Source organism: Dasypus novemcinctus, chromosome 31, assembly GCF_030445035.2.
Source record: "Dasypus novemcinctus isolate mDasNov1 chromosome 31, mDasNov1.1.hap2, whole genome shotgun sequence".
In the NCBI taxonomy this organism is placed as follows: Eukaryota; Metazoa; Chordata; class Mammalia; order Cingulata; family Dasypodidae; genus Dasypus; species Dasypus novemcinctus.
Window position 1 is genome coordinate 4742383 of NC_080703.1, and position 144179 is coordinate 4886561.

The 144179-nt window shown below is 40.5% G+C and overlaps 2 pseudogenes; one reads left to right on the plus strand and one right to left on the minus strand.

The window, feature by feature from the left end:
• Positions 1 to 11595: 11595 nt before the first annotated feature.
• LOC101424091 (E3 ubiquitin-protein ligase Mdm2-like) lies at positions 11596 to 59059 on the minus strand (annotated as a pseudogene).
• A 44258-nt stretch (positions 59060 to 103317) lies between these two features.
• LOC101444884 (nucleophosmin pseudogene) lies at positions 103318 to 104362 on the plus strand (annotated as a pseudogene).
• Positions 104363 to 144179: the final 39817 nt, after the last annotated feature.

Genomic DNA, 144179 nt, shown 5'->3' on the forward strand with positions numbered 1-144179 from the left:
GGCTATATGACCCCTGCAGGTGTAATGGTTATGATATAGTAATGTGGTATTGACATGGGCCCTCATTCGCACCTTTTGAATAATGGCTCACACTCTGTGATGCCAACCTGGAAGCAGGGGAGGGTCAGAGTTAGGAGTAGGGAGAATAACTGAAGGGGCATTGTAATTGGGATTAAACTGGATTCCTTTTCTTTGGCTGTATGTAGACCTATCAGTTTCTGGGGTGTGATTGGAGCAGAGCTCAGTGTTCCATCCTCAACCTTCGGCCATGCATGGACCAGTCAACTTCCGAGGTGTGACTGGAGCAGGGCTTGGTGTTTTGTTCCTTTGCAAGATGAGTTTGGTTATCTGTAATACGAGTCCAGGACTCTGGGGCAGCTCACTTGACCTGGCTATGGTGAATCCATGGGGTGCTTTCAGCTACTTTAACTACACTGGGGGTGGATAAAATGGCAAGGTAGGGTCCTTACTATAGAGGGATTAGTGGAGCTGATTTCCCGTCTTTGTCACAGACTGCATCTCCTGACTTGTATGGCTGTATATAACTGCTTAAGCTAATGGGGGCCCTTTCTTGGACCTAGTGTTGCAGGTTTTGTAATGTTTTTCCTAAGCTGATAATTTGCTGTGCTATTGATAAGTTTCCTCTTTCTCTGAGATCCCCTTCTATATTTTGGATTAAGGGAATGGTTTCTGAAAGAGGATTTCGAAAGGAGTTAGGCTTAGCTTTCAGCTTGGGCTTGCCCAAACTTGGAAAAGAGGACTCAGAAGTACTTGCACCCATTTTGGCCCAGTTTCTTGGCTAATCTTGGCAATATAAGTCTTTATTGCATGGTTCATTCACTCTTCTTTCCTGAGCTTTGAGGATGGTAAGAGGTGTGCAGTTTCCATCAAATATGCAGTGCTTTGGCAATCTTTTGAGTGATTTCAGAGATGAAGGTGGGTCCATTGTCAGAGCCAATTGAGAGGGGTAGCCCATATCTAGGAATGATGTTCCTGCAGCGAACTTTGGTTATTTCTTCAGCTTTTTCTGTTCAAGTGGGAAAGGCTTCCACCCAGCCAGAAAAGGTGCAAACAAGGACTAGGAGATATTTATAACTTCCAGAGTGTGAAATTTCAGTGAAACCAACTACTAGTTCTTCAAGAGTCATATTGCCAATTCTTTGGACTCCTGGGACTCCCGTAGGCCCCTGCCAAAGGTTTTATTTTTGCACATGTCACGCACCACTGGCATATGTCATGGGTGACAGCAGATAGATTTGGGATGTAGAAGAATCTTTTTAACACTTCTTTAAGATGGGTTTTTCCCAAGTGTGTGTTTTCATGGTAGTATTGAACTAGAGTTATGGCTCATATTTGTGGCACAACTATTCTGTGATCAGGCAATGTCCACCATCCATTTTCTCCTTATATCCCACCATCAGAGAGTATCCACTCTCTCTTGCCTTGAGTGTATTGCAGCTCTCGGTGATTCAGAGGCTGTGGGACAAGAGCAGGCAGCGTATACTGGAGTTTCTTATAATTAAGAGGTTGAGGAATGAGAACAGTGTCCAGGTTTTCAGATAGGGATCCCTCCCATGCCACTCTTTTTGCTTCAGCATCTGCCCTCTGATTTCCCTGGATGATGGGGCTGTGACTTGTCTGGTGTCCCTTGCAGTGCATTACAGCTACTTTGATAGGTTCCCAAACTGCTTCTAGTAGTTCCAGAATCTGTGTGCCATATTTAATGCTCTTTCCTCCTAAGTTAATGAGTCCTTTTTGTTTGTATAAGTCTCAATGCATGCGCAGGGTAAAGAAGGCATATTTGGAGTCTGTGTAGATGTTAACCTTTGCTCCACCTGCAAGTTGTAGGGTTTGTGTGAGGGCAATGAGTTTGGCTTTCTGTGCTGATGTGTTATCCAAGAGGCGCTGGGCCTCCTGAGACCACAGCATATCCCACTCACTGATTGATGCCCTGCATAAAGCTTCTCCCATCCGTGAAGAACTCCATGCCAGAATTTGCCAGTGGCTGGTCTTGGAGGCCTGGCCTGCTGGAATATACTTCTTATGATGTTTCCAGGCAGTTATGGGCTAGAATCCCCAGCTCCATGGGTAGCAGGATGGCAGGATTTAGGGTTTTTTACAAGTTCCAGTTGAACAGATGGATTTTCACATAATAAGGTTTGATATTTAACCAGGCAGCTGTTAGTTAGTCCGTGTGTTGCTTTGGTTTCTAAGACTGTGGTTACTGCATGCAGAACCCGGACAATTAAAGGCTGCCCAAGAGTTAATTTTATAACTTCTAATGTAAAAAATGGCTGCAGCTGCTACCGCTTGCAGGCATGAGAGCCCATCTTTGGGCTAGTGTCCAGTTGCTTGGATAGATAGGCTATGGGTGTTTACCAGGAACCAAGGTATTGAGTGAGTGTCCCTACTGCGATGCTTTGGCAGTGGTGAGCATAGAGGTAGAATGGCTTATTGAGATCTGGAAGTCTAAGGCTCAGTGCTTCCATTAGAACTTGTTTGAGAGCAATGAAAGCATTTTTCTGTGGGCTTTCCCAGAGCAGGGAATCATGATCTTCCCCCTTTGTGGCTTCATATAAAGGGCACGTGAGGACCCCAAAATTGAGGCTCCAATTGCAGCAGAATCCTGCTGCTCTGAGGAACTCTTGCAGCTTCTGGTGGGTGTTGGGCTCAGGGAGATTACCGATTGCTTTCTTTCTTTCAAGTCCCAATTCACAGTGCCCATGCATTATTTTATAACCTAGACATCTGATTTGTGATAGGCAGATTTGGGCTTTTTTGTTAGACACCCGATAGCCTTTTCGCTGTAGATTCATTAAGAGGGCATGGGGTCTGTCAGCACAGTCTTGGTAGGTGGGACTTCTGAGAATGAGGCCATCTACATATTGGAGGAGAAAATAGTTATGGCTTTCTGGTTTAAAGGATTTGAGATTACTGGCCAGGCCTTGTCCAAAAATAGTGGGTGCATTTTTAAACCGCTGAGGCAATCGTGTCCATGTTAGCTGCTGTTTTTCTCCTGAGTTCAGATCGTGGAAATTGGCTGGCTCTGGGGTACTTCCTGAATGCAGAAGAGGGCATCCTTAAGATCTAGGCATGACAAGTAGATTGCCAATGAGGGTATTAAGCTGAGAAAAGTATATGGATTAGAAACCACAGAATGAAGGGTTATTACTGCCGAATTAACTGCTCTTAAGTCCTGGACTGGGCAGTAAACTCCATCAGCTTTTTTAACTGGAAAGAGTGGGGTGTACCATGGAGATGGGCATGGCCTCAATATGCTTCATTCAGTAATCTCTGAATATGTAGCTGAACCTTTACTTGCGCTTCACGTGGAACTGGATATTGCTTTATGCTTTCTGGATTGGCTGTGGGATTTATTTCAATGATAATTGGAGGAATGTCATGTGCCATCCCCGTTGACTTACCTCTGCCCATACTTCAGGCACATCTTCAAAAGGGAGCTGCATGGGCATGGATTGGCCAGTTTCACTGTGGCAAAACAGTCTCCATTCCTCCTGCAGAGGAAGGGTTAGCGCTATTCTCAGAGGGTCCTGTGACCCCAGTGTCAGTGTGGATTGCCCCGTGACATCAAAGGTAATTTTAGCTGCAGTTTAGACAGCATGTCGCAACCCAGGAGGGGGACTGGGCACTCTGGAAGATAAAGGAATTTGTGAGTGACCTCTTTTCCCCCAAAGTTGCAGGTCCTGGCTTGCAGGAAGGGCCGTTGGGTACTTTTGCCAGTTGCCCCTTTGACAGTGGCCTGTCTTTTTGAGAGGTCCAATTGGCTTGTCATTACAGAATGTTGAGGCCCAGTGTCAACCCTCATATCTATGGTGTGGCCCCCAACTTGGACTCTGACCATAGGCTCCATGGGGCCAGGGGAATAGGAGCCTGGTCTGTCCTAATAATCTCTATCAGAGTCCTCTATTCCTGTCAGCTCAATGACCTAATATGCAGGGTTTTTTTCTGAAATTTTATGGACCCAGGTTTTGGTTTGTGATGCCCAACTAGCTTTCCTGGCTAATGTTTTGACTGAAGCAGGGTCAGTTGGCCAGCTGGGACACTCTTGCTTCCAATACCCATCCTCTTTGCAGTACACACACTGATTTTGCCTTAGGTGTAGGCCCTTCCTTCTCCTTAGGGTAGGGGCTTCCCAGTTTACTCTCCATGACACAGGAATGGATTTTTCCATGATTGCCACTGTCAGAAGATCTGACTTCTTCATCTTCTGACTTTCTTCCCTCCTTGTTTCTACATCATGGTTGACATAGACTTTAGTAGCTACTTCCATGAGCTGAGAGATATTCATTCCAGCAAACCCATCCAACTTCTGCAGCTTTCTTTGGGTATCAGCTTGTGGTTGGGAAATGAACACTGCTCTCAGAAGCATCTGGGTTTGAAGGGCATGCATACACAAAACATGTCACACAGCCTCTCATAAAATTGAGCTGGACTCTCATCCAGAGCCTGTAGAATTTGAATAGTTTTTGCCATATTTACTGTCTTGTGGCTCCCCACCCTGAATCATTCAACTAAGGCCCTATGGAAAGTTTCTAGTCAGTTTAGCCTGGTTGTGCTCTTTGAAACCCACAGGGTGTCCTCTTCTGGGAACTGCACATGGGCATATTGGTCACTGTCCAAAGTTCCCTCAGGTGAGTGCTCTCTAAGCCAGGTTAGAGCTCCCTGCACGACATGCATTCTTTCTCCAAAGTTTAATAAAGTCATTATAAGTTGTTTACAATCAACCCAGGTGGGTTTGTGGGTCTGTAAGATGGACTGGAAAAGGTCCATCATGGCTTGAGGCTTCTCTGAGAATGGTGAGGTGTGGCTTTTCCAGTTAAAAAGGTCCATTATGGTAAAGGGCTGATAGGTGAATTCCAGTTCCCCCCAAACTTGGCCATGTGCATCATAAAAAATTGGGATCCAGACTTCATGGAGAGGTAGCTGGAAGGCTTTTATCTGCTCCCTCTGCCCCTGGGGCTTCCCATGGTTTGAGTTGCATCTCTCCCCTGACTGACTGGCAGTGGCACAGCAGCACTGCCAGGGGCAATTGCCTGTAAAAGCAGCTGATCTGTATTTCCCATTGCAGAAGCTGCCAAAGACCACCGAGGAAATGGTAAAAGCTGCTATAGGGATGGTGTAGGGCTCTCTGATGCAGATGTTGATAAAAGCAACTGCAGGGATGGTATAGGTGCCCTCTCTGATGGTGATAAAAGCAGAGGCAGGGATGGTATGGGCATCGTACTTCCCCGTGTGGATGACAACAGGCACTGCTTAGGGAGACTAGCTCATTTTCATTCCTTAGTACTGCTAGGGCAGGAGTCATCACATAAGGCAGTGGAAATTCATGTTCATATGGCCCTTCTAAAATAGGCAGATTGACACTGGACTTGGGGCACACTTTCTCTGTGCCCTTTACACAGTGATTGTTTGGTCTGGTCCCTGGGACAGCACTCCTTGGTTTCTGTATTAGGCAAATTCTAGCTTCCTTAGTCATGCACTACCCTAACCGAGGTGGATTTTGGCTCACAGTGTTTTCCCAAGGATCAATGTAGGGGAATTGGTCTGGGTGTCCTGGGTTTCCAGTTACTGCATCATGGACTTTATGGATGATCCAGGGATCTAAAATGCTCTCCTGGGGCCAGCCCATGCTGAAAGTTGGCCATTCTAATTCACAAAACATCCTAAGCTTTCCTAGTTGTAAACTTATGCTATATACATCTTCACAGAATGCACAGGGGAAGTTTTCCAGCATACAACCTAAAAGGGTCCTACTTTGTGTGTTTCCCATGTTTCCACCCTGTTCTGATGGTACACAACAGTCACTCAAGGCTTACACTTAGTCCTTTTCCAGCTGCGACCCTCACGGGAAATTTTGGCACCTCTTAACCTTAGCAGGTTGGTATAAGCCCCAGACTTGGTCCCTTTGCAGAGACCCCAAGAATGCCCTAGATCATATGAAGTCACCACAGAACCACAGATCAGGACTCTGCACTTGCCCTAAAGAAGTGATTTTCTGCATCTCACTCACTATCACACACACACAACCACCCCCGTTTCCTTTTCTTGGACCTGGAGAGGAGGAAGCTTCCTCCTGTATTCTCAGGAGTACTGGGGTCTCCCCTTTTAGAGAGCTGATCAGTCTCCCTCCTAATTTTAGAATTAGGCTTTTCCTGCCCCTAGGGGTCTTACCCATCTGATGTGTGGTGCTCCTTGCTTCATTCTCAGGGTCTCTCAAACCTACTGGTGCTCTGTCTTCTAGGAGGGCTCTGGTGAAGACCACAACCTCTTTCTGGACTAAAAGGGGAGTTCAGGGGTACCCAGGGCTGGGTTTCACCTGGGCCCTCCTGGCCTCCTCAGAGATACCTGAAAGGGGCAAACAATCATTGCCACCTCTGACCTTCTCAATGCAATCCTGGACAAGCCCCCAGAATTGTAGTAGCAGAGAAGTCAGGTGTAAGTGGTGTCGAAGGCCAGGACATGAGAACTCTGAGAAGGAAGTTGATTTATTTTGACTGGCCAGACTTGGTGGACTCCTGTCCTAATAGAAACCAAGCCCCAAATAGAATTTTTGGGTCTCTTTTATACAGAGGAAATAAGGATGGGGAGACAAATGGTGCTTGTATGCAAAAAGACATTTTGTTAGTTTCTTCAAGTGTTTTATCTGAGTATTGGATAGGTTATTTCCCCCAGGTAAGCTTGAATTAATGCTTATCCCCCATATTCCAAGTCAGCTTTTAGCACAAAGCCCCCACATTCCAGCTTACGTTCTCCCTGAATATCCAAAGCCTACAGAGTTTATACTTCTCAATTGGCTTTCTAGGCATATTTGGATATAAAATAAGTTTGGATTTGTGCACAGGCTATATTACATCTGCTGCTTTCAGTACTCCATTTATAAAGGACTCCAGCAAGAGGACCAATACTCACCCTAGACTCACTGAAGCAATCCAATCAAGGACCCCAATTTGAATCCAATTCAAGTTCTCAAGCCCACAGGAATGAGTTAGCTCCAAGAATATGTGATCTTTCCTGGGCTCCACATAAAGTTTCAAAGTGCCCCAACATGAAGGTCAGTTTCTTTCTCTTGCCTAGTATTTTATTGTTGATTTGTTTTATACTAAAGCTCTTCTGACACTTAGAATTGGCTGTATTTAATTGATCAAATTTTCCCAGTTCTTCATCTCATTCTAGCCCTGGATATTTGGTATAATTTTTAAGATTGTACTATTTGTGTAACTATTTCACCCCCAGAAAAAAGATCCTTTCCTAGTTCCTTCTCTGGAAATATTGATCTGTTCTGTTTTTGTTTGTTTGCTTTTTGTTGTTTATTTTTGTCTCTATAGTTTTTTTACACACTGCTTTCATTTCCTCTAGCTGTTTTACATGATATGCAAAATCTTGGAGGATGGTCACCTCAGAAAGGACTTTCCGAAGTCAGTATTTCCAGTCGAATGAGGACCAGAGACTCACAAAAAGGGTTCAGACCAGCCCCAATGAACCCTGGAGAGAGGTACAGGTAAGACACCAGAAGCCTTTTTCACAACTCGATGAAGCTTGGATTCCTGGCCTTCCAAAAATATGGGACCCTTTAGAAAACTGTTCCCTGCAACCGTAAGAAGGTATTGTGTCTTCAAACCTTAACTGCATTTCTCCATGTCAGCAGTGGGGTTGAGTCAATGAAAGTGGCTGTCCTTGTCTGGGTTAGCTAAAACAGCAGCTCAGAACTGGAACTCAGTAATCAAAACTTGCTGATCAAAAGATATGCTCAACCCCACCATTCTTGGGGTAGGCTTCCATGTTCCTCTCCACCCACAACAGTCAGCCAGGGACCAGATCCTAAGATAGCCCATATCATGAATGGGGGATGGGTGCCAGCTGTCCCTGCAGAGTGAGCTACTCAGTATTTATTTAACTTGATAAAAATTGTAATTAGGCTGCTTAGTGTTCTTTTTTAACAAATTAATTTTATTTATACATATTAATAAAGTTTACAATTCATACAAACTATAAAAAGAGTGGAATTTAGTATGATCACATAGTTGTGCATTCATCACATCAATCATTATTGGAACATTTCCATTATTTCAGTAATAATAAAAAACAAACAAGAAAATTCCTCACATCTCAACCTCTCTATGATTCCCCTGCTGCACATAGTTGCTATTTCTGGCTACTCTTGCACAATTATTTATTAGTTTATTAAGTTGTGTTTTTTTGGATGTATTCACATACACTATGATCTATCCAAAGTGTATAATCAATGGCTTTTATTATAATCGCAATGTTGTGTATACAGTTTTGAGCACAATTTCTCAGTCTTTTTCCATACACCATCCTCTGGATGCTGTATAATGCTCCTTTGCCCTCCTGAGCTCCAGAACAGTTGTTACAGACAGTTTCTGACTCTTCACTAGCTCTTTTGGAAGAGAAGTGGGTCCTGAATCTCCATGCTCTGCCATCTTCCTGGAAATTCCCTTGCTAGTGTAAACATCTTTGGGATACATGGAAAAAGATAACCTAGTACACATCTTCCTCACCAAGCATAGAGAAAAGTTTTATATATTTCCCCACATGGAAAATAAGCAATCTAATATGATTTAAAGTTAGGTTAAATTAGATCCAGAAAACCACCTTGAATGTCTCTCTATTTGTATTTTTTTACCCTGTAAGGAGGTCGTATAAGCATCAGCACTTTGTCATTTTACAAGAGTCCATTAGTTTGAGAAAGAAGAAAGCATTCCTATTTAAATGATGTAACAATTCATGTATATTACTCCCAATTAAGTATGTTGAGTTTCCATTTTAAATATAACCTGAATATTGACCAAATTATGTTATGTAAGTTTATCTGTATTGGGTAAAGGAATAATGCAAGCATTACACATGCAAGTGGGACACTTGTCATTGAATCAATATCTAATTTAGTGATTTTCTTTGTTACATCAGTAAAAGTATCATTATCAGAGTCACTTTTAAGCTCTCTGTCTTTGAATGTGGGAATCCCATCTCTATTGTCTGAATTTAACCTGACTGATTGGTTATATACAACCAATACATACAACCAGTCTTGTATATATCCAATTTTGGCCCTGTCTTTATTACAGTTTTCTTGCATAAAGAAGAGTTTATAGTCACCAAATTATAAGTTGTGAAAAGCTAGTTAAAGCTTCAAATAAAGTGCCCTAATGACAAATACATTTAACTTATTGATCTGTAACAAGGGCTGACTAATTTTCAACAGGATACCAAAATTTTCATTAAACATTTACCTCTTTTTTTGACCAATGATCACTTTCTCCTGAATGGAACATTATTTTAGGTCCATTTTTATCATCTAGATATTGGCAAACCCAGCAATCAGTTAAATTTATAATGCTAGAAACCCTGTAAATAACTGGAGTTGAGATAGATCTAACCTTAGAGAAGTAGCAGTAATCACTGCTACAAGTAATAGCATTGCTATTTAAATTTTTTAAATCACTTAATAAGTTGTTTCTTTGTAAATCAATCAATAATATTTTACACCATGCTTTAAAATTTAGGTAATTAAAACCACATTAATAATCCAAAGGCATTTAAAATGAGATTCCATTTGCTCATAGTTTTACATTGTAAGCAACTTAATCACTGCATAGATATACTCTGAATGTACATTAAATTATCTCATTTATACTAACTCTTCTTAGAAAGGATGTATTCTGTTTAGCTTTAGTTGGAAGTATCATAAATTAAAAATTAATTAAGCTTTACTGTATTTGAGAATAGCTTTGGCTTAATTACCAATACCTTCAGCTATTTGTTTTATATTTACATACGTATACATGGGTAAGTCATGTGTGGTTGTGTTTATTGTTTTTCTGAAATCTATCTATAACAATCTACTGCTAGTAACGGACACACTATGTTGCTGTTTAAAATTATCCCTCAGTTCTATTCTAAACTCATAGTTCAGTTTATTTTATTGCCCTCAACCTGTCATAACCAGAAGCAAAACACTGGAACTTTAAATTAAAACTCAACTCCACTTGTCTAAAGGTTTGTTTATTCTTACTATTTTCCTGAAGGACTCATATGTATATATAAATCAATAAGTCAATCTGTGCAGTTTGACAGCAATATTAGAATCCTATGACCCTGTAATTCTTGAAGGAAGTGATATATATTTTCTGGATAATTTAGAGAAATGTTGACCTTTCCAGCTATTTTTTTTAAATGAACAGTTCTTCCTTTTAACTAATTTATGAATTAATCTTTCTGAATTCACTGGTTTCTAAAACTGGTCTTAAGCAAAGGTCTGATATCTAGGCAATTAATAGGGACTGTGTAACCCTGCCTAAGAAGACACTTCAAAGTGAATTAAACTGTTTTTCACTTGAGAGAAACAAACAATTCCCACCAAACCCTGAAAATGTATGTCACATTGGACCTCCCAGGACAAATCCACATTCTACTACAGAGCTTTAAAAAAGTTGTGTTGGCTCTTCTCAAAGATTCTCAACAGACAAAATCATCACCACCTATACCTGGAGAACAAGTGGTACATTTTTTACTTCAGTAGCACAGAATATAACTACCAACTTCTATTTATTTGTAAAGAATATTTTAAGAGACTCTGAAAGAGCAGAGTAACTAAGGATGAGAAGATTTCAGAGTATCTAAAATTTAAATAATAAATCTTTCTCACAAAATTTATCTCCTTAAAAGAAAGGTGCTAAATAACTTATAAGTGAATACCCTACTTATATTTTGAAAAATCAGATATTTTTATTTAAGTGAAGGTGAAAATGAATTAAAATATGAAGGATAGAATTAAATAACCAGCTATATAGCCAATTCAAATTACATTGAAACCCAAATATGAACGATAAACAGAAGTGAAATTTTCCTAAAATGAAGTGAATATTCACAAAACCCCATTGCCTCCAAAGTAGGTAAATTCCATTAAGGAGGGAAGTAGACTTGGCCCAGTGGATAGGGCATCCATCTACCACATGGGAAGTCTGCAGTTCAAACCCCAGGCCTCCTTGACCCGTGGAGCTGGCCCATGTGCAGTGCTGATGTGTGCAAAGAGTGCTGTGCCATGCAGGGGTGTCCCCGCATAGGGGAGCCCCACGCTCAAGGAGTGCACCCTGTAAGGAGAGCCGCCCAGTGCAAAAGAGAGTGCAGTTTGCCCAGGAATAGCGCTGCACACATGGAGAGCTGACACAACAAGATGACACAACAAAAAGAAACACAAATTCCCAGTGCCTCTGACAACAGCAGAAGCAGACAAAGAAGATGCAGCAAATAGACACAGAGAACAGACAACTGGGGTGGGGGGGAAGGAGAGAGAAATCAATCAATAAATAAAATCTTTTTAAAAATGGACACAGAGAATCGACAACCGGGGTGGGGCGGAGGGGAGAGAAATAAATTTTTTTAAAATGTATAAAAAATTACATTACGGAAAAGAATTCTACATGGACTGAGATACTTTTACACTTTGATATGTATAAAAACATAAAAATAAATGTAATGTTGCCAAAATAACTGTCTGAGTTTTTAGGGTTACATAGTTAGAAATATATAATTCTACTCTTACAAACAAGTCAACTAGGGGAAATAAATTAGCATAATCATTTGGACTGGCTGCCTACATATCGGGCAGGGCTTATTTTGATTTTTGTTTTTTTTAGCTTTTCTGAACATGTAAAACAAGCCATAAGATGTCCTTTTTTGTCATGAATTATACAGTCAATTTTAGGTCACAAGGTTCAATGGCACAAAGATGGAAATTAGATTCCATACATTTTTCTTTTTCTTGTGTTTCATGCCTCTCAAACTCTCTGACAGCTTTAATTTTTTTTAATTTTTGAAGAAGCTTTAGATTATATAAATGTTTAATAAAAAGTATAGGGGATTCCCATATTCCCCAGCTGCTCCCCCTAACCCTCCCACACTTTCCCACATTAACAACATCTTTCATTAGTGTGGTAAATTTGTTACAATTGATGAACACATATTGAAACATTGTTATTAGCAATGTACTATAGTTTCTATTATAGCTTACATTCTGCCTTACCCAATTTTATAGGTTATGACCAAATGTAATGGCCTGTACCTGTCATTGCAATGTCATGCAGGACAATTCCAGTGCTGCAAATGTCCCCATATTATACCTATTCTTCCTTCTCCCTCACCTTAGAACCTCTAGTGGCCACCACCTTTACATCAATGATAAAAGTTCTTCCATTGCTAGAATAATATTAAGTCTATAATAGAATAATACTAAGTCTGCTTTAGTCCATTGTTCACTCCCCAGTCTTGAGGATTTCGGGATGGTGACCCCACTCTGCTTCTACTTGAGAGGGGGCTTAAATCCCAATGGGCAGATGGCTGACATCTTCTTGACTGTTATAAATGTTGCTACTAGAAGTTGAGAGATGAGAATAGCCCTCATTTTCTTGGGATTGGGAGGCTTGTGTGATTTTATTATTTTCCTCTGTCTTTTTTCTGAAATCAGGAACATTAAAGCTCTCTTCTACATGTGTTGAGTTTTCTAGTATGGCTTTCCCAGGTATTTTCTCTTTATCATTTCCTTTATCTTCAGGAAGCCAATTCTCACATCTGTTGTAATGCATTTCCACAAGGGGAGGATTCATTTCATTGCACGAAATATGTTTCCCACAGACCACTAAGGAAATTTCAGGATCTTCTTCAGATGAGTCCGTATCCCTCTCCCCTGCTTGATATACAATAATTTGATAAATCTGATCATCTTCATATTAGAGTTCTTGTCCTTCTTCACTAATCTTCTGAATCAAGAGATTCAACTTCAAATTATACACTGAATTGATCTGAAACTGAATCCTGATTCAACCAATCACCAGAATGTTCACTTATACCAGCATCAAGATCCAGATTCGATAGTCTCCACTGATTCACTCCTACAGTATCTTTTACACCATATCTTCCATATTATACATAGAGCAAGACTTTCATCAGAGGAAAGGTAAATGCTAGCAGATCTGTGATGTTTTCTTTGTTTTCCACCAGCTAAGTCTTCTGAATTTTCTGTCTCACTAATTACTCTCCTTCTAGATGAAGGTCTAAAAATCAAATTTGAGGATGAAGGTTACTCTTCCTACACCTTTTGCACAGGGTCCCTTTGATGGCTGCCATCTTGAAGGTGACACCTGTTTTCACTTAGAGATGCACCTGAATCTGATGGTTCCTGCTGGTTGACTACTACCAAGTTCTGTAAATCACGTAAACACTTTCCTATGTTCTTTCACAGAGGAGCTTGGCAGTACAAACAACTCCCCTAGAAGATAATTTGAACAATATACAATATGTTGTTGTTTCTCATCATATAATCACTTGGTCATAATATAGTGGCCAACATAAAATATAATGCCTTTCATTGTGTGTCTTTTTGTGCACCAACAGACTTTAGCAACTTCAATAATGATTGTTTTGTTCTAACCAGGGTCTCTGGTTCTGAGACAGGAATCTGTGAGGTGCTCATAACATATCAATAAATAGATAATTGTTGGTATTGCACATTTGCCATGCAGGGGTTTTCATGCCTGCAGTGTGGGATCTTTTGAGGCTCCCCAGTTCTGTTCATGGGGCACACGGAAGCCTTGGTGTCAATTTCACACCGCTGGTGTGTTCCAACACATTAGGTTGGGTGTAGACGATTCCTTGAGGCAAAAACATCAGAACCTGAGTCAGAGGTTCTGACCAGAAGAAGGCTCAGCTTCTTGCTCCATCCCCCTTCCAGTGACACAGGGCAACACAAACCCCAAACAAAAGGAACAAAGTTGCTAATAGCCATGCTCCCTCCTTTTCCCATCAGTCCTCTTGACAGTGGGAGGCCACTGGAGTTAGGGAAGCTAAATGTGGAGACCCCCCAACCTCCTGAGAGTGCATATGGATCAGAGCATTCTACCTTATTGCCCTGAGAGACATGTTTGTTGTCTCTACTAACTAAAAGGGAAGAAGATTAGAGCTCTTCTGTTTTACTTAAGCTCTTAGATGCTCTTATCTTTTTAAACAAAAGAAGCAGCATTTGTAAATGTACACACACATCTTGTCTATTCTCCTGTATGTAGCCAGAAATGAAGCAGTTACATACAGATAATAAAATGCTTCTACGTTTTACTACTGTGTGGTTAGACTGATAAGACGATGTGCCTGTCTCCTTGAAGCTGGCACATGGTCTGTATGAATGCCCAGAGCCTGGAGAAGCCCTGGGCTCTCACTCAGCTCTTCAGGGTGGCAGTGGCCCTCCACCCTGCCATCCTACCCAGAACAAGGCTGTGCTACTTATATTTCACCAGGTCCTTGTCTGGTCAGTACCAATGTGAAACACCCTTCTCCATTCTAAAATATTCTAAAAAGGAAACTTGCAGCTCTTTTAATGCTATTACTATGTAGCAAAAGTTTTCTCTTCCTTTCTAGCATGGTATTTTTTGTTTGGGTTTTGTTTTTGTGCTGAAATGACAATTCTCTTTCTTGCTCAGTCGGCCTCGCATCTGTTCTGTATAATATACCATGGCCAGACTCAGTACAGGCTCAGCACACCAGTGTCTTCCCAGCTCATGTCCATGATAAAACAGCCCACTTCCCTCATTGGCTGACCAACCTTGTTGGTTTAAATTATGTGACACTGACAATTTTCACAAATTGAGTACATTCAGTTGTTCCTATGACCCTCATGATATTCACAATATATGTAGGTTCACAACATAAGATGATACATTATCAATATAATACCTAAATAATAGACTGCATATGTCATCATTTATAACAATGTAACTTCATCAAGAACTTCCCTCTGAAAGTTCTTTTTTTTCAGATTTGTGCTAACATGGGGTCAGGGACCGATTCCACAGGCATCATGTAGACATCAGACAAGGTTGTTTTCAAGCACCAATTTTTAAAAGAAAATATTTATTTTGCCACATAATGTTAATAATGTATGTAATCTCTGTCACAAATCTCAGCCCAAGTCTAAATATTTTTAAGTTACTATGAACTTAGGGCAGCACTGGGCAGTTTAGCACTTGCTGAAATGTGTTCAGTGTTCAATTATATTTGTGTATATTTCTTTACTGTACAATAAGGAAAACAACATTTAATTTTCTAATTATCCAGAGAAAGTAATGGAAAACAATGTTTTACTGAGAAATATGAAATTTTTCTTGTTGCTTTTCCGGGGGTTAGGATTACTTTCTTTGCTCTCTTTATTTTTAAAGTTCTTTTGCATTCTCCTTTTCATATATTTCCTTCCATTTTACCAAAAGCTGTCCTTTATTCTTCAACCTTGATCTTTTTGTCTTCTAAAAGTGCCATATTTGCTTAATGAAACCTCAGGGAAATGATAATGCCTCATACACACTGGATGTGTCACTTGTCTTTATTTTATTTGGTCATTAAATTTGTGTTTGGGGGAAGAGACATGCATGGCAACTGCATGACATATTCCATTTACTAACTGCCCTCTCCACAAGTATGTCTGAAACATTTCTATAATTGTACAGAAGATGCAAGGAGTACATAGCTTCATTTATATCACAAAATCAAAGATTGGGTTCTTTTTCTTTTGATGTTTACAACCTATTTTCTCCATTTAAGGAGTGCTGCCTCAAGAACTATGTGGTATTACAGAGAAAGCTGGAGATTAGTTTGAGGACTATTTATTGTTATACTCCTTGTCAATCCCCCACTGATGGAAAGAAAAATTGTTCCAGATAGCTGGCCTAATCTTAGCATGAGGTCTTAGTTGGTATTTTAGAAAACCAGTCCATTCTTAGCTTTAAGCTTTCAATTTTAAGATTAAATGCATATAGCAGGAATTTAAAAACTTAATTGTGAGCTTAACTTATTGCAGTCATAGTTTCCTCATAAATTCTTTATCAGCTATTTCATGTGCTTTAGAAATAACAAGCTGGGCTCCAGTCTTGTGAAGCTGCTGCTGGTTAAAGAAGGATGTGCAGATGCTACCAAGTGTGGCATCTGGACCCCACACTGTCATGAAGCCCGAGTCAGGGGAAAGGAACTGGAATAAAATCATCGCCTTTGTGAGCATGAGAACTTTTATTGGACCTTATAAGGTGGGAAGGGAAAGCTAATATTAAAAATCAGCCTTGAAGGGTGGGTGCAACACCATTTGATTTGTTAGGTGGTTTGGTGAACGTTTCTGCATGTGGGTCTTTCTCTTTTTACAGAGTAGATCGAGATCCAGCTAAGTTGACTATAAAGGAAGTCAGATATCCCATTAAATTGCTATAAATTAGGAATGTCCCATTGGAGATCACATCCACCCTACATTATTCAGAGCAGCAGCAGCTGTTTGCTGAGGGAGAAGGTTCTGTGGTGTCCTCATCACCTGCCACCTTGAGAGGCTGGTGCCTGCTCCTCTTTGGACAAAACTGCCACATCCAGCCCTTCCATTCCTCCCCAGTGTGCTTTGCTTTTAGAGTGAAAATTCACAGAATGAATTCCAGCCTTTCATTTCCATGGTTGTGGCATTGACTGAGCCTCAACTTCAGGGTCACAGTGGTTGGGAGGCACTGGTGGCTGTCCTGAGTGCAGTGGCCCTCACTGAGCACCTGCCATCCAGTCTTCAGTCCATGGTAAGTGTTGCTGCTGGGGAACCAGAGCTGAGTCTAAGCACTTCACCCATCACACTGCATAGGACAGACACAGGATTTGAGTCCACATCTGGGAGCCCAGTGTCTGGACTTTCCCTTCCTGGGTGTTTCTCAGTCAGCTAATTAAAATATTTAGAGCAATCATGCCTATTTTAAATAAGCAGCATTTCTGATATTCATTGTGCTGTTCTAGTATACATAGTATTAACGATAGTCCTCTGAGAAACATGTATCTGCTGTGCACATCTTATTACAGCTACTTAAAAAGATAATCAGCTGTGCCAAAAATAGGGTGTTTTTGCTTTAACTTATTTTCTTAGAAGAAGTTTAGGTATTGTTTGTTTGTTTAGTTTTTTAGTCAACATTGTATTCAAATCAAGTTCTGGAAATATAAAATTAATGCCTTATATTACCTAATATAAAGGCATTCCATGAAATTTGAAACAAGCTAAAAGGACACTGAAGTTCTTCCTTATAAAGCTCCAATAATTTTCCTGATGAAATTAAAGACTGTGATTGAAGACAGTTCATCCAACTTTTTCTTTCTCGGGAAATGTGGTCTCTTCCCTTTACACGTTTAGAAAAAGGGTCATATTTAAGTAGGTTGGTAAAGTTGTGGCTGTGGTTAGGAGACACCATTGCATGAGCCTGCCTGTCAGCCTGCAATAAACATAGTCTTGTTCCTTTCTGAGTGATTTAAACTACACAGAAGTCCATTAGAAGGCTCTCTGGAGCCATTGGGCTTCTGTCTTCTCTTCTAAAACTGCTGAGCTCATGACCCTGTATAAATAGCCCTTATTTTGTTTGTCACTGACATAAGGGAGGTTGGATGGGAGGCTGGGTCATGACAAGACTGGGAATCTTAGGGCACAGAATATGCAGACGGCTTTGTGGTGATCATGGTGTTTGCATGTCAGGAGCATTGTGGACCTCTGTTTAGGCAAGAGGTTCCTGGGAACCTGAGTCCTGCACCCTCTCCATCACTTCCACCTGCACACACATCTGTGGCTCAGTGACACCCTGCAAGTGGGGTCTGGGGCTGGTGTGCTGCTCTGCCAGCTACTTCAGGGGTAACTCCTCTCATGTCCACCTCTCCTTCACACAGAGAATCTGCAGTTTTGGAGGATTTGAACTGACAAGCCACTCTCTGCACATGGGCAGTAGTAACGCCTCCCCAGTGGTGAGTGCGGTCAGAAAGAGACCATTGGTTTTATACTGGAGGGATGTGTTTGGCAAGGGCTCGAGCTCAGTGCTTAGAGAATAGAGGCCCTGTGAGCAGGTGGTCCTCTATGGCCCTCAGGCTCTTCCCTGCTCCAAGGGGGTAAATGAGAGCTCCCACAGCCTGGCCTTCTCCCTGGAGGTAGCCACTTCCCCAGGTGCTTTAATCACTCTCCTCACACAGTGGATCCAGGTGCCTTTGGTCTGTGCAGAGAACACCAAATGGAGCATGACTGAATGGAGACTGAGATTTCCAGCAAACTTCTGGGCTCCTGTGGCCTCTCTGCTGCCTTCATGGTCCAGTCCCCACTCACAGGGGATTCTGCTTCTGGATCTCAGCCCCAGAGGCTGCTGGGTGCCCAGCTTGCTCCCTAAAGGCCCCTCTCTCAGGGCCCAAGGGTTTAGGTGAGCTTTCTGTGCAACTTTGGAAAAACATGTATTTTGTCATGAAACTGAAATTTAGATGACCTACTTTATATTTGTTTGCATCATATATGACACAAGAAGAGTTTGAGAAATTCCTGGGAGAAAAACTATTTTATTTGGATGTCCAATTTTATTATTTTGTAAACCCATAATTTTATGTAGTGATGCTTTTCAAAAATGAGAGAAAGTATGAATTTTTTTTTCCTTTCTCAGGAGAAAGTTTTTTTTAAGCAAAACAAAATGAGTGCTGACCACAGTCTGCCTTTTCAGACTAGTAAATTCAAACCTAGAAGTGCCAATACCCTTGGTCACCTGATGCTGGCTTTGCTGACTTGCCTTTTGTTCTCCTGGGAAGGGTTACCTGGATATTATCCATGTAAACCACTGTTGGACTGATGAAGTGCAGTCCCCTTGGGATTTTTGTTGTTGTTTTTGTTGTCTGTTTGAGGTACCAAGGCCAGGGTTTGAACCAGAGACCTCATATGTGGGAAGCTGGAGCTCAAACATTGAGCCACATAGGCTTCCCTGAATTGATTTTTTCTTTTGTTTTTCTTGTTTGTTTTTCTTAATTTTGGGGGAGGCATGAGGCAACTGAATCCAGGATCTCCAATGTGAGAAGTGGACGCTCAACCACTTAAGCCACATCTGCTCCTAATAATGTTATTTAAAATGAGGGTTTTATCTTGATGCCTAGAGAAAGTATGGAAAATTGGCTTTTGAGGAAGATAACAAAAGCATAAAAACAAAATTGTAAATATAGATAAAAGCACAAAGGTGTCAATTAAATAAGGGAATTTTGGTGTAATGAAATAAAAAATATATATTTTGACACATCTTCGCCTTGTCCTGACTTAGTCACTTTGAGCAACCACTTGAGTTAACCCTTCCCTGGGTATAACCACAACTAGCAACTCCTGCACCTTCACAAGTATGGATGATAAGAGCTATCCTCAGCTTCTATGATCAGCCTCTGCCACTTCTTTTCAATTGACCCCTTGCCACTGCAGCTCTTTCCTGCTGCATAATTTATTTGCAAGGCATCAATTTCCATATGGCTTGGATGATAAGAAGCTGCTCTCAGCTTCTCCACATGGCCTTAGTCACATCTGCTTTTTGTACCATATATTGTGAAACTGCCAGGCCCAGGATCCATTGGATCCTTCCCATATGGGTCACAGTAAAGACAAGAGCCTGGAATAAACATGTACTCCAACCTGCCCTTCCATGAACCCTCACGGGAACCTAGGTTAGATAAGCTGGGACCTGCCATGCCAAGATTCTCCATTCTCCCCCTCCAGAATCTTTGATGTTATGAACCTCTCCTTTCATGCCATCTTGCTAGACATCTGTGTTTGTACCTCATCTCCATAAAAACTTCCCCATAATCTACAAAACACTTGGTTGAATGGGTTCTTGTTCCATGATCTTGGCAGTACCTGTCCACGTCAGATACACACACAGTGACAGCTGCTTCTGGATTATTTTGGTTAATTTTAATTTTGGATCACATACCTTTTCATATACCCACTTTGGAAGTGACATCAGTTTTAGCTGCATGCGTTGTACCTAAGTCTCATTTCCTTCTAATTTGACTGCTATATGTGAAGTTATTCAAACCTGATAAGTTTATTTCAAGTAGGTCAGAGATTGGTTTTTCATTGTTTTCTTTTCCAGAATATAATGTCAGTTTGCAGGTGGTGGGATGTTGCCTTTAGGTGGTAGAGGGTCAGTAAATCTTCCGTAACTTAAAAAAAAAATATATCCCTGAGTATATTCCACTGATTTCCTACAATACTGAAAAAAACCTCACGTCACTATATTGGATCCTGTTTTAGTTAACCGAGCCTGATGAAAACAATATTTCCCCAAATGAGTTGGCTTTTCCAAAGGGAGTTTATTGACTTGCAAGCTTACAGTTGTGAAGCTGAGAAAAGAGTCCAAATCAAGACATCTTCTGGCAATGCTCTCTCCTCAAAGATCAGCTGTGGGTGATCCTGGACTCTTCTGACATATGGGAAGGTACATGGTGTCATCTGTCATTCTCTGCTTTCTCCTCTGAACTCTGTTGCTTTCAATTTCTGGTTTCTCTCTCAGCTTCTGAGCATTTCACTCTGAGCACCTGTGTCTGTCTCTTTCCATATGGGCTCTAGTAAGAGGATTAAGTCCCACTCTGGGGCATGCCTTACAGAAGTAATCTAATCAAAGAGTCCCATTTACAATAGGTCCACTCCCACAGGAATGGATTGGCTCTAAGGACATGACTCTCTGGGATCCAGCATCAAACTGTTACAGATTCTCTCTAGTGAACTGTTCCCCATACATGGGCTGCCCTATAATTACCTCTGGTGGGATCAGTGGTGTTTGCCTGATGGCATGGACCTCAGGGCCATGAGGACCAAAGGGAAAGTTTTGGCCAAGACAACACCAGTGAGTCAATATTTAAACTTTAATTTAAATATCTCGTGGATTTATTCTACTTTACCATAGGTGTTGGATGGCATGGGCAATGGGTGATTTGCTGGATGGGAACCACTTGATAAAAACTTTAAATATATATATATTTATATATTTAAATTTTTAAAATGATACTTAGATTACACAAATGTTTATTGACATGCTTTTTTATAACGTTTCCAGTGAAGTGAGTTTGAAGCTTGCTTGAGAGTTCAAAGAGTACTCCCTGCTTTGGAAAACCATTTTCTTTTTCTCCTACAGTTACAGCATTCTTATCTTGACAAGAGAATGCCTCAACCCATTCTTAATACATGTAAGCCATAAACTATATATAATTATAATCCATTGAAAGAACTTGCTGGTAAAGCCCTTCAGCTGATGTTCAAATAGTCCAGTTGTGGAGGTTAAGTTTATGGAGATATATACATTAATAAATTTTGCCTAGATTACAAGCCTGTCATGTATGAATCTGGTTATAGATTTCTTAAAGTACCTTATCAAAGACTGCCCACCAGTATATTTCCTTGTCCTTTTTCATTTTTTGCATTCTGTAATGGGTAATTTCATGGAGTGCTCACATGTAGTTCCTTCTAGGGACTCTAGGGCAAACATGGCACTATCCAGCACTTCCTAGATTCTATCCCCAGAATTGAATTGGTGACCCTACTGACTCTATTTTTCTTTTTCAAATACAGAAACACTTTCTTAACTGTGAGCTAACTCATTTGGAGAGGGCTTATGAGGGACATTATAAAAGGAAAATGTTTTGTTGTCTCCACATATTGTTGAGCTACTAGGTTGGCATTTTTCTTCTAAGTTTTGTGAGTGTGAGCTTCCACTTTTATCACAGCATTTTTTCTTTGTTTTAACTTTTCATTAGGTGATAGAAATACATCTATTATTTCAGATATTTACCATTTTTTATTTGGGTCCTAATGACTTCAAGAAGTCCATTTGTTTTCATAAACTTCCCAAATCATGAATTACTCCAAACACATATCTACGGTCAGTATAAATATTGTGATTTTCTTTTAGCTAAATGAATGCCTCTATTTAAAAGTTTCACCACAGCTCACTAGGGCCTGGTGAGGCCAGGGACTTGTTAACCAGTAATTGCTTCTACTGCAGTGGTTACTTCATAGTCTGCCTCATAATTATCTGTTTCTGTTTTATGGTAAGACATATCTAAAAATATGATCTAAGGCAGGTTTATCAAGGATTTTTATGTTGTTGTTGTTTTCTTTTTTTGTGTGTGTGTTTTGTTCTGTTTTGCTTTATTTTTGGTAAATCTGGTCCTGAGGATAATAATTGAGAAACAGGAGCCTCACAATCATGAGAATCATCTTTTTCAGGCATGAGCAGCAGAGTACTGGATTTAAAGTATCACAGTAGAGGATATGGATATTTTAAGGAGAGAGCAGTATGATTTCAAAAAAGATCAGTCTGTGAGATGACATATGCTGGGTTGTTCTTGAGATTAGCAACTAGCAAATCATGGGCTCTGTTAACTAAAAAGTAAGCCCCCTGCCCAAGTCAGCTGACACCTCATGTAATGTTACAACCGCAGCTACTATCCTTTCATGGCTGAGTATGGTATAACTACTGCATCCAATTACAGACTGGAATATTCTATAGCTTTTTCCCTGTTGGAAACTGAGGCACAGTGGTCTCACAAGGAGAGACATGCTGTTTCCATGGCTATGCTTGCAACCTAAGGAATGTGGTAATAAAGAGTTCCCAGTAAACAGGAGGAAGCTGTTAAAGACTGAAAGAAAAGATGAGCACATACCTTTTGTAGTAAATTGAACACTTAGACTTTGTACCTTGAGAAAAGATTTTTTTAATTCCTTAGACTATGAGTAATGCTGATAGTTAACTGCATGTTGCTGCTTGTTCTCATGTAGACTGGGGTATATATAGAGCACCTTATAAACAATGAAGTTGTCTGATGAGTCTCTACTCACAAACCCCCTGATCCCAGCTCTCTCTCTTTCTTCCTCTTTCTTTCATTCTTCTTTTTCTCTTTCTTTTATTCCCAATACCCGTCAGGCCCAAATCTCCAACATATGGTGCCCAATGCAGGGCCCAAAGAAGTGAGTCTTCCAAAACAGTATTGGGACCCACGGAAAGGACTCCTATGAGGGTCGTGAATGACGTCCAAAGCAGTGTGACTCAAGTCTTCTTTTAGGTACGTAACATTTCCACAAAGTCATCAAGGTAATGGGTATCCAAATGGGAAGTGTGGGAGAATATGTGCAAGTGTTAAAAACTTTGTTGAAAGCTAGTGGGGTGCCTGTAAAAAGTTGTGAGTTAATTGAATTGTTTGCTTTAACACAAAAGCATTGTGGTTGGTTTCGGCCTTAGGGGCATAATGTTTTAAATTTGAAACAGTGGAGATGTGTAATGAAACCTTTACAGAGAGTATATCAAAGAGGGAAATCCATTCCTTTTATTTGTGTGAGCTTTGTGCCAGCAAATTACTTCCACCTTAGATCCTTTACAATCAGAAGAAGATGACAGAGAAGAAATTACTATATTTTCAAAACCCATAGACAAACAGAAAGTGGAGGACCATTTGAAAGAAATAAATTCTGAGCCAAAAGGCAGAGGAGGGTCTCCTGGCTTTATGACTAGTCCTAGTACTAACCCTTTTATAGTTAAGAAAATAACTGTCTACTCTAATGAAATATTGAGTCTCCATATATCATCCAGGTGCTTATCCTACCTTATATCCAGTTCAACTTAATGCACCTGTTGAACCACCAATTATGGCTGCCCCAACATCAGCACCTGGAATCTTTTCAGATATGGCAGATCCTTTATCCTATATTAAAAAGATAGTTGTGGGTAGGAGGCAAGATGACATCTGAGTGAGTGCACCATATAATCTCTCCTGCAAAAAAGTGACTGAGTAGGGTTGGAGTCCTGCCGGACTGGGCTGTTTTGGGTGTTTGCTGGGCAGGATGTGTCTGTACGTCAATTTGGTGGGACAGTGACAGAGGAGATTCTTGTAAGAGGTAGAATTTTGAGTCTCTTTCATGGAGGTCGGGGTTGTGCATGGAACAATTCCCCCTGGGGCTGGTGGCCTGGCAGCAGTGATTCCTGGAGGCTTTGCTGTGCTGGGGAGTTCCCAAGCCCTAAGAGGGCTGTTTTGAGTGCTTGCAGGGTGGGAGGTGTCTGGAAGTTGATTTGGTGAGACAGTAACAGAGGAGATTCTTGCGAGAGGTGGAATTTTGGGTTTCTGACTTGGAGGTCAGATGTTCTGGCTGAAGTACCTCCCCTAGGGCTGGTTGCCAGGCCATGGTGATCCCTGGGATCTTTGTTGTGTGGGGTGTTCCCTAACCCTGAGCAGGCTGTTTCAGGGGCTTGCAGGGCAAGAGGTGTCTGGATGTTGATTTGGTGAGACAGTGACAGAAGAGATTCTTGCAAGAGGTGGAACTTTCAGTTTTTGACATGGAGGTCAGAAGTTCTAGGAGGAACCCTTCCACCTAGGGCTGGCAGCCCGTCTGCAGCAGTCCCTGAACTCTTTGTAGTACAGCAGCGCTCCCAGCAGGCTGTTTGGGGAGCTTGCAGGGCAGAAGGTGTCTGGATGTCAATTTGGTGAGACAGTGACAGAAGAGATTCTTGTGAGAGGTGGAATTTTGGGTTTCTGACACAGAGGTCAGAGTTTGTGGGTGGGACCCCTCCCCATAGGGCTGGTGCCCAGCTGCAGGGATCCCTGAAGGCTCTGTTGCACTGCAGTGCTCCCAGGCCCTCTGTTAACTGGACACATGTTTCCCAGGTCTTTGTCCCCTAAACCCTGGTGGCCCATGCTCCAGAGACCCACACCCCTTGAGTCTGCAATATCACAGATTTCCCACCCCTAAATCCACCCTGCCCTGAGGTCCATCTGAGGTCCTTGATTACCCTAGGCTTCACGGTTTATGTTTTTTTCTTTTTCTTTTCTTTTCTTTTCTTTTTTTTTTGTGGTTGCTAATGTTGCATTATCTCCTGGTCTTTTCTCCAATTTTCTCGCCCAAGGTCCTTTTTTATTTATTTAGTTTTTTTTCCTCCTTTTCTTTTTCTTGCTTGTTTCCTGCCCATTTCTTTGTCCACCTTCTTTTCTTCTTCTCTTTTTTCTTTTCTCTCTTTTTCTTCTGATTTTATTTTCTTTGTATAATAGGTGCTGCAGGGAGCGTTTCACACTTGCTGTGTTTCCTCATCATCCATTTCCTCTTTTCTGTGTGGATTGATTTTGGCCACCTACACTATCCCCTTTCCCCCACATCTTGCTATCATCCATCATCTACTGTCTCTCTTACATTCCACCTCCATTTTGTTGGCCCCCAAATTGTCTGACTTTTAATTTCTAATACATTTCCTCTGTTTTCTGTCTTTTATCCACTCTTGATATTATTGCCTTTCTTTCTCTTTCCCTCTCTCATGAAAACACTGGTTTTTTAATTCATACTATATTCCTCCCCATATTCAGTTGACTGTCTCATTATAGGTACTCTACTTACTGCTATAATTCTACACAACTTACATGAGTCTAATATCCATTCTCCCAGATCTCATATTGTTGCTCTGTTAACATTTATTACCAATACTACTTTACATAATTTCTTTTCTTACTCATTTTGCTTTCCCTGACCTTAATATTTTTCTTCAAAGTGAACTTAGCAAGCAACAAGAAAATAGAGTAAGAAGAAAAAAATGACAAAGAGAAGACATAACACTTATGCAAGAACAACAACTAATTAATCCCCAAGACTAGAAAAAGAAGCTAAGGAACTGATTAAACCCGTCAAGATAAAATGATGACCAGACAGCAACAAAAAACTTCAAACCAAACTAATAATCAGGAAAACATGGCTGAATCCAATGAACAAACTAAAAACTAGGAATAGGAGCAGAACATTGGAAAAGTAATCAAAGATTTCAAATCTTTTATCTTAGAGACCAACTTAATGAAGTAAAGAAAGAGATTAACCATATTAAGAAAACACTTGGAGAGGAAATTGCAGACATACACAAAAAGATAACAGATATGATGGGGATAAACACCACAGTTCAAGAAATAAAAAATACACTTGCAGCAAATAGCAGCAGATTAGAAGAGGAAGAGGAAAGAATTAGCGACCTGGAAGACAATACATCTGAAATCAAACACATAGTAGACTGATCAATAAAAAGGAAAAATCAAGCTAGAACTTAGGGACCTGAATGACAATGCAAAACACACAAACATACGTATTTAGGCATCCCAGAAGGAGAAGAGGAGGGAAAGGGGACAGAAGGGGTGTTGGAGGAAATAATGGCTGAAAAATTCCCAAATCTACCGAGAGAGATGGATGTACATGTCCAGGAAGCAAAACGCACCCCAAACACCATAAATCTCAACAGACCCACCCCAAGACATATATTTGTCAATTTATTCAATGGTCAAGACAAAGAGAAAATTCTAAAAGCAGCAAGAGAAAAGAAAACCGTCACATACAAGGAAGGCTCCATAAGATTAAGTGCTGATTTCTCATCTGAAACCATGGAGGCAAGAAGACAGTGGTGTGATATAGTCAAGGTACTAAAAGAAAAAATTTCCAACCAAGAATACTTTACCCAGCAAAGTTAGCATTCAAAAATGATGGAGAGTTCAAAATATTCACTAATAAACAGAAATTGAAAGAGTATGCCAACAAGAACCCTGCCCTTCAAGAAATACTAAATGGAGTTCTACAGGAAGAAAGGAAAAACAGGAGAGGCAGAGTTGGAGGAGAGTTTAAGAGCAAAAAAAAAAGGCAAAAAGAGAAGGAAAAAACAATCAAAATATAACAAACAAAAGTCCAATCAAAATACGGCTAACTTAAATAATTCCTTGAAAGTAATAACACTGAATGTCAATGGATTAAACTCACCTATCAAAAGATTGAGACAGGGAGACTGAATAAGGAAATATGACCCATCTATATGCTGTCTACAAGAAACACATCTTAGACCCAGGGATTCATGGAGGTTGAAAGTGATTGGTTGGAAAACAATCATACAAGCAAACAATAACCAAAAAGAGACAGGAGTAGCTATATTAATATCAGACAAAATAGACTTTAAATGTGAAACAATTGTGAGAGACAAAGAAGGATACTACATATTAGTGAAATGGACAATCTCTCGAGAAGAACGAACAATCATAAATATTTATGCTCCTAACAAAAGCACCTCCAAATATGTGAGGAAAACGCTGGAAAAACTAAGTGAAAGAATAGATGCCTCTACAATTATAGTGGGAGATTTTAATACACCACTATCAACTTTGGACAGAACATCTCAAAAGATAATCATTAAAGAAACAAAATATTTCAACGATATATTACAGGAGTTGGATCTAATAGGCATATACAGATCATTACACCCATACACAGCAGGATATACATTTTTCTCAAGTGCACATGGATCATTCTCCAAGATAGACCATATGTTAGGCCACAAAGAAAGTCTCAATGAATTCAGAAAGATGGAAATCATACAAAATAATATCTCTGAACACAGTGGAGTGAAGCTGGAAATCTGCAAGGGCCAGAGGCCCAGATTTCACACCAAGATATGGAAATTAAACAGCACACTCTTAGAAAAACAGTGGGTCAAAGAGGAAATCTCAAAAGAAATTAATAACTACCTTGAAACTAAGGAAAATGATAACACAACATACCAAAACGTATGGGATGCAACAAAAACAGTACTGAGAGGGAAATTTATAGCCATAATTTCATACATCAATAAAAAAGAAAGAGTTCAAATTGAAGAACTGGGTGTATATTTGAAGGAATTATTAAAAAAGAAACAAAGTAACCGCACAAGAAGAAAGAAAGAAATGACAAAGATAAGAGCAGAAATAAATGAAATAGAAAATAGGAAAGCACTTGAAAAGATAAATAAAACCAAGAGCTGGTTCTTTGAGGAGATCAATAAAATTGACAAATCCTTAGCTAGTCTAACAAAGAAAAAAAAGATAGAAGATGCAAAGACACAAAATAAGGAATGAGAAGGGAGATATCACCACTGACCCCACAGAAATAAAGACTATCATAAGAGGATACTTTGAAAAACTATATTCCAACAAAAATGACAATTCAGAGGAAATGGACAGATTCCTAGAAACACATAAGCAGCCTATATTGATGAAAGAAGAAATTGATGATCTCAACAAATCAATCACAAGAGATAAAATCAGTCATTGGAACCCTCCCAACTAAGAAGAGTCCAGACCAGACGGCTTCACAGGTGACTTCTACAAAACACTCCGGAAAGAACTAACACTAATCCTGCTGAAATACATCCAAAAAATCCAAAACAGAAGGAAAATTACTTAACTCATTCAATGATGCCAACATTACCTTAGTACCAAAGCCAAACAAAGACACCACAAGAAAGGAAAATTACATACCAATTGCTCTAATGAACCTAGACACAAAAATCCTTAACAAAATACTTGCAAACCATATTCAACAAGACATTAAACAAATTATACACCATGACCAAGTGGGATTGATTCCGGGTACAAAAAGATGGTTCAACGTAAGAAAATCAATCAATGTAATACATCATATAAACACAATGAAGGAAAAAAATCACATGATTATATCTATAGATGCAGAAAAAGTATTTGACAAAATACAGCATTCTTTCTTGATAAAAACACTGCAAAAGTTTGGAATACAAGGAAATTTTTTGAACATGATAAAGAGTATATATGAAAAACCCACAGCCAACATCGTTTACAATGGTGAAGTCCTAAAATCCTTCCCTCTAAGATCAGGAACAAGACAAGGATGCCCACTCTCACCCCTTCTATTTAACACTGTCTTAGAAGTACTTGCTCGAGCAGTGAGGCAAGAACCAGATACAAAAGGCATTAAAATTGGGAAGGAAGAAGTCAAAATTTCATTATTTGCAGATGACATGATCCTATACATAGAAAATCCTGAGAGGTCTACAACAAAGCTTCTAGAACTCATAAATGAGTTTAGTAAAGTTGCAGGTTATAAGATCAATGCGCAAAAATCAGTAGCATTTCTACACACCAATAATGAGGAAGCTCAGGAGGAAATCAAGAAGCAAATACCATTTACAATAGTAAATAAATCAAGTACCTAGGAATAAATTTAACTAAAGATGTAAAAAACTTATACACAGACAACTACACAAGACCGTTCAAGGAAATCAAAGAAGACTTAAATAAATGGAAGAATATTCCCTGTTCATGGATAGAAAGACTAAATATTATCAAGATGTCTATCCTACCAAAACTGATCTACACATTCAATGCAATCCCCAAAAAAATCAACACAGCATTCTTTAAGGAACTAGAAAAACTAGCTATGAAATTTATTTGGAAAGGAAAGAGGTCCCGAATAGCCAAAGACATATTGAAAAAGTAAAATGAAATTGGAGGAATCACACTACCGGACTTCAAAACATACTACAAAGCTACAGTAGTGAAAACAGCATGGTATTGGCACAAGGAGAGACACACAGACCAATGGAACTGAATTGAGAGTTCTGATTTAGATCCTCATAAACATAGTCATATAACATTTGATGAAGTCACCAAACCCTCTCAACTGGGAGAGAATGGCCTATTCAACAAATAGTGCACAGAGAACTGGATATCCATATGTAAAAGAATGAAAGAGGATTACCATCTCACACCCTATACAAAAATCAACCTAAATATAAGAGCCTAAATCAAATCAACCTAATCAAAGACCTAAATATAAGAGCCAAAACCATAAAGACTTTGGAAAGCAGTGTAGGGAAGCATCTACAGAAACTTTTAATAGAAAATTGCTTCATGAACTTCACACCAAAAGCACGAGCAGCAAAAGAACATATAAATAAATGGGACTTCCTCAAATTAAAGCCTTCTGCATCTCAAAGGAGTTTGTCAGGAAAGTGAAAAAAGAGAGCCTACACAATGGGAGAAAATATTTGGTAACCATATATCTGATAGGAGACTTATAACCTGCATATATCAAGAATTCCTATATCTTGAAAATAAAAAGATAAACGACCCATTTAAAAAATGGGAAAAAGATTTAAACAGACACGCCTCCAAAGAAGTAATGCAAATGGCTAAAAAGAAAGTGACAAAATTCTCCAAATCTCTACCTATCAGGGAAATGCAAATCAAAACTACAATGAGATACCATCTTACTCCCATAAGATTGGCAGCTATGAAAAAACAGAAGACTACAAATGCTGGAGAGGATGTGGAGAAATGGGAACACTCATCTACTGCTGGTGGGAATGTAGAAGGATCCAACCATTCTGGAGGACAGTTTGGCGATATTTCCAAAAACTAACCATAGATTTGCCATATGATCCAGCAAATCCACTGCTGGGTATATACCCAATAGAACTGAAAACAAGGACACAAACTAATATATGCACACCAATGTTCATAGTAGCATTGTTCACTATGGCCAAAAGTTGGAATCATCCCAAGTGCCCATCAACAGATGAATGGATAAATAAAATGTGGTATGTACATACAATGGAATACTACTTGACTTTAAGAACAAATACACTACAAACACACGTGATAACATAGATGTATCTTGAGAACCTTATGTTGAGTGATGCAATCCAGGCATTGAAGGACAAATACTGCATGACCTCAATGATATGAAATAAGTAAACCAAGTTGCCTCAGAGAGCTAGAGACTGGATGATAGGCTTACAGGAAATCGGGGGGTAGAGGAAGGATGTAAGGTGACATTTTCATGGGTGAAATCTATGATAAGCTGAAGGTAAGTATTTGTACAAAGAAGGAATAAAATGGGGGTATATGGTTACCTTTGGGTGGGGCTTTGCAGGCTTGAGGGGGTAGTGATGGGAGGATGGGTAATATTGCCCAAGAAATTGGTGGGAGGGTGGGGCAACATATGAACATAAGAGATTATCAGGTATTTGGTTGAGAGTATAATGCTGAGAAAACCTTTTCAAAAATATAAGAAGGAAAGTTACCTGTTTAAGATGCTTAAAGGGGATAATCTGACACAGGACAGGCTCCTAGGGAATATGTGAAAGCTCATTTTGCCATAGTACATTATATCATTGGAAAGAGACCCATATAATGAGAATCAAGGTATACCCACATCCTGGGGAGGACTGATGCCCTCAAACAGAGGGAATTGTATCTCTCAAGAGAAATGGTGGCTCCCAGGGCATTAGGGCAGTTGAGCATGCCAAGCCCTCAACACTGTTGCGAGTATCTCTGAACATGGCCCTTCAAGCAATGAAGATTGACTGTCACTATGGGTCCTAAGGGGAGGGGGATAGAGGTATTGAATAGATGTAACCAATATAACTGTGTGGGCAATAGATGTGTTTCACAAGAATATGAAAGGATGGATATAAGATATGTAAAATTACACCAAAAATATAATAGGCTAAAATGTAAATCATAATGTAAAACATATGATAACTAAAAATTTAGAAAATCGTATAGTCTAAAATACAAACCATAATTAAACACAAATGTGACCTTGTTTGAAAGCTATTGTCTCAATATCTGTATGTCAGTTTCAGTAAATATAGTATGAATATGTAAAAAGATAATTGCTGTGGAAGGGAAAAGGTTTTATGTCAGATATGTGGGAGTACTGTATATTGTATATATGAATTACTGTGATCTAAAACTCTTGTGAAGATAAGCTTAATAATTAGAAAAAAGAAAAGAAAAAGATAGGATGTAGACACTGAGGAAAAGATGGAAGTAGTTGCCTTGCCAATTTGCATACAGGGCAACACTTATTGCAATGATATAAGGCAAAACATCAGAAAAAAACTTTTGCATTTTTTTATTTTTTGATATCCCAATTTATTTTTACCATGATTTTTCCAAATTAATATATATTCTATATCTATCGTTTAAACTCATTCCTATATTCCATTTTACTATTAAGGGAACCTGGCAATATATTGGGCTTCACTTTTCAGGAAGTTTTGGATCACATTGAGGTTCACCAATGACAGGGGAAGAACACTGGTGCGGGATGTTATTGACAGAGGACACATGGTTGGCAGGGAGTTCTACAGGGCATATATCCAGGGTACATAAAAATGTTTGGATATTTTCATAATGAATACAACTAAAAACAACAACTGAGGGAGTGCTGATTTCCTAGCCAGGAGAGCTCTATCACAGCCCCTAAAGGAACAGCAACAATCCTGCAAGTGCAATGGCAAACACCAAAAAAGAATCAAGATACAACTATGAGCCCTTAATACTAATGACTATGCTTGTGAGCCTGTGCACCTGAAATAAGAAAAATGCCTAGAGCAGCAGTGTGCCTAAGAGTTACCTCCTGAGAGCCTCCGTGTTGCTTAAATGTGGCCAGTCTTGAAGCCAAACTCAGCATGTAAATGCATTGCCTTCCCCCCAATGTGGGACATGACTCCCAGGGATGAGGCTCCCATGGATGAGAGATTACTACCAAGTACCAGCTGATGATGTACCTAGAAAATGACCTTGAATAAAAGGGTCAACTCAGACCAGCAGAATATCTCAGTCTATGTATAACACCAGGAGTTAAAAATGCTTTTTGACCTGAATCAAGGGGGAAATGGAAAGGACAATTGAGTTTATATGGCTATGAATCTCCAAAAAAGAGTTGGGAGGTTATCAGAGGGGTTGCCCTTATGCACACCTGAGCAGAGTCCCAGAGACAGATAAAGTAGATACAACCCTGGGTATTGGTTCTTCTGAGGGCTACAGAGACCAACAGGTTCTATGATCATGGCAGATGGAGTTCGGTGCCATGTCAGTTGGCCCTTCTTTGGAGTTTGTGTTTCTGTGTGATGGAGCTGGACTCAGATGTGATGTTTTTTCACAAGGCTCTCCTGTTACTTTTACCAGAACTGTAGTTGATGCTGGAGTTTAATATATACCCAGGAAACCTGAATCTCTGGACTGACCATATGATAGGCAGGCCCTGAGCCTCAACAGACTTCATCTCCTACACTCTGGTTTATTGGAGTTACCCCACTCAGCTAACATGAAGTTGAAGGTCAACCACCACACCAGAGCCAAGAGTGCCTATAACTGAAAGCAGGAGGATTGCATCCAGCATCCATGTGGAATCTAAGCCCCCTCTGGATACAGATGTGAAGTGGGCACAACCATTCCAAGATTCACAGGATGGAGGAATAGAATATGGATTAGAGTGGACTTACTGATATTCTATTCATGAACTCTTGTGATTAGTAATCGAAGAAAATGTGGCATTGGTGTGGAGAAAGTGGCCATGGTGGCTGCTGGGTGTGGAGAATGGGAGGAAGAGATGAGATGTGGAGGCATTTTCGGAACTTGGAGTTGTCCTGGGTGATGCTGCAGGGACAGATACTAGACATTGTATGTCCTCCCATGGCCCACTGGATGGAACGTGGGAGAGTATGGGCTATGATGTGGTCCTTTGACCATGAGGTGCATCAGTGCTCAGAGATGTATTCACCAAATGCAATGAATGTCTCATGATGATGGAGGAGATTGTTGCTATGGGGGGAGGAGTGGGCTGAGGGGTGTGGGGATATAATGGGGACCTCATATTTTTTCAATGTAATATTAAAAAAATAAATAAAGACAAAAAATAAACCATTGCTGTATGATTAAAAAAAAAAAGATAATTGTTTCCAACCTCACTCCACAAACACCCTTGATGTGCTGTTTATTGCAAGGATCTTGACAAGGGTATCCAGAGGCCATGCAATTCTTACCAGCTTTTCTGGTTATATTATGACCAACTCCATCAGATGCTAATAATCCCCAGGGAGGTGCTGAGTTCCATCATGAACCAATACCTTTTAAACTATAGAAAGATTTAAAACAGATAAAATACTAAATGAAGTCCTTGTTAGTGAAATCAGGCTTGTAAGAAAATTCTCTGTTAAAGTCTTAACTAAAATAAGGAAATTATTCTGGCAACAACTCTGTAAACCCCCTGCTGTCTACATAATAATGTAGTTGTGGGCTAGTGGGTGTTAATAGAATTAAACTGCTTGAAAACGAGATAAACATAGCAACATTGTGTTCTGTTTTGTTTCCATGCTAATTCTGATTGGGCCTGTTTAAACAAAATAACAAAACAAGTATAAAATTTTTATCAAGGTGTTAAAAGGAATTTTTGGGATTAAATCAATAGTTTACTCCTGAACTTCAAGTCCCAGTATAGTCTTACAGAGTAGTAATCCAAGAAATGTGTGTTCTAAACTGCTAAATAAGTGCTTAACTACATTTATGCTGCTCAAGTCATCTTAACTGAGAGCTGATAACTAATAAAAATGTTTCCAAGCACAAGCTTGCATGTTACAGGCAAAATGGATTCCAGAAAAATATCTTAAAAACAGTAAAACCTAAGACGTCCTATGACGGAGAACTTAAAAACAGCTATACCAAAAAAGTAAGAAAGTAACAATTATGAGCCAATTGTAAACTGTATGTTTCTGTTAATATGTTGTAATTGTTTTGTGTTTGTCTGTTTGTTCAATGTCAGTGTATATTTTCATACCTCTGGATGGTGATATAAATTAATAAATAAAAATTTCCTTTTTTAAAAGATTTATTTATTTATTTCTCTCCCATTCCCCACCAACCCCAGTTCTCTCTTCTCTGTGTCTATTTTGCTGCATCGTCTTTGTCCAATTCTGTTGTTGTCAGCAGCAACGGGAATCTGTGTTTCTTTTTGTTGCATCATCTTGTTGCGTAAGCTCTCCATTTTTTAAAAAATTCTACTCAATTTATTCATATTTTAAAAAATATTAAATTAAAAAAATATGAGGTCCCCATTCACCGCCACTGCTCCCACCCCACCACTCCCCCCACAGTAACACTCTCCCCCATCATGATGACTCATTCATTGCATCTTGTGAGTACATCTCTGAGCATCGCTGCACCCCATGGCCTGTGGTCCACACCATAGCCCACACTCTCCCATGTTCCATCCAGTTGGCCATGGGAGGACATACAATGTCCAGCAACTGTCCCTGGAGCACAACCCAGGACAACTCCAAGTCCCGAAAATGCCTCCACATCTCATCTCTTCCTCCCATTCCCCACATCCAGCAGCCACCATGGCCACTTTTTCCACACCAATGCCACATTTTCTCGATTATTAACCACAATAGTTCATGAATAGAATATCATTAAGTCCACTCTAATCCTTACTGTATTCCTCCTTCCTGTGGACCTTGGCTTGGTTGTGTCCATTCCTCATCTATGTCAAGAGGGGGCTTAGATTCCACATGGATACTGGATGCAATCCTCCTGCTTTCAGTTGTAGGCACTCTAGGCTCCATGGTGTGGTGGTTGATATTCTTCAACTCCATGTTAGCTGAGTGGGGTAAGACCAATAAACCAGTGTGTTGTTGAATACGATTAGCAAGTATTTTGTTAAGTATTTTTGCCTTCTAGGTTCATTAGAGAAATTGGTCTGTAGTTTTCCTTTCTTGTGGTGTCTTTGTTTGACTTTGGTACTAGGGTAATGTTGGCATCATGGAAGGACTTAGGCAATGTTCCTTCTGTTTCGAATTTTTGCAATAGTTTCAGCAGGATTGGTGTTAGTTCTTTCCGGAATGTTTTGTAGAATTCACCTGTGAAGCCGTCTGGCCCTGGGCTCTTCTTAGTTGGGAGGTTTTTAATGACTGATTCTATCTCTTTGCTTGTGATTGGTTTGTTGAGATCATCAATTTCTTCTCACGTCAATATAGGCTGCTTATGTGTTTCTAGGAATTTGTCCATTTCCTCTGAATTGTCATTTTTGTTGGAATATAGTTTTTCAAAGTATCTTCTTATTCTTTATTTCTTTCTTATATTCTTATTCTTTATTTCTTATCTTTATTTCTGTGGGGTTAGTGGTGATATCTCCTTTCTCCTTTCTTATTTTGTGTATTTGCATCTTCTCTCTTTTTTTCTTTGTTAGTCTCGCTAAAGGTTTGTCAATTTTATTGATCTTCTCAAAAGACCAGCTCTTGGTCTTGTATATCTTTTCAAGTGCTTTCTTATTTTCTATTTCATTTAGTTCTGTCTTATCTTTGTTATTTCCTTCCTTATTCTTCCTGTTGGATTATTTTATTGTTTTTTTTTCTAATTCCTCCACATGTGCAGTTAGTTCTTCAATTTTTGCTCTTTCTTCTTTTTTGATGTATGAATTTATGGCTATAAATTTCCCTCTCTGTTGCTTTTGCTGCATCCCACAAATTTTGGTATATCGTGTTATCATTATCATTTGTTTCAAGGTAGTCATTGATTTCTTTTGAGATTTCCTCTTTGACACACTGTTTTTCTAAGAGTGTGCTCTTTAATTTCCATATCTTGGTGTGAAATCTGGGCCTCTGGCCCTAGCAGATTTCCAGCTTCACTCCACTGTGGTCAGAGATATTATTTTGTATGATTTTGATCTTTCTGGATTCATTAAGCCTTTCTTTGTGGCCTAGCATATGGTCTACCTTGGAGAATGATCCATGTGCACTTGAGAAGAATGTATATCCTGCTGTGTATGGGTGTAATGATCTGTATATGTCTATTAGATCCAACTCCTCTAATATACTGTTCAAATATTTTGTTTCTTTAGTGATTATCCTTTGAGATGTTCTGTCCAAAGTTGATAGTGGTGTATTAAAATCTCCCACTATAACTGTAGATGCATCTATTCTTTCACTTAGTTTTTCCAGTGTTTGCCTCACATATTTAGAGGCACCCTTATTAGGAGCATAAATATTTATGAATGTTCGTTCTTCTTGAGAGAGTGTCCCTTTCACTAATATGTAGTCTCCTTCTTTGTCTCTCACAATTGTTTTGCATTTAAAGTCTATTTTGTTTGATATTAATATAGCTACTCCTGCCTCTTTTTGGTTATTGTTTGCTTGTAAGATTGTTTTCCAACCATTCACTTTCAGCCTCCATGAGTCTCTGCTTCTAAGATGTGTCTCTTGTAGACAGTATATGGATAGGTCATATTTCCTCATCCAATATCCCAGTCTGAATCTTTGGATAGGTGAGTTTAATCAATTGACATTCAGTGTTATTTTCAAGGAATTATTTTTGTTAGCCATATTTTGATTGGACTTGTGTTTGTTATATTTTGTTTGCTTGTTTTTTCTTCTCTTTTTGTCTTTTTTGTTGCTCTTACACTCTCCTCCAACTCTGCCTGTCCTCTTTTTTCCTTTCTTCCTGCAGAACTCCCTTTAGAATTTCTTGAAGGGGAGGTTTGTTGACTCTTTCAATTTCTGTTTATCTGTGAATATTTTGAACTCTCCATCATTTTTGAATGCTAGTTTAGCTGGATAGAGTATTCTCGGTTGGAAATTTTTTTCTTTTAATACCTTGACTATATGATACCACTGTCTTCTTACCTCCATGGTTTCAGATGAGAAATCAGCACTTAATCTTATGGAGCTTCCCTTGTATGTGATGGTTTTCTTTTCTCTCGCTGCTTTTAGAATTTTCTCTTTGTCTTGAGCACTGGATAATTTGACAAGTATATGTCTTGGGGTAGGCCTGTTGGTGTTTACAATATTTGGGGTCATTTTGATTCTTGGATATGTACATCTGTTTCTTTCAGTAGATTTGGGAAGTTTTCAGCCATTATTTCCTGCAACACTACTTCTAACCCCTTTCCCTTCTCTTCTCCTTCTGGGATGCCTATAATTCGTATGTTTGTACATTTTGCATTGTCATTTAGGTCCCTAAGTCCTAGCTGGATTTTTTCCATCTTTTTATCGATCAATTCTACTATCTGTTTGGATTCTGATGTACTGTCTTCCACATCGCTAATTCTCTGATCTGCCTCTTCTAATCTGCTGCTATTTGCTGCGCGTGCATTTTTGATTTCTTGAACTGTGTTGTTCATTCTCATCATATCTGTTATCATTTTGCATATGTCTGCAATTTCCCCTCCAATTGTTGTCTTCGTATTGTTAACCTCTTCCTTTACTTCATTAAATTTGTCTGTGATATATGTTTTGAGATCTTTAATTACTTGTGCAAAGTTCTGCTCCCCTTCCTGATTTTAGTTTGTTCATTGGATTCAGCCATGTTTTCCTGATTACTGGTTTGGTTTGTAGATTTTTGTTGCTGTCTGGTCATCATTTTATCTTGATGGGTTTAATCAGTTCCTTAGCTTCTTTGTGTAAGTGTTATATCTTCTCGTTGTCACTTTTTTCTTCTTATTCTAATTTCTTATTGCTGGCTGAGTTCACCTTGAAGGAAAATATTAGGGCCAGTGAAAGGCAATTGTGTAAGAAAGCAAAATATGTAAAGTAGTATTGGTAATAAAGGTTAACAGAGCAACAATATGAGATCTGGGAGGATGGATATTAGATTCATATAAGTTGTGTAGAATTAAAGCAGTAAGTAGTGTACCTATAATGAGGTAGTCGACTGAATATGGGAGGAATATGGTATGAATTAAAAAGCTAGTGTTTTCGTGAGAGAGGGAAAGAGAAAAGAAAAGCAATAGTTTCAAGAGTGGATAAAAGACAGAAAACAGAACAAAGTATTAGAAATTAAGAGTTAGACACTTTGTGGATCAAAGAAAAGGAGGTGGAATATAGAAGAGACAGTAGATGATGGAGGATATCAAGATGTGGGGGAAAGGGGATAGTGTAGGTAGCCAAAATCAATTCATACAGAAATGAGGCAGTGGAGGATGAGGAAACCCAGGAAATGTGAGGTGTTTCCTGCAGCATCTATTGTATAATTAAGATAAAATAAAATAAGAAGAAAATGAGGGACAAGAGAGAAAAAAAGAAGAGAAGAAAGAAAGAAAGAAAGAAAAAGGGGTGGGTAAAGGGAGGGGAACAAGTAAGGAAAAGAAAAAAGATATAGAACAACAACAACAGCTACATCAAAAAACCCCTAAATAACTGAAAGAAAAAAAAATACCTTGTGGGATACAATGGGAGAAAAGACTAGGAGATAATGCAATGTTAGCAATCAGACAATAAAAAATTTAAAAAAAGTAACAAAACAAAACAAAACAAAACAAAAAAGAAAAAATGCAAACGTTGAGGGCTAGGACATTCAAGGACCTCAAATGGACCTCAGGGTATGGTGGATTCAGGGATGGAAAGTCTGTGATATTGTAGACCTAAGAGGTGTGAGTCTCTGGGGTGTGCGCCACCAGGGTTTAGGGGACACAGACCTGACAACCTCAAATCTGGTTAAGAGGGAGCCTTGCAGCACTGCAGTGCAACACAGCCTTCAGGGATCCCTGCAGCAGGGTGCCAGCACTATGAGGGAGGTCACATCCACAAACTTTGACCTATGTGTCAGAAACCCACAATTCATCCTCTCACTAGGTTCTCTTCTGTGGCTGTATCACTAATTCGACTTCAGGATACCTCCCGCCCTGCAAACCTCTGAAACAGCCACCTGGGGGCACCGCTACAGTGCAGCCAATTTAATGACACTGCAGATCAGCAGCCAGGCCCAGGGGGCAGGGCTCCAGATGAGAGCACCAATATCAGTGTCCGAAACTGAAATCCCCACGCCTTACAAAAAATTCCCCTAATCGGCTTCCAGACGTCTCCCACCCTGCAGGTCCCTGAAACAGCCTCCTGGTGACGTCTCTTTATTGTGAGCGATTTAAGGACACTGCAGATTGGTGGCCAGCCTTGGGGGCAGGACTGTAGCTGGAAGTGCTATTATTCGTGTCAGAAATAAAAAATTCCCCACCTCGCAAAAAACTCCTGTCTGTCTCCCCAAATCGGTATGCGAAGGCCTCCTGCACTGTTAGACCCCCAATACCCCGCTCAGGGCTTATTAATTCCTCAGTACTGCAGAACCTCCAGGAACATCTGCTGCAGTGCTGGTGCCGTGGCTCTGCCCACCCCAGGAGGGAGCATCCCATGTGCAACCCCTACCTCCGTGTAAGAGAGCCTCAATTTTATCTTATACATGAATTTTTTCTGCTACCTTCCCACCAAATCGATGTCCGGACACCTCCTGCCCTGCAAAATCCCAAAACAGCCTGGTCCCAAAGAATTTCCAATGCTGTCCAACCACTTCTTTGCAGGAGAGACTATCAGGTGCACTCACGAAACCACCATCTTCTACCAATGATCAGCTCTCCATGTTTGCAGCACCATTCCTGGGTAGGCTGCACTTTCTTTCACACTGGGCAGCTCTCCTTATGGGGCACACCCCTTGTTTGTGGGGCTCCCCTATGTGGGGGACACCCCTGCATGGCACTGCACTCCTTGTGTGCACCAGCATTGCACCTGGGCCAGCTCCACATGGGTCATGGAGGCCCAGGGTTTGCACCATGGACCTCCCATGTGGTAGACAGGTACCCTAACCACTGGGCCAAGTCTGCCACCTAAAAATTTCTGAGTTCTATTCAAATGGCCAATAATTAAATAAGTGCTTATATTAATACTTAAGCTTAAATGTTAATGGGATCTCTACAATGATAAAAATTTGTAAGTCTTAATTAATGAAATTACTATGACTCTTCATAAAAAATGGTTCTTGCCTAAGTTGAAATGAATAGTTTATTTTTATTCACAAAATAAAGGATTTAAAACTTGAATAAATATTTTGAAAAGTAAAATTTTGTAGACGTGCTAACTAAAAGTTGATACATTTGTTTAAAAAAGTGTATTTTGTCCTAAAATAAGACAGTTGGTCTTCATAAAATCAGAATGAACATATGCAGAATAGAACTTGAATGCATGTGGTCAGTTACAAAGGGTACTGTAGTAACTTTGGGTAAGGGAATGTGTTCAGTGAAGGTAAAATTTGTCTTAAAATAATATAATTATAGACTTTATGGTTACAAATAATTATAAGTTTAACAAAGCATTGTTTAAATTAAGGTACTTAAATGGTAATTCCAAAAAGTCATTATAAAACAAAATCTGAATTGATAATAATAATAATAAAAGGTAATTTTATAACCAGAAAACTTGCTGGCAGCCAGCCTCCACTGCCAACTTGCTTCTAAAAGACTATTTCTGGTATTACATGCTACTAAGTATTTAAAGTGAAAAAAAGTTCATTATTTTAACAAGTTTGTTTAGTGTTGATAGTAATTATATTTTGGAAAATGTTTGCCAGAAAACAGTTTCAAAAATTGTTTTGTGGGATATATGGAATGTGTTTTTATTGTTAAGGAAACAAGACATGATTTTTTCCTAAGAAAAATGATTATTAAGAACGAGCAAAATGTGTGACAAAACCTGAATGAATACTGAAAGTGTAGAAGGTTCATGGAAAATAAATTTTTATGATTAAAATTAAGCAAGATTTGATGGGTCTGTCTATAAAGTTTTAAAAAGTTTAGTATCAAGTAGTATACTAATGCAAAGTTAAAATTTTCTTCTTTCTCAAAGTCTCTCAAGTTATTAGCCTGTTTTGGTAAAAGTTTATGAAAAGTTTTCATCTTGAATAATCAGTATACAAAGAAAGTCTGTTTTATCAAAATAGCTTCTTGTGCTTTAACCTTATCATTTCCTCAGTGTTCAAAGGAAAAAGGTCTTATCTCTTTTAAAGGAAATTAATTTTCAAACCTGCTTTCTCAAAATCAAATCCTGAAAAGTAGCTTTTTATTCCAAATAATTACAAGAGATTTGTTCTTTTACCTTGAAAGAAAAATTAAAGTAATAGTCGAGTTCATTTAATATGTTATAAATTGAATGGAAGGTGTTTAAAAGTGTTATAAAATTAACAGGATTTTAAAACCCTGTTAACTAAAGTTGTATGAATAAAAGATTCATATGAATGCTTAAGAGTGTATAAATTTACCAATATTTCAACATATTAAACAAAAGTACAATATGATTAATTATGGCTTTAATAATATAAAAAGGTGTGTGTCATAGAAACAACTTCTTACATAAATTGAAGTAATATCATTGTAATATGGAGCAGTACCAAATATTGCTAGTTTATTGCAAAAAATTAATATCCAACTATGCCACTATCACTTTGTTTTAAAATGTGCTAAGACTTTCTTTAGTATTTCCTTAGGCAAGTCAAGCCAGCCTGCATTCTCCTACCTGTAGAAAAGTCAACAATAGACTTTTGCAGTGCCTCCCCAAGGCTGTGTGTATAGTCCAACCATCTGCCCTGTCCTTGTGGCAAAGAATCTGGCTGTGCAGAAGAAATCTGTGGCTAAAAACGCTACTGATGACATTATGTTAATAAGTCATCCTTTTTTGAAAATTAAAAGAAACAGCAGAAACAATGGTATCTTACCTTTGAGAGCCTGGGGTGGGCAGACAGTTGGGATGGACTGTGAAGTCCCTGCTGCTCTAATAAATTCTTCAATGTTCTTTAGTTGGGTAAAACAAAACTATAACCTCTGCTGTAATTGATAAAGTGCAATGTTTTCTCATGTTAATGTAGTTTGTAATATGGTTGGAATACTGAAAATCTTTCATCCCTCACTTAGCTCAAATATTAAAACCATTGTATGTATTAATTAGGAAAAGTCCTTCATGGAAGTAGGAAAACCTCCAGCAAGCTGCTTTAAATAATAATAAAAGGAAAGTAAATCGTGGACATTAACTTAGCCTATGAATTGGATGTGGCAAGCACCAATATTGGCTGTAGGTGGAGTTTGTGACAAAAGCAAAACTCTAAACAAGTATCCGTTGGATTTTAATCACAATTCTGGAAAGAGGCCAAAAGTACAATATAAAAAAACAATTGTGTGCAGCATGGGAGGTCCTGCTAAAAGTGAAAGATTTAACCAAATAGTGTCTGGTCACTCTAAAGACTGCCATCCCTACCATGGGGTGGACTGTAAATACTAAAATCAAGACAGAAATGATGGACTGTTGTAAATCACCCTCAGATTATGAAAAAACATCTGGGATACCTGCTAGTATTAACAGGTGACTGTCATGTCCCTGCCCACTCCACTAACACCCTTTTAGGACTGTTGACACAGATGCTTTTGTGAAAATCCAGGGCCCTACCACTGAAATCTGAGAAGAGGCAAAAGTGGCTCCACTGTAAAGATGAACGTCAATGAAGAAACAATAGCGATGGCCAGAAGAAGAAAAGGCATCTGGATACCTGTGAATATGATGTGGAATTTGGCAGTCATTTCCTGAAAGTCAGTTACTGCTACATATGGCACAAGAATTCTTGAAATGGATGAGATGCTTTATTGGACTGCTTATTATAAGCATTTTGGGGATGATTGGTATCCTTACAGTTGCTGCTATTGCTGTGATAGCTTTACATGAATGTACAAACACAACAATATACATAATTGGCATAAAAATGCTAGTGATTTGTGCCATAGTCAAGAGCATATTGATTCCGGGCAGTTCAATAATTGAGTTAATGATTTGAAATCAGCTGTGCTACATATTAGAAATCAATTGTATAATATGAATTTGTTAAGGGGGTTGAGATGTGATTGGAATGAAAGTAATTTCTGTTTAACTCTGCTTGCATATAATTCATCAGATATAGTATGGAAAAATTAAGAATCATTTATTAGGCCATAAAAGTAATATCTCTCTGGAAATAATTGAATTACAAAGGAAAATATTAGAGATGTCTCAATCAAATTCATATAGCAAATGATAAGGATATTTTCTCAGATATAATTTCACATATTACAAAATGTAAACCAGTTAATTGGTGTAAATCACAGCATTTCCTGTCAGCTTTAGGAATAGGGCTGAACATATTTGTTCTGTTGCTGATGATTCTTGCCTGTGCTGAATAGTGCTTTCAAAGAAAATTGCAAAGTGTAACAGCCATGGGACATTCAAATAATCTGGTGCTAGGCAAAGCACTTCAATAATCTCCCCAAGTCAAAGAGTTTGGCTGGTAGTCAATGATGAGTAAGACCCTCGAGAGGAGGGCAAACTAAGACAGACATGGTCACCTCAACTAAAACAAAAAAGGGTGGTGGTGGACTTGGTCCAGTGATTAGGGTGTCCGTCTACCACATGGATAGGTCCATGGTTCAAGGCCCAGACCTCCTTGACCCATGTGGAGCTGGCCCATGCGCAGTGCTGATATGCACAAGGAGTGCCGTGCCATGCAGGGGTGTCCTCCGCACAGGGTGGCCCCACGTCCAAGGAGTGTGCCTCATAAGGAGAGATGCCCAGTGCGAAAGAAAGTACAGCCTGCCCAGGAATGGTGCTGCACACACAGAGAGCCAACACAACAAGATGATGCAACAAAAAGAAACGCAGATTTCCAGTCCCGCTGACAACAACAGAAGTAGACAAAGAAGATGCAGCTAATACACAGGAGAACAGACAACTGGGGTGGGGGGAAGGGGAGATAAATAAATAAATAAATAAATAAATAAATAAAATTATAAATAAAATAATAAAAAGGGAAATTTTGGAAACTGAGGCACAATGGTCTCACAAGGAGAGACATGCTGTTTCCATGGCTATGCTTGCAACCTAAGGAATGCAGTAATAAAGAGTTCCCAGCAAACAGGAGGAAACTGTTAAAGGCTGAAAGAAAAGATGAGCACATACCTTTTGTAGTAAATTGAACCCTTAGAGTTTGTACCTTGAGATAAGAATTTTTTAATTCCTTAGACTATGAGTAATGCTGATAGTTAACTGCATGTTGCTGCTTGTTCTCATGTAGACTGGGGTATATATAGAGCACCTTGTAAACAATAAAGTTGTCTGATGAGTCTCTACTCACAGACCTCTTGATCTCAGCTCTCTCTCTTTCTTCCTCCTTCTTTCATCCTTCTTTTTCTCTTTCTTTCATTCCTGATACCCTTCGGGCCCAAATCTCCAGCACTCCCCATGTCTCCAGTGAGGGCTTTTAATAGTTATATTTTGATTTTCATAAACTTGACATGATAAGTTTAATTGTAATTGGGTATAAGGTTAAAGTTGGAGGTGGTAGAGATTGTATAAAGTCCATTTAAAGATGTTTAAAGTGTCCTTTTTGCAAGGTATTTGACACCTCTTGAACTTTCAGTTTTACAAATGTTGTGAAGTTGACAGGTGGAACATAGTAAACATGCTAACTTTACTTCTCATTTAAAGTTTATTTTTTTATTTATTTTTTTGATGAAGATGAAAAAAGCACCAGAAGAATACAATGTAACTTACCAGGCAACTTGGTTATTTTGTGGAATGGAGCATTTTATAAAGAATAACTTGAATGATTAAAAATAATACTGCACTCTTGTCTAATACCTTATAAATCTGCACCCGTGCCTATCATGAGCAGTAAAGATCTTGACAGCTCTCTAAGAACTTCATATAATTTCTGAAATGTTTATATGAATAACTTTTTTGCCCACTAAAATTTAATTTTTAATTTTTAATTTGACATCACATAGCATGCAAGTCCCAAAATCAAATAATCCTAACAACTTTTAAAATTTCTCTTCTTATAAGGTAAAAAATTAACTATTTTTTGTCAGAGTCACGGACTCAAAGGGTATCAGGAATGATAAACAAGGAGAGATTGGGATTGGGGGATCTGAGAGCATTGAAGCCTCAAGCTCATCAGACAAACTTATTAATCTCAGAGGCTTCTTTATATACTTCAAGCAATCGTGAGAGCCAGCAACTATCGTGACTATTCCCATTACCTCAACCTGTGTAACACAATGGATCAAATGCTATGATTATAATCCCAAGTACAAAATTTCAACGTTCTAATATATTGTTGAGAAAATATACCCATAAATCTTGTTGCCCAGGTTGTCCCATTCTACCTAGTCCTTGTTCCACCTGAATGTACACATCTCCTTGCTAGATTTATAACCTGCACTTATAGCTATGGAGAAAGCATGACTCAGTGTTCAAGGAAGTAACTTGCTTCTATGGAAACAACATGCCTTTATTTCCCACAACTTTTTATTTTCTGGGACCCCTGCAGAAATCTTTGATCAAGGAGCTATACTTAGGATTTGGTTGAGGGAATGCAAGATGTGAAAATTGCCAGGAGGTTTGTAATGTGTATGAAATAAGGTCATAGGTGACCATGAACAAGACTCAGCTCCTTATTTAACCAAAGTGACAATGAAAGATTAAAGCAATATTCTGGAGGTAGTATGATCCTTTACAAAAACAGATATTTTAAAAGGGAGATGAGGGGAAGCAGATGTGCCTCAAGTCATAGGGCTTCCACCTACCATATAGGAGGACCTGAGTTTGATCCCTGGGACCTCCTGGTGAAAAAGAAGAATAGGAAGCATGCCCTACATGATGAGCCAGTGCCCACACGATGAGTCAATGTCTGTAGAGTGAGCCAGTGCCCTTGAAAGTGAGTACCACAGCAAGATGATGATGCAACGAAAGAATGATGAAGGGGAGAGTCAAAGTGAAGCATAGTGGAGACCAGGAACTGAGGTGGCACAATTGACATCACACCTCTCTCCATATCAGTGGTCCCCAGGATCAAATACTGTTGAGTCCTAGAGGAGAAAAAAATGAGAAGAGAAAACCAAAAGAGAAATAAATGCAGAAGATCACACAGTAAATGGACATACACAGCAAAAATAGCAGACTAGGGGGAGAGGAAGAGGATTAAATAAATAAATAAATATATTTTTAAAAGGAAGATGACTTGATTCTCTGAAAAAATGCATTCATGTTAAAGACTACTGCAGGGCAGTGAATTGTGATAAGAAACATAATAAATGCCTTCCAGGCCAATTACTCATAAGACAAATAAAACTTCTTTCAATCACCTACTAAAAGCAGAACAATAATCCCAGAAAATGCTGTCATTTTAACAGGAAAAGCCAAATCTCAAATTTGCATGTATATGCTGTTTATAAAAATCTTATTGGAAACCCATTATGTCTTATCCAGCAATAACCATGAAAAACAAAGTTCTTTTTCTGCAAACCCTTTGCAACTTTCCTATTCTTTCAGGCTTTATGCTGTATTTTTCTCTTTTAAAAATTTTTCAATAGCCAATGATTTTGCTTTAAGAAAGAACTATTCTCTTATTTTCTCTACAAAACCATATCCTGCATACCATATGTATTAGTCAGCCAAAGGGGTGCTGATGCAAAATACCAGAAACAGGTCGGCTTTTATAAAAGGTATTTATTTGGGGTAGGAGCTTGCAGATACCAGGCCATAAGCATAAGTTACTTCCCTCACCAAAGTGTATTTGGAGTAAGATGGCTGTTTGATGGCTGCAAGGGTTCAGGCTTCCTGGGCTCCTCCCTTTCAGGGTCTTGCTTCTCTCTGGGTTCAAGGTTCCTTTCTTCCAAGGGCTTGCTTCTTCCTGGGCTCAGCATTCCTCTCTTCCCTGTGCTGGCTTCTCTTTTCTCTGTAAGCTTACTTCCCAGGGCTCCAGCTTAAGGCTTCAGCTTCAAACTCCAACATAAAAACCCTCCTGAAGGAAACAAAGGCATGTTCTTTTCATGAAAGCAAGTTACTTCCTTGACCACTGAGTCATACTGTCTCCATAGCTATACATGCAGGTCATAAATCTAGCAAGGAGATGTGTACATTCAGGTGGAATGAGAAATAAGTAGAATGGGACAACCTCAGCAACAAGATTTATGGGTATGTTTTCTCAACTATATAATAGAACATTGAAATTTTGTACTTTGGATTATAATTATAGCATTTGATCCATTGTGTTACACAGGCTGAAGTAATGGGAACAGTTAGCAAGAATAGTTGCTGTTTCTCACAATTGCGTGGGGGTATATAAAGAAGCCTCTGTGATTAATAAGCTTGTCTGATGAGCTTGAGGCTTCAATGCTCTCAGATACCCTGATCCCAATCTATCTTTTTCTTTCATTCCCGATACCTTTCGGGTCCATGACTCTGACACCCTCATATCAAAAGCTCCAACTCTGTCTTTTGCCATGCCCTTTCTCTATGAATCCCCACCCACCAAGGGTTGGGGACCCAATGCCCTAATGATGTGGCCCAATCAATGACCTAATCATAACTCAATCATGCCCAGGTACAGATTAGATTACAAGCTTAATCCAATATTTCTTTTTTGAGTTCATCAATTAAATGAAACTGCTACACCATGCAAGCTCAGTTTAGCATAAGCCTAAGGTTTTAAGGTATCAACAGATCTTAGGCTCTATCTTAAAGTTGACAATTTATACAAAACTCAAATACTGTTGAAATAAAAATTTGATCCCTTTCATTTGGTTAGAAATTATTTTTTTCTACCATAAACATCTAAGAGCACACTATAAGGAATCTCTTTGAAGATGCTATTTTTGAATCATTAAGCCTTTTAGAAATTTTGAATATCAATTAAATGATGCACTCCCTAATTTGTTGAAGACCAGGAGTTTCTTTTTCAAGTGCACACCTCAAATGGTTGTGCTTGGTTAATTCAAACATTCCCCAAGTAGCCACTGCAAACTCAAGTCATCCTTGGTGAGATTCACCATGTACTCAGAAACAAATATGAACTGGGACCACAGTGAGAAAAGAGATATTTTTCAGGAAAGAATTTTTCAGGAAAGAAGAAAAGAGATTTAGATTATGAAATCCCCATGTTCAAGTAAAGGTTCCAAATATGAAAATTTTATAGAGGCCTGTATTAGATTCTCTAGGGAAACAAAACCAACAGAGGATATCTGTAAAATAGTTTGAGGTTTTATAAAATTGCCTCATGCAACCATGGCAATGCATAAGTCCACATTCTTCAGAGCAAGCAGGAAACCAGGGGTTCCAGTTAAAGTCTTTGATAAGTTCCCAGGATATGTTAAAATAGAGCTAGGACATGCCTTAAACCAGGAACGCTTCCTTATTATATTTTCTAAAGAGTTTTTTCAACATTATAGTTTCAACCACATACTCGACAATCTCCTGTGTTCACCTGCTACCCCTTAATCCTTCCCCCAATTCCATGGACCATCTGACCCATCCTCCCAACCCTAGCCCCCCTGAAGCCTGCAAAGTCCAACCCAATAGTATGCCTATGCCCCTGTCTTATTCCTTCATTGCACAACTACTTACCTCCACTTTATCATAGATTTTGCCTGTGTGGGCATTGGCTCACAACATTTCTCTCCCCCCCATATTTTCTGTAAGCCTATCTTCCAGTCTCTAGCTATCTGAGACAGCTTGATTTGCTTAATTCTTATCAGGAAAGTCATGTAGTATTTGTCCTTCAGTGCCTGGCTTGCTTCACTTTACATAAGGTCCTCAGGATTCATTCATGTTATACCATGTGTTAGTACTGTATTCCTCCTTACAGCTGAGTAGTATTACATTATATGTATATACCACATTTTGTATATCCATTCATCTGTAGATGGGCATTTGGGTTGATTCAAACTTTTGGCAATAGTGAATAATGCCACTGTGAACACTTGTGTGCATGCATCAGTTTGTGTCTTTGCTTTCAGTTCTAGGTATATGCCCAGCAGTGGAATTACTGGGTTATATGGCAAATCTATAGCTAGTTTTTTGAGTAACTACCAAACTGTCCCCCAGAATGGTTGGATCCTTCTACATTCCTACCAGTAGTGGATGAGGATTTCCATTCCTCCACATCCTCTCCAGCACTTATAGTCTTCTGTTTTTTTTTAATAGCTGACAATCTAATGAATGCAAGATGGTATCTCATTGTACTTTTGATTTGCATTTCCCTAACAGCTAGTGATGTTGAGCATCTTTTCATGTCCTTTTTAGCCATTTGTATTTCTTCTTTGGAGAAGTATCTGTTCAAAACTCTTGCCCATTTTTAAAATGGGTTGTCTTTTCATTTTCAAGATACAGGATTTCTTTATATATGCTTGATAGGGGCAACTGGCACAGGGTTCACCTGGGACAGGCTTCTAGGGAGTATGTGAGTGCTTATTTTGCCATACTGTGTTATATCAGTGGGTGGAGACCAGTACAATGAGTGGGAAGGTGTTATACCCCCATCCTGGGTAGGCTTGATATTCTCAGAGAGGAAGGTGTGTCTTGAGAGCATGGGCGGCTCACAATGGGGGAGGACAGACTAGTTTGTCAAGCCCTCAGCATTGGTCCAAGTATCTATGAATCTTGTCTTTCACGCAGTGAAGCTTGGTTGTCACTGTGGGCCCCAAAGGAAAGGGAGAGAGGAATAGAATGGATGGAAGAGGGGTAACTGGTGGCAATGGAAGTATTCTGCATGATCCTGTAATGATGGATACAGGCCATGTTAAATTTCACCAAAAATTTATAAAAGTGTATAGTCTAAAACATAAACCATAATGAATCCATGGTTAGTAACTATGTATCAATATTTGTACATCAGTTGCAGCAAATGTGACATCAACGTGTAAAAATATCATTGCTGGGGAAGGGGGAAAAGGATTAGATGTTGTGTTTATGGGTGTCCTATATATTCTAAATGTGACTTTACTGTGATCTAAAACTTTTTTGAAAACATAATTTTAAAAAAGGATGCAGACACAGGAATAAATGGAAAAGATTGCCTTGCCACTGTACACACAGGGCAACACCTAATACAGTGATGAAAGGCAAAAAGTAAAAAAAAGTTTTGAATCACAGAGGGGTTCAACTATGGCAGAGGAGGAGCACTGATGTAGGATGTCATTTAAGGGGGATGCATGGGTGGGAGGGAGTTTTCCAGGGCATGCATATGTTATAAACATATGTTTGGATGTTTGTTGGGTATTGACATAATGGGTAGAGTTTCACATGATAACAGAGGGAGTGCTGCCCTTTTTAATTGTTCTAAAGTGACCCTGCAGCTACATACTACTGGTATACAAGATATCAAGAAGTACAAGAATGAAATGAAACCACTGCCTATGATCTGAGCTTCCTGCCACTCTGAAGTAGGTCCATATAGTTTTCTTGTTTATTTCTGTTGGTTAAAATAATATATTTTGCATGATTTCAATCATTTATAATTTTTGCAATTTGTCTTATGACTCAGAATATACTCTCTTTTCAAGTATTTCATGCACATGTAAACATTTTATTCTGTAGTTCTTTGGTAGAGTGTTTTATAAATATCTTTTGGTTATGCTGTTGATTAGATAGGTCCAATTTTCTCCATATTTTTAATGACCTTCTGCTTACATTCTATTATTTTTTAGGGTGCGTTTTGAAATAGCCAAATAAAATTGTTGATTTTTCTGTTTTTTCATTCATTAGTAGCAACATTTTTTCATGTAGTTTGAATTAAACAATATATAGTCTTGATGAATTGAAGTCTTTATTATATTGAAATGTTGCTCTTTATCCCTTGCAATTTTCTTTGCTCCAAAATATGATTTTTCTAATGTTAACACAGTCATTCCAAATTTCTGTTTATAGATCTTTACATGATAACCTGTGTTTATAAATGTAAAGTGGGTTTTTTACGGAAATAATATAATTGGTTCTGCTCTTTAAAATAAAATCAATCTCTTCCTTTTACCTGAATTGTTTAGACACTTTTTGTTTAATACAAATATTGGTATGGTTGGGTTTAAATCTATTCTTTTGGTGTTTTATTTTTTCTACCTCTTCTTTGTTCTTTTTTCCTATCATTTTATTTGTAGAATGACCATTTTTTTCTTTATTAGAGAATTTATGGGTACACAGAACAATCCTGCATAAAATGCAGGATTCTCATTTACCACCCCACCATCACCTTGAAATGGCATGCAACATCAGTTACAATTCATGATAGCACACTTTTACAATTGTACTATTAATTAAAGACCATGGTTTAACTTAGGGTTCACTGTATAGTGTAGTTCCTTAGATTTTTTAATGATTTTTAAAAAATTTATTTCTCTCCCCTTCCCCCCTACCTCAGTTGTCTGTTCTCTGTGTCTATTTGCTGCATGTTCTTCTTTGTCTTCTTCTGTTCTTGTCAGCGGCACTGGAATCTGTGTTTCTTTTTTTTTTAATTTTTTAATTCATTTTTTAAAAATATTACATTCAAAAAATATGAGGCCCCTTTCAACCCCACCGCCCCACCTCCCCACTCCCCCCACAGCAACACTCTCGCCCATCATCATGACACACCCATTGCACTTGGTAAGTATATCTCTGGGCATCACTGCACCTCATGGTCAATGGTCCACATCATAGCCCATACTCTCCAACGTTCCATCCAGTGGGCCCTGGGAGGATCTACGATGTCCAGTAATTGTCCCTGAAGCACCACCCAGGACAACTCCAAGTCCAGAAAATGCCTCCGCATCTCATCTCTTCCTCCTATTCCCTGCACCCAGCAGCCACCATGGCCACTTTTCCCACACCAATGCCACATTTTCCCTGTGGACCTCGGATTGGTTGTGTCCATTGCACATCTATGTCAAGAGGAGGCTTAGATTCCACATGGATACTGGATGCAATCCTCCTGCTTTCAGTTGTAGTCACTCTAGGCTCCATGGTGTGGTGGTTGACATTCTTCAACTCCATGTTAGCTGAGTGGGGTTTGTCCAATAAATCAGAGTGTAGGAGTTGAAGTCTGTTGAGGCTCAGGGCCTGGCTATCATATTGTCAGTCCAGAGATTAAAATCCCCTAGATATATCTTAAACCCCAGCACCAACTATGATTCCAGTAAAGTAGCATGAAAGTCTTGTGAAAAGAGATCCCATCTGTGTCCAGCTCCATCACACAGAAACACCAGCTCCAAAGAAGGGCCAAATGACATGGCAGTGAACCCCATCTGCCATGACCATAGAACCTGTGGGTCTCTTTAGGCCTCAAAAGAACCAATACCTAGGGTTGTATCTACTTTGCCTGTCTCTGAGACTCTGCTCAGGTATGCATAAGGGCAATCCTTCTGACAACCTCCAGACTCTTTTTTAGAGACTCAAAGCCATATAAACTCCATTCTCCTTTCCATTTCCCCCTTACATTAGGTCAAACAGCATTTTAAACTCCTGTTATATATGTAGACAGGGATATTCTGCTGATCTGCATTGAAACTTTAATTCAAGGTCATTTTCTAGTTGCATCATCACCTGGTACTTGGTAGTGATCCCTCGGTGAAAATAATGAAATTTTGACTTCTTCCTTTCCAATCTGAATTCCTTTTATATCTGGTTCTTGCATCAGTGCTTGAGCATGTACTTCTAAGACAATGTTAAATAGAAGGGGAGACAATGGTCATCCTTGTCTTGTTCCTGACTTTAGAGGGAAGGATTTTAGGATTTCTCCATTGTAAACGATGTTGGCTGTAAGTTTTTCACATAAATTTTTTATCATGTTCAAAAAATTTACTTGTATTCCAATCTTTTGGTGTGTTTTTATCAAGAAAACGTGCTGTATTTTGTCAAATGCTTTTTCTGCATCTATAGATATAATCATGTGATTTTTTTCCTTCAATCTGTTTATATGGTGTATTACATTGTTTGATTTTCTTATGTTGAACCATCCTTGCATACCTGGAATGAATCCCACTTGGTCGTGATGTATAATTCGTGTAATGTGTTGTTGAATATGATTAGCAAGTATTTTGTTAAGTATTTTTGCGTCTAGGTTCATTAGAGAAATTGGTCTGTAATTTTCCTTTCTTGTGGTGTCTTTGTTTGGCTTCGGTACTAGGGTAATGTTGGCATCATAGAAGGAGTTCGGCAATGTTCCTTCTGTTTCTATTTTTTGGAATAGTTTCAACAGTCTTGGTGTTAGTTCTTTCTGGAATGTTTTGTAGAATTCACCTGTGAAGTCATCTGGCCCTGGGCTCTTCTTAGTTGGGAGGTTTTTAATTATGGATTCTATCTCTTTTTTTGTGATTGGTTTGTTGAAATCATCAATTTCTTCTTTCGTCAACATGGGCTGCTCATGTGTTTCTAGGAATTTGTCCATTTCCTCTGAATTGTCATTTTTGTTGGAATATAGTTTTTCAAAGTATCCTCTTATGATAGTCTTTATTTCTGTGGGGTCAGTGCTGATATCTCCTTTCTCATTTCTTATTTAGTGTATTTGCATCGTCTCTGTTTTTTTCTTTGTTAGTCTCACTAAAAGTTTGTCAATTTTATTGATCTTCTCAAAAAACCAGCTCTTGGTCTTGTTTATCTTTTCACGTGCTTTCTTATTTTCTATTTCATTTTGTTCTGCTCTTATCTTTATATCCTTCCTTCTTCCTGTTGGATTACTTTGTTGTTTTTTCTTCTAATTCCTCCAAATGTACAGTTAGTTCTTCAATTTTTTCTCTTTCTTCTTTTTTGATGTATGAATTTATGGTTATAAATTTCCCTCTCAGTACTGCTTTTGCTGCATCCCATAAATTTTGGTATGTTGTGTTATCATTATCATTTTTTTTTAAGGTAGTCGTTGATTTCTTTTGAGATTTCCTCTTTGATCCACTGTTTTTCTAAGAATGTGCTGTTTTATTTCCAAATAATGGTGTGAAATCTGGGCCTCTGACCCTTGCAAATTTCCAGCTTCACTCCACTGTGGTCAGAGATATTATTTTGTATGATTTTGATCTTTTTGAATTCCTTAAGCCTTTCTTTGTGGCCTAGCATATGGTCTATCTTGGAGAATGATCCTTGAGTGCTTGAGAAAAATGTATATCCTGCTGTGTTTGGGTGTAATGATCTATATATATCTATTAGATCCAGCTCCTCTAATATACTGTTCAAATGTTTTGTTTCTTTAGTGATTTCTTTTGAGATGTTCTGTCCAGAGTTGATAGTGGTGTATTAAAATCCCCCACTATAATTGTAGATGCATCTATTCTTTCACTTAGTTTTTCCAGCATTTTCCTCACATATTTAGAGGCGCCCTTGATAAGAGCATAAATATTTATGATTGTTCAATCTTCTTGACAGATTGTCCCTTTCACTAAAATGTAGTATCCTTCTTTGTCTCTCACAATTGTTTTGCATTTAAAGTCTATTTTGTCTGATATTAATATAGCTACTCCTGCCTTTTATTGGTTATTGTTTGCTTGTATGATTGTTTGGCAGCCATTCACTTTCAACCTCCAAGAGTCTCTGGGTCTAAGATGTGTCTCTTGTAGACAGCATATAGATGGGTCATATTTCCTTATCCAATGTCCCAGTCTGAATCTTTTGATAGGTGAGTTTAATCCGTTGACATTCAGTGTTATTACTTTCAAGGAATTATGTGTGCTAGCCATATTTTGATTGGACTTGTGTTTGTCATATTTTGTTTGCTTTTTTTTTCACTTCACTTTTTGTCTTTTTGTTGCTCTTACACTCTCCTCCAACTTTGCCTGTCCTGTTTTTTCCTTTCTTCCTCCAGAACACCCTTTAGAATTTCTTGAAGGGGAGGTTTCTTGTTGGCATATTCTTTCAGTTTCTGTTTATCTGTGAATATTTTGAACTCTCCATCATTTTTTTTTTTTGACGGCGATGGAAGACAGCATGTCTGTGACCATTGCCATGGGAGAGACCCACAGGGCAAGGCTGGCCAGCCCTAGGTAGGCCCCCCCCTTGATGAGGCCTCAGGGACTTTTTTTTAAAAATTACATTAAAAAAAAAATGAGGTCCCATTCAACCCCACCGCCCCCTCCCCCACTCCCCCCACAGCAACACTCTCTCCCATCATAATGACACATCCATTGCACCTGATAAGTTCATCTCTGAGCATCACTGCACCCCATAGTCAATGGTCCTCATCATAGCCCAGACTCTCTCACATTCCATCCAGTGGGCCCTGGGGGGATCTACAGTGTCCTGTAATTGTCCGTGAAGCACTATCCAGGACAACTCCACGTCCCGAAAACGCCTCCACATCTCATCTCTTCCTCCCATTCCCCACACCCAACAGCCCCCATGGCTACCGTTCCACACCCATTCCACATTTTCTCTGTGGACATTGGATTGGTTGTGTCCATTGCACACCTATGTCAAGTGAGAGCTTAGATTCCACATGGGTACTGGATGCACTCCTCCCGCTTCTAGTTGTAGACACTCTAGGCTCCATGTTGTGGTGGTTGACCTTCTTCAACTCCATGTTAGCTGAGTGGAGTAAGTCCAATAAATCAAAGTGTAGGAGCTGAAGTCTGTTGAGGCTCTGGGCCTGGGTGTCATATTATCAGTCCAGAGATTCAAATCCCCTTCATATATCTTAAACCCAGCACCAACTACAATTCCAATAAAGTAGCATGCAAGTCTTGTGAAAAGAGATCCCCTCTGAGTTCAATTCCATCACGCAGAAACACCAGCTCCAAAGAAGGGCCATCTGTCATGGCAGTGAACCCCTTCTGCCATGACCATAGAACCCGTGGGTCTCTTTATCCCTCAAAAGAACCAATACCTGGGGTTGTATCTACCTTATCTGTCTCTTAGACTCTGTTCAGTTGTACATAGGGATATTCCTCCTGACAACCTCCAGACTCTTTTTTAGAGACTCACAGCCTTATAATCTCATTTCTCCTTTCCATTTCCCCCTTACATTCGGTCAAACCACTTCCCGAAGTCATGTTATTATATGTAGACAGGTATATTCTGCTGTTCCGCATTGAATCTTTAATTCAAGGTCATTTTCTAGTTGCTTCTTCAGCTGGTATGTGGTAGTGATCTCTTGGTGCCAGGGAGGCTCATCCCCGGGTGTCGTGTCCCACGCTGGGGGGAATGTATTGCATCTACATGCTGAGTTTGGCTGTGAGAGTGGCCACATTTGAGTAACATGAAGGCTGTCAGGAGGAAACCCCCAGGCACAATGCTACTCTAGGCCTTGTTCTTATTGCAGGTGTATAGGCTCAAAAGTGTAGCCATTAGTATCAAGAGCCCACTGTTGGGCCCTCCTTCCTTCCTAGTTCTTGCTGTTGCACCTGGAGGATTGCCGCTGCTCTCCCAGGGCCCACAACAGTGACCCCCCCGGCCATGAGCCCAGTACCCCCCCAGCTGTTGTTTTTAATTGTTTCCACTATGAGTATATATAGACATTACCATATACCCTGGGCATATGCCCTGTATAACTCCCTGTCAACCATATATATCCTGTCAATAACATCCCATATCAGTATTCCTCCGCTGCCATTGTTGAACCACTCTGTGATCCAAAACTTCCCGTAAAGGGAATCCCAACATAATGTCAGCTTCAGAAGAGTCTTAGATCACCGAAATTCATATATACAATATACAGTATTTCCCCAGATTCACCATAAAACCTTTTCCCTTCCACAGCAATAATCTTTTAACTTATTCATATCATATTTCCTGAAACTGATGTACAGATTCCGAAACTATAGTTTTCAAACAAGGTGACATTTGTGCTTACTATGTGGTCCATACTTTAGGTTGTACAGTTTTCTAAATTTTTTAGTTATCCTATGTTTTGTCTTATGGTTTTCATTATTAGTTTGTCGTCCCCTATATGTTTTTGGTGTAATATTAGCTGTTTTATATTCATCCTCGTGTACTCTCACATAACTCCTCTTTTGCCCCCTTATTTACCTTTGTTCCATCCATTGCACATCCATTTTCCCCTCCCCTTAGGGCCCACAACGCCTGCCAATCTAATGCCCTGGGAGCCGTCCTTTCTCACGAGAGATACAGTTTTCTCTCTATTCGACGGCATTAGTCTTCCCCAGGATATGGGTCCACCCCACCCAATGGTAGAATCCACCTTGGCAAAATAAGCCTTCAGCTATTCCCTCCAGAGTCCGTCCTGCATCAGACCATACCCCGTGAGTGTCCTAACCAGGTAACCCTCCTACTTATACTTTGATATGTTTTACTCAACATTTAGTTCTCAACGAACTTCTGACACTCTCCCATATTCGTATGTTGCCCCTCCCTCCCACCTATTTCTTGGACCATATTACCCCTCTTCCCATCCCCAGCCCCCTCAAACTCAGAAAACCCCACCCGAAGGTAACCCCTTGCCCCCATTTTGTCCCTTCTTTGTGCTCATACTTACCGCCAGCTCATCACAGATTCCACCCCTGCAGACATTAACTCACATCCTTCCTCCACCCCCCGATTTCCTGTAAGCCACTTTTCCAGACTCTAGCTCTCTGAGGCAGTTAACTTATTTCATATCATTGAGGTCATATAGTATTTGTCCTTCAATGCCTGGGTTGCTTCACTCAACATAAGATTCTCAAGGTTCATCCATGTTATCACGTGCGATTGTAGTGTATTGGTTCTTACAGCTGAGTAGTATTCCATTGTGTGTATGTACCACATATTATTGATCCCCTCATCTGTTGATGGACATTTGGATTGATTCCAACTTTTGGCGATAGTGAACAATGCTGCTATGAACATTGGTGAACATATATCGGTTTGTGTCCTTGTTTTCAGATCTGTTGGGTATATACCCAGCAGTGGTATTGCTGGGTCATATGGCAAATCTATGGATAATTTTTCGAGAAACTGTCAAACTGTCCTCCAGAATGGTTGGATCCTTCTGCATTCCCATCAGCAATCGATGAGTGTTCCCCTTTCTTCACATCCTCTCCAGCATTTGTATTCTACTGTTTTTTTCATGGCTGCCAATCTTATGGGAGTAAGATGGTATCTCATTGTAGTTTTGATTTGCATTTCCCTGATAGCTAGAGATTTGGAGCATTTTTTCATGTGCTTTTTAGGCATTTATATTTCTTCTTTGGAGAAGTGTCTGTTTAAATCTTTTTCCCATTTTTTAAATGGGTTGTTTATCTTTTTGTTTTCGAGATATATGAGTTCTTTATATCCATTGTTTTGGAATGCTAGTTTAGCTGGGTAAAGTATTCTTGGTTGGAATTTTTTTCCTTTAATACCTTGACTATATCATACCACTGTCTTCTTACCTCCATGGTTTCAGATGAGAAATCAGCACTTAATCTTATGGAGCATCCCTTTTATGTGATGGTTTTCTTTTCTCTTGCTTCTTTTAGAATTTTCTCTTTTTCTTGAGCGTTGGATAATTTGACAGGTATATGTCTTGGGGTGGGCCTGTTGGGGTTTATGATGATTGGGGTGCACTGTGCTTCTTGGATATGTACTTCTGTCTCTTTCAGTAGATTTGGGAAGTTTTCAGCCATTATTTCCTGCAACACTACTTCTGACCCCTTTCCCTTCTCTTCTCCTTCTGGAATGCCTATAATAAGTATGTTTGAGCATTTTGCATTATCATTTATGTCCCTAAGTCCTAGCTGGATTTTTTCTATCTTTTTATCTACCAATTCTACTATCTGTTTGATTTCTGATGTACTGTCTTCCACATCACTAATTCTCTGCTCTGCCTCTTCTAGTCTGCTGATATTTGCTGAAAGTGTGTTTTTGACTTCTTGAACTGTGGTGTTCATCCCCATCATATCTGTTATCTTTTTGCGTATGTCTGCAATTTCCCCTCCAAGTGTTTTCTTCATGTTGTTAACCTCTTCCTTTTCTTCATTAAATTTGTCAGTGAAAAATGTACTGAGATCTTTCATTACTTGTGTGAAGTTCTGCTCCCCTTCCTGATTTTTAGTTTGTTCATTGGATTCAGCCATGTTTTCCTGATTACTGGTTTGGTTTGTAGGTTTTTGTTGCTGTCTGGTCATCATTTTATCTTGACGGGTTTAATCAGTTTCTCAGCTTCTTTGTCTAGTCTTGGGGACTAATTAGCTGTGTTTTTGTTTAAGTGTTATATCTTCTCTTTGTCATGTTGTTCTTCTTATTCTAATTTCTTATTGCTGGTTGAGTTCACTTTAAAGGAAAGTATTAGGGCCAGTGAAAGGCAATTGTGTAAGGAAAAAGTGTAAAGTAGTATTGGTGATAAATGTTAACAGAGCAACAATATGAGATCTGGGAGGATGGATATTAGATTCATGTAAGTTGTATAGAATTATAGCAGTATGTATAGTACCTATAATGAGGTAGTCGACTGAATATGGGAAGAATATGGTATGAATTAAAAAGCTAGTATTTTTGTGAGAGAGGGAAAAAGAATATAAAGGTAATAGTTTCAAGAGTGGATAACAGTCAGAAAACAAAACAAAGGCATTAGAAATTAAGAGTTACACACTTTGTGGATCAAAGAAAGGGAGGTGGAATATAGGAGAGACAGTAGATGATGGAGGATATGAAGATGTGGGTGAAAGGGGATAGTGTAGGTAGACAAAATCAATTCACACAGAGATGACACAGTGGAGGATGAGGAAAGCCAGCAAATGTGAGGTGTTCCCTGCAGCACACCTATTGTATAATTAAGATAAAATAAAATAAGAAGAAAATGGAGGACAAGAAAGAGAGAAAAATAGAAAAAAAAAGAGAAGAAAGGAAGAAAGAAAAAGGGCGGTGGGTAAAGGGTGTGGAACAGGTAGGGAAAGGAAAAAAAAGATATACACCAACCACAACAGCAACAACAACAACAAAAAAAGCCCTAAATAACTGAAAGAAAAAAAAAGACTTTAGGAATTACGCTGGGAGAAAAGACTAGGGCATAATGCAATGTTAGCAATCAGGACATTAAAAAAAATAAAAAATAAAAAATAAGATGAAAATAAAAACAAAACGAAATGAAACAAAAAAGAAAAAATGCAAACGTTGAGGGCTAGGACATTCAAGGACTCAAATGGACCTCAGGGCATGATGGATTCAGGGATGGAAAGTCTGAGATACTGAAGACTCAAGAGGTGTGAGTCTCTGGGGTGTGGGCCACCAGGGTTTAGGGAACTCAGCCCTGGCAACCTCAAATCTGGTCAACAGGGAGCCTGGGAGCACCGCAGTGTAACAGCCTTCAGGGATCTCCACAGCTGGGTGCCAGCCCTATGGGGGAAGTCAGATCCGCAAACTCTATCTTATGTGTCTGATCCCCGCAATTCACTCACTCACTGGGGTCTAGTCTGTGGATGTATCATCAATTCGGCTTCAGGACAGCTCCCACCCTGTAAGCCCTCGGAACAGCCACCTGAGGGCACCTCTACACTGCAGCCAATTTAATGATGCATATCAGAAGCCAGGCCCAGGGGTAGGGCTCCAGCCGGAAACGCCGACAACAGAGTCCAAACCCGAAATTCCCAAGCTTCACAAAATATTCCCCCAATCTGCTTCCAGATGTGTCCACCCCCCACCACTCCCTGTAACAGCCTCCCAGTTACGTCCCTTTATTGCCAGCAATCTAAGTCCACTGCAGATCGGCAGCTGGGCTTGGGCGGGTGAGGCTCCAGGCAGAAGTGCTATTACTTGTGTCCACAATAAAAAATTCCCCACTTCGCAACAAAACCCCCATTTTTCTCCCCAAATCAGTCTGCAAAGCCATACCGTCCTGTCAACCCCTTAGCAGCCAGCCCAGGGCTCATGAATTCCCCAGTACCGCAGAACCTCCAAAAAGTGCAGCCACAACACTGCTTCCATGGCTCCACCCACCCCAGGTGGGAGTGTCCCGTGCGCAGCTCTCACCTCCATGCAATAGAGTTTCAATTATGTCTTATAGACTAATCCTCTCTGTTACCTTCCCACCAAATCGATGCCCAGACACTTCTTGCCCTGCAAAAATCCTGAAACAGCCTGGTCCCAGAGAACCTTCAATGCTGCCCAGCTGCTTCTTTGTAGGAGAGACCATCAGGTAAGTTCACTCAGTCACCATCTTGCCCTGCCCTCTGTGTTTCTTTTTGTTGCATCATCTTGTGCATCAGCTCTCCATGTGTGCAGCACCATTCCTGGGCAGGCTGAACTTTCTTTCCTACTGGGTGGCTCTCCTTTACAGGGCATACTCCTTGTGCATGGGGTTCCCCTACGTGGGGACATCCCTGTATGGCAGGGAACTCCTTGGGTGCATCAGCACTGAGTGTGGGCCAGCTCCACATGGGTCAAGGAGGCCTGGGGTTTGATCCTTGGATCTCCCATGTGGTAGTCAGATGCCCTATCCACTGGGCCAAATCTGCTTCCCTCAGATTTTTAAAATAAATTTTCTTCTGTTACCATAGATACAATCTAACAGTTCCCCTTTTAATCATATTCATATACATGTATCAGTGCTGTTAGTTGCATTCACATCATTGTGCTACCATCTTCACTATCCATTACCAAAACATTTCCATTATTCCAAATAGCAACCTTGTACAGTTTAAGCTTTAACTTCTCATTCCCTATTACATTCCATCCCCTGGTAAACTATATTCCAGATTCTGACTCTAGGAGCTTTCTTATTCTGGTGATTTCAAATCAGATAGCTCATACAATATTTTGGCCTTTAAGTCTGACTTACTTCATTTACGGTGAGGTCTTCAAGGCTAACCCATGTCGACACAGGTATCAAGACTTCATTCTTTTTAGCAGCTGAATTATATTCCATTGTATGTATATACCACATTTTATTCATCCATTCATCAGTTAATGGTAACTTGGGTAGCTTCAGTCTTTTGGCAATTGTGAATAATACCTCTAAGAACATATGTTTGCACATATCTGTTCAAGTCCCAGTTTTTAATTCTTTCAGAAATATATCTATAGTGGGATTGCCAGTTCCTGTGGTAGTTCTATATTTAGTTTCATGAGGAACTGCCAAATTGTGTTCCACAGCAGCTGCACCATTTTACATTGCTACCTATCATGAATGACTGTCCGTGTTCCTCTGCATCCTCTTCATTACTTATTCCCATTTTTTAAAAAAAGTAGTCATTCCAATGTTGCTGAAATAGTATCTTATGGGTTTGATTTGCATTTTTCTGAGGGTTAATGATGTTGAGCATCTTGTCATATGCTTTCTGATCATTTTTACCTCTTCTTTAGAGAGTATTTAGCCCATTTTTGAATTGGATTTTTAGTCATTTTGTTATTAAGTTGAAAGATTTCTTTATACATACTATATATGAATCCTTTATCAAATATGCGGTTTCAAATATTTTCTACCATTGTGTAGCTTGTCTTCTTTTATGATAAAATTCTTTGAGGGCAAAAGGTTTTTATTTTAATGAGTCCCATATATCAAACTGTTTTTCTTTTTGTTGCTTGTGTGTGCTTTGGGTACAAAGTCTAAGAAAACATTGCCTAACACAAGATCCTAAAGATGCTACCTTACCTTTTCTTCTAGGAGTTTCATAGCTGTAGCTTTTATGTTTATGTCTTTGATCTATTTTAAGTTGATTTTTGTTTATGGTGTGAGGTAGGGGTTCTCCTCCTCCTTTTTAATTGTTTTTCATTTTTGAAGAGAGTGTTCTTTTCCAATTGAGTGGTTTTGCCCCTATCTCAAAAATAAGTTAGCCATAAATATGAGGGTTGATTTATGAACTCTCAGTTCTATTCCATTGGTTTATATGCCTATCTTTATGCCAGTACCAGGATATTTTTATTACTGTGGCTTTGTGATATATTTTAGGTCAGGAAATGGGACTCCTCCAAATTCATTCTCCTTTTTCAAGATGGCATTATCTATTTAGGACACTTATCCTTCCATATAAATTTGATGATTGGCTTTTCCATATCTGCAAATAAAGTTATAGGAAGTTTATTGGGATTTCATGGAATCCACAAGTTGCTATGGGTAGTCTTGGCAACATAACTAATTCAGTCTTCAAATCCATGAACAGGAAATACACTTCCATTTATTTACATTTTCTTTCATTTCTTTTAGCCTTTATAGTTTTCTGCATGCAAGTCTTTTCTATGTTTGTTAAGATTAATTCCTAGATATTTAATTCTTTTAGTTGCTATTAGGAATGGGTTTTTTTCTTGATTTCTTCTGATTTTTCACTGCTACTATATAGAAACACTACTGATTTTGAGTGTAGATGTTGTACCCCACCACTTTGCTGAATTCATTTATTAGCACTAGGAGCTTTACTGTGGATTTTTCAGGAATTTCTGTATATAGGATCACAGCATTTGCATATAGGGAAAGATTTACTCCTTCCTTTTCAGTTTGGATGAACTTTGTTTTTTTTATTGACTTTGTAATAATATTACATTAAAAATATATATGTGAGGTCCCATTCAACCCCACCCCCCCACCCCCCCTCCCCCCCAACAACACTCGTTCCCATCATCATGACACATCCATTGGATTTGGTAAGTACATCTTTGGGCATCTCTGCACCTCATAGACAATGGTCCACATCATGGCCCATACTCTCCTCCATTCCATCCAGTGGGCCCTGTGAGGATTTACAATGTCCAGTGATTACCTCTGAAGCACCATCCAGGGCAGCTCCATGTCCCAAAGACACCTCCACCTCTCATCTCTTCCTGCCTTTCCCCATACCCATCGTCCACCATGTCCACTTTTCCCAATCCAATGCCACCTCTTCTATGTGGACATTGGATTGGTTGTGTCCATTGCACCTCTATGTCAAGAGGAGGCTCAGATTCCACATGGATGCTGGATGCAATCCTCCCATTTTCAGTTGTAATCACTCTAGGCTCCATGGTGTGGTGATTGTCCTTCTTCAACTCCATCTTAGCTGAGTGTGGTAAGTCCAATAAATCAGATTGTAGGTGCTGGAGTCTGTTGAGGCTCAGGACCTGGCTATCACATTGTCAGTCCAGAGATTCAAATCCCCTAAATATATCTTTTTTTTTTTTTTTGAATTTTTACTTTTATTTACTTTTTTTTATTGACTTTGTAATAATATTACATTAAAAATATATATGTGAGGTCCCCTTCAACCCCACCCCCCACCCCCCCTCTCCCCCCCCAACAACACTCGTTCCCATCATCATGACACATCCATTGGATTTGGTAAGTACATCTTAAACCCCAACGTTAACTGCACCTCCAGCACATTAGCATGAAAGTCTTATGAAGAGAGATCCCATCTGAGTCCAGATTCATCACACATAAACACCATTCAGTTTGGATGAACTTTGTTGCTTTTTCTTGCCTAATTGTTCTGACAAGAACTTCCAGTACAATGTTAAGTAACAACAGTAACAGTGATCATCCTTGTTTTGTTCCTCATCTTAGAGGGAAAGCTATCAGTCTTTTAAACCATTAAGCAGGATGTTGGTTGTCAGCTTTTCATATATGCCCTGTATCATGCTGGGGAAGTTTCCTTCTATTCTTATTGTCTTAAATAGTTTTATCAAGAAAAGGTACTGGATTTTGGTCAAATGCCTTTTCTGCATCAATTGAGATAATCATGTGTTTTTCCCTTCATATTTTAATGTGGATATTACATTATTTTAATTTCTCATGTTAAACCAACCTTGCATATCAGGCATAAATCCTACTTGATCATGGTGTATAATTCTTTTTAATATGCTGTTGGACTCAGTTTGCTAGTATATTCTTGAGGATTTTTGCATCTATATTCATAAGACATATTCTTTAGTTTTCTTTTCTTGTGGTATCTTTATCTGGCTTCAGTATGAGGGTGAGGTTTGCCTTGTAGAATGAGTTAAGAACTGTTCTCTCTTCAATTTCTTGAAAGAATTTGTGCATAATGAGTATTAAATCTTCTTGGAATCTTTGGTAGAATTCCCCTGTGAAGCCATCTGGTTCTGGGCTTCTCTTTGTTTGAAGGTTTACTGTTTCAGTCACTTTACTAATTACTGATTTGTTGAGATCTTCTGTTTCTTCTTAAGTCAATGTAGGTAATTTACATATTTCTAAGAATTTTCCATTTCATCTATTGTATTTAATTTATTGGCATACAGTTATTTATAGTATCCACTTATAGTCCTTTTTTTTATTTCAGTGCGGTTGGAAGTGTTGTTCCCCTTTTCATTTCTGACTTCCATTACTTGTATCCTCTCCCTTTTTTCTTTGTCTACCTAAATGTTTATTATTTTATTGATATTTTCAAATAGCCAACTATTTTTGTTAGTAAAAAGAATTTATTGGTAAATGGGAGAAAAGAACAGAGCTTGCTGAGAAATGGAAAAGAAGGATGAAATACTCATCAAGATTTGATGCGGGGTCTTCTAGGCAGAGAGTGGGCTTTGACATGTGAGGTCACCTTTTAAACTATTAATTATTCCTCTCTTGCTAATGCTAAGGGGAGGGGCCTCAGATGTTATTGACTACCTCACCAATGGTGGGGGTTAATGGTGTGGTCTGTTTGGAATATCCAGGACTCCTCTCAATTCTCGGACCATAAGGTCAAGGTCAAGGTCTTGGCAAGTTCTCACTGCCATGTTACCTGTCAGCCAAGTTGTCTGCTGGGCCTGCTGCCTTTGCCCTTTTACTATAATAACTTGCCTCAACTCCTTCCTCAGAGAGTTCATGCCCTTATTCCTAAGGGAATTCTGAGGAGCATTGGTTATTCTTCTGTAGCTACTTCCTGTTGAAGAACCAACTTTTGATTTTGTTGATTCTCTCTATCTCTTATTGTTTTCTGTTTCATTTATCTCTGTTCTCATATTTAGTTCCTTTCTTCTGCTTACTTTGGGTTTAGTTTGCTTTTTTCCCCCACTTCTTCTAGTTTTGAGGTTAGGTCACTCATTTGAAGTATTTTTTTCTTTCTCAATGTTTTAGATTTAGAGCGTGAGGTTTATGTCACTAAAATTTCTTGAGTCTGATAACTGCACTTAAGGTGATTAAATAAATGAATATCCTTCCTAAGAGACATAAAAGGAAGAATTGTGTTTGAGGATTACATGTATAACCTGCTTTGAAATGTTCAGATGATAGATAGGTAGATAGATAGATAGATAGATAGATAGATAGATAGATAGATAGATAGATAGATAGATAATATAATGATATGGCCAAAATGGAAAAAATGTTAAAATTTTTGGATCTTGGTATCTGGGTTCTTTGAGTGTGAGATTATGTTGGGGTTCCCTGTATAGGGTTTGTATTATTTCTGCAACCGTCCTGTAGATTTGAAATTATTTCAAAATAAAAAGTTAAAAAAATAGTATGTTGCTAAAGAGTCAGATGCCAGCTAGCAATCCTTGTGATCAATGCAGCCCTTGTGTGAACAATCAAGAGAAAGATGAGAGTGAATCCAAAGATCACACAGACAGAATGTACATCCTTGAAATCTAAGGACTTTAATATTTCAATATTTCTCAGTTAGTTTTTAAAGATGAAATTAGTAAAGTGAGTTCAATCTCTGTGCAGGGCCTGTCATAACCCCTCTCATATTCATAACACACATTTCAAAGCCAGGCAGACACAAATTAAGGAGGGCACTGACAGTTGGAGTCTCATCTGATCACCATGGGCTGGCTTAGGTGTCCTAGGCCACAAAATGAAAAGTTTATGTGGCCAGCATTGGGGGTCTGCAAGTCCTCCACCATGAAACCTCCCAACAAATAATTCAGATGGTTACAGGTATGGGAAGACACTTACCTCTTTGTTTCCTAAGGCAGTCGGGAAAAATCTAGGGTGGCCATCCCTGCCAACCTACAGAGCTTAGTCCATATCCCCTGGGTCATGAGATGTGATCACTGATTTGTGGGTCAAGGTGTGGGAAAGATGGAGGCATTGTTTTTCTATACCCCTCCCCCACCTCCACTGAGGTCTGCCTTGGTTGCCAGGCAGTTGGAGGTTCTGGGCAGGATGTTCACCATGGGATTCTATCTTTTGTTGTGGGAACAGGTTCCTGGCACCCTGAGGTGACTCAACAGAGGTCTTGGGAGCATTGTATAGTCTGCTGATAGTCATGATGCTCTGTGCAATCCTGATCTTGGTGACCTTGTGTCTGGTGTTGGCAGTTCTGTTAGAGGACTTTATACAAAGCCTAGATGTCCAGGGAATGCTGTGGAAATTGGTGGCTTGGATAGTTATACTGGGGATTTTTATTATTAAATCTTATTATGATGGGAGGGGAAACAAAAAACTGGACACTGACATTTTTGCTCTTCTAGAGAGAACACAACAAATTGTTGATGAGTTTCACCACATTGAAAAATAATTTGGAGAACTTAACTCAACTATAACAGAAGACAAACTCAGGAACGAAGTATCAGAAATTGTATATGTGAAACCCATGAATAAAGAACTGGAAATCTACAACTCTTTACTTGGACTTAAAGTAGACGAGTCTAGAAAATCATGGAAAGAAGAGACATCTTAATGTTTACAAGAAGTTCACCTGATGGCTGACACTACAAGCAAAACTCTGACCTTAGAAGACTCAACAAGGCAAATCCAACATCAAATAGTTCCAACCAAATCATCCTTCAAAATCTCTCAGGCAAATATAGAAGAGCTTCCCACATCCGTGACAGGAGCTTTGGAGAAAAATTCCAGGTTTGAAAGAAGCATAAAATTCTCTTCACAGGAATCTCAAAAACCGAAGGTAAGCTGGGCACATTTACTAAAGAGAGAAAAATCTCAGGAAACTCTAAACTACCTATGAAACCAGTTCTTAGTAATAAAGTGGGTCAAATCAAACCTCCAGATGAGCATTTGCTTAAGATTTGTGATTTAGCTGCTGTTCTTGAGGAAAATAATATAGGTCTTGGGAACATGGAATTGGATATGCTGAAGATATCAGAAAATGGAGACCTCACAGTGGGAGAATCCAAAGGAGTGTTGATTGATGCTGTGGAGTTAAATACTTACTTACAAAGTCTTAAGGAAAAAGAAAAGAAATGCATGCAAAATTAGAAGAAGAAATTATAATAATCAGTGAACTTGAAAATCATGTAGAAAGATTCCAAACTGAAAAAGCTTTGCTACAGTTAGAACTCTCCTACCTGGAAAGGGAGAGGCAAAAGCTCCAGCAGAAACTTAAAGTCCATCCGCATCAAGAAAAGAAAACAAGTTTTAATCGAATGTGAAGTTAAAGAGAATTTACCCCATAAAGATGGAGGAATATTTTTCCAAAGCAAATAAAGACATCAGCAATGGATGTGAAAAGCTTAAAACTTATCAAATTCAAGCAGAAATCATTGCAGAAAAAAGTTGATAGAATCACTGAGTATTATGAAAGCCTTATTTCCCAGAGGCACAAAGCTCATGATATGGAAATAAGAGTTGTAATACCTGGGAGAAACCTATTTCAACTGAGAAAAGAAAACACATCCATGGCACAAAAAACTATTCAAGGAAGAACATAAAGTTTCTGAAAATTATCATTCCACCCCTCATGTTTCAAATGGAGCATTTGGCAGTCCTGGAACCACAACCATGAACCCTCTGGATCAACAGTTCCCCCAGGAAGGAGGAACATCAGGCTGAAATGGTAAAGCCATGCCCTGTGTCAACCAGTTACCACACCCTGAAGTTGGGTCAACCCTATCCAGAGTCAGCGGGTGCCACAGGAGGTCAAGACAGATCTTGTCTTGTAGCTCCTCTCACAAGCAGAAGCAGCTCAATAGAATCTTCTTCAACCCTCTCACCTGATAGGGGAGCAGCCAACCCAGGCTCTGTTCTTCCACATTGCCCTTCTCTCAAATGTAAGAGGTTAAGAAGGAGTCCCAGAAGGAATGTTCTGAGAAGATGATATGTTGTGCTTCCCCCTATTCTGGAAAATGAGGAGGAAACTCCCCAAGAGTCCATTTACTAAGGGAATTCCTTGGCTCAACACTAATCTCCACTGGTAACAACAATGTATCAACACCAACCTCTTGACTCCAGCTTCTGTTTATATAACCTGGAAAGAAATGTAGCACCTGCTCTGTGGATCCTGATTCCAATGAGCCATTGTGTTGAAGACCCACAACAGCAAGACCTTTTGTCTCAACATTTTATTTTTTCTCATTTAGTCTCATTCTTTTAAGAGATTATAAACATGGCTTAATTGGATATTTGACAAGTTATAGCTGTTAGTATATTTCACAACTGTGTATTATATAATATGAATCTATAAATTTATTCTATTCTATTTAAATATTGTTTATACTATTTATTTATTTATTTAATTTTAATTGTATTTCTAGGTAGGTTTACTTGTCATTTGTAACATCAACTGTAGTAGAGTTTCATATGAGAATGTTTATTTCTGTATATCAGGGGGTCAATACCCTCTGGTTATAACATTAATGAAATTTACCATTATAAAATTTGTATAATTAATAAAACAAAGTTCATATGGCTTCTGTGTGCTGTTTTGATTAAACATCCGAATGTCGGATGTGTTTATCAATAATATACAACTTAATCCATTTTACTTAGTAGAAAGGCCTATGTTTCCTGAACAGTAATTCATCATGTCGTGACCTTTATTTATTTGTCATATTTCTGTATGTCTGCATTTCTTAAAAGGTATTCTGGAAGAAGTCTATCAGGCACATGGAAAATGCTTCCACATGGACCACATATTTGTCCTGTATTTAGGTCCCATGATTTCAGGGAACCACCTGCCCTATTTATCCATGTTTACCCAGCATCAAGAGTAGTTCCTGACATTGTAGATCCCCCCAGGGCCCACTTGATGGAACGTGGGAGAGTGTGGGCTATGATGTGGGCCATTGACTATGGGGTACAGCAATGCCCAGAGATGTACTTACCAGGTGCAATGGATGGGTCATGATGATGGGAGAGAGTGTTGCTGTGGGGGGAGTGGGGGGTGGGGGCGGTGGCGTTGAATGGGACTTCATATTTTTTAATGTAATATTTTTTAAAAAAATGAATAAAAAATTAAAAAAAAAGAAAAGAGTAGTTCCTGATAGGAGCAAGGACCCATAAATAAATGTTAAGTAAATGACAGGAATCAGTTTTTTAAGTGTGCAATACTTTCACTCATCTTTCTTAACCCATTCATTTCCTTTCTCTAAAATATATATAACAGCTTTATTGAGGTATGATTCACATACTGTTGTAGATTGAATTATCTACCCCAGAAAAACAAAACCACATTTCTAATACCAGTCATGTTGGCATGAACCTATTGTAAACAGCACCTTTTGAAGATTTTTTTTTATTAAGGTGTGGCCAACTGAATCAGGATGGGTCTTAATCCTATTTTTGAAGACCTTATAAAGACAAAGTCATGGGGAGAAGCAGTAAGTCAGCAGGAACACCCAGATATGAAAAGACAGGATATACCCTTGGGCTTGGAAAGTCAAGGAACCCAAGAATTTTCAGATTGCCAGCCAGCCAGAATGCTATAAACTCTCAGAGGAGGCAAGCCTTCTAGCCTCTGAAACGTTCAGCCAGTAAATTCCTGTTGTTAAGCCAACCTATTGTGTGGTATTTGTCATAGCAGCTGTGAAAACTAAGACACATATCATACAATTAATTTAAATTGTAAAATTCATTCTTTTTAATACAGTCACAGAGGTGTGATAATGGTATCACTGTCAATTTTATAACATTCTCATCATTAAAAGAAACTATAAATTAGCAGTCCCTCCCCATTTCTTTCCAAGTCTCCTAGTCCTATGTAAACATTAGTGTTTTCTATCCCCATAACTATACCTCTTTTGGACAATTCATATGAATAAAATAATACAACATGAGGTATTTGGTAGAAAATATTATCGAATTATAGGGCATGATTTGAATGATTTTAAGACAGCTCTTACAAGGCAGAGGAGTGTGTGGATGTGGGCAGAAATTATTTAGATTGGGGAATGTAGCAAGGACACTTTCCTGAAGAGAGTCTTGAGGCGCAAGCTCTTTGTCTTGATTCTTAAGCCATTTAGATCTTTCACAGTTTTAATTTCCAAGAGCAAGTATTCATGGAGCATCCATTTATACTACTTTGGCTTGGTTTCAGTATTGTTTAACTTAAGAGAATTATCTTGGCTTTAGTTATTAAGCCCTTTAATTTTTTTCCAACAAGATATCATTTTTATTTGTGTTATCTATATTAATTAGTGCCTCCTCATAATATACGACAAGGATGTGTTGTTTCTGATTTTAAAACAAATGCTTCCAGTAATTCCCTATTATACTCTTGGATTTATTTAAGTGTTTTATAATTAGTGAGTTTTCTTTTCTAGTGTACTTTTTACCTTTATTTTTATTACATATTTATTTTTATTACTACATGCATATTGTGTTATTTGGAATATTCAATTAAATATTAATTATGGATTGCATCCTTTAATATTATAAAGTATGCATCATCATTTCTTGGCTTTTTTTTTTTTGTCTTTTGGTTTTCCCTTTTTGTATTGTCCTGTATTCATCTTTTGGGAGCACCCCCTCCAACTCTAAGTTGACATGGTTTAAGTCAGTTTATTCCACATGTGGCTCCAGGGTGGTGATACCTTCTAAGGGTGATACCTTCAAAGTATGAATAACTGCAACAGGGATACAAATAGAAACAAAACCATAAAAGTGAGCAAGAGCACAGTGGAATTTGATCAAAGAGATATAGACTCTCCAATTTTTTTTTTGTTAAACTGTAAATTGATACTCCTAGAACCGATGATGTTGGATACATCCTGCCTTAGAAAGAAACCAATATAGATGTAAGCTTCAGAGAGAAGTAGATAGATCCTTACAACATTTCTGAGGAACTAGATCAAGTCACAACTTCTGTTATCAGTACCTTTTGATATTTTATCAATGTGATCCAATAATTACTCTGTTTTGGGGTTGATTTGTGTTATTTACCACTAAAATTACCCATTCCAATACAAGCAGCAGTTTTTCTAGGGTCCTATTTCCCCCCTCAGTGTCAAAGATGTCTTCCAGAGAACACATATCATTTTAAAATTCATCAAAAGTCTTTGGTTAACTTCCAGAATTCTAAAAATGTTGACTCTGACAACGTTTGCTGGGCTTTTTTTTTTTTTTTTAGCTTTTATGGTGGGGTAAATTTTCAGAGGCTCTTAATCCACCATTTTGCTGATATCCTATACAAGATTGTTTATCATAGCATTGTTTATAAGACAAAAAAGAAGAAACATACAAATGCTAGTCAACTCATTTAACTACATAGGAAGCCTTTAAAAATAATCATATATGGAAATATTTGTGATATCTTTATCATGACTCAAGATTTAAGAAAATAACTTAAGCAACATTTATTGCTCACTTTCACATGTCAAACATGTCATACATGCTTTGCATGCATAATTCCATTTTATTTTCACAATGCCATGAGGAAGATATTAAGATATTCATTTCACTGGTGATGAGACTGAAGCTTAAGGTCAAGTAGCTATTCCAAGGTCAGAAAGGGAGCTAATGTCGGATCAAGTATCCAAACTGAGGTATGTATGACTCTAACAATGTCTCAATGACTAAAACCCTAATCCTCTAGATTTCCCCACTCCTTTCTTCCATGCAGCCCTAGAGGCTCTTGCATTTCCCTCAGAAGGTAGATATATCTATTTATCATAACTACTTAACTGTTAGACTTCCCATTAAAATGTGGACTTCCTAAAGAGATGCGCTACCTTGATCATTACAGTTTCTCTCAGATCAAGCACTCAACATGAATATAATAATTATTTTTGAGTTATCAACACCAAATAAGTAAATGAGTTAATGGGCATATAAATTTTTTTTTAGTTTTGTGGTTGGTAGCATCATCAAAATTGTATTCAATGATAAAATGCACTACTGGCAGATGAGAGGAAAAAACATTTGAATTGTCTGCATGATATTATTAGCATGAAACATTCTTCAGGATTCCTAATAAAATAGGAGATAGTAGGAGCTGCTCTACCTAAGGAAGTCTTAAGAAAGACTATTTAAGAGACAGATATACATTATAATATGTGAGGTTTAGGGTGCAAACTATAAGGTGAGTTAATATCTAAGAGACAGAAAATGCCTCTCTGGTGAAAAGGTGATGTTTAAATTGTGACCTAAATATAAATCGCCAGGGCAGCAAAAGAGAAAATTACCAACTGAGACAATAGCACATGCAGTGCTACTGGGGTATGAAAAAATGTAATAAACTTGAGGTACAAAAAAGAGGTGGCAAAGAAAACTGAAGTTTGAGGAGTAAGAAATGACTTCCAAGGTTACATGGGGTCTTTATGTTATTTTAAGTATTTAGGATTTGCTTATAAAGACAATGGAGGTCACTGAATGTGTTTAAACAGATAATTAACATTTCTAGAATTACATTTTTAAAAGAGCAACCTGGCTGCACCGATCCTGTAGAAATAAAAGAGATCACAAGAGGATACTATGAATAACTGTACACCAAAAAACTAGATAATGTAGATGAGATGGAAAAATTCCTAGAAACACACAACCTACAATGACCCTAGAAGAAATAGAGTACCTTAATAAACCACAAGTGAAGAGACTGAAATAGGCATCAAAAACCTCCCAAAGTTGGGACCAGATGGCTTCATAGGAGAATTCTACCAATCATTCAACCTAAAACCAATCTTTCACAAGCTCTTCCAAAAAAATTGAACAGGAAAGAATACTACCAAGTAGCTCTATGAAGCCAACATCACTCTAATACCAAAGCCAGATAAAGATACTACAAGAAAAGAAATTTACAGACCAATATCTTTAATGAATTTAGATGCAAAACACTTACAAACAGAATCCAAAGGCACATTAAAATAATTATACACCATGATCAAGTAGGTTTTATCCCAGGTATACAAGAGTGGTTCAATACAAGAAAATCAATTAATGTAATAAACCACAATGATAAATTGAAGAAGAAAAATCACATGACAATCTGAATTGATTACATAAAATGCATTAGACAAAATACAGCATCCTTTCTTGATAAAAATATTCCACAAGATAGGAATAGGAGGAAGCATTCTCAATATGGTAAAGTACATATATAGAAAGGCTACAGCTAGCACTGTACTCAATGATGGAAGACTGAGGGCTTTCTCACTGATCAGAAGCAAGACAAGGATGCCCAGTGTCACAACTGTTAGTCAATATTGTTCTAGAAGCTCTAGCTAAAGCAATTAGGCTAGGTAAAGAAATTAAAGAATCCCAAATAGAAAAGGAAGAAGTTAAACTTTCCCTATTCACTGATGATATGATCCTATATTTTGAAAACCCTTAAAAGTCCACAACAAAGTGACTAGAATAGATGAGTTCAGCAAAGTTGTGGGATACAATATTACTGTGCAAAGATTAATAGAATTTCTCTACAATACTGATGAGCAAACTGAGAAGAAAATCAGAAAAAAAAATTCTGTTACAACAGCAACTAAGAGAACAAATATTGAAGAGTAAACTTAACTGAGGACATAAAGGACCTATATTCAGAATGTTACAAAAAATTGCTTAAAGGTACTGAAGAAAACTTAAATGGAGATTTCCATGTTCATGGACTGGAAGACTAAATATTAAGATGTCAATTCTTCCCAAACATATTTACAGAAACAATGCAATCCCAATAAAAATCCTAACAGACTTGTTTGCAGAAATAGAAAAACCAACTATCAAATTTATTTGGAAGGATAAGGGGCCCTGAATAGCCAGAAATGTGTTTTTAAAAAAGAATAATGAAGTTGGAAGATTCTCATTTTCCAACTTTAAAACATTTTACTTACCTACAATGGTAAAAACAGTATGGAACTGACATAAAGACAGACAGATCGACCAATGGAACCAAACTGAGAACTCAGAGATCACCCTCACATCTACAGTCAAGTGATTTTTCAAAAGGCTGTCAAGCCCTCCCAGCTGAGTCAGAACAGTCTATTCAATAAACGGTTCTGGGAGAACTGGCTATCTGTAATCAAAAGAAAGAAAGAAGACCCCTATCACACACCTTATACAAAAATTAACTCAAAATGGATCATGGACCTAAATATAAAATTGATAACCATAAACTCCTAGATGAAAATGAAGGAAAACATCTTCAAGATTTTGTGGTAGGCAGCAGTTTCTTAAACCTTACAACCAAAACATGAGCAACAACAAAAAAAATAGATAAATGGGTCTTCTTCAAAATTAAGCAATTTTGCATCTCAAAGAACTTTTCCAAAAGGTTGAAATAGCAATCCACTTAATGGAAGAAAATATTTGGAAATCACATATCCAATAAGGGTTTAATATCCATGATATACAAAGAGATGCTAAAATTCAGTATTAGAAAGGCAAACTACCTGATTAAAAAAAGGCAAAAAACCTGAATAGACAATTATCCAAAGAAACACAAATGGTGAAAAAACACATGAAAAATGTTCAACTTCACTAGCTGTAACAGTTTGATACAGTTATGAATTCCACAAATAGATATTGGATTATGTTTGTAAACTGGTCTGTACCAAGGCATGATAAAATTATGATTAAGGCTTTGATTGGGCCATGTCAGTAGGGCATTGGCATGGCAAAGGACAGAGTTGGAACATTTTGATGTTGAGGTTTTTAATGTTGGAGTTTTGATGTTGGAGTCTGATGATGAAGTCTTCTTTATTTATTAATTTTTTACACTTTTTAAATTAAAATTAATAGATCACAAAGACCATTACATTAAAAACCATAAAAAAACACAAAAAAACATAAGAGCTTCCCATATACCTCACTCCGCACCCTTCAAAACATTATTTCTGTAAATTTTATTTTTTGAAAATAAATACATCACAAAAAAAGTTACATTAAAAATTATAAGAGGTTCCCATTACCCCAACCCCCACAACACTTCTCCCACACCAACAACCTCCTTCATCATTGTGGCACACTCATCGCACTCGGTAAACACATTTTGGAGCACGGCTGCATCACATAGATAATAATTTACCCTGTAGTTCACACTCTACCCCAGTATATTCAGTGGGTTACGGCAGGATATAAAAAGTCCAGCATCTGACCCTGCAATATCATTTAGGACAACTCAAAGTCGCCAAAATGACCCCACATCACATCTCTTCTACCCTTTCCCTGCCCTCAGCAACTACTGTGGCCACTTTCTCCACCTGAATACTACAATTTCTTGTATTACTAATCACAATAGTTTTATACTAGAATATTATTAAGTCCACACTAATCCATATTTTATTCCTCCATCCTGTGGCCCCTGGGATGGTGATGTCCCACTCCACCTTTAGATCAAGAGGGGGCTTAGATTCCACATGGATTATGGATGCAATTCCTCTGCTTGCAGTTGTTGGCATTCTTAATTCCCTGGTATGGTGGTTCACCATCTTCACCTTTCTGATAGATGACCTGGGTAAGTCCAATGAACCAGAGAGTAGGAGTTGCAACTCTGCTGAGGCTCAGGGCCCAGATAGCACATGGGTAGTCCAGAGATTCACATCCTCAGAGTATGCACCATCCCTAGCACCAACCACATGTTCAGTAAAAGTGACAGAAGAGGTATGTGTAGGAAGGTCACATCTGTGTCCAGCTCCATCACACTCTGGAGCACAAATTCCAAAGTAGGGCCCTCTGACATGGCACAGAACTCCAAATCCATCTGCCATGGTCATATACCCTGTGGATCCCCATAGCCTTCAGGAGAACCAGAACGTAGGTTTGTATTCACTTTGGCTTTCTCTGGGATTCTGCTGATGTGTTCATAAGCATGACACCTCTGATGACCTCCCGGCTCTTTTTGGAAGACTCTTAGACATTTAAACTCATTTGTCTTTGCCATTTCCCACTTTTATTCTAGGCCAAAAAGAAGTTTTTAACACTTGATCCAACATGTAGGCTGAGATATTCTGCTGGCCAGTGTTGGCCCTATTATTCAAGGTCTTTTCCTAGTTGCAATACCAGTTAGTGATTTGTAGTAATCCCTCGGCACTAGAGAGGCTCATCCTTGGGAGTCATGTCCCATGCTGGGGGTAAGGTAATGCATTTACATGCTGAGTTTGGATTAGAGAGTGGCCACATTTAAGCAACATGGAGGATTTGAGGAGGTAACTCTTAGGCACCCAGCACTCTAGGCTTGGTTCATATTTCAGGCACACAGGTTCATAAACATAATCATCAGTATCAAGGGCTCATTATTGGGCCATTCTTCCTTGTTGGTCTTTGCCATTCCACTTGGGAGATTATTGTTGTTTCATTGGGGAATGTGAGAGAGCTCCCCCAGGTAGAACTCAGCACTCCCTCAATTGGAGTTTGTAACTGTAACTACTATAAAAACCCCAGAATATATCAGAACATTTTTATGTCCCCTATATACATGCCCTGGAGAACTCCCCCAACTCATGGACCCCCATCAATAACACCCCACACCAGTGTTCCTCTTCTGCCAATAGTTGAACCTCTCTGTCATCCAAACCTTCTTCAACAATGAAGTCTAATATACTGCCAAATTCAATTAATAGGAAATTTAAACATAGTGATGGGTTTAAAAGTTTAGAAATAGAATACATGATAATTTAGAAATACTAAAATAAAGTAAAAATAAATTGGTGTATTAATAAAATGAAAAATATTATAAAGTTTTGTTTCAAACATTTTGTCTTTCATCACTGTAATACGTATTGCCCTGTATGTACAGTGGCAAGGCACTTTCTTTCATTTCTTCCTCAGTATCTACATCCTTTCTTTTTTTCCCCTAATGTTTAATTTTGCCTTTAAAAAGTTTTAAATCACAGTAATTCACATACACAATACAGGGAACTCCCATATATCTAACATCAAACCCTTTTCCCCTTTTCCCAGCAATGATCTTTTTATTTGCTGCAGCTGAGGTACAGATTTTGAAACATAGCTATCAAACATGGTTTCATTTTGGTTTACATTATGGTTTTTATTTTAGACTGCACAAATTTCTAAATTTTTAGCTTCCTTATATTTTACATTATAGTTTACATTTTAGCTTATAGAATTTTATACACGTTTGGTGTAAGTTAACATGTCCTATATCCATCATTGCATGATCTTGTGGAGCACTTTCATTGCCCCCCAGTTGCCGTGCTTCCATCTATTCCATAGCTCTCTCCCCCTCCCCTCAGGGACAATAGTGACAATCAATTTTCACTACTTGAGGGACCAGATTTACAGATACTACAACAATGCTGAGGGCTTGACATACTAGATTGTCCTAACTAATTGGGGGCCACCGATTCTCTTGAGAGACACAATTCCCTCTATTTTGGAACATCAGGTCTCCCCAGGTTGTGGGTACACTTTCACACTCATTGTATGGATCTCCACCCAATGATATAACACACTATGACAAAACGAGCACTCACTCCCTAGAAGCTTGTCCCTGTATGAGATGCCCCCCTTAAGCACCTTAAACACATAATCCTCCCTTATTATATTCTCTAAAGATTTTTCACAACATTATAGCTTCAAACATATACCTGACACTTTCCCATATTCAACTGTTCTCCCCAGACCTCTCCCAAATTCCTTGGGCCATCTGACACTTCCACCCAACCCTAGCCCCACTCAGGCCCCACCCAAAGGTATTCCCATGCCCCATCTTGTCCTTTCCCTGTTACAAATACTTACGTCCAACTTATCATACACTTTACCCATGTAAGCATCAGCTTGCAACCTTCCTCTCCCCCAAAAATTCCTTTAATCCTATCTTCCAGTCTCTAGCTCTCTGAGGCAACTTAGTTTGCTACTTTCATATCAAAGAGTTCACATAGTATTTTGACCTTCAATGTCTGGCTTGCTTCACTCAACATAAGGTCCTCAAGATTAGTCCATGTTATCACATGTGCTTGTACTGTATTCCTTTTTTTTTTTGTATTCCTTCTTATAGTTGAGTAGTATTCCATTGTATGTATATTCCACATTTTATTTATCCATTCATCTGCTGATGGGCTTTTGGGTTGATACCATGTTTTGGCAATAGTAAATTATGCTGCTATGAACATTGATATGCATATATTGGTTTGATCCTTATCTTCAGTTCTTCTGGGTATATACCCAGAAGTGGAACTGCTAGGTCACAAGGAAAATCTATAGCTAACTTTTTGAGAACCACCAATCTGTCCTCCAAAATGGCTGGACCCTTCTGCATTCCCACCAGCAGTGGATGAGTGTTCCCATTCCTTCATATCCTCTCCAGCAATTGTAATCTTCTGGTTTTTTTGATAGCTGCCAGTCGTATGTGAGTAAGATTGTATCTCACTGTAGCTTTGATTTAGCCCCTAAGTCCCTGCTTGATTTTTTCTTTTTATCGATCAATTCTACTATCTGTTTGATTTCAGAAGTACTGTATTCCACATGATTAATTCTTTCCTCTGCCTCTTCAAATCTACTATTTGCTGAGAGTGTATTTTTTTTTTATTTCTTGGATTGTGCTGTTAATCCCCATCATTCTGTTATCTTTTTGTGCATGATTACAATTTCTTCTGTATGCTCTGCAAGTGTTTCCTTAATATACTGAATCTCTTCCTTCACTTTACTGAATTGGTCCATGATACACGTTTTGAGAGCTTTAATTATTTGTTTGGTTTTCCACTTTTCTTCCTTATTTTTTATTTTGTTCATTGGACTAGGCCATGTTTTCCTGATTAATGGTATGGTCTGTAGTTTTTTGTTGCTGTCTGGTCATCATTTTATCTTGTTGAGTTTATTCATTTATTCAGTTGATTAGCTCCTTCATCTTGGAATTTAATTGATGTAACTAGAAAATCACCTTGAATAAAAGGGTCAACTTGGACCAGCAGAATATCTCAGGCCACATATAATACCAGGAGTTAAAAATGCTTTTTGACCTGAATAAAAGGGGGAAATGGAAAGGACAAATGGATTTATATGGCTATGAGTCTCCAAAAAGAGCTGGGAGGTTATCAGAGAGGTTGCCCTTCTGCACACCTCAGCAGAGTCCTAGAGACAGATAAATTAGATATGACCCCAGGTATTGGTTTTTCTGAGGGCTACAGAGACCCACAGGTTCTAGGGTCATGGCAGATGGAGTTCGTTGCCATGTCAGTTGGCCCTTCTTTGGAGTTTGTGTTTCTGTGTGATGGAGCTGGACTCAGATGTGATCTTTGTCCACAAGCCTCTCCTGTTTCTTTTACCAGAACTGTAGTTGGTGCTGGGGTTTAATGTATACCCAGGGGACCCGAATCTCTGGACTGACTATGTGATAGTCAAGCCCTGAGCCTCAACAGACTTGCAAGTCAAACACTCTGGTTTATTGGACTTACCTCACTCAGCCAACATGGAGGTGAAGAAGGTCAACCACCACACCAAGGAGCCAAGAGTGCCTACAACTGAAAGCAGGAAAATTGCATCCAGCATCCATGTGGAATCTAAGCCCCCTCTTGATATAGATGTGGAGTGGACACAACCATTCTAAGGCCCACAGGATGGAGGAATAGAGTATCGATTAGAGTGGTCTTACTGATATTCTATTCATGAACTATTGTGATAAGTAATCAAAGAAAATGTGGCATTGGTGTGGAGAAAGTGGCCTTGGTGGCTGCTGGGAGTAGGGAGTGGGAGGAAGAGATGTGATGTGGGGGCATTTTTGGGGGCTGGAGTTGTCCTGGGTGGTGCTGCAGGGAAAGTTACCAGTCATTGTATGTCCTCCCATGTCCCACTGGGTGGACTATGGGAGAGTGTGGGCTATGGTGTGGACCATTGACCATGAGGTGCAGTGGTGGTCAGAGATGTATTCACCAAATGCAATGAATGTCTCATGATGATGGAGGAGGTTGTTGTTATGGGGAGAGAAGTGGGAAGAGGAGAGTGGGGGTTATATGGGGACCTCATATTTTTTTAATGTAACATTAAAAAACAAATAAAGACCAAAAAATAGTTGTTGTTTTTGTGTATGTGCTAAGGCTTCTCTTTGTCACTTTGTTCTTCTTATTCTATTTCCTTGTTGTTGGCTAAGTTCCCTTGAAGGAAAATATTAGGAACAGAGAAAGGAAATGAGGTAAGAAAATAAAATGTAATAGTAGTATTGCTAGTGAATGTTAGCAGAAGAACCATATGAGATCTGGGAGAATGGATATTGAACTCACATAATCTGTGTATAGTTATAACCTAAAAAAATGGAGTACCTATAATGAGATAGTAAATTGAATATGGGGAGAAATATAGTATGAATTAAAGGGCCAGTATGGTGAGGAGAGAGGGAAAGAGAAAGGAAAGGATAGTAAAGAGTGAATAAAATAGAAAACAGATTAGAGATATTAGAGATAAAATGTCAGAAATATTGGGGGCTAAACAAAGAGAGGTGGAATGTAACAAAAACAATAAAGGATAGAGGATAGAATTATGTAAAGGAAAGGGGATAGTGTTAGTAGCCAAAATCAGTACACAGAGAAGAGAGGAAACTGAAGATGAAGAAGCACAGCAAATAAGAAATGTTGCCTGCAGCATCTAATATAAAAAAAGAAAAAAAGAGAAAAAAATTTTCAAAAAAGCAAGCAAAAAAAAAAAAAAAAAAGAGAAAGGGAAAGGGAAAAAAGGACCATGGGGAGATAAAGAGGAAAGAAAAACAAGAAAACAAACCAACAAAAAAGACTGGATGAGGCCTCAGGCAAGGATTCCTCTTTGCAATTGAATAAACTGCTTAGGAGTCTGACCTTCCCCCTTTCTCTCTTCCTCACTTCCCTCTCTCATAGGGCCACAGCAAGGCTGCATGAGGGCTCCTGTAGGAAATCCAAATGGGTCCCTGGTGAACCAACTCACCTCAGAAAATAATGTCTCTTAATTTCCTGAGAGAGAGCACACACCCCTTGTCAGGAACCCTAAATATGCTATTGGAAGCCTGCATAGCACATCCTACTGTCCCTCTCCTTTAGGTGTGCTACAGGGGGGATAATTAATTTTTTAACTCTATTTTCTTCCAGACCAAGTTTCCTATTCCAGGGCAGTTAGGGAAATCAGGGTCTCTCAGCAGATTCACCTCTTCTCATTTCTTAGGCTCTCCCCAAGTCAGCTGATATGCTCCTCCAAACTCAGTGAAAAGGGGTGACCAGAAAATTGAACCTGCACTCCTTGGGCCCCTCTGAACCTCCTGCCTACACCCTCCCAATCCTGGAGTTAGTCCAAGGCCAGAGAGGTAGGGCAATGCCAGATTTCTGGGAGTGCTGGGCTTGGGAAACAAAGGCCTGGGAGAATGTGGACTTGGGGTATGTAGGTCTGTGAAATGTGGGTTGAGGGGTTCGGGCACCATGGGCTTGCGGTTCATGTATTTGGGGAACATGGGGCTTGGGAATGCTGCCACATGACCAGGAGCTCTCCTGGAGTGCTACACCCTCAGCCATAGGGGGAAGGGATTACCTTCCCAAGGCTTCCAAGTTCAGTGTTAGAAACTCACAGTTCTACCTTGAGCAGGCACTAATTCTGCTGCAGCCTCTCCAGATCAATGTCCAGACACCCCCTGCCATGTAGGTTCCTGAAACAGCCTGCTCCAGCAGAATTCTGTCACCATACAGCCTGTCCTTTGCAGGGAGATGATGACAGTATACTTACTTGTATGCCATCATGCCCCACCTCCTGATGCTTAAGTCTCAAGCTGGAGCCCCAGGAAGTAAGCACACAGAGGAAAGAGAAGCAAGCTCCAAGCAGAGAGGGACATTGAGTCTAGAAAGTAGCAAGCCCTGGGAAGAGAGGAATCCAGGAAGGCTGAACCCTGGCAGATATCAGCAGCCATATTTCTCCAATACGTGGAAATAGACTTTGGTGAGGGAAGTAACTTATGCTTTATGACTTGGTGTCTGTAAGCTCCTACACAAAATAAATACCCTTTATAAAAGTCAGCAGATTTCTTGTATTTTGCATCAGCACCCCTTTGGCTGACTAATACACTAGTGATTAGGAAAATGGACATCAAAACTACAATGGGCTATTGTTTCAATCCTATTAGAATGGCCACTATTAAAAAGTTGAAAAACTAAAAGTATTGGAAAGCATGAGGCTAGATAGGAAAGCTTATTCTTTGTTAGTGGGCATGTAGAATGATACAGCCACTCTGGAGGACTGTTTGGCATTTTTCAAGGAAGTTGACTATAGACTTTCCACGTGACCTAACAATATAACTACTAGGTATAGACACAGAAGAATTGAGAGAAGTGACATGAAGAGAAATCTACACACAGATGATCATAGTGTTATTATTCACAGCTGTCAAAAGATGGAAACATCCCACGTGTCCATCAACCAATAAATGGTTAAATTGTGTATACACACATTGGACTATTATGCAGCTGTAAGAAAAAATGAAGTCATGAAGCGTATGGCAACATGGATGAGCCTGGAGGACATTATGTTGAGTGAGGTAAGCCAGACAAAAAAGGACAAATACTGTATGACTGTGCTATTATGAGCTAAATATATTGTGTAATCTCATGGAGTTAATAATTAGAATATAGGTCATCAGAAACTAGAATAAGGGTAGAGAATGGAAAGCTGGATGATAATCTGGGCAGAATTGGTAAAAAGGTAGTTTGTAAATCTTTAGAAATGAAAAGAAGTGTTGAAAGCACATCAGTGTTTTTAACTAGCATAGACAAGGGTATGACAGTGATTGAAAGGGAAAGTCTAAGGACAAGTATATTAGTAGCAGGAAAGCTAAAAAACTTAACATGGAAGTGTATAACAGTGAAACCTCATGTCAAACACAATCATGAGTAATAATGCATATATAAGACTGTTTTTAAAAAATACAAATACTAATAAACTAAAGAGAAAGAAACAAAATAGCAACTATGTACAGCAGAAGCACAGAGAGATTGAGAGGTGATTATTTTGTTTGCTTAATATTATTGATTTAATGAAAATACTTTCATATTGATTGAAGTAATGAATGCATTGCACAATTATGTGATTGTACCAAATAACATTGTGCACTTTGGATGGATTTATGCTTTATTAAAATGTATCAATAAAATTGATTTGTTAAAAATGTATCAAAGACATAAATATAAGAATCAAAACTGTAAATCTCCTAGAAGAAATATTAGGGAAGTATCTTCAGGACCTTGTTTTAAACAATGGCTTCTTAGATGTAACACCAAAAGCATGAGTAAAAAAAGGAAAATTAGATGAATGGGATGTCATCAAAATTTAAAGCTTTAAGCATCAAAGAACTTTATCATGAAAAGAAAAGGACAGCCTACAGAACGGGAGAAAATATTGGGAAATGATATATCTGATAATATTCAGAATATATATATAGAAATCCTACAATTGAATAGCAAAAGATAAACAACCTTATTTAAAAAAATTGGCAAAAGACTTGAATAGTCTTTACTCCAAAGAAGATATGCAAATGACCAAAAGTACATGAAAAGATGTTAAAAATCATTAGCCATTAGGGAAAACAAACAATAACCACAATGAAATACCACTTCACACACATATAGAATGACTAATATTATTTTTAAAATGGAAAATAACAAATATTGGAAAGGATTCAGAGAACTAGAACCACTTATTCATTCTGGGTGGGACTGTAAAATGGTGCAGCTGCTGTGGAAAACGGTTTTTCAGTTCTACAGGAAACAGTTTGCCAGTTTCTCAGAAAGTTATGTACAGATTTATCATAAGACTTGACAAGCCCACTTCTAGGTATAAACCCCAAATAACTAATAGCTGGGACTCAATTGGTTATTTGCACACCAATGTTTAGAGCAGGGTTAATCATAATTCCTAAAAGATGAAAGCAACCTGTGTCCATCAACAAATGAGTGAATAAACAAAATGTGGTATATCCATACAATGGCATATTATCTAAGAATGAAGTTCTGGTACATGATACACTATGGATGAACCTTGAAGACATCATTTAGAGTGAATTAGGCCAGACCAGAAGGAAAAATATTGTATGCTCTGTGGATACAAATATGGATATTAAATAATTAGAATAAGCAAATTAGTAGACTCTGAAACAGGAATATGTTTTACCAGGTACCTAAAATCTGTTTAACTAGTTTCTCTTTTGGGTGATATACAGCTTTAGTAAAAAACGGTGGTGTTGATAACACAACATTTTGAATGTAATTAACACCACTAAAATATATAGTTGAATGTGGTTGAAATATTTTTAAATATTTTAAAAACCCTAAGACTGTACAACATAAACAGTGAGCCCTAATGTAAACTATGGACTCCAGTTAATAGTACAATTATAATAATATTCTTTCATCAGTTGTAACAAAGGAACCACACTACTAATGCAAAGTGTTAACAATAAGGAAAACTGTGTATGGAGGGTAATATATGGAAACTGTATTTCATGTATGAATGTATATATGTTTCTACAAGTAAAAGAAAGAAAGGAAGGAAGAGAAAGAGGGAGGGAAGAAAATGAATGAGATGACAATTAAATGCAATACATGATACTGGATGGGATCTAAGAATGAAGAAGCTCAAAAGGACATTATTGAGACATAAAAAATATTAGAGCGTACTCTGTTTTCACTGGGTGCAATGTTCTATATATGTCTGTTAGGTCTAGTTGGTTTAGTGTACCATTCAAGTCCACTACTTTCTCATTGATCTACTGCTTAGATGTTTTGTCCATTATTGTGAGTGGTATGTTAAATTCTCATACTATTTCTGTACAACCATTAATTTATCCTTTCAAATGTGCCAGTGTTTGCTTCAAATTTTGTGGCTCTGCTGTTAGGTGCATATATATCTAAAATATTCCATCCTTTTATTGAATTGTCTGCTTTATGAGTATATAATGACTATATGTATCCCTCGTGACAGTTTTGTCTTAAAGTCTATTTAATATGATATTAGTATAGCCACCACAGCTCTCTTTTAGTTATTCTTTGTGTGGTATATTTTTTTCCCATCATTTCAACCTCAACCTACTTGTATTTTTTTAATTTAAGGTGAGTCTCTTGCAGACTGCATATAGTTGAATCATGATTTATTATCTATTCTGCACATCTCTACCTTTTGGCTAGAGGGTTTTATCCATTGACATTTAAGTCACTACTGATAAAAGAGGACATTCTTCTGCCAAGTTTCTATTTAGCCTCTGAAGGTCTTACATAACAAACGGTGATCGCACAACCCGATATCCATAACAAAAAGAATGAGAGATGAGCCCTATATCACCCCCTTACAAGAACCAACTCGAAATTGATCAAAAACCTAAATATAAAAGCCAAAACCATAAAACTCCTAGAAGATAATGTAGGGAAATATCTACAAGCCCTTGCAGTAGCTGGCAGTCTTGAAAACCTTATACCCAAAGCTTAAGCAACTAAGGAAAACATAGATAAATGAGACCTCCTAAAAAATAAACACTTCTTCAGCAAAAAGGACAGTGTGAAGAAGGTAAAAAGGCAGCCTCCTCAATGGAAGAAAATATTTGGTAATCACACATCAGAAAAGGGTATAATATTCATTATATATAAAGAGATCCTGCAACTCAACCATAAAAACCCAAATGACCTGATTAAAAATTGGCTGAAAAACTTGAATAGGCATTTTTCTAAAAAAAGAAATACAAATGTTCAAGAAACACATGAAAAAAATGTTCACTGGCTATTAGTGAAATGCAAATCAAAGCTACAATGAGATATAATTTCACACCTACTAGAATGGCCATAATTAACAAAACAGAAAACTGAAGATGTTGGAGAGGATGTGGAGGGGCAGGAATGCTTATTCACTGTTGGTGGGAATGTAGAATCCCCACTGTGAGTCTGTTTAGTGGTTCCTAAGGAAGGTAGATATAGATCTACCATGTGAACCTGCAATACCACTACTAGGTATATAACCCAGAAGAACTTAGAGCAGTGATATGGACAGACATCTGCACACCTATGTTCATAGTGACATTAATCACAATTGTCAAAAGATAGAATCAACTCAGGATTCCAATCATGGAACATTATTCAGCAGTAAGAAGTAATGAAAATGCTCTAATATTGATTAAAATGATGAATGCACAACTCTGTGATTATATCAAATGTCATTGTACACGTTAGTAAATTGTATGGTTTATGAATAAACATAATAATATGGTGAGTTTGGGGGGAAATACACCAAATGTAAGATATATACTATAATTAGTAGTAATCTACTATGATGCTTTTTAATAATTTGTTACAAATGTTTCACAACAATGCAAGGTATTGGTGGTGGGTGATGTATGGGAACTTTGTGTGATGTTATGCATGTTTATTTTCTAAGTTCACAACTTTTACTTTATACTTACTGTTTATAATTGTTCATGTAAGTATAACATACTTCAATAAAAATTTTTAATGGAATAAAACAGGCTGTTAGAGAGAAATACACAATTTAACATAAGGTTTTGAAGATTAGATGTCTGGACTTAAAGAGAAAGCCGGGAGTCATTGTAAAGCCATATGCGAAGGTTATGGTAGTGATGCAAATTGGCCAAATCCCACAGCTCCTCTGTGGTGAAATGGGCACTCAAACTCAGATTGTTCAGACTCTGAAATTCAAGCTCTAATTTATTCTCTTCTACTGAATCCCATTGACAGGGTCATGAACATAACCAAATTAGTTATTTAGTCACACTTCATTAAATGATTCACCCTTAGTAAGTCTCTCCTCAATGTTTCTTGATAATCATGTCCCATTCAGTCATATAGTTACCCCAAATATTTTCCAGTGCTGCCTTTACTTCCTTGGTCCTCAGAATATAGTTGAGTGGGTTAAGCATGGGGATCACCATGATGTAGAAGAAGGAAACAAACTTGCCCTGGTCCTTGGATCTACTCTTGGCTGGCTGCAGATACATGAAAATGATGGTTCCATAGAAGATGATGACCACCATCAGGTGGGAAGAGCAGGCCCCAAATGCTTTCTGGCTTCTGATGACTGACTTGATCTTCAAAACTGCTTGAGCAATGGACCCATAGGAGATTAGGATGAGTGACAAAGGCACCACCAGGAATAATACACTAGCCACAAAGAGCTCAGCCTGCTTGAATGTGGTGTCCACGCATGTCAACCTGATGAGCACAGGGGCCTCTCAGAAGAAATGATCCACCTGGGGATGACCACAGAAAGGCAGGTGAACTGAATCAATGTGGACTGAATCAATGTGGTGGCCACTCCACTGAGCCATGTCATAGAGGCCAAGACATGGCAGAGCCGAGGATGCATGAAAAAGTATAATGTAAAGGATGACAAACAGCAAGGTAGCAATCATAGAACATCACAGCTAGGATTCCCTCAGTGTAGACCAGTGCAAGGGACACATAGAGCTGAATCACACAGTCTACATATGTGATTGACTTATCAGAACCCTAGAGTTGATTAGAAGCTGGCGAATGATACTGCTTGTGAAGCAGAGGCCCAGGAAGGAGAAATGGGAGAGGAAAAAGTACATAGGAGTGTGGAGTTTAGAGTACAAGATGGACACCAAGATGACAGCAGTGTTGCCTAGAAAGGTCATGATGTAAAGGAACAAGATGATTCCAAAGAGAACCAGCTCTAACTGAGGCTTGTCTGAAAAACCTATCAGAATGAATCCAGAGGAGGCACTCTCATTGGTCCACTGCATTACTCTTGCTTTTATCTTTCACTTCTGAAAGATGAAATCATATCATGTATTAACCTAAGGGATTTTATGACAAATCCATGACAATTAAGATTTAGTGCTGGCTTAAAATATGAGTGGTTATAATCCTATTATCAAATTTCAGTAAGTAAAGGAAAATTCCTTGAAAGGTATGGAAAGATCTTTCCTAAATTATAATTAAAATAAATTAAGGTTTTGTAATATATTACAAAACTTAGTGTTCAGTATGCTTTTAAGATTATTCACAGTTTTAGAATTTTATTAAAGAAAAGAACTTTTAAACATCCTATAAAAGAAAGAAAAAGAACATTCCTGGAATAAAATATAGTGGTTTCAATTTAATTTAGCTTAAATTTAATCTCCCTACATTTATAGAATACCAATTAAATAAATTAATATTATATTTATTAAATCTTTAAGATGATGAAAGTTCTAAATTAATGTTTAATGGAATAAAGTTAAAAAAGGAAATGGAGATCTACGCCTCTCTTCAATGAATAAAATAAACTTAATAGGTAAAGAAAGATTTAGTGCTGGGAAATCAAACCTTGGAAATAAATGAAGTAAAAGGTCAAACTAGAAAATACTGGTGTGTGATTTCTTTGATTATCCCATGAACACAGTCTATTGGCCATAGGTTTTCCAACTACCTTGAGACAAAACAAAAGGTCATACTGATTATAAAGTTAGAATGTACAAAGTTTAAGCGTTCTTATTTGGAAGGATGGAAAGGTTTTGGTAATGGATGGTGTTGATGGTAGCACAACATTGTGAATGCAAATAACACCACTGAAATACATATCTGACGGTGATTAAAAGGGGAAATGCTAGAATGTATATCTGGTAACAGAAATTTTTTTAAAAAATCCATGGACCTATGCTACACAGTGACTGCTATGTTAAGCAATGGGCTCTAGTTAATAGTAAAATTTAAAAAATATCCTGTTATCAATTGTAAAAAAATTCCACACCAATGCAAGGCATTGGTTGCAGAGTGGTGTAGAGGAAACCTGTATTTTGTGCATGGTTGTTCTGTAAACTCACAAATTCTCTAATAAACAAGATATAAAACACAAATAAATAAATTTGGGGGGACATTATTGTATGTATCGACTAAATCAAATAACAGGATATGGTAATTAAAGGTAAGTTTGAGTCAATCTTTCAAAACCTTAAGTGTCAGTAAACCTTGTATATTATTCATTAAGTAAAAGAGAAGTAAAGTCTTTATAGGAGGAATGTGGTTTTGTTTGAATTTTCTTTTTAAATATATGTCTAAACAGTGTAGTAAAATTTAAAACAGAAACCACTTCAATCCAGAAAAGATGTTGAAAAAATAAATGGATAGACAAACAGCAAGATGACAGGAGAGTAAGGAGCCTTAGAGTCAGCTCATGCAACAGGACATTTAGTAACCACCCAGAGCTTTCTGAATCTCTGGTTTGGGAGCTCCAGGATACCAGAAGAACATCCTCCAGTATACTCCAGAAAGAATGGAAAGAGGAGACTACCCACCTGCAGAGAAGATTCATGAGTAGAGTACTCCATGTCCTGGAGGTGACAATCCTCCACAGACAGTACAAGCCACCTTAGGAGCTAATCTGTGGCTAGAATTGGAAGCTCCACTTCCCAAAAACAGGGGAGGAAGGCACGGTTGGGTACCAACTTCAGCTACTGATTAGTAAATTTGGCAGGCTAAACTATAACCCTAAGAACAGGAAAAGTTGGAATATGTCCAAGTCAGAAAGAGGCCAGACTCCATCCCTGCCATGAAGGGAAGTAGGGTGCACTGAAAATCATAGTGCTGGCAAGGAAAGCCTTCTTTACATCCAGATCAGATTGTAGCTTTAGCCTAAGCCCCAGCCCCACCTCCAGCAGGGAGGAAGCTGGGGGGACCTGTGCCAGCCTCTCCTGTTAACTGCAGGTATATTTGGCTGGACAGAGTTGGAAATCTACCTTCCACCTGGGAAACTTTGATTTTAGACCCACACAGCATAGATTGCTGCCCACACCTGAAGCTCCATCCACACCTCAGGCAGGGGAGAAAGGGGCATGAAGCTTCATCAGTCTCTTATGCAACTATAGTCTAGGCCTGCATGACTTGGATTACAACACACAGCTGTGGTTCTGTTGCTATCTCTGGCAAAGGAGAAAGTTGGGAGAAGCTTCATTGGCCCCTGGGGCAATGAGGGAAGAATGAGCTTCTACAACGTAACAGCACCACCTATATTATTGGCACCTACTACACAACCAGCAAGGGAGCAAGGGCAAGAAGCCCTAAACTAAAGAGAGAAACTGCACCCAGAATAAATGCATTTATTAAGCCAGATTCGAAGATACCAACAAAAAATTACAATTTACACCAAAAAACAGGAAAATATGGCTCAGTTAAAGGATCAAGATAAGCTTCCAGATCACATAAAGTAGTTCAGACAACTAATGATAGATGTTCAAACAAATCTCCTTAGTAAGTTCAATGGGATGGCTAAAGAGATTAAGGATATTAAGAAGATATTGAATGAGCACAAAGAAAAATTAGAAAGCTTACATAGAAAAATAGCAGATCTTATGGGAATAAATGAAATTAAAAATACACTGGAATCATATAATAGCTGATTTGATGAGGCAGAATAAAGGATTGTTGAGCTTGAAGAAATGGCCTCTGAAAGTGAACATACAAAAGAACAGGTAAAGAAAAGAATAGAACAAGTTCTCAGGAAACTAAACAACAATAAGAGACATGAAAACATCCATATCATGGGTGTTCCATAAGGAGAAGAGAAGGGAAAAGGGGTAGAAGGATATTTGAAGAAATAATGGTAGAAAATTTCCCAAACCTATTGAAGGACATAGGTATCCATGTCCAAGAAGCACAATGTACTCCTATCTGAATAAATCTGAATAGACCAACTCTGAGACACATACTAATCAGAATATCAAATACCAAAGACAAAGAAGGGCTTCTCAGAACAGCAAGAAAAAAGCAATGCATAACATAAGGGATACTCAATAAGTTTAAGTGCTGATTTCTCAACAGAAACCATGGAGGTAAGAAGACACTGGCCTGATATATTAAAGATACAGCAAGAGAAAACCTTCCAGCCAGGAATCTAATATCCAGCATTACTGTTTTTCAAAAATGAGGACTAGTTTAGAATACTCACAAATAAACAGAAACTAAAGAGTTTGTAAACAAGAGACCAGCTTTGCAAGAAATACTACAGGGTATGCTATAGCCTGAAAAGAAAAGGCAGGACAGAGAGACTTGGAAGAGAGTCTAGAAATGAATATTATATCAGTAAATGTAATTAAAAGTGTCAAGAGAGTGATAAAAATAATATACGACAGAAAAAAAACAAATATTTAGGAATAAACTTAACCAATGATGTAAAGCAGCTCATGGGTTAAAAAAATAAAAACAAAACAAAATAATTAGAAGAACATTCCAATGTCACAGATTAAAAGACTTAATATCATTAAGATGTCAATTTTTTAAATAAAAAACATGTTCTACTCAAATTGATATACAGATTCAATAGAATCATGACAAAAATTCCACCAGCACTTTTTAAATAAATGGAAAACATAATTATCAAATTTATTTGGAAGGTTAAGGGGTCTTGAATAGCCAGAGACATCTTAAAAAGGAAAAACAAAGTTGGAGGACTCTCAGTTCTGGACTTTAAATCACATTACCTAGCTACAGTGGTAAAAACAGCATGGTACTGGCATAAAGACAGACACACAGAACAAAGGAACACAATTGATGATTCAGAAACAGAAGTTCACATCTAGGGTCAAATGATTTTTAACTAGCCTGTTAAATCCACCTAGCTTGAGCAGAACAGTCCAGTCAAATAATAGTGCTGGGAGAACAGGATATCCATAACCAAAAGAAGGAAAGAGGACCCTTATCTCATATGTTATATAAACATTAGCTCAAAATGGATTAAAAACCTAAATATAAAAGCAAGAACAATAAAGCTTCTAGAAGAAAATGTGGGAAAATATCTTTAAGACCTGGTGGTAGGTGGTGGATTCTTAAAGGAGATAAGAGGAAGGCTGAGATGGACTACTGATGTTTAATATATGTGAAGGTTTTAATTAACTCTACTGTAAAAGTTTGGCCATGTATAGAGTTGATGGTAACACATTATAGTGTGTAACAGCTGGTTTATAAATAGGATTGTGGCTGAAAAGGATAATCTAAGGATGTAAATGCCAATTGAAAGAAAGCTAGAGAATACTTTAGGGACTGAATACTGCAGTAAACCCAGAGGTGAATGAGAATTGTAGTTGATGGCACAGATTCAAGACTGTCCTTTGTGAGCTAGAGCAGATGTACGTTACTATTGCTGGGTGGTGGAAATGTGGAGAAACATGGGAAAAATACAACTGGAGTGACCTGTGTAATGTGCTTAACAGTAATAATGTAATATTCATGCATCTATGCCAAAGATGTACTGTGTTGATAATGGGGGAGTATGGAAAAAGTGTGCTAAATGTACACTATGGTCCTGGTAATAATCTTATGTTATTATCTCATCTGCATAAAATGTTCCACCACAGTGTGGTGTGTTGATAGGGGGGTGTTGCATATGGGAATTCTGCACATGGGCATGATTGTTCTGTAAATTTATAACTTCTGTCATAAAAATGTATTTTAAAAATAATAATAGGATGGGTTAGGGGAAAATATACCAAATGTAAGATAAGGACTATAGTTAGTAATAAAATTTTGACAATATTCTTTAATAATTTGTAACAAATGTCTCACAACAAAGCAAGGTGTTGGTTGGTTGGTAGATGGGACCCCTGTATTATGTTATGTATGTTTGATTTGTAAGTTCAAACCTTTACTATACATTAATTATGTATGGTCATGTATAAATGATATATAATAATAATAATAATAGGATGTGTTGGGGGAAAGATACACCAAATGTAAAATACTTTGGCTAGTAGTAATATTTTGAGGATGTGCTTTAATCATTAGTAAAAATCTTTTACAACAATGTGAGGTATTTATGGTAGTATGAAGTATGAGAGCCCTGTATAATGTTGTACGTTTGTTTTGTAAGTTCATAACTATTACTATACTTTTATTGTTTATATATGTATATGTATGAGTATATATCCTTCCATAATTTTTAAAAAAATGGACATATTTATACATATGAATGAACACATGAAGAGCTTATCATTAATTTTTGAGATTATATTTTATACTCTACTTAATTTTCACATTCAGCTCCATTCATTTATAAACAACTTTTTAAGAACACATTATACCTCTTAGAGAAATAATATTACTTAATTATTTGTCTTTGGACATGAGATCAGTTAATGTATCCATCCTTATTTATTGAGTGAATATTGTGTTTGAGGTCCTACACTTCATATCAGGAATATAAAATTAAAAATACATTGCAATCAAGAACTTTGTTGGCTACTAAGAAGAAACAAGCAAGCCCCCAAATAAGTAGAAGTTGTTTAAGGGTTAACCATATATTCTCCCATCCACACCTAATTATGGCACTGAGGGTTGGTGGGTATGAAATGGTTTCAGGCCATCTCTGTGAATCCTCTCTTCATAGTAACCATGTGCAGATAAGTACCTAGACATGTGAAGAAAGGTGAAGAAAGTGAGGAAAAACCAATAAAGGTAAGGCAAACAATAGAAATATAACAAGCATTTAATCAATATCATTAGATAGCAGTGTAGGGAAGAGAGTCATGATGCATTTAGCAGAGATTTAAAGAGTAATTACCATGGGTTTGAAAGTGAGCATAACTCCTTAATTTCAGAGAACACTTTCATAAAGCCTATCAGGTCATTTAAGAATGGATATGAATAATGTTGAGGTTGCCAGTTACAATAGCTGGGTAACCAATGTTTCAGTGCACTCTATCTCAAGTAACTTGGCACATTTTCCTCCTTGCAGGCTGCCAGTGGGAGTCCTTCAAATTGGGCATCATTGAATATGCTTGGAAAAGCAGCCACTAAGCACTGAGTCACTTGGGGGTGGAGTGAAACCCTACTCTGTATCTGCAGGGGACTGTCCACCAACATAATCCTCTGAAAGAAGCCCCAGATCCATGGGAAGCTATACCAAATGTAAGCAATAGATGACAGTTACTAGATATATTTTGATGATGTTCTTTATAATCTGTAACAAATATTCCAAAACAATGCCAGGTGCTGGTGGAGGGAGATGTGTGGGAATTCTGCACATTATGATTGAATTTTTGTAAACTCACAACTTCTCTAAAAAATATATATTTTAAAAAAATGTTCAATTCTGGTCCAGGCACTCTGGAAACAAATCCAGTGGTACCTATCTCACTGCCAAGCTTATCAGAGCCACAATTTAGGCATTCACATGGGAAAGGGTAGAGTTGCTAACAGTGTGTTTGAGTATTGTGTGCATCAAAATTAAGGAGCTATAATTAAAATCATACTGTTGTGAGCTCACAATGTTGCAGAAGAAGCTCTCATATTTTCAAATTCACACAAAGACAATGCCATGATGTGAAGTCACTCAGCAGTCATCTTTCATGTACCCACAGACCCTTTTTCTCTGGAAGCACATGACCCAGTTACCAGTTACTCTGCTCCATGTTGACACTGATCCAAAATGGTTGGCCACCAGCTCATTGCATGTTCTTGAACTTTCATCTTTACATGTTTGTGATTTCTTCCCCGGAAAATGAAAATTAAAAATAAAATGGTTTCTGGACATGCGCCATAGAAAAATTAAGATAATTTTTAAAGTCAACAGATAATACGTTATTAATAAAGCAAAAACAGGGCTCAGAAATAAAACTGCTATAGTCACCTTAGAAACGTGTCTCTGAAGTAACATAATTATGATCACAATTAGATAGCAATCAAATGAACTCCCTCATTATATCTAACTCTAAAATCATTGGAATTTCCCTTAAGCTAGTATATTAGTTCAACCACAAGATTCCTTGGAAATGTATTATCCTTCCAGATTTTGGAATACTCCAAATTTCTAAAAAATGGTGGCTATAAAAAAGGCCATGTTTTTAACAAGCCACATTTAGAGAAGTACAATTTGGTAGTAGGTAAAGATGTTCTGCTTCCCCTGATCTCTAGAGAATAAACATGTTTTATTATGAAGCTGTCAGTTTCCCTGAAGCATGGATGCTTGCATTCTCTATTGACAGCTCATGGGTTGTTCCCTTGGGATATCAGGCTCTACTAGGAAATTCTTATTTAATACAAGATGGCCAAAGAAGAGCATCCTAGGAGACCAATGTATTATAATCCCTAAAGTCATAAATTTCATCACTTGATACATTTTTTAGACTATGAAATTTCAACAGTAATTCCAAAAATGCTCTGAAGACTTAATTGAACACATGTGCACAGTCCTTTATCCATCAACCTATTCATCCATCCACCATCAATCCATCTATGTATTCATCCACACAACTTTCCATCAGTGATCTTCATTTAAATCCCAGGAATGGTTTCCTGTTATTGTTAACAAAGTTTCTACTACAGACTACAATGCTCAATGGTAATAATTTTCCTTTGCCTATTTCTTGGGTTGTAGTTACTCCAGTCTTGCTTAGTATTTTATTTATGTTCCTCACATTTCAATTTCTCCCCCATAATGAGATACTTCAGCCTACTCTACTCACACTGGAATATTCTTCTCACAGCGTGTCTTGTTTTGCACAAACTGCCGGGAGGAAACAAATCCATTTTTATTGATGCTACTTATTTTACTTCCTACCATGTAAAAACAATTGAAAAAAATTACATATCAATTTTTAAAGCCTGGCTTCCACTCTAGATTCTGAATTTGTGCTGGCAGGATATGAGAATATTTGGATGATCTTATTTCTAGTGCTGAGCACAGTGTCTGACATAACAATTGCTCAATAAATATGAACTGAAGGAATTATTTGAATCCCTCTGTCCATATTGCTATTGAGTCAACTAACATTTACTTCAAATTTGAAATACCTTATTATGCAGTTACATAAAACTAATAATATGACATAACTATTTGTGTAAATATGGTACTTTGTAATAAGAGCCCATAAAATCTGAGTCATGTCTCCTAACGATTTTATACCTCAAGAACCAAAATTACATGTTGGATTAAATCAAATAATGAGTGATTGAAATGTAGTTAGCCATTATTATGCAAAATGTCATTCTACAGTCATTTTTAAAAATTGTATTCATTTGAAAATACATAGATCACAAAAAAATGTTACATTAAAAAATATGAAAGTTTCCCACATACCCCACACCTCCCACACCTCCCATGTCAACAACCTCTTTCATCATTGTGGCACATTCATTGTATTTGGTGAATACATTTTAGAGCACTGCTGCACCGCATGTACTATAGTTTACATTGTACTTTACACGCTCCCCCAGTACATTCAGTGGGTTATGGCAGGATATATAATGTCCAGCATTAGGACAACTCCAAGTCCCAAAAACGCCCCCACATCACATTTGTTCTTCCCTCTCTCTGCCCTCAGCAACTACTGTGGCCACTTTCTGCAAATCAATGCTACAGTTTCTTCTATTACTAGTCACAATAGTTCTATAGTAGACTACCCATTAGTTCACTCTAATCCATATTTTATTCCTCCATCCTGTGGACCCTGGGACAGTAATGTCCATTCCACCTCTATATCGAGAGGGGGCTTAGACCCACATGGTCATTTCTTGAGTGCTTATCTTCTTCTGGTCACTAAAAGGAGATGTGATGGTGAACTTGTCTTCATGTAGATCACACACTAGCAAAAGAGAGAACAAAGTTTTGTAACCAATGCAATGCCAAATATGTTACCATGTAAGAAAAAAGCAGGCATTATTTAAGAACCAATGACATATCTGAAGAAGAGAATATGTTTTGAGAGTTTTGAGAGAGAAGTAAAAATTAGCCAGTACTATAAGGAAAGGTAGAAAAGAAACATTTCATGGAAAAGAATTATAATGGACAAAAATATCAGGAAGGGAAAAGCATATTATATGTTTTCAAGTAGATTTACAAGGCTGGAGCTTAAAGAAGGCATGTGAGTATTCAGAAAGTCACAAGTATATAGTCAGAGTATGAGAGTCTTATGATGTTATTTGACATCATCCTATATTAAATAAGCTCATCAACTTGAAGTAAAATGGAAATATTTTAGGTTTTGCTTATTTTAATAGAAAATTTATACTTCATTTCTGAGGAAAGAAAGAGAGATCCTATTGCACTTAGGAGGCTCAAAGCTATTGGTGATACTCTATCTTAAGTTGGGTGGTAGTGACATGGATTTTTAATCATCAATATAATATATATATGACTAATATGGATAAATAAATTAGAACTGTGGATAAATAAGTCATATTGAGTGCATGGAATGATCTTCTCCACCTCCCAATGTCACGATTATTGAAAATAAAGTTTTTAACCAAAGAGAATTAAAATGGGAGCAATTTTTTTTGCAAATGAATTATGGATACAAGGTTATAACAAAGTCAAATAAAAGTAGGCCTCAATGAGTCTAAATTTTAAATGGAAATGGGATGGAAAAAGTAAAAACCCTTCTGAAAAAGAAGAAAAAAGTGGTGGAACCAGTTGTACAATAATATGGAGACATCCTATAATTACAACTGAACGTGTCTGGTATCAGGGCACAAATAGGAAAATAAGCCAATGGAAAGACGGAAGAGCCCTGAAACAGGAACACCCATCCATGAGTTATGACCAGATTGGCACTGCAGATCAGTGAAGGAAGGAAAAAATTTTAAATACTTAGTCCTGGGGCAATTAGGTATATATATAAAATTTAATTGTTTCACCTGTCTCAATATTACACAATAAAATGCAAGGTTAATTACATGCAAAACGTTGAAGGAAAGAATATAAAGATATTACAAAATAATATTGGTATTTATCATCTTATGTTGCTTCTTCTTAAACAAGACACAGAAGTTAATATCCATGAATAAGACTGAGAAATTTATGGCAGAAAAATTAATAAGATCCAGTTAATGAAAGACAATATAAAGAAAGTTACAAAGACACTAACTGGTTAGAGAAGACATTACAACATATATAAATGACAAAAGACTTGTGTCCAGAATATATTAATACCTTCTATAAATCAGTACAAACATACAATCCTATAGGAAAATTGGACAAAATAATTGAGCAAATACATCAAAACAGAAATAATTTAGTAAAAGAAAGGTACTCAGAGGGAAATCTAAATTAAAACTAAAAGGTAATACAATTGCATACCTACATATGAGATTTACCAAAATTTAAAAAGGAATGGTGCTGCACACATGGAGAGCTGATACAACAAGATGATGCAACAAAAAGAAACACAGATTCCCGTGCCGCTGACAACAACAGAAGTGGACAAAGAATAACATGCAGCAAATACACACAGAGAACAGACAACCGGGGTGGGGGTGGGGGGATATAAATAAATAAATAAATAAATAAATAAATAAATAAATAAATAAATAAATAAATAAATAAATAAAACTGGAAGAACTAGTAAAAGAAGGGGAAATTAAAACTGAAGGGAGCAGAAGGAGAAAACAAAGCTTGAAATGGAGATGAATTAAATGGAGAATCAAAAAGCAATATATGTCATCAACTAAAAAATCAATAAATTTGACAAACCTTTAGCTAAACGCAAAGAAAAATGAGTTAGGCAAAACTAACTAAAATCAGAAATGAAGAGGAGCATTATTACTGTCCCTTTTTGTTACCCCACCAAAATAAAAAGGACTTTAAGAGAATAATGTGAAAAACTGCACAACAGCAAATTAGATAAGCTAGATGAAATGGAAAAATTTCTAGCAACACACAAAGTACCAGACCGTCTCAAGATACAGATGTCAAATAATAACTAGTAAAGAAATTAGTTATCAAATCCTTCCCAACAACGAAAACATATTACTTCGTTGGGAATTTTATCAAATATTAAAGATATATTAAGATCAATCCTAATATTTTCCAAAAATTGGAAGAGCAGTCTCATGGTTTGTAGTTGTATGTACCTCAGAAAAGTATGTTCTTCATGTTATCTCATTCCTGTGGATGTGGATCTAGTATAAGTATAAACTTGGTGAGAAGAACCTTAAATTAAGATGTGACTAGGGAAGCAGACTTGGCCCAGTGGTTAGGCATCCATCAATCTATCACATGGGAGGTCCATGGTTCAAACCCCAGCCCTCCTTGACCCATGTGGAGCTGGCCCATGCACAGTGCTGATGCACACAAGGAGTGCCCTGCCATGCAGCGGTGTCCCCGCATAGGGGAGGCCCATGCACAGGGAGCGTACCCCATAAGGAGAACCACCCAGTGCAAAACAAAGTGCAGCCTGCCCAGGAATGGTGCTGCCCACATGGAGAGCTGGCACAACATGATGATGCAACAAAAAGAAACACAGATTCCCATGCCACTGACAACAGCAGAAGCAGACAAATAAGAAGATGCAGCAAATAGACACAGAGAACAGAGAACAGACAACCGAGGCAGGGGGAAGGGGAGGAAAATAAATAAATAAATAAATAAATAAATAAATAAATAAATAAATAAATAAATCTTTAAAAAAAAGATGTGACTCACCTCATCCAGGATAGGTCCTAATCCTCTTACTGGAGTCCTTGAGAAGAGAATGAAATTCAGATAGAGAGAAGCAAGAAGCTGGAAACAAGGGCACCTGAAATAGAAAGGAGATGCCAGCAGACACATCTTCCTCCAGCCCTTGCCTGGTTGCTGCAGTGTTCTGCTGGACTCTGGAGTTTTGAAATAGTTGATTCAGACAGTTCCTCACTATTTAATAGTTAGTTATTCTGGTTAAGGGATTGATTCCTGTAGTATTCTACTCCACCATCTTCTCACAATTCTCCTGTATGCATGTATTCTTGTGTGTATCATTGTGTACACATCCCCAGGTTTTTCTAGGGAAGTTGTTGGCATAATTGTTGGCTATATTGAATGCAGATATTCAATTTTGTTACAAAATGTCAAAATGACTCCTGAACAGTCTATTATGTTGTCTTAATGTCAGTGTATGATAGTATTTGTTGCTTCACATCATTTTTTCACATCATGTCAGCTTTTTTAATTTTGGTAAATCTCATATGTAGGTATGCAATTGTATTACCTTTTAGTTTTAATTTAGATTTCCCTCTGAGTACCTTTCTTTTACTAAATTATTTCTGTTTTGATGTATTTGCTCAATTATTTTGTCCAATTTTCCTATAGGATTGTATGTTTGTACTGATTTATAGAAGGTATTAATATATTCTGGACACAAGTCTTTTGTCATTTATATATGTTGTAATGTCTTCTCTAACCAGTTAGTGTCTTTGTAACTTACATACTGTTAATAACAGTGAATGTATGGAAAAATATACCAAAGGTACACTAGGTACCATAGTTAGCAATAATAGTCTAATCATGTTCTTTCAAAATCTGTAACAAATATCTCACAACAGTGTAAGTTGTTGGTGGATGGGTGAGATTTGTGAATTCTGTGCATTATGCATGGTTATTTTGTAAGCTCACAACTTCTCTAACAAAAAAATTTTTTAAAGAAGATGAGAAAAAAGGATGATTTCTGAATAGAGAACTGTTCTCAAAATTGGAAGAACTAGGTACTAGGATAAGTTGAATCAAGAATCAAAGAGGAGCCATCACACAAAGATTGGAAACAACAATTATATCCTAGGCAAGATAAAGAAACTGGACATCAGAGTAAACTCTCCATCATAATTAGATGCCTAGACATCAGCAAGGAACTATGAGCCATACTAAGAAACAGGAAAATTTGGCCCAGTCAAAGGAATAAATCAAAACACCAGATTACACACTAGATTTGAAACAACTAATAAATGATGTTCAAACCAATCTAAATCAATTCAAGGAGATGAAAGAAAATGGGTAAAGAGATAAATGACATTAAGAAGATACCAGGCCATCTGCCATAACCATAGAACCTGTGGGTCTCTGCAGCCCTCAGGAGAACAAGCACCTGGGTTTCCATCTACCTTGGCTGTCTCTGGTACCCTGCTGAGGTGTGCATAAACATCACCCCTCTGATGACCTCCCAACTCTTTTTTGGAGTCTCATAGCTATATAAACTCATTTGCCCTCATATTTTTTTATGTAATACTTGAAAGAAAATAAAGGGGGAAAAAAAAGAAGACACTGGGTATGGTCAAAGAATTTGAAAGCTTGAATAGAAACATAAGTGTGTTTATGGGAATGAAAGGCACAATGGAGACCAAACATACACTAGAGGCATACAGCAATGTGTTTTAAATGCCAGAAGAGAGAATAAATGAATTGAAAGACAGAATAGTTGAAATTGAAAAGAACAGAAGAACAGAGAGTACATGATGACAAAAAATTTGAGCAGGGGCTCAGGGAATTGAATGATAGCACAAAGTGCACCAACGTATGTGTCATGTGAATTTCAGAAAGAGAAGAGTAGGGAAAAGGGAAAGAAAGAATATTTGAGAAAATAATGGATAATCCTTTCCCAAGTCTTATGAGATATAAAATGTAACCAAGAAGCACAATGTATTCAAAACATATCTACTTAGAGACTCAAACACTGAGTATGTATAAATGCAAGAGATAGAGAATTCTGAAAGCAAGAGAAAATGATCAATCAAATACAAGGGAGATTCAAAAAGACAGTACAGATTTGTCATCAGAATCCATGGAGGCAAAAAGACAGTGGTACACTGTATTTAAGATGCTGAAAAACTGCTAGCGAAGAATTTTTTATCCAGCCAAATTGTACTGCTATAATGAGGGTGAGTTTAAAATATTCCGAGATAAAAAGAAACTAAAAGAATTATTAAACAAGAGGATGGCTCTAAAAGAAATAAAAAGGGAGTTCTGCTGGCTGAAAGAAAAAGACATGAGATAGAGGCTTGGTGGAGAGTGTAGAAATGAAGACTATCTCAAAGGGAAATCAAAAGAGTAAAATTATTAAAATAAGATATGACATATGAATGTCAAAGGACAAAATGGTCAAGGTAAATGATGCCTTTAAAGAAATAATATTAAATGTTAGTGGATTAAACTTCCCAATCAAAAGAATACTGCCTGGTAGCATGAATTTAAAAAAATAATCTATCCAAATGCTATCTAGAAGAGACTCATCTTAGACCCAAGGATTGAAATAAGATGAAAGTGAAAGGTTGGGAAAAGATATTTCATGGAAGTAGAAAGCCAAAAAAAGCAGGGGTAGCTATACTAATATTAGACAAAACACACTTTAAATGCAAATGTTATAAAATATGCTGAAGGCCATTACCTATTACCAAAAGGAATAATCCACCAGGATGAAATAGTAACCATAAATATCTGTGGACCTAACAAGGGTGCTACAAGACACCTGAGGCAAACCCTTGCAAAACTGAAGGGAGAAATGGATGTATCTATAATAATAGTACCCATTCACATCAACAGATAGAACGACCAGACAGAGGATCAACTAGACCTAAAAACACTTATATCCCTGGTTTGATTCCATCCTGTAGGATGGACTTCCCAACTCTGGAACAGTGGTTGACTATCTCCATCTGACTTCTCTCCCACCTAAGTGCATGCTAGCACCCCATGGAAGATTTGATGGACATGGACATGAGCTCCCTGGAGCCCCAGAACTTTTTTTTTGATTGGAAACTAAAGGCTGACCAAGATTATCACTTTAGGGTGGATAATGATGAAAATGAGCACCAGTTATCTTTAAGAGTTGTCAGATTAAGGGCTGGTACAAAGTATGAATTGCACGTTGTTGAAGCAGAGACAATGAATTATGAAGGCAGTCCAATTAAAGTAACATTTCTGTACAACCGATGGTTTCCCTTGGAGGCATGAAAATAAAACCTGTTGTCTTTTGTTGGAAGTGTGGTTCCAAGCCAGTGTATACTAGTGGATAGCACTTAGTAGCTGTGGAGGAAGATGCAGAGAAAGAAGATGAAGAGGAGGATGTGAAACTCTTAAGCATATCTTGAAAGCAATCTGTCTCTGGAAGTGGTAGCAAGGTTCGACAAAAATAGGTAAAACTTAAAAATGATGACAATGATGATGAAGATGAAGATGATGATTAACCTGATGATGATGATGATTTTGATGAGGAGGAAACAGAAGAACATGTCCAGTGGAAAAAATCTATCAGAGAAACCCCAGCAAAAAATGCACAAAAGTCAAACCAGAATGGAAAAGAATCAAAACAATCTATATCAAAATCAAAAGGACACAGCGAATGGACACAGAGAGCAAACAACTGGGTGGGTGTGTGTGGGGGAGGCAGGGAAGGGGAGATAAATAAATTTTAAAAAAATTTTTTTAAAAGGTCAAGAATCTTTCAAAAACAGGAAAAAGTTCCTAAATCACTGAAGGGATCTAGTTCTGTAGAAGATATTAAAGCAAAAATGCAAGCAAGGATAGGAAAAGTGGTTCTCTTACCAAAGTGGAAGTCAAATTCATCAACTGCATGAAGAACTGCTTCTGGATGACTGACCAGGAAACTATTCAAGATCTCTGGCAGTGGAGGAAGTCTCTTTCAGAAAATAGCTTAAACAGTTGGTTAAAAATTTCTCTGTCTTATTTCATTTCTAAACAGTTGATATCTGGCTGTCCTCTCTATGATGCAGAGTGAGCACTTTCCCTACTGTGTCTGATAAATGTTGTCCAGATTACTTTCCAAGAATGTGTTATCCAAAATGCCTATTTAGTTTTAAATATGGAACTGCACCCTTTTCTTGGTTTTAAGTATGTATGGAGGGTTATAATAGGACATAGTAGTAGTAGTGGTCAGTCAAATGGAAATGGTGGGGACACAAAATATATGTATGATATAAACTTAGTGTCTTAGCAATGTATAAAAGTAAAAGAAATATACAGGGCATTGTTCCACAAATCAGCAAGATGTAAATTCTTGGATCTCTCCACAGATCAGAGGAGGTGCTTTGATGACATCTTGATTTGGGTTTTTCCCTAGCCTCAATACTAAGAGCCAACAAATTCCAATTATTGAAGCCAACCCAATGCATGGTACTTGCTTGAGCAATGAACAAATCCAAAACAGATTTTGGTACCAGGAAAGTGGAGTCCTGCTGAAGCAAATACCAAAATGTAGAAACAGCTTTGGAACTGAGTAATAACTAGGTGCTGGAAGAATTATAAGGTGCTTGATAGAAAAAGGCTAGACTGCTTTCAAATGCCTGTTGGTAGAAATCAGAATGCTAGAGGCACTTCCAAAGAGCCTTAGAAGGAAATGATGAATGTGTTATTGGAATCTGAAGGAAAGATATTCCTTGTTTTAAAATGGAGAGAACTTGGATAAATTGAGTTCTGATGTCAGACAGAAGGCAGAACTTGTAAGCAATGAGCTTGACTATTTAGCTGAAGACATTGTCAAGCTAAGTATGGAAAGTACAGCCTGGATTTTCATTGTAGCTTATAGTAAAATGTGAGAGGAAAGTAATGAGCTGAAATTGATTCATAAGAACAAAGAAACCAGAAATTGATGTTTTGGAAATTTCTGAGCCTATTCACATTGTATACTCCATGATTAGGGTCAAAAGTAGTTTATGAGAGGTCTTCCTGAGCTTTCAGAAAGCACGTTCTCAGAGAAGATGGCTCCCTGTGATGGTTTCACTGAACTTAGAACCAGTCAGCCATTTCAACGGAAGTCAATATTGGAAATGGGGAGGGTGGGGCAAGATGGTGGTTGAGTGAGTGCACCTGATAGTCTCTCCTGCAAAGAAGCAGTTGGGCAGCATTAGAAACTCTTTGGGACCAGGGTGTTTCAGGATTTTGCGGGGCAAGAGGTGTCTGGACATCGATATTGTGGGAAGGTAACAGAGAAAATTCGTGTATAAGATAAAATTGAGGCTCTCTTACATGGAGGTGGGGGCTGCGTGTGGGATGCTACCTCCTGGGGTAGGCAGAGCCATGGCACCAGCATGGCAGTGGTGATTCCTGGAGGCTCTGTGGTACTGGGGAATTCATAAGCCCTGAGTGGGCTATTGGGGGGCTAACAGGGCAGGAGGCCTTCACGGACAGATTTGGGGAGACAGACGGGAGTTTTTTGTGAGGCGGGGAATTTTTGATTTCTGACATGAATAATAGTGCTTCTGGCTAGAGCCCCACCCCCAATGCAGACTGCCAATCTGCAGCGGCCTTAAAATGCTTGCAATAAAGAGACATCACCAGGAGGCTGTTTCAGGGGCTTGCAGGGTGGGAGACGTCTGGAAGCCATTTAGGGGAATGTTCTGTGAGACCTGGGAATTTCGGTTTCAGACACTGATATCGGTGCTTCTGGCTGGAGCCCCGCCCCCTGGGCCTGGCTGCTGATCTGCAGCATCATTAAATTGGCTGCAGTGCAGAGGTGAACCCAGCTGTCTGTTTTGGGGGCTTGCAGGGCAGGAGGTGTCCTGAAATTGAATTCGTGATACAGCCACAGAAGAGACCCTAGTTAGAGGGTGAATTGCAGGTTTCTCCCCCATAGGGCTGGCACCCAGCTGCGGGGATCCCTGAAGGCTAGGTTGCACTGTGGTGCTCCCAGGCTCCCTGTTCACCAGATTTGAAGTTGCCACTAAACCCTAGTGGCCCACACCCAGAGACTCACACCTCTTGAGTCTGCAATATCAGACTTTCCATCCCTGAATCCACCATGCCCTGAGGTCCATCTGAGGTCCTTCAATGTCCTAGCCAACAACATTTGCGTTTTTTCTTTTTTGTTTTGTTTTATTTTATTTATTTATTTTATTATTTTTTATTGTCCTGATTGCTAACATTACATTACCTCCTAGTCTTTTCTCCCATTGTATCCCACAAGGTCTTTTTTTCTTTCTTTCTTTCAGTTATTTAGGGTTTTTTTTGTTGTTGCTGTTGTTGTTGTTCTATATCTTTGTTCTTTTCCTTACTTGTTCCTCACCCTTTACCCATCCCCCTTTTTCTTTCTTCTCTCTTTTTTCTCTCTTGTCCCTCATTTTCTTCTTATTTTATTTTATCTTAATTATACAATAGGTGCTGCAGGGAACACCTCACATTTGCTAGGTTTCTCCATCCTCCATTGCCTCATTTCTGTGTGAATTGATTTTGGCTACCTACACTATCCCCATTCCCCCACAGCTTGATATCCTCCATCATCTACTGTCCCTCCTATATTCCACCTCCCTTTCTTTAATCCCCAAATTGTATAACTCTTCATTTCTATTACCTGTGTTTTGTTTTCTGTCTTTTAACCACTCTTGAAACTATTGCCTTTCTTTTCTCTTTCCCTATCTCACGAAAACACTAACTTTTTACTTCAAACCATATATCTCCCATATTCAGTCGACTACGTCATTATAGGTACTCTACTTACTGCTATAACTCTACACAACCTCCATGAATCTAATCTCCATCATCCCAGATCTCATATTGTTGCTCTGTTAACAGTTATTACCAATACTACTTTACACATTTTCCTTTCTTACACAATTGCCTTTCCCTGGTCCTAATACTTTCCTTCAACGTGAACTCAACCAGCAATAAGAAATTAGAATAAGAAGAACAAAGTGACAAAGAGAAGATGTAACACTTACCCAAAAACAATAACTAATTAATCCCCAAGACTAGACAGAGAAGCTAAGGAACTGATTAAACCCATCAAGATAAAATGATGACCAGACAGCAACAAAAATCTACAAACCAAACCAGTAATCAGGAAAACATGGCTGAATCCAATGAACAAACTAAAAACCAGGAAGAGGAGCAGAACTTTGCACAAGTAATTAAAGATCTCAGAACATATATCACAGACAAATTTAATGAAGTAAAGGAAGAGGTTAACAACATGAAGATAACACTTGGAGGGGAAATTGCAGACATACACAAAAAGATAACAGATATGATGGGAACAAACACCCGAGTTCAAGAAATCAAAAATGCACTCGCAGCAAAAAACAGTAGATTAGAAGAGGCAGAACAGAGAATTTGCGATGTGGAAGACAGTACATCAGAAATCAAACAAATACTAGAATTGCTCAATAAAAAGATAGAAAAAATCCAGCTAGAACTTACGGACATGAATGACAATGCAAAACGCACAAACATATGTGTTATAGGCATCCCAGAAGGAGAAGAGAAGGGAAAGGCGTCAGAAGGAGTGTTGCAGGAAATAATGGCTGAAAACTTCCCAAATCTACTGAAAGAGACAGATGTACATATCCAAGAAGCACAATGCAACCCAAACATCATAAACCCAACAGGCCCAACCCAAGATATATACTTGTCAAATTATCCAATGCTCAAGACAAAGAGAAAATCCTAAAAGCAGCAGGAGAAAAGAAAACCATGCCATACAAGGGAAGCTCCATAAGATTAAGTGCTGATTTCTCATCTGAAACCATGGAGGCAAGAAGGCAGAGGTATGATATAGTCAAGGGATTAAAGAAAAAAAATTTCCAACCAATAATACTCTATCCAGCTAAACTAGCATTCAAAAATGATGGAGAGTTCAAAATATTCACAGATGAACAGAAACTGAAAGAGTATGCCAACAAGAAACCTCCCCTTCAAGAAATTCTAAAGTGTGTTCTGGAGGAAGAAAGGAAAAAACAGGACAGGCAGAGTTGGAGGAGAGTGTAAGAGCAACAAAAAGATAAAAAGTGAAGTGAAAAAAAAGCAAACAAAATATGACAAACAAAAGTCCAATCAAAATATGGCTAACACACATAATTCCTTGAAATTAATAACACTGAATGCCAATGGATTAAACTCACCTATCAAAAGATTCAGACTGGGACACTGGATAAGGAAATATGACCCATCTATATGCTGTCTACAAGAGACACATCTTAGACCCAGAGACTCTTGGAGGTTGAAAGTGAATGGCTGGAAAACAATCTTACAAGCAAGCAATAACCAAAAAAAAGACAGGAGTAGCTATATTAATATCAGACAAAATAGACTTTAAATGTGAAACAATTGTGAGAGACAAAGGAGGATGCTACGTATTAGTGTCAAGAAGAACGAACTATCATAAATATTTATTCTCCTAAAAAGGGCATCTCTAAATACGTGAGGCAAATGCTGGAAAAACTAAGTGAAAGAATAGATGCATCTACAATTATACTGGGGGAGTTTAATACGTCACTATCAACTCTTGACAGAACATCTCAAAAGAGAATCACTAAAGAAATGAAATATTTGAACAGTATATTAGAGGAGCTGGATCTAATAGACATATACAGATCATTACACCCAAACACAGGAGGATATACATTCTTCTCAAGTGCACATGGATCATTCTCCAAGATAGACCATATGCTAGGCCACAAAGAAAGGCTTAATGAATTCAGAAAGATAGAAATCACACAAAATAATATCTCTGACCACAGTGGAGTGAAGCTGGAAATTTGCAAGGGTCAGAGGCACAGATTTCACACCAAGATATGGAAATTAAACAGCACACTCTTAGAAAAACAGTGGGTCAAAGAGGAAATCTCAAACGAAATCAATGACTAACTTGAAACAAATGATGATGATAACACAACATAGCAAAATTAATGGGATGCAGCAAAAGCAGTACTGAGAAGGAAATTTATAGCCATAAATTCATACATCAAAAAAAAAAAGAGCAAAAATTGAAGAACTAACTGCACATTTGGAGGAATTAGAAAAAAAGCAACAAAGTAATCCTACAGGAAGAAGAAGGAAGGAAATAACAAAGATAAGAGCAGAACTAAATGAAATAGAAAATAAGAGAACTTGCAAAGATATACAAGACCAAGAGCTGGTCTTTTGAGAAGATCAATAAAATTGACAAACCTTTAGCGAGACTAACAAAGAAAAAAAGAGAGAAGATGCAAATACACAAAATAAGAAAGGAGAAAGGAGATATCACCACTAACCCCACAGAAATAAAGACTATCATAAGAGGATACTTTGAAAAACTATATTCCAACAAAAATGACAATTCAGAGGAAATGGACAAATTCCTAGAAAAACATAAGCAGCATATATTGAAGAAAGAAGAAATTGATGATCTGAACAAACCAATCACAAGTAAAGACATAGAATCAGTCATTAAAAACTTCCCAACTAAGAAGAGTCCAAGGCCAGAGTCTTCAGAGGTGAATTCTACAAAACATTCCAGAAAGAACTAATGCCAATCCTGCTGAAACTCTTCCAAAAAATCGAAACAGAAGGAACATTGCCTAACTCCATCTATGATACCAATATTACCCTAGCACCAAAGCCAAAAAAAGACACTACAAGAAAGGAAAATTACAGACCAATTTCTCTAATGAACCTAGACGCAAAAATACTTAACAAAATACTTTCTAATCATATTCAACAACACATTAAACGAATTATACACCATGACCAAGTGGGATTCATTCCAGGTATGCAAGGATGGTACAACATAAGAAAATCAATCAATGTAATACACCATATAAACAGATTGAAGGAAAAGAATCACATGATTATACATATAGATGCAGAAAAAGCATTTGACAAAATACAGCACCCTTTCTTGATAAAAACACTCCAAAAGATCAGAATACAAGGAAATTTATTGAACATGATAAAGGGTATATATGAAAAACCTACAGCCAACATCGTTTACAATGGAGAAATCCTAAAATCCTTCCCTCTAAAGTCAGGAACAAGACAAGGATGTCCACTCTCTCCCCTTCTATTTAAGATTGTCTTAGAAGTACTTGTTCAAGCACTGAGGCAAGAACCAGATATACAAGGCATTCAGATTGGGAAGGAAGAAGTCAAAATTTCATTATTTGCAGATGACATGATCCTATACATAGAAAACCCTGAGAAGTCTAAAAGAAAGCTTCTAGAACTCATACATGAATTTAGTAAAGTCACAGGTTATAAGATCAATGTGCAAAAATCAGCAGCATTTCTGTACACTAATAATGAGCAAGATCAGGAGGAACTCAAGAAACAAATACCATTCAAAATAGTAAATAAAAAAATCAAATATTTAGGAATAAATTTAACTAAAGATGTAAAAAACTTATACACTGAGAACTGTACAAGACTGTTCAAGGAAATCAAAGTAGAACTAAATAAAATGAAGAATATTCCCTTTTCATGGATAGGAAGACTAAATATTATTTGAGGGCAAGCATGCAAAAGTTTGGCTCTCAGAACTGGCTGCCTCTGAGGTCTGAGGCACGAAATACGCCTCCCTTGGTTGGCCCCTCGGGACGAGGTATGCACCTAAGCCTCCCTGCAGGGGAAACTCATGCAAGCCCCCTCACACCACCTCCGTCTGGGCCAATCTCAGGGCCTCCTACCTCATAAAGACATGCCTGCTCTCTTCCACCTATCAGCGAGCTATCCAGCTCAGCCCTCTCAAATTTAAGCTCTCCCTAGTAACTACTGACCAGCCTAGTAGACGAGTTCTGCTTCTATGCCCTTATAAGGTAACAACAGCTAATCTAGCCTATCAGAACCCAATCACCCTCCACCAATCCCCTCTCTTCATACTCTATAAAACTGCTTGTACTTCCTCAATAAAGTAGACCTGCGCCATCCGCCTCATCTCCGCAGTTGTCCTTCGAGTCACTGTGAGTCCTCTCACGCTTGTGCCTCCCCACCCCAAGCCCCCTGTCTAGAGAAGCGGGGGCTCCTCACCTCATTTGGCACCCAACGTGGGGCTCCCCGTGGGGCCTGGCTTTGACCGCTCGCCATCGTCCAGGAGCAGGTAAGGACCCCTCTGGGTGCACCTCCCCTAGCTAGCATGGGGAGCTCACTCTCCTGGCAGCAAAGCCCGCAGGTTCGGGCCCTTGCCACCCTCTTAGACTGCCACAGATGTAAAGTCTCAGCCCATCAGCTTCAGACCTTCTGGGACCTCCTTCTTCCCTTTAACCCCTGGCTTACCACCGCCAACCTCTGGGACCCAGACACTTATCGTGTGCTCATAGATCGGGTCACATCTGCCATGGAGCACGAAAATAAGCGTTTCCCTCCTGGCCTCATTCCTACCCTCATCACCATTCGCTCCTGCCTCCAAGGAGCCACTCCTCCCACCGCAGCTTACAGCTGCGAGGAGGCCAACCCCACTGATGACAGGGATGACGACTCTGTCTCCCTCGTGTCCAAGCTTAACAATCTCTTAGAGCCCGCGCAGCCGCAGGCGCTCTCTCCTAAAGTGTAAAATCTTGAGCCATTGGCACCTCCACTTAAGCATCAAGATGGCACATTTCCGCCTTCTTCCCCGTCCGAGCCCAAACATGGCGCACTTCCGCTTTCTTCCCCGCTCGCCATGCCCAAGGACCCAAGCGGCCACCCCGCATCTCCTCTCCCAGGGAAGGCGCCACCTCCCTCCACAGCGGCTACATCACTCTACCCTGAACTTCCTGCTGCCGCAGCACAGGAAGTCCCCAACTTCCCCCACCCTCCCTGTCCACAGGGCGGGGACACCACAACCACTCCATTCATCCAGGAGGCTAGCACCTGCCTAGGACTAATCAACCCAAACCTGCACGCCGGTTCCTCCATGTCTGCCCCTTGGCCGTTCCCCACCAGTCTCGAGTCGCAGCCAAATAATAATTCCCCATCATTTCCTGCTGCGCACTTCCAAATGATGTGTCAGGAGCCTTTACCTCTGCCCGCCCTGAGCGGCTCCGCTCAGCCTTCAGCTGGCTTCCCCCAGCTCTTCCCCCTCAACATTGAACAGACTCCACAGCGCCCCCTCCCTTGGTACCCCCACGAACGCGCAGAGGTCAAACACCTCAGGGAGGCAGTGAAAGAGGATGGTCTCGGCAGCCCATACACCAGACAGCTCCTCGATGACATCTCTCTTCACTTAAATCTCCCTTACGATTGGCTCTCTGTTGCCCGCACCATCCTAACTCCCAGTCAATTTGTCAACTGGCATGCGCATTTTCAGAACCAAGACGAACTCCAGGCAGCCACCAACCTGCAGAATGGTGTCCCCTTCCCAGCCGAGGCCTTCTTAGTCACCGGGCCTTTTGCCAACCCTGGGGTATACGCCCGGGCGCCTGCCGCCTTTTGGGATCAATGCCGTTCGGTTGCCTTGTGAGCCTTTCAAAGCTGCTTGGCTATTAAGACTGATGGTCTCGCTAAACTTACCAAAGGAAGGACGAGGACTTCTCAGCCTTCATTTCGCGAGTCCAAGAGGCCTGTGAATGAAAAGTAGAAAATGATCAGGCCCGCCGAGCCCTCACTAGGGAACTTATCCTAGAAGGGGCAAACTCGGCCTGCAAGCAGGCCATCTTGCCTGTGCGTGATAAAGACATACATGAATTGATATCGGCGTGCAAAGACTTGGATCAAACCACCCAAATCCTAGCCACCACCCTAGCCACCTCCATAAACCATTCCACCCAGAACCTCGCCGACACCTTGGCTTCATCGCTGGCCGAGGCCCTCTCCCTTACCGGAGGCTGCTTTAAATGCGGGGAAATGGGCCATTTCGCCCGCAACTGCCCCCAAGGACCCCACCCTTCTAACCATCGGCCTCCAGGGCCTCCCACTCCTTGCCCAAGGTGCAGGCATGGCTATCACTGGGCCAGAGACTGCTGGTCATGCACAAATAAGAGAGCAAGCTTTTAAACTTCCAAGGGGGCAGGCCCCAGCCCCACAACCAAGGGGTTCCCCCCCCGGCCCCACAACCAAGGGGTCCCCCCTGCATGCAAACCACCAAAGCCATAATGTGGTCCATCCCCATCCACCAAAATAAACCTCTTCTAGCCATAAAAGTTGGAGGAAAAGGTGGAGGGCAATGGTTTCATGGCACCCTTGACTCCGGAGCTGAAGTCTCCTGTTTCCTCATTTGTTATGAACACCTATGGGAAACCATACCAGGTCCTCCCATACAAGGTGCCACTGGGGAAGCGCCCTCCCGAAAGACTAGGAAATTAATTCCATGGGAGGATGAAGATGGACACAAAGGGCTATTTCAGCCTCTCATTGTGCCAGAACTCCCTACTATTCTATAGGGCCATGATATCCTCGAACAAAGCGGTGCTATCATCTCCACCGAGCACCCTGGGTCTATGGAGCACCCCCAATTCTAAGCGCCATTGCTCGTAATTTACTGCCTCAACCCGTTCCTCTTCAATGGGACACAGAGGAACCTATCTGGGTTGAGCAATGGCCTCTCCCGTCTCATAAATTGGAAGCTTTAAAGTTATTAGTACAAGAGCAGCTACACCTGAAACACATAGAACCCTCTGTTAGCCCATGGAATTTCCCAGTCTTTGTCATACACAAAAAAGACAAACAGGCATACCGATTCCTCCATGACCTACGCGAGATAAATAAGCATATAAAACCAATGGGTTCCCCGCAACCGGGGCTACCTCACCCATCAGCTATTCCCAAAAAATACCACATACTTATTATTGACATCAAAGACTGTTTCTTCTCCATACCACTGCATCCTAATGACCGCGAAAAGTTCGCCTTCACGGTTCCATTGCCCAATCATCAAGGGGCTAATGCTAGATATCAATGGACCGTGTTACCACAAGGTATGAGAAACAGTCCAGCAATGTGCCAAAATTATGTCAATCAGGCCATTGAACCTCTTAGATCCTCATATTATGTCATCCACTATATGGATGACATCCTCATCACTCACAGTGAAGAAGAAATGCTAATCAAAGGGCTAAACCAATTAAAATTAAACCTCCAACAAATAAACTTAACCATCAAAGAAGAAAAGGTACAAAAGGTAGCCCCATTCACATTTCTTGGATACCGAATAACCTCCCATATAAACCCCATACCACCCCAACTCGAGACACCAGAAGCTCTCACTCTTACCAAGCTGCAACAGCTTTGCGGACATATCAATTGGATTAGAACCTCCATCCCTATCACTACACAAGACCTTGACCCCCTTTTCCAGCTGCTTAAAACACCTGGACACTCTTCCAATATAATTCATAAAAAGATTAAAATCACCCCGGCTGCCAAACAAGCCATAGAAAAGGTGTCCCAGGCTTTGTCGAAAGCAGTTATCAATAGATATAACCCTGAGGAACCAATCTTAGCTCTAGTCCTCAAAACCCTAGGCACCCCAACGGGAGTGTTATGGCAAAATGGGCCTCTTCTTTGGGTGCATTTGTCTAAATCTCGCATTCCAAATCTCCTGCCACTAATAAAGGCCTTTATATCCTTGGCATCAGACCTTGTCACTTTGTGTAGGCAAAGGTACAATGTAGAACCTGCACGAATTATATGGCCATTAAATAAAGAACAAACTACCACCCTCTTGCAGGAGAACTATAGCATGCAAGTGCTCAAGGAACAGTATAATGGGGACTTTGACACACATTACCCTTCAAGCAAGTTGTTACAAGGCCTTACAGGCATAAAGTTAATGGAACAAAACCATGCGTTCCCTTCTGGAGTGCCTATTCCTCATGCCAGAGTAGTATTCACTGATGCATCCAAACATGGATTTGGCTTTGTAGCATATACAACCAACAAATGCACACCCTCATATCAGGCCTATAAGTTAACTAATTCAGTCCAGAGGGGTGAGCTACATGCAATCATAGCAACCCTTCAAACATTTAGTCAGGAACCACTTAACATATTTTCAGACAGCCAGTATGCCTGCCAGGTTTGTAAAACCATAGCGTACTGCACCTTCTTCCCCACAGACTCACCTCTAGATGCAGCCCTGGTTGACCTAAAAAAGGCCCTGGAGCATAGACATCACCTCTGGTATATCAGCCATGTTAGAAGTCATACCTCACTTCCAGTAGCTATAGCAGAAGGAAACCATTTGGTTGACTCTTTAGTCTCGGCACTCCTAATGCAACAATTGACCGTTGATCCCATCAGTCAGGCAAAAAATCTGCATGCGCACTTTCATTTTTCAGCTGTGTCCTTAAAGCACTTACTCCCTGACGTACCTTTAGACACATGCAAACACCTAGTGCGCCTTTGCAAAACCTGCGCACTATTCTTACCATTGGGACCCTTACAACCTCAAGGGGTTAACCCCCGAGACCTGAAGCCCAACACACGCTGGCAAATGGATGTCACCCACATCCCAACATTTGCTAGGCTAAAATATGTACATGTCATCATAGATACTTATTCTCATTTAACTTATGTGGCAGCCTTGGCCAGTGAAAAGGCTAGGCACTGCATAAAGGCACTGCGACAAGCCATCCTGTTCATGGGAGTGCCTTGGGACCTAAAAACAGACAATGGCCCTGCCTATACTAGCAGAGAGTTCCAAAATTTTATCAGAACGTACAACATCACACACCATTTTGGCATCCCATACAATCCACAAGGTCAAGCCATAGTAGAAAATACACACCATCACTTAAAGGTTCTCATTGAAAAAGAGAGGGGTATACAGCCCCAAGCTACACCAGATGAACTATTAACTTCATGCCTAATACACTTAAATTTGATGACATTTGACAAGAATGGCCTCTCGCCAATGCATAAGCATTGGGGGCCCTCTATAATATCTACTCCTCCTCCCCTTGTATATTGGAAGAACCCAGAATCCAACAACTGGCAGGGACCCAGCCCCCTTCTAACCCAAGGACGAGGGTTTGCTTGTATTTTTCCAGATAACATCCCACAGCCCATCTGGATCCCTGGAAGGAATGTCCGCCCAGCAACCGGAGAGACCAAACCGACCCAGTCAGGGTCCATGGAAGCCGTCCCGGAGGGACCGCCGGCGGATGCGAGCTCTCCAACACCAGATACAACACCTCAACATGTCAGATGAAGCTCCAGACATCACCGCCCTGATCCGCCTGTATAGGAGAGCCAGAGCCACCAGCCCAACGAAGCCCCCTAACCTCATTGCCCTGCTGCTTGCTATGCTCTTGCTCGCCTCTACAGGCCAGGCCATGGAGGTCTGGGCGGCAGTCCGTCATCCTCCTGGACTCCTTTTCCTTTCCCGGCAGAACCTTGTTTTCCCCCAACTTATCCTAAGCAACTGCTCTCTACAGCTACCATGCAACCCCACCTTCGTACCCACATCGATAACTCTCACTGTTTCTCTTACTGCCCCCCAGACGCTCTCTTACTTATAGCCTTTGGCAGTGTTGCCAATCCTATAACCAATCCTTTTGGAATTATACCCTCTCTCTGCAGCATAACATAGAAACCTTTAATGACCTCATTGTCCCCGAATTTACTATTAGCCTCCTCAGTCAGCTACTCAATAAGTTCACCCAATTTTTCAACCCTGCCAATCTCATTTTCTATGGTATCCTTTTCCTAATAGCTGTTATTCTTCTCATAGTGTTCAGACGTGTCTTTACCTCCCTAACTGCGTTAAAGCAGAACCAGCGAGTTCTGGCTATCTCCACCCTAGCCTTAAAAGAAAACAAAGGGGGAATTGAGGGCAAGCATGCAAAAGTTTGGCTCTCAGAACTGGCCACCTCTGAGGTCTTAGGCACGAAATACGCCTCCCTTGGTTGTCCCCTCAGGACGAGGTATGCACCTACGCCTCCCCACAGGGGAAACTCATGAAAGCCCCCTCACACCACCTCCATCTGGGCCAATCTCAGGGCCTCCTACCTTGTAAAGACACGCCTGCTCTCTTCCACCTATCAGCGAGCTATCCAGCTCAGCCCTCTCAAATTTAAGCTCTCCCTAGTAACTACTGATCAGCCTAGTAGATGAGTTCTGCTTCTTTGCCCTTATAAGGTAACAACAGCTAATCTAGCCTATCAGAACCCAATCACCCTCCACCAATCCCCTCTCTTCATACTCTATAAAACTGCTTGTACTTCCTCAATAAAGTAGACCTGCACCATCCGCCTCGTCTCCGCAGTTGTCCTTCGAGTCACTGTGCATCCTCTCACGCCTGCACCTCCCCACCCCGAGCCCCCTGTCTAGAGAAGCGGGGGCTCCTCACCTCAATTATTAAGATGTCTATCCTACCAAAACTGATCTTCACATTCAATGCAATCCCAATAAAAATCAGCACAGGCTTCTTTAAGGAACTAGAAAAACTAACTATGAAATTTATTTGGAAAGGAAAGAGGCCCCGAATAGCCAAAGACATATTGAAAAAGAAAAACGAAATTGGAGGAATCACACTACCAGACTTCAAAACATACTACAAAGCTACAGTAGTGAAAACAGCATGGTATTGGTATAAGGAGAGACACACAGACCAATGGAATTGAATTGAAAATTCTGATATAGAACCTCATATATAGAGCCATGTAATATTCGATAAAGCCACCAAACCCTCTCAACTGGGAGAGAATGGCCTATTCAACAAATGGTGCCTGGAGAACTGGATATCCATATGTAGAGGAATGAAAGAGGATTACCATCTCACACTTTATACAAAGACCAACTAAAGATGGATCAAAGACCTAAATATAAGAGCCACGACCATAAAGACCTTGGAAAGCAGTGTAGGGAAACATCTACAAGACCTTGTAACAGGAAATGGCTTCATGAACGTCACACCAAAGGCATGAGCAGCAAAAGAACAAATAGATAAATGGGAGTTCCTGAAAATTAAAGCCTTCTACACCTCAAAGGAGTTTGTCAAGAAAGTAAAAAGGGAACCTACGCAATGAGAGTATTTATTTGGCAACACTATATCCAATAAGAGACTTATAACCTGCATATATAAAGAACTCCTATATCTTGAAAATAAAAAGATAAACAACCTATTTGAAAAATGGGAAAAAGATTTAAAGGGACACTTGTCCAAAGAAGAAATACAAATGGCTAAAAAAAAGTGTTGCCGCCTTTCTCCACCCCTCCTCCCCTTCCAGCCCCCGCCGTCCTTCCCACCAGTCCTGCCCATATTACCAACCTACAATCTGCCCTCTTCCCCAGTAACTGCTTACGGCGTATTACCAGAGGTCTGCCCCCCCAGTTTTAGCCAATCCGCAGCCACCCCTCCGCCCTGCTCTCCCCCTCATACTCCACCTCCCTTGACCCAACCCTATATAACTGAGTGTACTTCCGCAATAAAGCAGACCTGTTCTTGCGCTCAAGCAGTCTCCGTGGTTTTTTCCCCAACCGCGCGTCCCCCACGCCTGGAGAACCGGTGCTCCCTCTTGGGGCACCCCCCGCCGGTGGTTCGGCAGGAGCAAGCCCCCCCGACTCTTGGGCCTGAGCGAGGTTGAAGCCCTCCCGCTCAGCTACAACTGGCGCCCAATGTGGCAGCTCCTCCCCCGGCCCCTCTCTGCTGCTGCTGCTGCTGTGATCGTCCTCCTCTCCAGGTAGGGACCCCTCACCCGGATGAGCCCCAAGGGACCCCTCGTCGTCGTCCCGTCCCTATCCCGTCATGGGCGCCTCTTTGTCATTGTGTCACGCGCCACAAGTCAGAGCCCTCACTGCCCTGCTCGATGCCAATGGAGTCCGCGTCTCCTTGCGGCAGCTCCAAGAGTACTGGGATCTCTTGCTCCCTTTTAATCCGTGGCTCGCCACCTGCCAACTCTGGAGCCCGGACACATACTCGCGACTCATAGATCGAGTCACCTCCGCCATGGAGCATGAGAAACGCACCTTCCCAGCAGGCCTCTTACCCGTTCTCATTGCCATTCATGCCTGTCTCCTTGGCGCTCCAACCGAGGCCGTTTATGAAGCTTCTCCTAAACGGCCTCTAGACTGTGATCCCGATGAGCCCACCGACACTGACTCTCTGTCTAACCAACTTGCTGCTGCTCTCGAGCGCGAACCTCCCCGCCCGAGCTCCCTGCAGCAGACAGAAACCATTCCTGCCACTCCCCAAGATGGCGGACTTCCGCCTTCTTCCCCCACTTCTGCCCAAGATGGCACGCATCCGGCTTCTTCTTCGCTGGTGTCCTCTTCCTGCCTCTACCCACCTCTTCCTGCCCAGTCAACATCCGGTTCAGGCCCGGAAACTGCGTGGTCGCCATCTTCCGCTAAACCGGAAGCACCCCTCGCGCCATCTTGTCCGCTGCCGGATGTGGCTGCTCCGCCATCTTGGCCGGCGCCTGGAAGGGTCCCGCCGCCATCTTGTTGTCACCCGGAAGCCGCTAAGCCACCATTTTCTCACCCGTGTTCCGCTTATCCCTTGCCGCCGCTGTACGGCAATAGTCCTTCACCTGCCTTGGCTGCTCCATCGGTCTCCGGTGCCACACCTTCTCAAACCCCTCAGCTGTATCCGCTGAATCTGCAGCCTATGCCACAGCAACCCCAAACTTGGCTACCCTTTACAGCAGAAGAGGTCAGAACCCTCCGCAAAGCTGTAAAGGAAGACGGGATTGGCAGCCCTTATGTGCAGCAACTACTTGAGGAGTTGGGGACCCAACTCCTTCTCCCATATGACTGGATTGCACTAGCCCGTGCCATCTTAACGCTGGGTCAATTCATTGAATGGCGTGCCCATTACCAAGCGGCTGTTGACCGGCAAATCGTGGAAAATGCCCAAGCCCGCGTCCTCGATCCCTCCGGTGCATACACGGGCACCAACAATTATGCAAACCCTCGTTCTTATCTCGAAATTGACCCAGGCTTTTGGCACCGGGTAAAAGTCCTCGTCCAGCGGTCATTCTCTCTAGTTTCCACCAAGCAGCCCACCAAGCTCACGCAGCTGCTTCAGGACTCCAATGAGACCTTCCCAGCATTTGTCGCCCACGTCCTGGAAGCTTGTCAATGCAAAATTTCCAGCGAGGATGCCCAATTTGCGTTAGCCGAAGAGTTAGTCATTGACGGGTGCCTTGCGCCGTTCCGGGCCATAGTCCTTCCCATACGCGACAAGGCTCTGCACGAATGGGTCCTTGCTTGCCGTGACGTCGACCCACAAGTCAAAACACTCACCACTGCCTTTGCCTCTGCCATGGCTGTTTCATCCGGCCCCACTTCTGTCTGCTTTCGGTGTGGCCAGCCCGGCCACTTCGTCTGCGAGTGCTCCCAGCCAGGCCCAGCGCCTCGCTCAGACCCGCCGATGCGACGGCCAAGGGGCCCTTCTATGCCGTGTCCGCATTGTGGGAAAGGATATCACTGGGCCCGTGACTGCCATTCTGCCCAAGGTTCCCAGCAGCCTTTAAACTCCCAGCGGGGCAAGCCTCAGCCCCACCCCCAAGAGGCCCCCAGAAGAATTCCCAAGCCATAATGTGGACGATGCCCATCATGCACCGCCAGAGACCCTCATTGGAGCTTAAAATCGATGGGCAATGGCTCGATGGGCTCCTGGATTCCGGCGCTGAAGTCTCCTGTGTTCCCTTTGAAGTCGCTGCGTTCAATCACTGGCCCCTAGAAACCGGCCCTCAAGTCATCGGTGCCACGGGAGCCGCTACCTCCTGGAAAACGTCCCAGCCTCTGCATTGGAGCGACCAGGAAGGCCACGAAGGCCTAATTCGCCCACTCATCCTTTCGTCTGTCCAGACCATCTTATGGGGGAGAGATGTCCTCAGCCAGTTAAAGGCCCGAATTACCACAGAGGCCTTCTCAGCTGCGCTGCCCCCCCCCTACTAGGGGCCACTGCTCACATCTCAAGACCTGACCCTATTCCTCTGGAGTGGGACACAGAGGAGCCCATCTGGGTCGAGCAGTGGCCCTTACCAGCTCACAAATTACAACCTCTCTCCACCCTCGTCCAAGAGCAGCTACAGGCAGGGCACAAAGAGTCATCCACTAGTCCCTACAATTCACCAGTCTTTGTCATCAGCAAAAAGAGCACTGGCAAATACCGCCTTCTCCACGATCTCCGTGAGATCAACAAGCATATCAAACCAATGGGGTCACCTCAGCCAGGATGCCCGCACACCACTGCAGTCCCCCAACATTTTCATGCAGCAACCATTGACATCAAGGACTGCTTTTTCTCTATTCCTCTTCACCCGCGAGACTGTCCGCGATTTGCGTTTACAGTCCCATGCACCAACAACCAGGGCGCAGCGCTTCGATTCCAATGGCGAGTGCTGCCGCAAGGCATGCGGAACAGCCCAACCATATGTCAGCTCTATGTCAACCATGCCATTGAGCCGCTGCACTCAAAGTTTCATCCAGAGCAAACATACATTCTCCACTATATGGATGACCTTCTCTTAGCAGCGAGCGCCAGCGCGCTCCTCAATGACCTGCTCTCTGCAGTGATGACAAACCTTTCAAGCCTCGGACTTACCGTGCAATCAGACAAAATAAACCTCCAACCTCCTTTTCAATTTTTGGGCTTTCATTTTCATCACTTCATTCAGCCCACAAGCCCACAAATTCATGTCTCTCACAAGATGACGCTGACTGAACTCCAACAACTTTGTGGACAAATCAATTGGCTTCGCTCGGCGCTGCCCATCACAACAGCGCAGATGCAACCCCTCTTCGAGCTCTTGCAGACCAAAGACAGCCCACCAACTGCAGCCACCCACAGCATCACCATCACCCCCGCTGCCCGAGAAGCCGTCCAACAGGTCAGCACCGCTCTGCAGCAATGCCGCCTAGAGCGGTTCTCCCCTGACCTCCCAATCTTGGCTTTAGTTCTGCCAATGCCAATCACTCCCACAGGTCTCTTGTGGCAAGATGGCCCTCTCCTTTTTCTGCATATACGTCAAAGAGCAAACTCCTGAAAATCTGCCCTTTTATAAGGGCCTGGATCGCGCTGGCCACTGACTTAGTACTTCTCTCCATACAAACGTATGGCATCCCGCCACACACCATTGTTTGGCCTTTAGACACCAAAGAAATTACCTCCCTCATAATGAACAATGCCCAAATGCAAAGCCTAATAGAGCTCTTTCACGGCTCCTTTGACAACCACTATCCTCATCACCGATTGCTGCAGGGAATGTTTCAATTGGCGTTTTCCAACCCGTTCCGTCCATTGCCCACACGGAACCCGATCCCTTCAGCCATCACTGCCTTTACAGATGCCTCAAAAATGGCGTTTGCTGCCATCATATACACTCCTGGGAATCCTGAGCCACAGCAACTGCTGTTCGCAAATGACTTTTCTGTTCAAGTGGGCGAGCTTCTAGCTGTCACTGCAGTCCTTAACCTCCACCCAAACCAGTCTCTCAACATCTTCACTGACAGCCTATACACTCTTCAAGTGTGCCGCAGCCTCCCGCTTGCCACTTTCTTACCGGGTGACTCAAACATTGATCGAGTGCTCACTTTCGTACAGTGACTTCTTGAAGCGAGGCAACAGCCCTGGTTCATTGCTCATATCAGAAGCCATTCTGGCCTACCAGGACCGCTGGCTCAAGGGAATGACCTCGCTGATGCTTCTGTGTCAAGCTGCCAGATACCGCACCATCAGATGATGCCTCCATATAGCCTCGTGGCCGTCTTCTTCATCCTGGCTTCCCTCGTTCTCCCAGCCGCCGCCAACCCGAGTCACCAGCCCTTCAATTGGACGCTCTCCCTCTGGCAACAAAAAAGACTCCTTGCCTCGAACGTAACCGCCTCCGCCCCCTCTTTCACAACTGATGTCGCCAACCTCACTGGACGCACGAACCTTCTGTCTTATGAGTGGGGGGGACACAACCCCGCTGCCACAGGTTTCTACATGTGCCCATCCTCCGCCAGAGGATGCCATGACCCAGCGCACTATTACTGTCCTCTCCTTTGTACAAGTTCACTACCAATGCATCGCCACCGCTGAGTCCCCCCCCCCCGCCGTCCACCATGCCCCTTCCGCCCGCACCACCTACTCCAGACCGCAGGCCTATAGCTTCTTATCTTCCTCCCCTCACTTCTCCCCAACTATTCCTCCCCCTCGGGCGAGGGATTCAGGGGCATCACGGGCCCGTTTCGCTGGCAAGGCTTGGCACGCGCCAGGTGCCGGCATGTGCCGACCCTAATGGCGGGCACATGCATCCTGGCCAGATGCTATGTCGTCCGCTCATGGCCGGCCGGTCCTCGTGGTCTCCCCCCACCCCTCGTCCTATTCCAGTACCCGTCCTTATAACCTCCTTTTCCTCCTCCTCCTCATAATCCTTGTCTTTTGTTGCTGCGCACACCGAGTTATTCACACCCACAGTGCGCACCAAAACTTGTTGCCTCTATTTCCTTTTAAAAACAAAAGGAGCAATTGTTGCCGCCTTTCTCCACCCCTCCTCCCCTTCCAGCCCCCGCCGTCCTTCCCACCAGTCCCGCCCATATTACCAACCTACAATCTGCCCTCTTCCCCAGTAACTGCTTACGGCGTATTACCAGAGGTCTGCCCCCCAGTTTTAGCCAATCAGCAGCCACCCCTCTGCCCTGCTCTCCCCCTCATACTCCACCTCCCTCGACCCAACCCTATATAACTGAGTGTACTTCCGCAATAAAGCAGACCTGTTCCTGCGCTCAGGCGGTCTCCGTGGTTCTTTCCTAACCGCGCATCCCCCACGCCTGGAGAGCCCTGGTGCTCTATCCCTGGAGCACCCCCCGCCGGCGGTTTGGTAGGAGCTGACCCCCCCCGACTCTTGGGCCTGAGCGAGACTGAGACCTTCCCGCTCAGCAACAAAAAAGCACATGAAAAAATGTTCTAAATCTTAAGCTATCAGGGAAATGCAAATCAAAACTACAGTGAGATACGATCTTACTCCCATAAGATTGGCAGCTTTGAAAAAAACAAAAGAATACAAATGCTGGAGAGGATGTGAAGAAATGGGAACACTCATCCACTGCTGTTGCAAATGCAGAAGGATCCAACCATTCTGGAGGACAGTTTGGCGGTTCCTCAAAAAACTAACCATAGATTTGACATATGACCGAGCAATACCATTGCTGGGTATATACCCAGCAGAACTGAAAACAAGGACACAAACCGATATATGTACACCAATGTTCATAGCAGCATTATTCACTATCTCCAAAACTTAGAATCAACTCAAATGCACATCAACAGATGAGTGGATCAATAAAATGTGGTATATACATACAATGGAATACTACTCGGCTTTAGGAACAAATACCCTACAAACACACGTGATAACATGGTTGAATCTTGAGAAACATATGTTGAGTGTAGCAACCCAGGCATTGAAGGAGAAATACTACACGACCTCAATGATATGAAATAAGCAAGCTGCCTCAGAGAGCAAGAAACTGGAAGATAGGCTTACAGAAAATCGGGGGTAGAGGAAGGATGTAAGCTGACATCTACATGGGTGAAATCAATGACAAGCTGGAGGTAAGTATGTGCACAAGGAAAAGATAAAATGTGGGCATAGGGTAACCTTTGGGTGGGGCTTTGCAGGTTTGAGGGGGGCTAGGGATGGGCAGATGGGTAATATTGCCCGAGAAATTGGTGGGAGGGTGGGGCAACATACGAACATAGGAGATTGTCAGGTGTTATTTGAGAGTATAATGCTGAGAAAAACTTTTCAAAATATAATTAGGAACGTTACCTGTTTAAGATACTCAAAGGGGATAATCTGATGCAGGACAGACTCCTAGGGAATATCTGAATGCTCATTTTGAAGAGTGGGTTATACCATTGGGTAGAGACCCATATAATGAGAGTGAAGGTAGACCCACATCCTGGGGAGGACTAATGCCATCAAATAGAGGGAACTGTATCTCTCAAGAGAAAGGGTGGCTCCCAGGGCATTAGGGCAGTTGAGCAAGTCAAGACCTCAACACTGTTGCAAGTATCTCTGAACATGGCTCCTCAAAAAATGAAGATTAACTGTTACTGTTGGTCCCAAAAGGAGGGGGAAATAGATATTGAATAGATGGAACCAATGTAAATGTGAGGGCAAAAGAAGTGTTTCACAAGAGTACGCAACAATTGATATAAAACATGTAATATTACACCAAAAACATATAGGGGACTACAGACTAATAATGTAAAGCATAATGTAAAACATAGGATAACTAAAAAATATAGAAAACTGTATAGCCTAAAGTATAAACCACAATGTAAACACAAATGTTACCTTGTTTGAAAGCTATTGTCTCAATATCTGTACATCAGTTTCAGTAAATATAATATGAATAAGTTAAAAGATTATCACTGTGGAAGGGAAAAGGTTTTATAATGGATATGTGGGAGTACTGTATATTGTATATATGAATTATTGTGATCTAAGGCTCTTGTGAAGAGAAGCTCAATAATTAGGAAAAAAGAAAAGAAAAAGATAGTATGTAGAATTTTTCCAAATCAATATGTATTCTATATCTTACCTTTAAACCCATCGCTATATTCCATTTTATTAGTAAGGGAACCTGACATTATATTGGGCTTCACTTTTTAGGAAGTTTTGGATCACAGAGTGGTTCAACAATGGCAGTGGAGGAATACTAGTATGGGATGTTATTGACAGGGACATATGGTTGACAGGGAATTATACAGGGTATATGTCCAGGGTGCATGGTAATGTTTGGATATACTCATAGTGGAAAAAATTAAAAACAGCAGCTGGGGTGGTACTGAGTTCCTGGCCAGGGGGGGCTCTGTCATGGTCCCTAGGTGAACAGTGGCAGGCCCCCAGGAGCAACGTCAAGGACCAGGAAGGAATGAACGTCCAACTGTGAGCCCCTGATACTAATGACTATGCTTGTGAGCCTATACACCTGAAATAAGAACAAGGCCTAGAGCAGCACTGTGCCTAGGAGTTCCCTCCTGACAGCCTCCGTGTTACTCAAATGTGGCCAGTCTCAAAGCCAAACTCAGCATGTAAATGCAATGCCTTCCCTGCAGCATGGGACTTCACACCCAGGGATGAGCCTCCCTGGCCCCGAGGGATCACTACCAAGTACCAGCTGATGACATAACGAGATAGTGACCTTGAATTAAAGGTTAAGCGGGACCAGCAGAATTTTCCTGTCTACATATAATAACAGGAGTTTAAAATGCTGTTTGACCTAAAGTAAGGGGGAAATGGAAAGGACAAATGAGTTTATATGGCTATGAGTCTCTAAACAAGAGTCTGGAGGTTGTGAGAAAGGTTACCCTTATACACACCTGAGCAGAGTCTCAGAGACAGATAAAGTAGATACAACCCCAGGTATTCGTTCTTTTGAGGGCTAAAGAGACCCACAGGTTCTATGGTCATGGCAGATGGAGTTCACTGCCATGTCAGTTTGCCCTTCTTTGGAGTTGGTGTTTCTGCATGATGGAGCTGGACTCAGATGGGATCTCTTTTCACAAGCCTTTCATGCTACTTTACTGGAATTGTAGTTGGTGCTGGGGTTTAAGATATATCTAGAGGATTTGAATCTCTGGACTGACAAAATGATAGCCAGGCCCTTAGTCTCAACAGACTTCAGATCCTACACTCTGACTTAATGGACTTACCCCACTCAGTTAACATGGAGTTGAAGAATGTCAACCACCACACCATGGAGCCTAGAGTGCCTACAACTGAAAGCAGGAGGATTGTGTCCATTATTCATGTGGAATCTAAGCCCCCTCTTGACATAGATGTGGAATGGACACAACCAAGCCAAGGTCCACAGGAAAGAGGAATACAGTAAGGATTAGAGTGGACTTAATGATATTCTATTAATGAACTATTGTGGTTAATAATTGAGAAAATGTGGCATTGGTGTGGAAAAAGTGGCCATGGTGGCTGCTGGGTGCGGGGAATGGGAGGAAGAGATGAGATGTGGAGGGATTTTCAGGACTTGGAGTTGTCCTGGGTGGTGCTGCAGGGACAATTGCCAGACATTTTATGTCGTCCCATGGCCCAATGAATGGAACGTGGGAGAGTGTGGGCTATGGTGTGGACCACAGGCCATGGGGTGCAGCGATGCCCATAGATGTACTCACCAATGCAATGGATGTGTCATGATGATGGGGGAGAGTGTTACTGTGGGGGGTGTGGTGGGGTGGGGGCAGTGGGGGTGAATGGGGGACATCATATTTTTTGAATGTAATATTTTTAAAAAAATGAATAAATAAAATAAAATTTTAAAAAAAGATTGGAAAAGTAGTTATGCATGAAAGATCTGTGAAAAGTTCTGTTGTCTGATGTTTTGGATCCATTGAATTATATGCAAACCTGACAAGTAATTTTTGTGAAATTTCTTTCAGTGAACTACTGCCAGCAAGAACAGAAAGGCACAAAGAATGGACAAAGTGAAGGAAGAATGGGCAGAAACATGGAAGACAAGTCTGGACCAAAGATATATCTTTTGGATAAGAGAGGGAACCAACACATGTGTTCAAAAAGGGTGGATAAACCCCATCACTTGGAGAGGGCAGTTGACCGTCCCATACACTCAGAGGTGGCATGACTTCTGCCCCATTTTTCGGGTAGAGTGCTGCCACCCCAATGCTCAGAGATTGTGGGGACCATGCCACAGGGTTTGTAGAGAGCCTCACCAATATCCTGATATTCATAAAGGGTGGAAATTTTGCCCTAGTTTTGGGGGATACTGTGGCCATCATACAAGCACTTAAATGGGGTGAGACTCCACCAGGCCTGGAGTAAAGAACATGGGTCTACAGAAAACTCTCAGACTGTGAAATCTAATGGAGGTTTCCCTGCTGGATTGCAGATTGTTTGGGAGCAGTGATGTCTGTTTCCTTCCAATTTCTCCCTGTTAAAATGGTTTTATCTATCCTTTGCTCATCTGTCCATTGAACATTGGAAGAAAACTTGTTTTCTAGATTTCACAGGTTAACAGACCAAGGGGAATTTTGCTCCAGGACAGACCACACTTATAACCGGTTTTCATGTGACTGTACTTTCTGTTGATTCTGAAATGTCTTAAAGTCTTTGGTATGTTATGGTGGTGTGAATATATTTTGCACATGGTGGAGAGAAAACATGTCTTTTGGTCCAAAGGGTGAAGTGTGGTGGTTTTCAGCCATGTAGCCCAGTTACGCATGTTCTTAAACTGAATCCATTTCTGTGAGTGTGAACCAATTAACAGGATATTTTGATGCAGTTACTACAGTTAAGATGTGGCCCAGAGTAATCGGGATGGGTCTTATCCTATTCCTGGAGTCCTTTTTACTCAGAGTGAGATTCAGTAGCTAGAAAGCCACAGGAACCAAGAAGTTGAAGGTCTCTGGAACCTGGAAGGAATTGGAGAGTCCAGGGGAGGTGTCCATGCACATTGCCATGTGACAGAGAAGCCCAGGACCAAGAGTCATGGCAGCAAGCCTTGGAATTCCCATCGTTAAAAAGGAAGAATCACCTTGATGACACCTTTATTTGGACTATTTTGTAGCCTCAATATGGGAGCTAACAAATTCCCATTGCTTAAGCCAATCCATTGAATGGTATTTGCTTGAGCAGCCAAGGAAACTAAAATAGGGTATAATATCTGGAATTTAAAACAAAAACTTGGGAAGCAGACTTGGACCAATGGATAGGGCATCCAAGGTTCAAACCCCGGGCCTCCTTGACCCATGTGGAGCTGGCCCATGTGCAGTGCTTGTGCGCAAGGAGTGCCCTGCCACACAGGGGTGTCTCCTGCATAGGGGAGCCCCACACGCAAGGGGTGTGCCCCATAAGGAGAGCCACCCAGCGCAATAGAAAGTGCAGCCTGCCCAAGAATAGCATTGCACATACGGAGAGCTGACACAAGATTACACAACAAAAAGGAACACAGATTTCCAGTGCCACTGATAAGGATAGAAGTGGTCACAGAAGAACACACAGTGAATGGACAGAGAAAACAGACAACTGGGGGGGGGATGGGGAGAGAAGAAAATAAAAATAAAACAAAAACCTACAACTCAGTGACAAAAAGACAAACAATCCAATAAAAAACAGGGCAAAATGTGAATAGACAGTTCTCCAAAGACAGTATCCAAATAGCCAATAAACACATGAGCAGATGGCGACCATTATTACCCATTTGTGTGATGCAAAGCAAAACTCAATGAGATACCAATTCACAACCACTAGAACAGCTACAATTGGGGAAAAAAGAAAACAGCAGATGTTAGAATGTGGGGAAAGAGGAGCATTCATTCATTGTTGGTGGAACTGTAAAAAGGTACAGCTGTTGTTGAAAACGGTTTGGTGGTTCCCCACAAAGTAAAGTACAGAATTACTGGATTACCTGCAGTCCTGGTTTGAGTCTTTTGTGGACCCTAGAAAATGATGCTCTGAAGCTAACCCATTCTTGTGCATAGAATGGGACCTTTCTATTAGATTTAGTTAAGGGATCTTGATTGAACATGCTTTGGGGTCTTTGGACTCTACCAGTGAGGCGTTACTCAGGTAAGGTCTCTGCCCTCTTGCTGGGTCTTATATAAACTGAGAACTGCAAACAGAAACAGAAAAACACAGAAAAGACAGGATTTTGCCCCTGCCATGTGAGAGAAAGCACTCTAGAATTGCCTGCAGCTGCAGAAAGACAGAGAAGTCCAGAGCAGCAGAGAGAGACTCCAGAGGCTGGAATCAGTAGAGAAGCTGGAAAATGTAGCACCCAAGAGCTGAGGCCGATGGATCAGCTCAAAGCTGAAGATAAACTGGGCCTGGAGAAGAAGGCAGACAAAGACTGGCAGAGCAGCCATTGTGCAGGTGGCATGAATCCAGGATCTGCACTGACTTGGACATTTTCACAGCTGCAGAACTGTAAGCTTTTACCCTCATAAATCCCCACTAACAAAGCCAACCTGTTTCTGGTACTTTCGCATTGGCAGCTTTGGCAAACTAAAACACCTGGCAGGAAGCGGACTTGGCCCAGTGGACAGGGTGTCTGTCTACCACATGGGAGGTCCATGGTTCAAACCCTGGGCCTCCTTGACCCATGTGGAGCTGACCCATGTGCAGTGCTGATGCACACAAGGAGTGCCATGCCATGCAGTTGTGTCCCCCGCATAGGGGAGCCCCATGTGCAAGGAGTGCATCCAGTAAGGAGAGCCACCCACTGTGAAAGAAAGTGCAGCCTGCCCAAGAATGGTGCTGCACACACGGAGAGGTGACACACAAGATGATGCAACAAAAAGAAACACAGATTCCTGTGCCAGTGACAACAACAGAAGTGGACAAGAACTAGAACATGCAGCAATGGACACAGAGAACAGACAACTGGGGGGAGGGGAGAGAAATAAAATAAATCTTAAAAAAAAATAAAACACCTGGCAATCCGACTTCTAGGTATATTCCTAAAAGAATTGAAAGCAGGGACTCAAATAGTTATTTGGACACCAATGTTCATAGCAACGTGATTTACAATTGCTAAAAGATGAAAGCAACCCACATGTCTATCCACCAATGAAAGGGTAAATAAAACGTGATACATACATACAATGGAATATTACTCAGCCAGTCAAATGAATGGAGTTCTCATTCATGCAACAAAATGTATGAACCTTAAAGATATCATGTTGAGTGAAATAAGCCAGACACAAAAGGACAAATACCATATGAGCCCATGAATATGAAATAATTCTATAATAATTCTAAGCTGGAGTATATATTAGCAGGGGCCAAGTTGGGGATAGGGAATGGGGAGTTAAAGATCAACAGAATTCTCTAGTGGCAAATGCCCTGTATTTTCTATATATCATTGATGTAATCTAATCTTTAAAAATAAATAAATCAATAAAATAATGGGATTTGATCAAGAGGTCCAGTCACTGGTCCATCTGTTTAATTCGTGTGCATAACTGTTTAATATGCCTACCTGTTTTTATTTTCAATGCATGTGATATTTTGTATCTATGGTACTTAGTACCTGGGAACTATTATGACAGCTCATTTGTGACATTGGAGAGTTGTAGTAAGAATTCTGGGGGAAAGTTCTTGGGGGGTGGTTCTATATCTGAGAAAATACCTTTTTGTGATTTTGAACAAACCAAACTATAGAAAATATAGTCCAGTGTGGGACCAGGGGGAGATTGTGATAAAATCATTCTCTGCTTCTTGTTCTCCTTCACTACTTGACCTTGTCCCTGGGGTATTCCCTCCAAGGCCCTGCCCTCCTTGGGCCTGCATTGTGGGTCTCTTGTCTGCCCCTTCACTCCATTTTGGTTCCTGCACTTCTGACCTGTGCTCAGAACTGCACTGCTCCCTTCCCTGCACACCTCCTGCTGTTTTCCTCCAGGACTGCCATTCACATGCTCAGTTTGGCCCAGACCCTCTGCCCTTGCCCATCTCTTCCCACCTGCCAAATCTATCTCCTCTCATACACAACATGGCACACACACGTACACACATGTGTATATATATACACACAGATATGTGCATTATATTATATATCATAGGTATTGCTCTTCCACACATTTTATTAACTTGTAAGGCTTTACAGATATCTTCAGGTTGGTAAACATACATCCATCTCATTATTATATTTCCCATTATTTTTCATTATCACATAATATTCCATATAATGTATCCCTGTCCTTTATTAAAATGTTCCTTATGGGCATGTACATAGTTATATTCTCTTTTGCTAATATAAGTAATTTACCCTTGCATAACTACATGCTTCCTTGTTGATGTGCACTTATTTTTCACCAGTCAAGGTACTTAAGTACATAATAAAATAGTTGTTTCTAATAGCAATGTAATTTTTCCAATTGGTGCATATAATCATCAAATAGTCATTGATAATGCATTATGATTCTGCTGAAAAATGTCTTTACAAGCTACTATCCAACTTTAGCTGCCTAGTAAGATAGGGAATCAATAGGTGGATCTGGAACCTGGCAAGTAGTCCACGGAGACATCAATAACCCCCAAGATGGCTGCTGGAAGACCCTCCCCAAGATTCTGCCATCCAGAACAAGACTTCATCTGGAAGCCAGGAGAAGCCCTGGATATTCCCCAAGGACTTGATCATTGGACCCTCATGGGGATTGATAGGGGAGTAATCAATCAAACAGCAAACAGCTGGAACTCCTCCCTTGCCATTAGCCATGGGGTGGAATAATTAAAGACTCAAAAAGCAGGCACAAGGCCTGAGCTCATGCTCACCTTCGTTCCCCTGTTCCTGCCTCTGTGCCCTGCTCTTGCCCTTTTTCCTCTGCCATGATGGCCATGCAAGTAAACCTGGGTACTTATAATCTATAATGGAGAATTGTAGTCTGTAAATCAGCACTCTTTATCACTTTTTAACCCCCTCCTCTCTACCTGGGACCCATGATCTATTATTTTCTCCCATTTCTCATCCTTCCCTCCCTGAATAAATGACTGACATAACCCACCCGACATGCTCTTGAAATTCATTTCTGCAACATAGCAAAGAACATAGACAAAATCCAGTAACACAACTAACACAGTGTGAGAATCTTGGGACTCTGGCCTTCTGTCAAGGACTCTGAAATTTATTGAAGATTTTCTTGCCTCTAATTGTTTCTCTGACACTGATGGAGACTTGACCTTGGGCACTAATGTTCTCTTAGGTAAAGGATGATAGTTTTTTCAACCTGACAAAAGATCCTTTTTTTCAAGTGACAGCAGTTAATAGAAGAAGAAAAAAATGGTGAGCAGAGAAGAAAACACCATTTCAATCCACATGGGAAACAAACCCCCTCTTTCCTTAACCTTACTCTACAATGAACTCAGAGAAAGGAACCCAGGTCTCCTTAATTAAGCCTTGTCTTTTCCTGTGTATCTTCCTCCCACTTACCTATTACCTTGGAATAATATTCCAAAAGTGTGATGGAAACTCTGCTTTCCTTAAATCTTCCTCATTCTCCAGGGCCTGTGGCCCACAGGACCTGGCAGGAATCCTGCAGGCTGCCATTCTCCTGTACCCTACTTCTCACCCCCCCATCCCTCTGGCAACCTCTGCCTCAACCTGCCAGTCTCCACACTCTTTCCCATGGGGTCTACACTCGCTGCCACCAGGAAGCTCACTCTTACATTTTCTGCTGCCTAGAATCTCCCACCTGCTTCCTTACCATCCCCAACTCTTCAGAACCATTTTTAAACATTTCCCCAAACAGATGTTGTTTGAGAACAGCGTTACTTTTGTATATACTTCTGTATATAGGCAGCCATTGTACTGGGTCAGGAAATGGCCCTTTCCAATGTAATGTGGAATGACACCCAAATTCCTGAGATGGCTGCTGTGCCTTAAGGAAGGTCCTGTGGCTCTAATGCCAGGGAGGTCAGCTGGTCAGCCTCAGCTTCTGGCCATGCTGCCACTGCTGAAGTGCACATATGCCCTGTGCAGTGCTCACATTCAGGTGTCAGATGGGCCTGGGAATGGAGCTTGTGAGCATGGCACACTAACACTGGCTTGTTACTATGAGGACAGTTTGGGCCCTTAAATCATTAAAAAGTTGATTGCGTTTATGGCTGTTTCCATTTACAGTTGAGCAAGGAGATTTTCTTGAGTAATGAGAGATGTCTCATCCAATCAGGTGAAAGCATTACTTGGAGAAGTGATGATTTCCACAGTCAAAAGAGGGAATTATAATTACTAGTTCAGCCAGCCAGTTCCCCCAGGGGAACTCATCTTGGCCACCACGGGAGTTCCTGTTTTACAGCCTGCCCTGTGGAATTTGGACTTGTGCAACTCCATAGTTATGTGAGACAATCTTATAAAAATTTCATAATATTTATACATGTTTCCTGTCAGTTCTTTTTCCTTAGTGAACAGTGACTAAATCACTCTGGGAAGGTGGCTTGTGTGTGTGCTTTAGTAAAACAGGAAATGTTCCCTGGCCCTGCTCACTCCTCCTGTGTACAAGGCACTGCTGCCCTGCAGGATTTCTCACTTGAAGAACCATGTGAGAGCAGATAGTGCATTCAGACCACCACAGTAAAGAAAAATGAAAACTCAACTCCTTGGCTGCATTAGAAAAAAGGATTTAATAATGGTGTTCAATTATAGAATTTGATATCTCAAAAAATAAATATTATATCCATAAGATAGGTAATTTTTTGGATTTATACACACAAAAAAATCAGTTATCCTCTCATTCCTTCAAATATACCCTCCCACGAACCAGGGCTCTCCTAGCTTGACATATTTAGGTTTGGGATGGCCAACCTTCCTGACCAAGGTTGACCCTGATGTTGGTAGCCTGTTAGTACTTGCTCTTTGGTAAATTGAGTCTTTTCTTAATCCTTTGAAGTATGGTTAAACAGCCTCCTTTATTGGTGTTTGTCCCCATGGGAAAGTTCTGCTTGGTCAGGAGGAAATGATAGTTTCCTGATGAGGCCATTGCATAAAAGACGTTGGCATCGTCAGTGATCTGCAACTCTCGTGGAGATGGGCAGAGGGGCGGTCAGCTGTGCTACTAGGGACCACAGACCACCCCACCCCTTCTGGTCCCCCATGGGAGCCAGTCTGAGTCAGACACATGAGTCACCCAGTCCAGACCCAGGACCACCAAGGACCCTTCTAAATGACACCTGCCCACAGGCAAGACTCAAGAAGTTTTGATCCCAAGGGATGTTTTTCAAATGTATCCAGGCTCTACCCCTGGTAACCTCGACCTAGCGCTGTCAGAGGGCCCCCCATTCTGGGTGCCCCATGCCCGAGGCCTTCACTTACGGTGACCTTGAAGTTGGAGTAAGCCCTATAGAAGGCAGACATGGTCCCTGACTCCCACCCTCCTTGGTCCAAGGCTAGTGGAGCTCAGGAAATGGTGGCCAAGTCCAGGCCTCTTGAGCAGTGAGTCAGTGAGGCCTCCCCACTTGGGGTACCTCACAGCAAGAAAGGACTTCCTCCATGATTCTATTTTCACCCGCGTCCTCTGGCCTAAAGCCTACTGTGAGGCCATGCTGGACTGGAATTCCTGCTCCTGCTCGAATGTGGGCCTCTTTTCCTACCTCCTTACCCCTCTAGCCTCAGTCTTGCTTTTCTGTAGGACATGGTCCCACCCACCCTGGCCATCTCACCAGGATGGTGATGGAAGAAAAGAGAATATTTTAAAAACAACTTGCAGGGAGTAAGGAATGGTACCCAAGGTCAATGCTTGAGAAAGAATGGTCAGCTCACCAAAGATAAATAAAGTTACCCTTTAGGCACAGAGCATACTTTGCTCCCACACTGCCTGCCGTCTTCTCTCATTGGGACTGAGACCCAGGCCAAGAGGTCCTCAGTGACCTCCCCAGGGGCCCAGACCCCAGCCTGCCTGGCTCTGTGTGTCCTGGGAACACTGACTTGGCTCTGCAGAGGCTCCAAAGGGGATTAAGGTGGTTTTGCTTTGTTTTTAGTGTCACACATGCATGGATTTCAATATCTGTGCCCACAGCAGTAATGGCTATTAACAGATGCACAACACATCATATCCTGGCCAGAGGACATCCTGCAAGGGGAGCCTGTATGCTTGGCCTCATGACCAATGGCCAAGTGGAGAGGACCTTATTCTTGGTTCCTGAAATGACAGTTCTCCCCTAAGTTCCTCACTGCCTTGGTCATGTCCTGGGAGGATACAAGACTGGGAGATGGCATCTGAAAGGGGAGTTCACTGTGGGCACTAAGGGCTTCCTAGGACAGGTGGAGGTGCATGTAGAATGCTGGCCACCACCCTTCTGGCAGGTTCACTGTGGCAGAAGGCCTCGGTCCTGGGGGCTGGGATACAGTGTGGGGGTTATCCCCCACCCCTGCTGCCCTCTCCAATGATCCCCCTGACATACTTCGATATTTTGAAATCAGCTGCACCCGCTTGGAGTCCTCTGGGCTGTTCTTCAGGTTGTACTTCTCCATGGCCCGGTGGATCACAGCTGGAGCCCTATCTTGGCAGGTCAGCTGGGGAGTGTTAGAGGACAGACCATCAGGACTTGGCCTTGGAGCCGGCTCCCTCAAAAGCAGCCACCAGAAGGCGTTTGGGGCAGTCAGCACTGAGCACAGGGCTCCGAGCCTCCAGGCGGGGTTTGGTGAAGGAAGGATGCACTGACTTCTCATGCTCCCCTGGGAGTCTGCCATTGAATGGGGGAGTCTTCTCAAGTACGTCTAGCCCCCATCTCCAATAAGAACTGCCCCCATCTCACACCTCCTTCCCTGAGGATGGGCCCTCTCCCTCTTCCTTGGCCTGCACAGCTCCTATGGCTGTCCAGGGTCCCAAGGACACCGGGCCCCATAAAGGAGAGCGTTGGAGTTGGGTGTGGACAGCCTGCTCACCTCGCTGCCCCTCCTCCCAGCACACCTAGGCTGCTTACTGCCCCTGGGATCTGCACCCTGGAAAAGCTCCTCAAGGATGACGATATGAGTGAATCCAGGAGCAGACCTCTAGAACAAGCACGTGACAGACCTCACCTGCCTGGCCCGGAAGCCTGGGCACAGGAAGGTCTCACATGAAGTGTCATTCAAGTCACGGTTTACCACCCCTGAGTGCTAGGTGGCCAGAGAAGTGCAGCCCCAGGCAGACGTGCATCTCCTGGGTCAGCATGTGGGCAGGTGGGGGTGGAAGGCGGGATCTGCCACCTATTAAGGACCAGGTCCCCTCACCACCACCACCCTGAGGCAGCCGCTTCACTGCACACCCAAGGTCACCTGACTTCCCTGGTCTGTCCCCACAGGGCCCGTGACCTGGCCCTATCTCCTCTCTGACCTCATTCACCCCTAACCTCTGCACCTTCACCTCTGTGCTCCTCACTGCTCCTCAGACAGTCCAGGCACATGCTGTGCTTGGGGCTCTCTGGGCTGGACCCCCCCATCCTTTTCCTCAAAGGCTGCCCCAGTGAGGTCATCCCAGCCTGTGTGACCTCAGAATGGAAGCTTCAAATCTCCACCCACCATGCTAAGCCCTGACTGCCTTTGTACCCAGTCTTTGCTCCTTTTGAATCTGATTGCCTGTCCTTCCCAATCTGCTGGTATAGCAGCTCCAAGAGGACAGGAAGTGCACATATACCCATTCCGCATTCACTGCCTGGCCCAGTGACTGGGCCCGGGGACTGCACCTGCCCAGCTCACCAGCAGGCTCTTGTAATTGTTGCTGTTGAACACGTCCAGGCTGATGCGGATGATGCAGGAGTCATCCACCTGCTTGTTGTAGAGCCGTCCTGGGCATGAGGCTCTGGAGGTGCAGAGTGTGGCCCCAGGCACTGGGCAGACTGAAGAGGAGGAGGCTTTGATGGAGGCTGAGGTGACTCCTGCCTCGTCCATGCATGAAATGGGGCTTGAGTCCCCAAACTGTGGGAGACAGCAAGATCAGGAGAAGCCCTGGAGCCAGGAGGAACCCCAGGCTGCTGATAGTCTCCAGGGGGCTTTAAGAATCTCTCTCTCAAGGAGGGACCCCCACCCCTTTTGTGGGTGTGGAGAAGGGAACACGGGCACTGGGAGGACCAGAGAGGAGCCTTAAGGGAGGAGCTGTGGGCAGGCACCTTCTTCTCCTGGCCATTAGGGGACTCAGGGTCAAGGCCCACGTAGATTTCCTGATCATGGCTGGAGGCCTTGGCCATATATATGGGGTGGCAGGCAGCTGCATTCCCACTGCTAAGGTCGGATCCACACTGGAGCTGGACACTGGAGTGGGAGGTCTCACTACTACTGGTCTCAGTGCTGGAGGAAGTGTGGCACAACTGAATCTTCCAGCAAGACCCCATCCCCACCCTCATGTTCCACTGTCCTCTGGGCTCCCTGCCATGTGCTGCTTAAGTCAACAGGAGCCATGGACACCAGCCACTGGTGAAAGCACCCAGTATCACCCATTTTCTTCAAGGGAAAACAAGGCCCAGAATGATGAGGACTTCACCCTGTCACAGAGCTGGTCAAGAGTAGAGCAAGGACCATGACACTAAACTGTCCATTTCCTGAGCCCTCTCTTAGCCTGAAGCGAAACTGAGCACCAAGGTAGTCACACTTGTCTGCCCTGGATTGGGAACACATCTGGGAGGTTTTTGGTCTGGAATGTGCTGCTGGTTGATGGGGTGGGGTCAGCAGATCTGGGGCAGGACCTGGGCAGGTTTAGAGTTTCCAGGGCACCCTCTGCACCCTGCACACCAGAACCCTTGCACAATTCTCCATGCAGGGCATTGACCCCTGGCCCCTTCTCCAGTGGGGATCATGGGAGCCAGGTTTCTCTCTGATCCTCCACCACCAGCCCTGCCCTCCCCATCCTACCTGGGAAGGAGGAGGCCCTTGTCCACACCAGAGCTCACTCACTTTTTCAGACATTCCTGGCATTCTCTAGCCCCCTCACCAAAAGTGTGGTCATCTCCACATCTGGAAGAGACACAAAGGTGCCACCTATAAGTTCCCGGGTGCACCCCTGTTGCTATTGTTTAGCATTGCTGCCCGACTCCCTGCCTAGAAGGGAAGCCCAGGAGTGCAGGAACTTTTACAGCTTTGTCCAGTGAGGTCAGCAAAGGGCCTTAGAAAATGCCCGCCCCTAGGAGACCCTTCCTAGGTATTTGCTGAATGGATACCTGAGTTGCACCATCCCTGAAAAGTAATGGGGTTCCTCTGCCACCTGCCTCAGGCTGCAGAAGTACAGGGCCCACAGAGATGGGCGCTCAAGCCTCCATTTGATGGCAATCAGGACTCCAAAGTCACGTTGAGGCAGAGCCTCTTCAGGTGGAGAGGGAATTACTTTACAGGGACAAGCCCCCTCCCCCTCGACCACCCTTTCTGCAGAGCAGGCTCAGGAAAGCACCTTCAGTGGCTCAGCCCATTTTAGTCCTGACTATGACCCCAGAAAATTGTTGCTGCCACCCCACTCTTTAGAGGAGTACTCTGAGGCCAGAGGCTGCAGTGACATTCCCGAGGTAAGTCAGTGGGCGGCAGAGCACCCACTGTGGAGGAGGGCAGGGATCACCTGATAAACAGCTGCTCCAGCACCTGTGTGATGGAGGCAAAGGCCCAGTAATTGGTCAGGAAGATGTTCAGGAAGGCTCGGTCACCCTCCAGGATGGCAGGTAACAAGGCCTGCACGAGCGTCTCCCATGCGCCAGCCTTGGGGGTGTGCACCTGGGTGTGCCAGGCCCTCCTCAGTGCTAACTTGTTTCCACACTGGGAAGAGGAAGAGCAGGAGCACAGGGTCAGTATTTGTCACTGAACCCCAGGAGCACGGGACATCCTCTGTGTCTTAAGGCGAGAAATGGGACAGGAGTGTCTGTGGCACAAGAGGGCCCCAGCCTCAAAAACAGAATTGACCTGAGATAATTATTTGATTATTAGCCCCTTCCTTTCACTCCCTTAGCTGAGGAGGAGGACTCCCTGCTTCACTGCCAGTTAAGACTATCATCCCCATGCGTCCTCTCAAATCATCCCCCTTCCTGACTTTAGGAGTCTCAGCGTCATGCAGGTCAGAAATTGGAGCCATTCCCACTGGCGCCACATGATCTCCCTCAGTCTGTGGGCGGTGTGGTCTGCTGCAGGTGTGGAGGGAAAGGGTCTGCTCACATCTCATCCCCCACTTTGAGAAGTCAGAGACTATGAGAACAACTTTGAATCTTGAGCAACACACTGATGTTTCTGTCTTGAATTAAAGGGAACTCTGAGAAGTTGCAGTCATGGTGACCCCAGCTCCAGGAAACAGGTAAATGCTAGGTTTTTTCAGGTGGGAGAAAGACACCTGCAGGCCCAGGATCTGAACAGAAGCCTCAGAGAAAAGCAAACCCCAATGGCTAGTTGGTGGGCTCCACCATTTACTGGATAGAGTACCCAATGTGCCATTTCCCCTGAAGCCAGATTGGCCAGAATTAAGGGGAATGTTAACAGCCAGGCAGGGGGAAGCAGGAGCTGAACTGCGGCAGTCTTGGGGAGGGCCTAGGGCTGCAGCTGTGGAATTTCCTTGTGCATGTGTGTGACCAGTCATCGCTCTCCTGTAGTCTCTGCTGGCAGGCAGGGAGGGGGAGCAGGTCATAGGACACATTCAAGATGTTCCCTCCAGCACTGAGGAAATGGCCCCAGAAAGGAACCCCTCAAGAACTGAGAGCAGGGAGAGCCTGGACCCTGCTACATGCAACCTCCCTTCTGGAATGTTATTCAGCTGAATGAAGCCACTGTTCCTGGCCTGGAAAGTTCAAGAGCATGTGTTACAAGTTACAAGTTGGATGACCCTGAGCCACACTATGTTACCTTTGGGAACCTGCTGGTTGATGGCCAGTGGTTTCGAGGTTGAGGATTAATCCAAAGTCTACATAAATGAAAAAATGTCTTATTCCCAGTATTCCTGAAGCCAGGAATTCTGGAATTACACACAAAGCAGGAGAACATCCTGCTCTCTCTAGCGTCTCGTGCTAACTGAGGTGGGTAGGGGGTTCTCTGTGAATTCTCAGTGCCTGGTTACCAGGCTTTCAAATTCTGTTGTGTTCCATCTCCAGGGAAGTGATGTCATTCCAAGGAAGTGAGGTCACTACACTTAACTGACAGCTCTCAATGGAGAAGACTTCCATGAAGGTCCCTCAGGACTGCTGGCTACTCATCCTCCTCAACCATGTCATCCTGTAAACTGGACAGAGTTTCACCATGTATCTCTTCCCACAGCTACCTGAAAAGGGCTAGGTGCAGACAGGGCCCCTGGCATGAAGAGATTGAGCTGCCTTCAAACCTTGATACTACTTATCAGTTTTCTGACCCTGGTCTTTTCATTTCACCTTTCAGCCCCTCCCCAGTCTTCTCACCTATACAACAGGGAACATTCTAGCTTCTTATTTCTGGCTCATCAAATGTATATGAGGTAATTGTATAAGTCATAGGCTGGTGTCTCAATAGGTAAAAGAATCTTAGAGATGGATGAAGTATAAGAGGGGCTATTTCATAACATGCACTGCCACACCCAACAGCACTGAATACTGTCTGAGCAGTTTTGAGTAAGATAATTTCCTTCTTGATCTCATTACTCAGTCTGCACCTTGAAGAGGTTGAAATTAAATGAAAGTCAGATTTCCTTACTCTCTGGCAGGAAGCCTTTCAATTACAATTAGACTTCCCATTACAATTAGAATCAGAACCAAGCGGCTCAAGTTAACTGATGCTGTGTATAGTCTTGGTGAAGCTCAGTCCCACCGATCCCATGAAATAAGGAGCAATACCACCAATATTGGTCCTGCCCTAAGCAATGATGGTCCCTAAATACATATATGCAGTTTTAATGCACACAAATGGAAGGAGGATACAATACAATCAAGGTAACACCAGTTGGGTAATTACACAAGAGATGCTGAAGTTACTCACTTTCACTGATGGAAACATGTTCATCCACTGATGTCTTCATGGCTCATCTTAAAAAATAAATCTTATGAAGGTGTATTTCTTCTTTGTCTTGCACTGTGAACCATGTGTCCATTGGGGGATTTTCCTCAAAGTCTGCAAGAGTTTGTTTCTAAAGCAAGATCTAATTAGGGATTGGCACTTAAGAACAATATAGGAGGTTCATTCTTGGCTGGGAGCCTCAGAAAGTTATCTATCCCTTCTGAGAAGGTGTAAGATAGACATTTCCCTCTCAGCCCTGGATGTGGACAGCCCCCTGCAGTTGATGAGTGGAGCACAGACAGGCAGTAGGGGATAAGGAGAGTCAGTGTCACAGGAAAAACCAATGCACCTCAAAGGAGAAAGTCAGAAGAGGAAATCATGCAGACTACCCTAGGGCAGCTTTATTGCTAACAGATGCTTTTTAGGAGAATGCTAGAAAGCGGACTTGGCTCAATGTTTAGATTGTTCGCCTATCACATGGGAGGTCCAAGATTCAAACCCAGGACTTCCTGACCCATGTGATGACCTGGCCCACACACACTGGTGATGTACGCAAGGAGTGCCCTGCCACACCAGAGTGTCCCCCACATAGGGGAGCCCCACGCACAAGAAGTGCACCCCGTAAGGAGAGCACATGTAGTTTTCTGTTCTTCTTAATGATGGCCACTCTATATGGTGTGAAATAACATATTATTGTAGTTTTGAGCTGCATTTTCCCTAATAGCTAGTGATGTTGAGCATCTTCTCATGTGTCTTTTGGCCATTAGTATTTCCTCTTTGGAAAAATTTCTATTCTAGTCTTTTGGCCTTTTTAAAATTGGGTTGTTTGCCATTTTGTCAAGTTGTGTGATCTCTTTATATAACATGGAAATCAACTCATGTCAAATATGTGATTTCTAAAGATATTTTCCCATTGAGTTGGCTGCCTTTTCACCTTAACAAAAAATTTTTAAGCACAAAAGTGTTTAATTTCAAGGGAGTCCTATTTACCTACTTTTTCTTTCATTGTCTGTGCTTTGGGTGTAAGGTCCCAAGAACCACCACCTACCACAAGGTATTGATGATGCTGACCTATTTTTGTTCTAGGAATTTTATTGCCCTTGGTTTTATATTTAGGTCTTTGATTCATTTTGAGTTCATTTTTGAGTAAGGTGTAGGATAGGGATCCTTTTTCTTTCTTTTAGCTAAGGATATCTGGTTTTCCCAGGGCCATTTGTTGAATAGGCTGTACTGACCTAGCCAATTGGATTTGACAGCCTTGTGAAAAGTCCCTTAATCATAGATTTGAGGGTCTTGTTTTGAACACTTAATTTGATTCCATTTGGCAATCTGTCTATCTTTATTCAAGCACCAAGCTATTTTTACCTCTGTACCTAGATAATATCTCTTAAAGCCTGGAAGTGAGAGTCTTCCATCTTTATTCTTCTTTTAAAGATATTTTTGGCTATTTGGGGCCCTTATTCTTTTGGAAATATTTGAAAATTGGCTTTTCCAAATCCACAAAGATGACTGTTGGAATTTTTATTGGGATTGTGTTAAAACGGTAGTTCAGGTTGCATGGAATTGACATCTTTATGATATTTAGTCTTCCAACTTATGCATCCAAGATGTTCTTCCATTTATTTATATCATCTTTCTCTCTTTTAGCTATGTTTTATAGTTTTCTAGTATAGGTGATTTATGGTCTTGGTTAAATTTATTCCTAAATATTTGAATATTTTAGTTGCTATTGTAAATGAAACTTTTTCTCTGACTTCCTCCTCAGATTTATCATTAATGATGTATATGAACACTTGATTTTTGTGAATTAGCCTTGTATTCAGTCATTTAGGTGAAATTGTATATTAGTTCTAGTAGTGTAGTTGTGGATTTTTTGGAATTTACTAGTTATATGATTATATCCTCAGTGAATAGTGAAAGTTTTACATCTTCCTTTCCTATTTGGGTGCCTTTTATTTTATTGTCTTGCCTAATTGCTCTAGCTAGAACTTGTAGCACAACATTGAATAACAGTGGACAGAATGGACACCCTTCTCTATTCCTCATCCTAGCAGGAAAGTTTCAGTTATTCATATATGTTCTTTTTTTTTTAAAGATAGATTTATTTATTTATTTTTCTTCCCTTCTCCCCCACCCCAGTTGTCTGTTCTCTGTGTCTATTTGCTGCTGCTTCTTTATCTGCTTCTGTTGTCATCAGCGGCATGGGAATCTGTGTTTCTTTTTGCTGCATCATCTGGTTATGTCATTTCTCCATGTGGGCAGTGCCATTCTTAGGCAGGCTGCACTTTCTTTCACGCTGAGCGGCTCTCCTTAGGGGCGCACTCCTTGCACATGGGGCTCCCCTACGCGGGGGACACCCCTGCATGGCATGGCACTCCTTGCGCTCATCAGCACTGTGCATGGGCCAGCTCCACACAGGTCAAGGAGGCCAGGGGTTTGAACCGCGGACCTCCCATGGGGTAGACAGATGCCCTAGCCACTGCGCCAAGTCCATTGCCTATTGTTCATTATTGTATAAAGAATGTTTCCTTTTCCTATCTTTTAGAAGGTTTTTATCAGGAAATTATGTC